This window comes from Phocoena phocoena, chromosome 15 (genome assembly GCF_963924675.1).
Source record: "Phocoena phocoena chromosome 15, mPhoPho1.1, whole genome shotgun sequence".
Taxonomy (NCBI): Eukaryota; Metazoa; Chordata; class Mammalia; order Artiodactyla; family Phocoenidae; genus Phocoena; species Phocoena phocoena.
In genome coordinates this window covers 58682324-58791854 of record NC_089233.1, presented here as the reverse complement: position 1 = coordinate 58791854, position 109531 = coordinate 58682324, and the positions used below count along the sequence as shown (strand labels likewise).

General features: G+C 47.5%; 3 protein-coding genes, 5 non-coding genes and 1 pseudogene across 11 annotated transcripts; 8 read left to right on the top strand and 1 right to left on the bottom strand.

Moving 5' to 3' along the window:
- The first annotated feature begins 7302 nt into the window (after positions 1–7302).
- Positions 7303–12757, top strand: NOP56 (NOP56 ribonucleoprotein). Its single transcript, XM_065892469.1, has 12 exons — positions 7303–7327; positions 7470–7559; positions 8020–8134; positions 8720–8881; positions 9039–9237; positions 9607–9794; positions 9876–10027; positions 10208–10308; positions 10673–10821; positions 11037–11158; positions 11343–11480; positions 12298–12757. Exons 1-12 carry the CDS (start codon positions 7325–7327, stop codon positions 12670–12672), a joined length of 1794 nt encoding a protein of 597 aa, XP_065748541.1. The 5' UTR covers positions 7303–7324; the 3' UTR covers positions 12673–12757.
- LOC136135771 (small nucleolar RNA SNORD110) lies at positions 8496–8563 on the top strand. The gene has a single exon (XR_010656614.1). It is a non-coding gene; the product is annotated as a small nucleolar RNA SNORD110 (small nucleolar RNA).
- On the top strand, positions 9352–9483 carry LOC136135761 (small nucleolar RNA SNORA51). Its single transcript, XR_010656606.1, has one exon. It is a non-coding gene; the product is annotated as a small nucleolar RNA SNORA51 (small nucleolar RNA).
- Positions 10371–10456, top strand: LOC136135769 (small nucleolar RNA SNORD86). The gene has a single exon (XR_010656612.1). It is a non-coding gene; the product is annotated as a small nucleolar RNA SNORD86 (small nucleolar RNA).
- Positions 10879–10949, top strand: LOC136135752 (small nucleolar RNA SNORD56). Its single transcript, XR_010656597.1, has one exon. It is a non-coding gene; the product is annotated as a small nucleolar RNA SNORD56 (small nucleolar RNA).
- On the top strand, positions 11203–11273 carry LOC136135751 (small nucleolar RNA SNORD57). Its single transcript, XR_010656596.1, has one exon. It is a non-coding gene; the product is annotated as a small nucleolar RNA SNORD57 (small nucleolar RNA).
- Positions 12749–17899, bottom strand: IDH3B (isocitrate dehydrogenase (NAD(+)) 3 non-catalytic subunit beta). Of its 3 annotated transcripts, XR_010656585.1 has the most exons (13): positions 17842–17899; positions 17642–17722; positions 17432–17530; positions 17212–17332; positions 15251–15311; positions 15041–15173; positions 14806–14939; positions 14613–14715; positions 14375–14521; positions 14041–14135; positions 13870–13930; positions 12981–13178; positions 12749–12887 (listed from the first exon to the last, which is right to left on the bottom strand). XR_010656585.1 is itself a non-coding variant. In XM_065892470.1 (12 exons), the coding sequence occupies exons 1-12, from the start codon at positions 17875–17877 to the stop codon at positions 13092–13094; spliced, it is 1158 nt and encodes a 385-aa protein (XP_065748542.1). In that variant the 5' UTR covers positions 17878–17899; the 3' UTR covers positions 12749–13091. The 3 variants fall into 3 exon arrangements, 2 of the variants coding, with proteins under 2 accessions (XP_065748542.1, XP_065748545.1); XM_065892470.1 differs by having other exon boundaries at positions 12749–13178; XM_065892473.1 differs by lacking the exon at positions 12981–13178.
- Positions 17900–27451: 9552 nt separating this feature from the next.
- On the top strand, positions 27452–28720 carry LOC136134826 (STE20-related kinase adapter protein alpha-like; annotated as a pseudogene).
- Positions 28721–42670: 13950 nt separating this feature from the next.
- EBF4 (EBF family member 4) lies at positions 42671–96997 on the top strand. Of its 2 annotated transcripts, XM_065893372.1 has the most exons (17): positions 42671–42994; positions 43508–43629; positions 53590–53746; positions 53986–54049; positions 54222–54277; positions 55889–55962; positions 56996–57064; positions 88556–88637; positions 89421–89538; positions 89637–89770; positions 89863–89989; positions 91520–91608; positions 91733–91798; positions 91896–92073; positions 92168–92356; positions 95481–95678; positions 96927–96997. In XM_065893372.1, the coding sequence occupies exons 1-17, from the start codon at positions 42671–42673 to the stop codon at positions 96995–96997; spliced, it is 2118 nt and encodes a 705-aa protein (XP_065749444.1). The 2 variants fall into 2 exon arrangements, with proteins under 2 accessions (XP_065749444.1, XP_065749445.1); XM_065893373.1 differs by lacking the exons at positions 42671–42994; positions 53590–53746; positions 55889–55962 and having other exon boundaries at positions 43493–43629.
- The last annotated feature ends 12534 nt before the right edge of the window (positions 96998–109531 follow it).

Here is a 109531-nt window from a genome sequence, read left to right as displayed (position 1 = left end):
CCTGGCCTTCATTCAAGGCTTCTTACACCCTGGATCTTACATGCTAGATCCTTTAGTCTTTTGTCCAACTACTGACCAGAATGGATCTTACACCTCTTGCCTCCACTCTCTTTCCACCCTCCATCTCCAAATGACCTACACATTCTTCTGTGAATACCTAAATTCCCTCCTGACCCTGAAATCTTCCTCAGGAACCCTGGTCAGCCTCCCACGGTGAAACATCTTAGCACTTGAAGATGAAGTCTTCAGTGAAGTCTCTGAAGGAAGAAGTCATGGGTTAGTACTACTACCGCTTTTATTATCCTCCCAGATCTCTGCATGGTTTATCCCCTTAAGATCTCTACTCAAAATGTCACCTCTTCACCAATGGCCTCTATAAAACAATGCAACATTCCTTTACACGTACCAAAGTCTGATGTACTACGTATTTACTTGATTTTCTGTCTCCCCTAGGGTGTAAACTCCATGGTGGCAGGGACTTGGTTTTGTTTACAACTGTACCCCCAGCACCTAAAAAGATACTTGGCATGCAATAGGCACACAAAACCTCTTTTTTTTTAAGTACACTTACAGTACCTTCACACTCACTTTTTTTTAGTATTTATTTATTTATTTGTCTGCGTCGGGTTTTAGTTGCGGCATGCAGATCTCTGTTGCTGTGTGCAGGATCTGCCTTGTGGCATGTGGGATCTTTTAGTTGCAGTATGTGGAATCCTCAGCTGTGGTATGCGGGATCCTCAGCTGTGGCATGCAAACTCCTAGGCGCATCATGTGGGATCTAGTTCCCTGACCAGTGATCAAACCAGGGCCCCCTGCATTGGGAGTGTGGAGTCTTAGCCACTGGACCACCAGAGAAGTTCCCCCCCCCTTTTTTTTTTGGTGAATGGAAAAATTGATTCTGTAGCTTCTTGAACATTAACAGTTATAGCTGATTCCTCATCCACAAAAGAAGATGTTAGATCATATGGTCTCCAAGGTGCCCGCTAGCTCAAAACATACCTATGTTCTCAGGGGCCCAAAACAGACCAGCTGAATTACATTGCTTAGTTTGGGTTCTGAGAAGATGAATAGATGCAGCTTTGGGCTCATTTCTCTGCTCACCCTCCCACCACCCCCACCAGTTCAATCTTCCTGTCTGTGAGGTGTCGGCAGACTAAAATGAGTCGCCTGGGCCTCACACACATAAAATGATGCCAGCTGTCAGGGCCACACTGGCAACTTAAAGAACTAGTCTGACATTGGCAGAAGCTGGAACAATGCAATCAGGATAGTAAATCTGAGGTGAGGAAATGCAACAGCTTGTGGCACCCCAAAACTCTTTCAATCAATAGCATCTTGCGTCCTCATCCAAAAAGTAAGTAGTGTCCTTTCCAGTGCAAAATTGGATGCTACCAGGCAGTGATGGGTGGCTGGGGATTTTCTAAGAGAAAGAGGAGGAAATAATGCTTAGAAAGCAGCAATGGAAAGCAAGGCAGACTTCAACCTTTAACACCCAACTAAACAATGTGTGGGTCATAGAAGCTATCATAATGGAAACTAGAATAAATTTGGAATTGAATTATAATGAAAGTATTGCACACCAAAATTTGCGGAATACAGCTAAAGAAGTACTTAGAGGGAAATGCATATCGAAGGAGAAAAGTTTAAACCAATGAACCAACATTCATATTAAGAAATGAAACACAGAACAGCAAAATAAAGCCAAACAAGTAGAAGAAAGGAAATAATAAATGTAAGAGCAAAAACTAATTTAAAAGAAAATAAACAGACAATAGAGAGAATCAACAAAATCAAAAGTTCATTGTTTGAAATGGTAATAAGATTAAAAACTTTCTGACAAGACTAATGGAAAGAAGTAAAAATAAATATTAAGGATAAAAAAAATCACAACTACAGATGATGCAGAAAACATAAAAAATTCTCCAATTCAAATCTATACTATAAAATGTGAAAGCACAGATGAAATGAACAAATTCCCAGAAAACTATAACAAAAATGGTCCAAGAAAGTAGAAATCCTGAATAATCTGTGGCCATTATAAATTTGAATTAATAATTTAAAATATGCTTTCAAGACCTCTTTGTTCTTGGTGTTTTGCTGGTTTATTACAATGCGTGAAAGCCTGGATTTCTTTTTATTTATCCTGCTTGAGATGCATTCCTGCACCTTTGGATCCATGCTTTTCATCAGTTCTGGGGAAACTGCATCCACCAGCTCTTCAAATATTGTTCTTCCTGGTGATGGTTAATTTTATGTTGTATACTTGACTGGGCTGAGGGGTGCCCAGATAGCTGGTAAAACACTATATCTGGGTGCGTTTGTGAGGGTGCTCCTGGAAGAGATTAGCATCTGAATTGAACTGAGTAAAGCAGATGGCCCTCCCAAACGTGGGTGGTCATCCTCCAATCCGCTGAGCACCAGAACAGAGCCAAAAGGTGAAGAAAGGGCAAATTAGTTCCATCTCTGCTTGAGGTGAGACATCCATTTCCTCCTCCCCTTAGACATTGGCACTCTGGGTTCTCAGGCTTTCAGTATCAGACTTGGGTCTATAACATCAGCTGCCTCCACCCCCATTCTCAGGCCTTCTGGCTCAAACTGAATTACATCATCCAGCTCGCAGCCTGCAGACCAAGGAACTTCTCGGCCTCCATAACCATGTGAGCCAATTCCTATAATAAATCTCTTATCTATATTTATATCTATATCTGTATCTATAGCTATATCCTATTGCTTCTGTTTCTCTGGAGAACCCTCACTAATACACTCCTATTTATCCTTTCTGCTTTCTGGGCAGAACAGAAGCTAGATTCTCTCATTCCACATTCTATATCTCCTAATCGCTCTTTCACCTCTTTATCTCTCTTTGTAGCATTCTGGATAAATTATTTGGTTAGATCTTCCAGTTCACTAATACTTTCTTAAGCCATGCCTAATTTGCTAATGAATCCATGCATTTCTTTTAAATTTCAACGAGTTTTTCATTTCTACAAATATCATATCTGTTCACTTCTGCCATGCTCCCCGAACATGGCACAGATGAAGCCGCATACCTCAAGAACAGGAACTGGCAATCCTTTTGCATAAATGGTCAGATAATAAATATTTTAGACTTTGTGGGCCACATATAGTCTCTGTCATAATTTTTTTTTTATAACCCTTTAAAAATGTGAAAATCATTCTTAGCTCTTAGGCCCTACAAAAACAAGCCACAGGCCAGATTTGGTCCCAGGGTCATGGTTTACTGACCTCTGCTCTAGAGGTCCCACACTCACCCCAATGCAATGGTCAGTGCAGCACAGGAAAGCTTATAGAGCATTCATGAGGGAAGGGTTAGGATAAAAGTTCCTCTGGTAATGAGCCTGGTCCTCTCAGCCTACGTGTGGCAGGCAGATGATCCCAAAGACCACGCATGCCTCAGTGAGGAAATACACTGGTGCCACACAGCATGGAACCAGTAGAGGCCTGACATAAGGAGACCCAGAGCTCAGAGATTTCAAGCACCTGGCTGAGATCAGTGTGTCTCAGAGGACAAAGTACACAGGTCCAGGGGCCAGTCCAAAGCAGCCATTTTACAGCAGGGATTGATGGGGTCCCAAGACACAGCACCAGATCCTGAGCACAGAGAACTAAGACACAGAGATCCTGAGCACAGAGAACTGAGACCCCCTTTTCCCCTGCAACTAGGGTATAAGAATGCTCCCATAAACCCTAGTGCAATTTTTTTTTTTTTTTTTTTGCCGTACGCAGGCCTCTCACTGTTGTGGCCTCTCCCGTTGCGGAGCACAGGCTCCGGACACGCAGGCTCAGTGGCCATGGCTCACGGGCCCAGCTGCTCTGCGGCATGTGGGATCTTCCCGGACCGGGGCACGAACCCGTGTCCCCTGCATCGGCAGGCAGAGTCTCAACCACTGCGCCACCAGGAAAGCCCCCTAGTGCAATTTTGAAAAGACCTGAAGAAGAGAGGAAATCTGAAGGATTCTTAGCAGCCCTGTTTAAACCAGAAACAACTGAGATAACAGTAACTGACAAGCTTACACACTGAACATATTTTACAGGTTCCAACAACATTTAATCAGTAAACTGTCCATCTACTGCCACTGGAAGTTGAAAAATGAAATGCAAAACTGTTTCCTGTGTGAAACAAATATTTAGAGGTGTTCTGTCTACATGTGCAAGTTAATAGCTAACATGATAGAAATGAATCAGAGCAGCTGGGTGTGTAAAAAATGGGGTTTTAGTAGATTTTATGGGAAGTGATGGGAGAACTGAGACTCAACTGAGAATAGGTAAAATGAAATATTGTGATTTAAAAAAGTATCACTATTTATTGATAAGGGGGACAAAAGAACAAGATGAAAGTCCACTAACATTCGTTGAGTTCCTACTACATGCCAGGTACCACATCTGTGTCACATACTAGCTACCACACCTCACCTCTGTCACACCTGGCCTGTGTTCAGTAAAATGTTTGTTCACAGGATGAATGAATCCTCCATCTTCATTCTGCAAAAGAAATGAAAACTCAGGAAGGCTGGGCAATTAACTTAAGGTCACTTTGTAAGTAGCAGAGCTGGGATCTGAACCCAGGTTTGCTGACTCATTCATATTCACTGCTGCTTAAAAATCATCCCCAAATTTGGTGAACCTAACAAACAGCCCAAAGGCAAGGGAGATATGGTCTTTGACATCACATGCTACAGAGATGCCCATGGAGGTCAGGATTATGAAGTACCAGGGAAGATAGTTTAGTAGAGGGAGGTAAAGAAGCCAAAGAAATATTCTTACTGTTTATACCATGTCCCTCCCCATCTAATCAAAAGCTTTTCTGCCTCACTAGTGGAAGTGCACTTTTCTTCCTCACTAGTGGAAGTGCACTTTTCTTCAGCCACCTCTCTAAGTTAGCAAAGTATGACTCTCTAAGTCAAAGTATGACTCTAGTCAACTTTCAGCTCAGTGACTCTCAGGCTTTCTGTATTTAATCCACAGAAGTGTGCATTTATATAACTTATATATATGGTATATATATTTGTATATACATGTATATGTGTACATTTACATGTATACATATGTATGTTTCAGACAAAAGTTTTATAAATCAATACTCCTTACTCTATGTGATGTATTATTATTTCATATATTCTTTCATCTTACTTTTTTAATGCTGGCCAAGAATATCTAAATTAATTCTGCAATCCCATTTCAACTTCTCCTTTGAAACCCCCTACCTTAGTAGATAAGCACCTGTAACCCCAGGAATATTTAGGATTAAGTATAGAAGTATGAAGTAAATCAGTCATAGCATTAATGTTTTCCATTACATTTTTTTAAATTTATTTATTTTTGGCTGCATTGGGTCTTCATTGCTGCGAACTGCTTTCTCTAGTTGCAGTGAGCAGGGGCCACTGTTCGTTGCAGTGCGCGGGCTTCTCACGGTGGTGGCTTCTCTTGTTGCGGAGCATGGGCTCTAAGTGCGCGGGCTTCAGTAGTTATGGCATGTGGGCTCAGTAGTTGTGGCTCACGGGCTCTAGAGCTCAGGCTCAGTAGTTCTGGCGCACGGGGGCTAAGCTGCTCCATGGCATGTGGGATCTTCCCCGAACAGGGCTCAAACCTGTGTCCCCTGCATTGGCAGGCTGATTCTTAACCACTGCGCCACCAGGGAAGCCCTTCCATTACATTTTGGAAACTTCTATTTAATTTGGTAATTATAATGTTTAAGAGAATTTAATATTCTGATGTAATAGATTAATTTTGCAATTCCATTTTAAAATGTGAGATGGAGTGACTGATTCAGACTCATGACTGTAAGTGGATACATGTAACAAAATTCAAGCACATTTGCAAGCAATATTAAGACTATGCGATTTTAAGATTTAAGATTAAGTAAAGTTCATTAGGCTTTAAGAGTGAGCTCAGGGACTTCCCTGGTGGTGCCGTGGTTAAGAATCTGCCTGCCAATGCAAGGGACACAGATTCGATCCCTGGCCTGGGAAGATCCCACATGCCATGGAGCAACTAAGCCCATGCACCACAACTACTGAGCCTGCACTCTAGAGCCCGTGAGCCACAACTACTGAGCCCTTGTGCCACAACTACTGAAGCCTGCACGCCAGAGCCCATGCTCCACAAGAGCAGCCACCGCAATGAGAAGCCCACGCACCGCGAAGAGTAGCCCCCGCTCTCTGCAACTAGAGAAAGCCCGTGCGCAGCAACAGAGACGCAACGCAGCCAAAAATAAATAGATAAAATAAATAATAATTACCAAAAAAAAGAGTGAGCTCAGTAATTGGATCTTGTCAAATAACTGAATTGCTTAAGAAAATACCTTAAAGTTATAAATACACGTTAGCTGTGGGAATTTAAGTTATAAAAAAAATCCCCTTAAGATGACTTACTTTTAAATTTACCAGCATATATACCACTTTGGGGTAACCAGGATTTGGATTTATAACTCCAATATTAATTATTAAAGCAAAAGTAATTTCAAAATAGTCGCCCGAGTGCCCAAAAGCTGCCCCGAGGACACGGAAGCAGCTCCAGTTCACTTGGAGCTAACCGGGTGTTAAGAATTTAGGGCCGTGCACTAGGGCGAGCGACACGTGGCCCCGCAAAAGGAGCAGGGTTCTGCAGAAGCAGGGAAGGAGAAACCGACCTAGGAAGAGGTGGGATCATCGTTCTTTCTTACTTCAGCGCCTGACGCCCTTATTTTTAAGAAGAAATAAAAAACAATTTAAAAGCACGAAGCCAGCCACTAGGAATCACGATGCCTCAGGGTCTGCGCCAGCGCACCCCAGGCCCCGCTTCCGTCCCGGTAAGGAGGGGAAGGCGCGCGGACCCGGGGCTCCAGACAGGGTCGTCCCCAGTGCCCGGCGGGGCCGAAAGGCGTCATGCGGTCGCCTGGGTCCAGAGATCCCCGGCGCTGAGGACAGTGGGCTCCGCAATAGTTTCTGCCCGGAAGGATCGCCGCGGCCCCCGCGGGGGCCTCCAGCCCGGATTCCACAGAGCTCTGCTGCCCGTAATTTACAGGATGAAAACATGAGGGATTGGACAGTTATCCGGAAAAGAGCCTTTCCAAACCGTTTTGCCCCCTCTGCCCCGCGCGTCCCCGGCAACCAAGCCTCAGCCGAGGCCGGAAAAAGCCCGCTAGTCCGCACTCGCGCCCCAGCCCTGCGGGCCGTACCACCCCGGCGAACCCCCTCCGAAGGCGCGGAAAGGTACAGTCCCCGGCCTCTGATTGGCCGACGACGCGGGGGCGTGGCCTCCGGAGCCTGGTTCTGCGCTCCAGAACCCGCTCGCCGCAGTGCGAGCCGGGCCAGGAGCGAGCGCCATGGTGAGGAGTGGTTGCGGGTTGCCGGCGAGGCGGAGGCCATGGTTTGGGCCTGGGTTCTGGCCGGGGCCCGGGCCTCCCCGGGGAGCGAAGCCAGGCGAACGCGGGGGCCGCGCTGACGCTCGCGCCCCGGCTCCTTTTCCAGGTGCTGCTGCACGTGCTCTTCGAGCATGCGGTTGGCTACGCGCTGCTGGCGCTGAAGGAAGTAGAGGAGATAAGCCTGCTGCTGCCGCAGGTGAGTGGACGCGGTGGGCTCTCCCGGCCGCGCCGCAGCCCCTCGGGCAGCGCGGGCCCCAGCATGCACCGCGCGCTCCCACGTGGCCGGCCGCGCGTTGGGGGGTGCGCTGTGCGCTACAGCTCAAGAGCAGGGGGTGCTTACCTGCATTCGTGATTAGAATCGTGTTAGAAGCATTTAAGAGTAAGTCTCCCGCATTCGAATTTGTGTGCACTCTCTACAAAATGCAGATTTTCATTTTTGCGTAAAGAGCAAATAAAACTCTATATGAAAAATGCAAAAATATAAGAAAGTAAGTCTCCCGGACTCCACCCCGTACCGATGAAGCGGAACCGGGATTTAGGGCCCGTGATCCGTTCATTTTTAAAGTGTTCGGTTGGTCCAGACCTGCAGCTGCTTTACTGCGCCCTAGAGGCAAGAGGGAGGGAAGGAAACTACTCATCGTCTTTCTCTCCCCCAGGTGGAGGAGTGCGTGCTGAACCTGGGCAAGTTCCACAACATCGTTCGTCTCGTGGCTTTTTGTCCCTTTTCCTCGTCCCAGGTTGCCTTGGAAAATGCCAACGCTGTGTCTGAAGGTGAGTTTGCCACTAAATATTTTAGGGAGATAAGCCTGCTACTGTTAACCTTTTAAATTGCACAGTCTAGGATGTAGGCCTTATTTCTTGTGGGCACTGTAGTGATAAGTGATTCCTAAATGAAATCTGGCAGGGGTGGGGGGCCTGGTATAATACTAGACCCAATCAAATGTGGTTTTCTGCTACTTTGTTCAATTGATTTTGATACCAAAAGCCAAGAGAAAGAGGTTTGGTCCCAGAAGGTAAATCCAGTACTAAATGCTCCTGTTGTGCTCCAGGGTGTTTTTTAAGCTTTCAGTAATGTATTTTATACTTACGTTATTGGGCCCGAGTCGTGTTCCTCCCATGGTTGATGCAGGCTTTGCAGTGATGACCTGAGTCTGTCAATCCCCTGAGTATGATCACTGATGTCTCCATGTCTCTGAGCAAAGCCTGAAGGGGAGGGCTCTAGGCACACCGTCCTAGCATGCTCTGCGAGACCAACGTAAGATCAGTCTGTCAGTGATCAGTTGAGGGGACAGGATTCCTTTTTATAATTTAAGCATCCTTCAGCATGTTAGTGGGATCTCTGTTCTTTGCCCTGAGGTGTTGTTCATGAGGACCTCCGCCTGCTCTTGGAGACTCACCTACCATCCAAAAAGAAGAAAGTGCTCCTGGGAGTTGGGGACCCCAAGATAGGTGCTGCTATACAAGAGGAGTTAGGGTACAACTGCCAGACTGGAGGTGTCATAGCCGAGATCCTTCGAGGTGAGACCATCTATTGACATTTTTGAGTTCTGGGTGGGGGTGTCTAGAAACTCATTAGGCTTAAGGTTGCTTTTTGGAAGCCCTCCTGCTTGGCTGGTGCCCATGGGTGCAGGAGCTAGCTCAGCCCTTCCTTGCTCACAGTCTTGCCCTCCTCCAGGAGTCCGTCTGCACTTCCACAACCTGGTGAAGGGTCTGACTGATCTGTCTGCTTGTAAAGCCCAGCTGGGGCTGGGACACAGCTATTCTCGTGCCAAAGTTAAGTTTAATGTGAACCGAGTGGACAATATGATTATCCAGTCCATTAGCCTCCTGGACCAGCTGGATAAGGACATCAATACCTTCTCCATGCGTGTCAGGTAAAGTGCAGGGGTGACCCCTTAGAAACAAGGTCTTGGGTCTGTGGTTTAGCTAATTTTGAATCTTGAAATCAGGACTGGCTCCTGTGGGTAGAACCACGTGGGGCGGAACTGGGCCTCCTGGTGCTTACCACAGGCTGTGTTCTTACACTGACTGTATAGAAAGAGGAGGCAGAGTAAACGCACCTCATATACACCTCAGCCCAGGCCCTTTGCCTGGTCTGTATTGTGAATGGGGGGACATGGAGTTGAGGTTTTGGATCTGATTTGTTCCGGTTTCCTCCAGGCAAAGAGTAGATCTGGAGAGGGCTGAGGCTATAGCTTTGAGACATGGCAGCTGGGCCATGGAGTGATTGTGGCTCTTTGCAGGGAGTGGTATGGATATCACTTTCCTGAACTGGTAAAGATCATCAATGACAATGCTACATACTGCCGCCTTGCTCAGTTCATTGGAAACCGAAGGGAGCTGAATGAAGAAAAGTTGGAGAAGCTGGAGGAGCTGACAATGGATGCAGCCAAGGCTAAGGCTATTCTGGATGCCTCGCGGTCCTCCATGGGTCAGTATAGAGCCTGGCAGCCAAAATAAGGTACAGGGCTCTGAATACTGGGCTCCTGCATTCATACTTGATGTCCCTTAGGCATGGACATATCAGCCATTGACTTGATAAACATCGAGAGCTTCTCCAGTCGTGTGGTGTCTTTGTCAGAGTACCGCCAAAGCCTACACACTTACCTGCGATCCAAGATGAGCCAAGTAGCCCCCAGTCTATCCGCCCTAATTGGGGAAGCGGTGCGTCATGGGAAACCAAAAAATGGGGGATTAAGGAATTACCATGTATATTTGTATTGCTGTATGTCCTGACCCATCATATCTTCCTCAGTTGTACTTGATGGGGAGGAGGTGAAGCAGGATTATGCAGTTGGTAGGTTGGCAATCCCAGCTTCTCTAATTCCTTGAATCCTTCTCCAGGTAGGTGCACGTCTCATTGCTCACGCTGGCAGTCTCACCAATCTGGCCAAGTATCCAGCATCCACAGTGCAGATCCTTGGGGCTGAAAAGGCCCTGTTCAGGTACCAGTGAGGGCACCTGCCCACACTCAGGTGCCACTTCTGGTGCCCACTGCTTGTTTGGGGATCACGGTGATGGTTGACCAGGGCTCCCTGACCTGTACAGGCCTCTGCTATGGGGGTGATGGCCAGTCCTGGTGTCTGAGTGATTCCCTGGGCCCAGCACAGGGACCAACTTTCCAGGTCAGCGACATTGGATGCCTTCCCTCTGCCTCTGGGAGTGGTGGCTTGGCATGAGGTGGGGTAGAGACCCATCCCGGCCTGAGGCTTACCTGGAAACGGGGAAGAGGGGAAGGGAGGCGCTGCCTTAGCTAACACGGTTGAAATTTCTGATCTTAAAACTCTCCGCTGAATATTCTTCTCCCAGAGCCCTGAAGACAAGGGGTAACACCCCAAAATATGGACTCATTTTCCACTCTACCTTCATTGGCCGAGCAGCTGCCAAGAACAAAGGCCGCATCTCCCGATACCTGGCAAACAAATGCAGTATTGCCTCACGAATTGATTGCTTCTCTGGTATGGGTGGGGAAGTTGGCAGTTGGGAGGGAGGGAGGCTGACTACCCTAGCAGCTTCTACAATGATGGCAGTATTTTTCGTCAACAGCAGTTCACCTAGTGAGTGTTGATACTTTGGGTCTGAGTGAAGCTGAGGGTAGAGGGAATACTGGGGGTGGTGAGTGGTTTGTCCCTTTAGAGACTGACGTGCTATGTTTACTTACATGCATATCCAGAGGTACCTACCAGTGTATTTGGGGAGAAACTTCGAGAACAAGTTGAGGAGCGGCTGTCCTTCTATGAGACTGGAGAGATTCCACGAAAGAATCTGGATGTCATGAAGGAGGCAATGGTTCAGGTCAGTTTGGGTCAGGTCAGGTGGGGAGAACCAGAGCTGGCTGTTGGAGTTGATGAACTGTCTTAGCCTGACCATGTAGAGTGGAGGCATAAAACTGATTTAATGAGCCTGATCCAATAAAGCCAAGAGAGAGACCTGGGGAACCAGAGGTCTTCAAGCCTTCTCAGCACTTTTCTTTGGCCAGGCAGAGGAAGCGGCTGCTGAGATTACTAGAAAGCTGGAGAAACAGGAGAAGAAACGCTTGAAGAAGGAAAAGAAAAGGCTGGCTGCGATTGCCCTGGCGTCTTCAGAAAACAGCAGTAGTACCCTGGAGGAATGTGAGGTCAGTAGTAGACAGCCCTTACCCCTGGGTGAAGATCTTAAGCCATAGGACAGAAAACAGCAGAACAGAGGATATGCCACCTCAAGTCAAGGTCTGGAATACAGGCTTTTGGACTGAAATAAGGATCTGAAACCTCTAAAACTACCTCTTGATTCTATAGGAAGGAGATAGGTGCTGAGAGAACTCGCTCAAGAGCCCAGAGCGCTGGTTTGTAGCAACACCTGTTCACTGGGCTAGTGTGTTCTGTCCTTGGCTGCTTCCCAGGAGTCCTCAACTGTGGGTAGTGTAAATTCCTGCTCTGCTTGTTCCCAGACATATCTAGAAATGGTAGCATTTCATACTGGGGGTTGAGGGCAGGGAGGGCTCCAGTGTGCTATGTTAGAATCATTCTCCCTGGGATTGTCATTGTGCCCAGTCTGCCAATGTTTCAGGGTCCACTCTGGAACTTGGTGTCATGATTCTTTTGCAACCAGCATGGTAGGGTTTTCTGTAAATTACTTATTGGGCTTAGATAATTGTGTATTCTCCCTACTTTTTAAGTGATTGGCCGGGGCGTGGGGGGTGGTGATCTTATTGGGCTTAGATAATTGTGTATTCCCCCTACCTTCTAAGTGATTGGCCGGGGGGGGGGCGGGGGGGGTCACCTGCCATACAATTTAAAAATCATCCCAGAAACACTGGACAATTTTAACACCATTTCTATCCACCAGTCTTTCTGCCCTGGGTACTTAACAGCTGGAATTCTAACGGGGTGTGTGCACGTGTTCATACAATGGATGACACTCTTTCATGCCCATTTTTCCCTTTCTGCCATCAGGAGACAAGTGAAAGACCCAAAAAGAAGAAAAAGCAAAAGCCCCAGGAGGCTCCTCAGGAGAATGGAATGGAAGACCCATCTGTCTCCTCCAAACCCAAAAAAAAGAAATCTTTTCCCAAGGAGGAGCTGGTTAGTGATCTTGAAGAGACAGCTGGCAGTGGAAGTCTTACCAAGAGGAAGAAATCGTTCCCCAAAGAGGAACCAGAGAGTGACCCTGAAGAGTCAGGAAACAAGAGGGTCCCCAAGAAAAAGAGGAAATTCTCTTCCAAGGAGGAGCCTCTTAGCAGTGGACCTGAAGAGGCTGCTGCCAGCAAGAACAGCAGCTCAAAGAAAAAGAAAAAGAAAAAGCTCCGAAAGCTATCCCAGGAAAATTAGAATGGACATTTCCCTAGTAGGGCATAACTACAGAGATATTTCCCAGCCCATCCCCTATAGCCCAATAAAAATAAAAACAAATTCACGAGTCATATCATGTCATATGTTTTATTGGACACCTTACATGGTGGGACCTATGGGTTGGACAGGGCACCAATAACCGCCTCAGTGAAGTCTTGGCAGGTGGCATAACCACCCATGTGAGAAGTTCGAACCTGTGGGGGAGAACTGTCATCACCTCTGTGGCCTGGGCCCCATCCCTAACCCCCCACCACCTAAGTTCCCTAAGGAAGCCAGCCCCAGACAACCTAGGCTCTGCCCAGAAGGTGATAATGGTCTACAGGTTTAGGGCTCTTCTCTGGTCCACTGTACTGAAGGGAGGTGTATGGTCCTTGTGAGGCTGGAGGGAATAAAGGGCTCTAGCCCCCATAGGGGTGCAGGTGGCCGATGACAGACTTGATGAAGTCGGTTGTGGTGCTGTAGCCGCCCATGTCTCGAGTCCGCACCTACAGCCACCACCGGCAACAGCCGTGGGGAAGAAAAGAGAGCCCATGAAGGCAGGGAAGTATGATGGAAATGGAATCCAAAGAGGGTGACAAGGCCAGAAAAAGAAGACAATGCAGCAGGATGCAAGGAGGTGGCCAGGTTTGGAAGAGCATGGACCCATCCATTCCTGTCTTTTGAGGGCCAGAGCCACTGTTCCGAGTTCTGCTGTGGCCTGGGCGAGGGTGGGAAGCTGAGCATGAGTGAGAAGGGAAATGCAGATTGGAGACAGGAGAAGGATGCCTCGGGGGAAATAGAGAAGACCAGGTGGAAGCACAGATGACTGGCAGGGGAATGGCGGATGAGGATGGGCTTCCAGGTGTGGAGGAAGTGGCACTGGTGCCTCATCCTGCCAGCTATCTCCCTCTGCTCCTCCATCTCCGCTTAGATAGGAAGCTGTAAGTTCTGCATTAAGATGGCCAATTAAAGTGCCAATGGATGGAGCAGGAAAGAGGGAATAGCAGATGGGAACTAGGAGGCAAAGGAGATCAAGAGGATGAAACAGCCAAGAGAAGGGAAGTGAACAGCCCTGACAGGACTGGGGGAAAAGCAGAGAGCAGAGGCTCTTGGGACCTGGAGGGAAAGGAGGCCCCAACTCAGGTTCCCCAGAAAGTCCTGCCGAGACCCTAAACCCCACAGCCTTTCTAAACTCACCTTGCCGACTTTGATCACCTTCTTCACCGCATCTGCAATCGTGTTGGAATGATGCTCGAGACTGTCAATGTGGACAGAAAGAAACTGAGATTCCCCCCACATCATCCCCCTGATTTCCCCACCTGTGCTCCCCGAACAGCCAACGGCCTCCCCGGGCCGACAGTGACCTACTTGAGATGCCGCAGCATGTTGGAAGCTGACAACAGCATGGCTGTGGGGTTGGCTATATTCCTGCCCACCGCCTGGGCAAATGGATGCCGGGCACCCTGTGGAAAGAGGAGCAGGCCAGAGTCACTGGGGGCAGACATTCTGCAGAAGCTGAGGTCAGGGAAGGGCATTAGGATGAAAGGTCAAGCCAGGAACACCGACAAGATGTAAGGGTTGGGAGGACAGAAGCAGGCCAGGGTCACTTAGGAGGGGGATGCACTGGGGGAGAGCTATCAAGGGGACCTGAGGTCAGAAGAAGGGCACAGAGAGGGCTGAGGGAGGTGGTGACTTCACTCACCGTCTCAAAGACTGCATACTCTGCACTGTAGCTCTCACCAGGGACCACACCAGCTCCCCCAACCAGGCCAGCAGCCAGATTGTCAATAATGTTCCCATAGAGGTTGGGCATCACCAGCACATCAAACTGGTAAGGATTCTGCACCAGCTGGGGGCAAAATGTGGGCATGGAGGAGAGACGTAAATCCTATTCCCTGCCTTGCTCAGCACTGAGAACGGGCACACCGGGAGGGCCTCACCTGCATGCAGCAGTTGTCTATGATCATTGTCTCAAACTTGATCTTGGGGTACAGTTCAGCAACTTCCTCACAGCACTGCAGGAACAACCCATCCCCCAGTTTCCTGTCCATGGACCAAAGGGAACACTCAGCCGATAGAGTGCAGGGAGCTACCTTCCCATGAACCTACCCCATGCAAAGCCATGTCCCTCACATGATATTGGCCTTGTGGACAGCTGTGACCTTGCCCCGCCCCTTCTTAGTGGCATAGTCAAAGGCGAACTTTGCGATCCGCTGAGATTTGGTTCGAGTGACAATCTTCAGGCACTCAATCACGCCCCTCGCACTCTGCGTAAGAGAGAAGAAGCTGGGTGACACTAGAAAAAAGGGAAGGAGCTGTGCCTCTCTCCCCCCTTCACCCCTGCCCTCTGCGATTTCTAGGGCCTCACCTCGTGTTCCAGAGAGCTGTACTCCCCTTCTGTCTGCTCTCGAATAATCACCAAATCTAGATTGTTGTGTCGAGTCTTGTACCCAGGAAGTGACTTCACATGGACTACGTTGGCAAACAAGTCCAACTTACGCCTGGGGATGGGGCAGAGCCATGAGCACTGTGCCTGGTGCCCCAGTACCCCACTCACCCATGTCCTCCCACCACCTACCTCAGTCGCATATCGTAGGAGGCTAGTTCCCCCTTATACTCCATCGGGGTGTGGATCTTTCCTGCATAAACAAAGTTGAGGTGGGAGGGGGGGTGTTAGGCACAGGCCAAGCCCAAGGGAACCCAGATTGGTGTCCAATCCCCTCAGTGATCCCCCCCAGACTCCCATCTCCCACTCCCAAATGAGTGACATTAAATGCCTCTGGAGGCACGGGGCAAAGGAAAATAATGTAGTTAAAACCAGAAACATTCTGCCCACTGTTTCATTTCTAGTCACCAAATTTAATTTATGTTGAAACTTCAAAATGACCTAAAAGGACAGAAAAGAATTTTCTCATGTTATCAAAGAGCCTGGGTTTCGGGACTTCCCTGGTGGTCCAGTGGGTAAGACTCTGCACTCCCAATGCAGGGGGCTCAGGTTCGATCCCTGGTCGGGGAACTAGATCCCACATGCATGCCACAACTAAAGATCCCGTGTGCCGCACCTAAGACCCAGTGCAGCCAAAATAAATAAATAAATTCAAAAAAAAAAAAAAAAGAGCCTCGGTTTAATAGGTTGAGAAACAATCTAGGGGATCCATGACCTTTCTTGATGTTTCTATGTCTATGTATTTGACATCTTCTCAACCAGCACTTACTGAATATCATGTGTCAGGCACTAGGGATATCAACCAAAAAACACAACACAAATTCCTGTCCTCAAGGGGCAAACAATGCATTGGGGGAAGACAGTTAATATGAAAGAAATGATAAATACCATGGGAGAGGTATTACCAACACGCACAGGAGCACAGAGAAGAAATTCCCTCTGGTAACATCAGGAAGTATCATAGAACAGCTGGCACTTCAGCCAGACCTTAGGTTGAGTGAGTGTACTAGGTTGAATAGTGAACCACCCAAATGATATGCCCATGTCCTAACCCCCAGAACCTGTAAATGTGACCTTATTTGGGAAAACAGTGTCTGCAGATATAATAAGTTAAGGATCTTGAGATGGAATCACACTGGATCCAAGTAGGTCCTAAACCCCACGACAAGTCCTTATACAAGAAAAGAAGGAGAAACAGATACACAGACACAGAGTAGAGAAAACCATATCAAGACAGAGACAGAGACTGAACTGATGTATCCAGAAGCCAAGAAACACCGAGGAAGGCCAGCAGCTGCCAGGAGCCACCAACAGCTGGAAGCGGCAAGGAAGGATTCTACCCAAGTCTTCAGAAGGAGCTCTGCCAACACCTTAATTTCAGGATTCTGACCTCCAGAACTGGTAGAGAATACATTTCTGTTATTTTAAGCCACCAGGTTTGTGGTAATTTGTTATGGCAGCCCTAGGAAACTAATACAGTGAGTGAGGAAGATTCTGACAGGTGGCACCAAAAGGAGAACACTGTGGCAGAAGAAACAGCAAAAGTCAAGACAGTACATGTATTTGGAAACTAATATAGTCTGGTGTGACCAAAGCACACAACAAGTGTTGTAGAAACAAAGGCAGAAAAGCTGAGGGTCAGCTCATAAAGAGCTTACTCTCCTACACTAAGGCTGGGCCTGAAAGTCATGCTGGTTTTTCCAAGAAAAGAGCTGTAGAGGATGGACTATAGGGGCAGAACTGAAAGCCAAAAAATCTAATGAGGTGATTACAGTAGGAAAGCAGAAGGGAAGACAAAAGAAAAGCAGCAGCTAGAAATGGCATTCTAGAAACACAGTTAACAAGACTTGGTGACCCATAATGTAGCCCCATGACAGACTACAAACTCATGGAGCCTTCCTGCATAGACAGCATGAGAGGCACACGATCTCTCAATTCCTGGGTTTCCAAGTGAGTTCCCACTGATGGCCACCAATCCAGTGGCGGGAGGTCGGGAGAGTTAATGTATTATGTGTGTGCTGAGGTAAGATTAATGAACATTTATTCGTTTGATTTTAACTAACATGGGTGGGGTAGCAAGGAGGCACGCATACCAATGATGGCCACCTTGTTCTCCTTCATGGAACTCAGCACCTGCTCCAGCTTCTCCTCAGATGCCATATTCTGCACCTCGCTCAGGTGATGCTCCTGGAACTCCACTGGGACAGAGGCAGCCTTCAGGGGCAGGTGTCAAAAATCGCAGGGTCAGAATCGAGTAAGTCCTTTCCAACCCAGGCCATCGCCCCTGCTGGCTGACTCCCCCAGGCCACTCACCTTGAACACCTCCTTGACAGCGTGCATCAGCTCAGGCCCCACGCCGTCTCCTGGTAGCATAGTCACGGGAAAGGCGCCCTCCACCCTCACGTCCTCGCCCTGCGAGCGGGGTCAGCAGAGCTAGAGCTGGGGCTGGGGCAGGAGTCCTGGGGTAGGCCAGGAGAGGAGGGGTCGGGGCGTGGGCCAGACCGGAGCCGGACTTGCACTTACCTGGCTCCGCGAGGCGGCTTGCGCTACGGCCGAGGTACACAGGCTCCTCCATGCCCCGGGATTCGGGGCGGCGACCAGCGTCTACGACAGTCACATAAACCTTTGAGGTCGGATCTGGGAGCCTCACGCCCCGAATACTTCGGTGAGCCCGGTACAAACCCGCCGCCCTCCCGCCTACCCCAGCATGCCCCGGGCCTCACTCGGGTCACCCAGCGGACACCGCCAAGGACCGCCATGCTCTCCACAGGAAGTCGCGGCGAAATGACGCCGGAAGCCGGCGCGGCCCGGCGCCCCTATTTCCGGTCCGGCACTGATGCTGGGAGGTAAGCTCATTTTCTCCAGCCGAAACCTCCCACCCGTTCTTCTTCCTCCGCTTCTTCTTCCTCCGCGTTCATCCATTTCTACTCACCACTTCCCTTGGACCGTGATGCTGCACAGCGCCGCTTTGTCTATTGCTTTATTTTCAGACACCGTATTTATGTTGAAACTTCAAAATAACATTAAAGGCGAATATGAGGTTTCATTTTATCAAACGAGTTTAATAACAAGTTGAAAAACAATACTGGAGAATCTGTCTTTTCTTAATGTTTATGTGTCCACGTATTTGTTATTCTTTTAATCAATTCTCACTGAACAATCGTATGTCCGACACTAAAGGCATTAATGAACGCCACACAATCCATGGGAGAAGGTGTGTGTGTCTGGCTTCTTCAGTCTCCTAGCCTGCCCGGTTACTCTGTATTAATCAAGTTTCCTTGTTGTTTTTTCCTAGGTGGGCTTGTTCTTTGCTCTGACAGTTGTTTCCCTAATAGTGTATCCTAGGCCTGAACTCCTCTGAGCAGGATTGTAATTGGAGACAGAAATTACAAGCTTGTAAGTGTGACTAAAAGGGAATTTAAGACCTATTTTTAAATTGCCAGTCACATGCTGTTTACAAACGACATGGCTAAAACAGATGACACAAGTGGACCAGGGGCACTTGTTAAAAGTGCAGACTTATGAGTGTCACCCCAGACTTGCTGAATCCAAATCTCAGAATTGGGGGCCCAGAAAATACATGTCTAACAGGCTCCTCCAGGTGATACACACAAATTTACGAACCACTAACTAGGTGATTTGTATACCTAATCCATCCAAAAAGATGCAGAGCATTCTCCCAGCCCAAGGGAAAGAATGCAGTGGTTCTAATCTTGGGGATCAAGCACAAGCTTTGTGTCTCTTTTCTGCATTCCTTTAGGAAGGACATTCTCTACTGTTGGGTGAAAAGATTTAAATTAGATAATAAATGTGTAAGAAACCTGAACACATGAAAAGTGCTTGAACACCTGAAAAAGCTGTTAATATTGTAGCTAATTGAATAATTTATCAATGTATAATATTAATATGACATACTCCTCCATCTCCAGAATCAAAACCAGAAAACATTCACACCATCTTGCCTCCTTAGACTCCCTAGTTCCCGGTTCCACACTGCTATTGCCATCCACCACCATTTTTCTCTTCCAAATGTTACTCTCTTTTTTTTTTTTTTGTGGTACGCGGGCCTCTTAGTGTTGCAGCCTCTCCCGTTGCGGAGCACAGGCTCCGGACGCTCAGGCTCAGTGGCCATAGCTCATGGGCCCAGCCACTCCGCGGCATGTGGGATCTTCCCGGACCGGGGCACGAACCCGTGTCCCCTGCATTGGTAGGCGGACTCTCAACCACTGCGCCACCAGGGAAGCCCCAAATATTACTCTTTCTAATGGAGAAAAAGTGGGAGATTTACACTTTTTAAAAACTATATTTTCTGTTACTTTAGGAAATTTATGGTGGGAAAGAAGAGAGTGCCATCTTGGTCTAATTTCTGATAATCTATTTTTCATCCCAGAAAATATTAATTTTCTTGAGGGCAACTACAACATTATTTCCATCCCTAAATTCTGCACAGATCTGAGCCCAGCCTGACAAACAACATCTGCTAATTGGTATAACACCATGTGGTTGTCAAAAGGGTGAAAGGAATTGATGAAGGATGCCAGTTGATTCAGGCCAAGGAAATGTGACCATCACTGTCTAAGGCCATTGTGTTCTTCTGGTGAGTTTGGTGAGTTCTCCTGGACTTCGAGTCCCTATTAAGGCATCTCTCGCTGATACTACCTGAGAATAGGGAAGTTCAGTCAGGACCCTTGAAAAGTTCCTTAACCAGACTCTTGGGCAGGTGAGGGAGGTTAAACCATCTTGTCCCTTCTAACTGTTATGAAGCATATATGAGTGTTCAGTATGAGGCTGGATGAATTGGATGTCGGTTTCCTAGGCCTATAAATTGTCCAGAATGGGGTCCTAACCAGAGCTCCAGGTGTCCATGAATATAAACCAGTACCATGAACTTGGAAGGGGAAAATCAAAAAAAATCACATCTTTATTCTCACTAAACTCTAACTGAAATTTAGTATTTCCTATCATTATGAATGTAGAGTGAAATTGTAGTGCTACCTTTAGTACCCTTGACTTTGTCACTAATAGAAATTATAATTCATACCGCATTTCAGTTGTGGCAGATATCCTGAAATATCCTTTACTCTGACCTCTACTTTGACATTATTTGACCTAATGCTAGATTTTGTTATTTAATGCCCAAAAAAGCAGCACAAATAGCACTGTATTACAAGGTTGCATTATTATTATCAGTGTAGTGAGTTTTATTTGTAATCCTATTTGTTTTGGTTTGTGCATTTAGAATCCTTTCCTAAGAAGAGGGCAGGGGATGGAGCTCAGCAAGATGTAGCCTCAGCTGGAGTCTACCTCAGCTTGTTCTGGGGAGCCCTGGAGCAGGAATGATGTCTCAGGGTTGTCCCAAATTGAGGCAAGGCTTAGTAACTCTGCTTCAGCCCTGCATGGGCAAATCTTCTAGGAATCTCTGGCTCTTGGAGGCTCCATTGACCATGGACAACCCTCCCAGAGAAGGGGGTAGCTGTGAGCAGTTAATGACCAACACCAGAAGCAGTTGGACTGGATGCACCACCTGGCAAAAAAGAACTGGAGAAGGCAGCTACTATTCTGTGGAGGTGAGAATGGCCATGGTGCACTGGGACCCAGTGAGGAGAGCAGGCATGTTTGAGGAGATGAGGTACAGTAAGGAGTAGTGAGTAAGATTGGTTCAAGTTCTAGAGCTGAGAGAAATGGAGAGGGATTAATGAGCAATACTAAGGACCTGTTGGAATGGTGACCATGAATTTACCATGATATGATTATGTGTGATTTCATGGACAAAGCCAACACTTGGGTTCATCTGAAGATGTATTTTGCCAGAGAGAGGTACAAGAGAGTTGAGGGTGTTGGCAAAATGGGATCAGGAGGGAAGTGAAGACAGTGATCTAATGGATAGAAAGGTGAGAAAAGGATCAAAGATCCCAAAATAGTCAGAATAGTGCTCGTGGGAGTCACTGAGCAAGTAAGATGGAAGGAAAGGAGGGTGTCTCCACCAGCCGTTTTGGAAATGGAGCAGATGCCAGTGATAGAGGAGTCCCAGATGGGACTATGGGAGTGGATCCCAAAGAGAGCTCAAGGAGACCTCTGCAGAGAGGACTCAGACCTACATTGGGTCATCTGTGTCCCCGTGGGAGTCACCTAGGATAGTGTCATGGCAGAGGCAGGAGAAAGGCTAGGATCCAGGAGCTGGGGCCTGCTCTTGATGAACAGGTGAGACCAAGAGGTCAGAGATGGCAGAGAATGAGAAAGGTGATTTCAGTGGGAAGAGTCCCCAAAAAGTGGAACTTCTTTTTTCTTGTTAATTTTAGACTATTACCTTTTTTTTTTTTTTAAGAAGATGTTGGGGGTAGGAGTTTATTTATTTATTTTTGCTGTGTTGGGTCTTCGTTTCTGTGCGAGGGCTTTCTCTAGTTGTGGCAAGCGGGGGCCGCTCTTCATCGCGGTGCGCAGGCCTCTCACTATCGCGGCCTCTCTTGTTGCAGAGCACAGGCTCCAGATGCGCAGGCTCAGTAGTTGTGGCTCATGGGCCTAGTTGCTCCGTGGCATGTGGGATCCTCCCAGACCAGGGCTCGAACCCGTGTCCCCTGCATTAGCAGGCAGATTCTCAACCACTGAGCCACCAGGGAAGCCCCTCTTGTTAATTTTAATATAAAATTTTGCTTGAGTATTTTTAATTGGACAGTAGGTAAATGATTACATTCCTTTTTTAAAAATTTATAAATTATAAATAAGGCCAAAGTTTCTTACCACCCCAACCACAGCCCCAGTCCTTTTGCCCTGTCCCTATAGGCAGCTAGCTGTCTCCCCTGAAACGTTTTCCATATGCAAGCACACCCCCTTACATGCACAGAATAATATATAGTATTGTTTTTAGTGTATGGGTGTGTGCTTCAGAATAAATGGTTTCATACTCTATATACTTACTGTCTTATAATTTACGTTTTTCCCTCAGCACCATGTCTTAGAGATCTAAGATACCATGTTTTAGAAAATGAGCAGACTTATTGTTTTATTTTGCTACATAGTATTATATAATGTGAATTTACTAAATTTATTGAGGTTTTCTCACGTCAATGGATTCTTAGGTGATTTCTAGTCTGGGCTATCACCAGCGATGTTGCTGTGTACATTCGTGTACAATTTTTTTTGTACACATGATAAATGTTACAAAAGTGCATCCAAAACACCTGTATATGTTTCTGTTATGAATGTGATCTGCTGCAATAAACAGAAAACTCATTAAACAAATAAGGGTTGTTGGGTTTTTTCACATCTTTTCTGAAGGTAAGGAGTTACTGGGATTGGTTTAGTTGTGTGGTGATGCACCCTGAGATCCAGGCTTTCGAAATTTTCACTCTGCCAGCCTTAGTGTATTGTCTAGTGTCCTCATCCTTGGTGCCTCATACTCACCATATATGGTTGCTGTGGCTCTGGACAACACTTCTGGATTCAAAACTAGAAAGGGGGGCTTCCCTGGTGGTGCAGTGGTTGAGAGTCCACCTGCCGATGCAAGGGACATGGGTTCGTGCCCCGGTCCGGGAAGATCCCACATGCCGCGGAGCGGCTGGGCCCGTGAGCCATGGCTGCTGAGCCTGCGCGTCCGGAGCCTGTGCTCCACAACGGGAGAGGCCACAACAGTGAGAGGCCCGCGTACCAAAAACAAAAAAGCTAGAAAGGGGGAGAAAGAACAGTCACAGCCACGTATGCTCCTTTTTATCAGAAATGTAAACAGTATCCCAGATAAAATCTCAGCGGATTTCCACTTAGGTAGCACAGGCCAGAACTAGGTCCATGACCTCTCCTACTACAAGGGAGACTGGGAAGGAAGGAGGGGAAGAAGTTTGTCCTTATTGGCTGAAACTAATTCTTCATAGTCTGACTGCGTATTAGACTCATAGGGGAGCTTTTTAAGAATACCCATGTCTGGACCCTACCACCAGAGGTGTTGATGTAATTGGTCTGGGGTGAGATACTGTTGTTCTTTAAAAGCTCCCTGGATGACTGTAAAAGTTAACCAGAGTTGAGAACCAGTGGCTTACACAAACAATCATGATCTTTCACCTAGGGCTGAGAAGGTGTATCAGTTAGGATTAGATTCAGGTGCAAAGTGATAGTGCACAACATAACCACAACCCAAACAAGAAAGGGCTTTATTTCTTGCTCACCTAAGAGTTCAGTGATAGTTGGTTCAGGGCTGGATTGGCCTCCATCCTGTCAGAGGCTCAGACTTCATTATCCTGTTGGTCCACCTTGCAAGGTCTTCATTCCCAAGTTGATTCAAGACAGTTATTCCAGCTCCAGCCACCGTTTATACATTCCACCCAGCAAGAAGGAGGACAGGGAAGAGGTAGAGCAGAGGCCCCCAGCCCTTTAATGATACTTCCTGCCAGTTGCACACACCACTTCTGCTCTCCTTCCACATGATACAGAAAGAAGTGTGTCAGTCTGTCTCCAATGCTCTAGCTTTCATTTCACAAGGCCTCCTGTACCTTAAGGTGCTGAGCATATTCTCCAATATTTTTTCTAATGCTGTTATGGTCTTGTGTGTTTCTCTGGTTTAGGTCATTAATTTATCTGAAATGTAGTTTTATAAAAGGTGAAATATAAATACCTACGTTTATTTTTTCTGAAAGTTTAGCTAATTGCCCCAGATAAGAATTTCTACTTTTGTCAAATATTAAATTCCCACATATATATTAGGTGAAACCACGTGAAACTGCTGATATCTATCACTTCACTGGAGCTTTATTTTCTCAGTTTTACCAGTCACTACTAGATGTCATATTATGTATTTGTTTCTTTGTTTTCTGTCCGTGTCTCTCACTTGAATGTAAGTTCATTGAGGGCTGGAATTTTGTTATTTTTGTCAACCCTGGGCCCATATGTATCTGCTAAATGAATGAATGAAATTTATCCTTGCATCTGTTAATACATATTGATAAACTTTAATGCTGAGCCATCCTTATATGTTAGAAAAGCTTGGTTATGATATATTATTCTTTAAGTATACTGCTGTATTTGATCTGCTAAGATCTATTTAAGTCTTTTGCATCTGTGATCTTAAAAGAGCTTGGGGGGACTTCCCTGCAGGTCCAGTGGTTAAGACTCCATGCTTCCAATGCAGGGGATGTGGATATGATCCCTGGTAGGGGAACTAAGATCCCATGTGCCACAGTGTGGGGAAAAAAAAAGAGCTTGAGTTTCTCTTTTCTTTGTTTCTGCTGCCATGATCCAGTCTGGGTAGACTAGAGAAGGGCAGCAGAAACTGCTGATCAGGACTGAGAAACGGAGCTTTTAAAAAAGAGACAAGCGTGGCCTGGAAACAGACATGGAGTAGGAACTACTAGGAGAGGCAACCGGCCATGAGCCCTGGCGTCCCTGCCCAGTCTTCCTGGGTATCCCAAGGATACAGGGTCCTAACTGCTCTTTGCCATTTCTCAGGCTTGTGTTTGTAGTGAGCAACCTTGAGGGATGAAGTAATACCTCCCTCTAGGACAAAAAGCAGGCTTGCTTATTTCCTGCTATAAAACAGGTGGGTTCCCCAAGCTCCGTGTTCCTCAGATGCAACACAAACCCATTGTATGCATGGCATCTACTGGGGCCCTGCATGCTGCCCCTGTGGGACTTGGCGGGGCAAGGGAGCCAATGTAAACATTATGCTTATGCTGCTTAAGGTGCCGTGTGTAATAAAGTCCTTTGTCTCTGTCACTAGAGTCTCATCTTGGCCAGCATCTATGAAACAGTAAGAGGCTAATTATTCACTTATCAGCAGGGTAAATTCAAATGCCAGACCCTGACAGTTTTGGCAATGAGGATAGGGTGCTGACAGAGGTATGGCTTTCTGGAATAGGAAGGACAAAGGACCCTGTGGACCAGATCAGGGGACATGAAAAGACTCCCCGGCACATGTTAGTGACTCCTCTCACCCAAACAGGGGGTGGCAGGGTAAGGGTGGCTAGAGTGAGCGTCTCACATTGTCCTACCTGTCAACGAGGCTAAGCAGTGAGAGGCAGGATTGAAACAAGCCACCTGAATGGTGCTTTGGTTCCTGCTCACTCTCCCCATGCAGGAGGAGGAAGGATGTTATGACAATGGGGCAGCAAGCTGCACAGCCCCACCCAAAAGTCAACGTGGATGAGGCTGCTGAATCAAAGGGTCTCCAAAGCTGAAATAAATGGCATCAGCCAGGATGTTTGGAATAGAGCTTTAGATAAGCCAAAAACATTACAAGTTTATTTGATTGAGCCCCACAAATGGCATTCAAACCCAAAGTGAACAAACACAAAGCCTTGCTTACTGGCACAGTCCCACTCTTTGACCCTGTGCTCCCTATCCCTCTCTCCCATCCACACTCCACCCTTAGCCGCTTTGATGAAATAGCAGAGTATGCTGGGAACTTCATGGAGCTGAGGATCTCAAACCCTTACAGCTCTGTAGGACCCAATGTCCATGTCAGCATCTTACCCAGTCCTGTGGATGGATGCAGGCAGGGGTGGCTGAAGGCACCCAGGGCTGCAGTGTGGACTGGGGGAGAAATGGTCCTGGGCTCAGGTTCTCCCTGGACTGATGCTGGAGGTTCATGAGGGAGGAGGCAGTGGCACTCCAACCCTGAAGCCAGAGGCCAAGAGAAAATGAAAGTCTTCCAGCTGCCTGCCCCCTGCCATGAACTAGCCTCTCCTGCCACCCAGTACTTCCTGCTCTCTCTTCTGGAATACCATGATCTCCTGAAGCTGTTGCAGTAGCTCCTGATCCACACACATTAAACCCCTTGGTCTGTTTTCCCATAAGGTAAAAATATCACCCAATTTCAGAAATCTGTTGCGTTTCTATACACTAAAAATGAACTGTCAGCAAGAGATAAATTAATAAAACAAGCCCATTTACAATTACACCAAAAAGAATAAAATACCTAGGAATACTTCTAACTAAGGAGGTAAACGACCTATACTCAGAAAACTATAAATCACTGATGAAAGAAATTGAAGACTACACAGACAGATGGAAAGATGCACCATGTCCATGGATTGGAAGAATTAATATTGTTAAAATGACCGTATTACCCAATGCAATCTACAGATTCAATGCAATTCCTGACAAAATACCAATGACATTTCTCATAGAACTAGAAAAAATAATTCTAAAATTTGTATGGAAACACAAAAGACCCCAGATAGCCAAAACAATCTTGAGAAAGAAAAGCTACAGTCATCAAAACAGTATGGTAGGGATTTCCCTGACGGAGCAGTGTTTAAGAATCTGCCTGCCAATGCAGAGGACGCAGGTTCGAGCCCTGGACCGGGAAGATCCAACATGCCGCAGAGCAACTAAGCTCATGCGCCACAACTACTGAGCCTGCGCTCTAGAGCCTGTGAGCCACAACTACTGAGCCTGCGTGCTGCAACTGCTGAAGCTCACGTGCCTAGAGCCCATGCTCCACAACAGGAGAAGCCACTGCAGTGAGAAGCCCGTGCACTCAACAAAGAGTAGCCCCCGCTCGCCGGAACTAGAGAAAGCCCGAGCACAGCAGTGAAGACGCAATGCAGCCAAAAATATAAAATAAATAAATTTATGAAAAAAATAAAAACCACAATGAGATATCACCTCACACTCATCAGAATGGTTATTATCAAAAAGACAATAAATAACAAGTGTTGGCGAGGATGCAGAGAAAAGGGAACACTTGTATGCCATTGGTGGTGGTGCAGCCACTATGGAAACAGTATGGAGAGTTTTTTTTTTTCAAAAAATTAAAAATAGAACTACCATATAAACCAGCAATTCCATTCCTGGATATTTATCTCAAAGAAATAAAAACACTAGTTCAAAAAGATATATGTCCCCCTATGTTCATTGCAGCATTATTTACAATAGCCAAGATATAGAAGCAACCTAAGTGTCCACTTAGATGAGTGGATAAAGAAGATGTGGTATGTATAATAAATGGAATATTACTCAGCCATAAAAAAGAATGAAATCTTGCCATTTGCAACAACATGTATGGACCTAGAGGGTATTATGGTAAGTGAAATTGTCAGACAGAGAAAGACTGTATGAATTCACTTATATGTGGAATCCAGAAACAGAGTTATAGATACAGAGAACAGTTGGTTGCCAGAAGGGAGAGAGGTGGAGGCAGGAAAGAAATAGGTGAGGGAGATTAAGAGGTACAAACTTCCAGTTGCAAAATAAATGAATCAGTGGTATAAAATGTACAGTATGGGGAATATTGTCAATAACTCTGGCCTCCCAGCAATTGGCCTGGTGTTGGTACAGCCTTAAACCAAGGAGGTGGAGCTGGGTTTCAATTTTTGAAATTAAAGTAGGTCTACATGTTAGGAACTCATGTCTTTTCTTGTAAGTAAATAGAGTGAATTAGCCATTTAGTCTCGGAAAAGTTCATTGTTGGGGGCTTAAGAGATTTGGAACCATTTGGAGACCAACGAGGCAAGCTCAGAGTCGATAGCATCCTTCACTAAACAGGAGATCATGAGTAGCTTTCTGCCAAAGGGAGGGTGTTATGAGCTACTCATCGTTACAGGCAAAGGATTCGAGGACCTGATGACTGAATCTAGCAAGGTACAAACCAATGGGAAAGTACGTGACTGTACGAAGGATTAACCTAGAAGCTTGTTCCAATGAGCTGGTGACATACTTGCAAGGGGAGCTCCGTGTCTCTAAGATCTTCAGCCATCCCAATATCCTGCCATATCAAGCCACCTTTATTACAGACAATGAGCTGTGGGTTATCACATCATTCATGGCATATGTCTCTGCAAAGGACCTCATCTGTACACACTTCATGGACAGCATGAATGAGCTGGGAATTGCTTACATCCTGCAGGGGGTGCTCAAGGCCCTGGACTACATCCACCACATGGGATATATGCACAGGAGTGTCAAAGCCAGGCACCTACGTTCTGATCTCCACAGATGGGAAGGTCTACCTGTCCGGTTTAAGCAGCAACCTCAGCATGACCAGCCATGGGCAGCAGCAGCGTGTGGTCCACGACTTTACCAAGTACAGTATCAAGGTTCTGCCCTGGCTCAGCCCAGAGGTCCTCCAGCAGAATCTTCAGGGTTATGATACCAAGTTTGACATCTACAGTGTGGGAATCACAGCCTGTGAACTGGCCAATAGCCATGTCCCCTTTAAAGGATATGCCTGCCCCCCAGATGTTACTGGAGAAGCTGAACGGCATTGTGCCCTGCCTGCTGGACACCAGCACCATCCCTGCCCAGGAGCTTACCATGAGCATCTTGCGCTCAGTGGCCAACTCTGGCCTGAGTGATAGCCTGACCACCAGCACCCCCAGGACCTCCAATGGCAACTCACTGTCCCACCCCTATCACCGCATCTTCTCACCCCACTCCCACCACTTTGTGGAGCAGTGCCTTCAGCACAACCCAGATGTAAGACCAAGTGCCTGCACCCTCCTGAACCATTCTTTCTTCAAGCTGATCAAGCGACGTGCCTCAGAGGCTTTGCCTGAGTTGCTTTGTCCTGTCACCCCCATCACCAATTTTGAAGGCAGCCAGTCTCAGGATCACAGTGGAATCTTTGGCCTGGTAACAAACCTGGAAGAGCTGGAGGTGGACAAGTGGGAGTTCTGAGCCTCTGAAGAAGGTGCACATTCTCCATCCTGGGCCATATGAGCCTCTGGGACACTTCCTGAGGGCTAGCCACATTCCCACCCTCCTGGGGGCAGATTGGGCAGAAAGGACATTTCTGCCAGAAAAGTCGGCTGCTTACTGACTGGGAAAGAAATTCCTGGAGAGAAACTTTTCTTTACTGCTCCAAGGCTTTTGAGACACAAGGGAATCCCAACAACCATGGATCGGGAGGGGCTGGAAATCTGACATTCCTGGTCCTGTGAGCTCAGGCGACTTGACCTCTTCAGAAGAAAGAGATGCTGTTCTGGCCCTTGGGGCTGAAGTCCAAGCCCAGGGTTTGACTCATCCACCCAGGGAACTGTGTGACTTCTCACTCTGGTTCTCCTACCAGCCTGCTTGCATTCTTCTCCCCTGCTCTCAGATCCTATAGGTCCATGGAGGGGCAAGCAATAAGAAATCCCTCCACTCATACCTCTCCCTAATAACTGAAGGGAAGGGTATTTTTTCTTTTTAAGCACTAGGTTAAGGCTATGGCAGTCCATCCTCACCCCCCTTTTCACTTGGGCCCTGACCCCTAAAACCTTCCCTTGGTTCATCTGTGTAGCTCATTCCTTTCCCACCAAGAGTCCATCTTACCGTCTCCTGCAGGCAGCCTTGGTGCTTCTTCCAAGGGCCATGATGTCTTGCCTAGCCTGAGGGCCTAAGTCCTTATGCCGTGTGAGTTTCATTGACAGAACAAATTAAAACTTCCAGAGAATCAAAAGGAAAAAAAAAAAAAAAACCTCTGTAAGGTTTTTATGTCTGTAAGGTGACATACTGTAACTAGACTTTATATTGGTGATCATTTTGAAATGTTATAGAAATATCAAATCACTATGTTGTGTAACAGGAACTCACATAGTATTGTAGGTCACTTATACTTCAAAAACAAACAAATCCATAGAAATAGAGATCAGATTTGTGGTTATGGGACGGGGTGGTATAAAAGGGGAATTGGATGAAGGTAGTCAAAAGGTACAAACTTCCAGCCATGAGATAAATAAGTACTAGGGATTAATGTACAACACAATAAATATAATTAACACTGCTGTATGTTATATATGAAAGAGAATAAATTCTAAGAATTATCACAAGGAAAAAATATTTTCTATTTCTTTAATTTTGCATCTCTATGAAATGATGGATACTCACTAAACTTACTGTGATAATCATTTCACGATGTATGTGAGCATTGTGCTGTACACCTTAAACTTATACAGTACTGAATGTCAATTATATCTCAATAAAACCGGAAGAAAAAAAAGTACCCAATTTCAGCTGACGGGCTATGAGCAAAGTTTAAAGTGGGGACAGGAAATTAAATTGGCCCTACGGTGGGTCCTTTGGGTCAATTCAGTGTACTGTTGTTGGAGCTGCCACTGCTAGAAGTATAATTGGTATTGATGTTTGTACAGGTTTGTACTGTGAACGCCCATAAGTGTCAGAGGGGATTCGCTCATTCGGGGATTGCTGTATGTACAGAGGTGATTCCTGAATCCTCCAAGATGGTCCAGGAGAAACCCTATAGGCTTCCAAGAAGAGAAAGGAAAACGGGAAGAAATAGACTCAGTGGTCACGATTACTCAGAGGAGGCCAGTTTCCCGCACAACAGCATCGCCTTTTGGACACAGTCACCAAGTACATTCCTTTAGGAGCCTGCTAATTTCTTACTTACTGACCCATAGAAGTCCTGTGACTCTTCAACCTGACATTCCCATTTGGGGATGGGTAAACTTGGATTTGGTGGCTATCCAGGGATGAACACAAAAGGCCTTGCTAGTCAAATGGAAATGCTATACGGTAAGTCCCCTACATATGAATGAGTTCCATTCCGAGAGCGTGTTCATAAGTCCAATGTGTTCATAACTCCAACAAAGTTAGCCTAAGTACCCAACTAACACAATTGGCTATATAGTACTGTACTGCAATAGGTTTATAATACTTTTCACACAAATAATACATAAAAAACAAACACGAAAAGTAAAGAAAACATTTTTAATCTTACAGAACAGTACCTTGAAAAGTACAGTAGTAGAGTACAACAGCTGGCACACAGGGGCTGGCATCTAGTGAACAGGCAAGAAGAGTTACTGGCTGGAGGAGGGAGAGGAGGTGGGAGATGGTAGAGCTGAAGGATCATTAGCAATAAGAGACGGAGGGCAAGCTGCAATTTCACTCATGCCTGACGTTGATGGCTCAGGTTCTGGTTCCTTGCTGGATTCAATTCTATCTACCCTCTTGAAAAAACGATCCAGTGATGTCTGGGTAGCAGCTCTTTTTTTTTTTTTTTCTCTCGTCATAGATGACACAGTAGCACTGGATTGCATTCTGAATGGCTCCCGCAAACTTCGTGTACCATTCTACATTCGGGTCCTGTGCCTCAAAAACTAACAGTGTCTCCTCAAATAAAGAAAACCCCCTTGCTATTTCCCGCGTCGTGAATCTCTTCGGTTCTTCAGTTACTTCTTCTTCCTCTTGTCTCTCCTCATGCTTTCTCTGGGCCTCCAATTCCATCAGGTCTTCATTAGTAAGCCCCTCGTGTTGCACAGCAAAGAGTTCAATGAAGTCGTCCTCTTGCAGAACAAGCTGCAGCTTCTCGCTGAGGGTCACTAAGTTGCTGAAGACTTCTTTGGACTCTTCATCCAACTTCTCAAATCCATGCAAATCATGAACAAACTGTGGGCAAAGGTTCTTCCAAACCCCGTTCATGGTGACAGCGGTAACCTCACGCCAAGCAAATTCAATGTTTTTTATGACCTTGTAGATGTTATAGTCCTTCCAAAATTGTCACAAAGTTGTTCCCGATTCGTCACTCACCTTTACTGCCTGACAAAAAGTGTGACATAAATAATATTTCTTGAAAGTCGCTATAACTCCGTGGTCCATAGGTTGGATAAGCGACGTGGTATTTGGTGGCAGGTGCACTACTTTGACATTGGGATGAAAGTCGTCCATGAATGGGGGGTGGCCTGGAGCACTGTCGAGCAGCAAAAGAATGTTGAATGGATGTCCTTCTCCAAGCAATATTTCTCTACCTCTGGGATAAAGTGGTGGAAAAACCAGTCCTGGAAAATGGCCTGTGTAACACAGGCTTTGGGGTTACTCTTCCATACAACAGGAAGAGAGCCCTTGGCTATGTTTTTAAGGGCTCTTGGGTTCTCTGAATGATAAACTAAGAGAGGCTTCAGGTTCACATCACCAGAAGCATTGCCACCAAACAACAGAGTTAGCCTATCCTTTGCTGCTTTATAACCTGGCATCAACTCTTCCTCCTTCCTGATGCAACTTCGGTCTGCCATCCCCTTTCAGTACAGTCCTGTCTCATCCACATTAAAAACCTACTCGGGTAAATATGTGCCTTCATCAATAATTTCTGGAAGTGTTTCAGGAAATTCCCAGGCAGCTACCGTATCTGCACTCACTGCCTCGCCACTTACTTTTATGTTCTGAAGGTTGGCTCTAGCCTTGAAGCAATGAAACCAACCATGGCTGACATTAAAAGTTGCACCCTCTGATTCTTCGCTGTGTTTCTTCTTCAAGTCTTCATAAAGGCTTTTAGCTTTCTCTTAAATCAGCATTAAGCTGAGTGGGACTTGACACTGATGCTGATCCTGTATCCACACACTGAGGAGTTTCACCATCTCTTCCATCACTTTTCCACGCTTCCTCGATATTATTGTTGACATAATTGGCACAGCAGACTTCACATGCCCCATGATCTTGTCCTTGTTCTTTAGAATCGTGCCAATGGTTGAATGATTCATGTTATAAGAATAAGAGACGTCTACCATCTTTTTGCCTCACTCCACTCTCTCAATTATTTTCACTTTTGTTTCCATCTTTATCACTTGGCGCTTCTTAGCAGTACCAGCTACATCACCACTGCTTTTACTCTTGCTTCTGTACATCCTGGGCTTGAAATAAAAATACTATACTACCGTACTCTATACAATACTGTACAGTAAAGTACACAAAGCACAACCACTTGTGTAGAGGATGCACGCACGTGACAATGTACGCCAGATGCGTGAACTAACTTACATGATTGGACATGGGAACACACGTTCGCATCTTTGGAAGTTTGCAACTTGAAGGTTCGTATGTAGTGGACTTACTGTATTCAAGAGCACACCTGACCTAGCTCTGACATTACATCTGGGTTTTACATGAAAGGGTGGCAGCAATCCCTTTGGGAAAAACTTTATTCCTCACTTCATCACCTGAAGCATAACTGCTAGCTCAATGGGACCCTCAGTTCACAGAGGGTCCCCTAAGTGCCTGCCTGGTTTTCAAGCACACCAGCAATGTCCATGTTCAACCTCAGCATCAGCTATGCAGAATCAAAAGCAGGCATGGTCATTCTGCTCAATGGGCAGAACTCAAGGCAGTGCTCATAGTCCTGGCCAATACCTCCCCTGAAGAAACTTAGGACATTTTTACTGACTTTTGTGCTGTTGCCAATGGCTTAGCTGTCTTGTCTGCAAGACTGGCAAATTAAAGGCATTCTTCTTTGGAGCTGCAAACTGTGGAAACAAATTCAGCTGCCAATCAGACAACCTGGGTCTCCCATGGAGATGCCCGTGGTAAGGGCCCTTCTTTAATAAGACCAACTTAAATCAAGCTGCTGATCCAGCCTGTACTGCCCATACAACCACCATCACTGCCTGGATCCATCCTTGCACCAGACGCAGCAACACATCCACCATCATGGATGGGGCACAAAGTAAAGAACTGTATGTTTCTGACGCAGAAGCCACCACTACCTACCAGACTTGTGACATCTCCCAAAAGTTGAGCTGTTTGTCTTATAGTAAAGAGGCCACATTGCACAGGGCATTGCTCCCACCTACTCCTGGATGATTGACTACTCCAGATCTTTGACCCCTTCTTTGGACTATCGTTGGTGCCTCACTGCTCTGGAGCACATTTTCAAGTTACAGTATTGCTGTTCTAGTCTGATCAGGAGACTCTGGCCACCACCATTGTGGCCCTTGTAACTAAGCCATGTCAAGTTTTTGGCTTTTCAGATCATCTACAGCCTGACAATGATGCACCCTCCGTTGCAAAAGCCACTCAACCAGGGGCCAATAGTCAAGGTATCCAATGGCCGTGCCATACTCCCTACCACCTGCTGGCACCCTGTATTATTGAGCACTGGAATGGCCTCCTCAAAAATAAACTCAAAAACTTCTGACTACTTCCCTCATCTCCTTTTGTCCACACACCTCAGTGAGGCAGTGTGGTCACTGAATGCAGCCATCCCCAGACAAGGATGATCTCCTCTCAGCCATTTCCTCGTTAATGATCAGGACAAAAAGGGTGGAGGAAGATTTGGGATTCTGACTATTCCTGGGCATGGTGCTTCTTTTTTCTCCCTAACAACAATCCCAAGCTAACCTCCAGGTGTCAGATTAGCAAAAGGGGGCCTAGGGGGTTCAAACTTAATTCTGGTTTAGCGACCTAGATTCTCTTGGTGGATTAACGTGATCCTGAATCATAAATGTAATGACCACTTGGTTGAATATACTGCTTGCCAAGTCCCCCTACAGTGGCCCACACAGTCCAAGGTGGGATATATCAATATAAGGGGTCTCTGTATATTTTGCTCCCCTCACACCTGGCCCCTCCAATTAAAAGATCAGGGTATGAGTAGGGAAATACTGGGGAAAAGGTGAAGATATGGGTACTGGCGTGGGATACACTGCTTCTGTGGCTATGGAGGACTGGCAAGAAGACATCTTAGGTGCCAGCAGGTACAGGGAGGGGGGACGATTAGTGTTCTCTTTGTCCCCTAGATCCAGCAGTGCAGCCTAGCAACACCATCACCTCATTCACATGAGCCAAGTTTCAGCTGGCAATCTGATCCCTTCCCTCTAGGTTTGTCATCCTGTCCACATGCTATGGAAACAGGAAACCCATGTGGGCATGGCTGGTCTGAAACAATTTGGCTGTGCCCTTTGCCATCAGTGGCAGCTCTTGAACATGGAACCTCCCCCCTTCCCTGTGCTGGTAGTACAAGCACACCATCCAGCCATCCAGCACAACCTTGTTTCAATCCAACTGGTACAAATGCACATAATTTTCCTGTCACCTGAGTGGCCTTGCTTGCTACATGGCAGCTAAGCTTGCAACTATTTGGTGACACTGCCCATGTGGCTTAACCACATGGTGATGCAAATCAGATTTAACAACAAATCTTAAACTGGAATGACACGTAACCTATTGGGGTGTGTGTTTGTATGTGGGCCATGGAATGTCTCTCCATCAGGGATGGGGAGTATTTTGGGCCCATCTAATGCCTCCTATAATTATTGGCAATGACACTAAAGATCAGCAGATTAGTCTAAAATTCACTTGTGAGAATTTTAGTGGATAATAACCTGGGTTTAGACTATATCCTGGCTGTCTGAAATAAGACCTACTGATCCCCTTGGGATTTACAGATGACTGAATCTGGGACCCTGGGTGGCATGGTTGAAGCCAACACTTCAGGTTAGCCTCATCTTCCTTCTTGAAGTTCTATTGATAGTAGCCTTAATTAAATTCTGTATGAGACAGATTGAGCAGATTTGGTCTCAGCCTCTATTTGATCAGACTAAACAGTGTGGCAAATGGAATGGCATATTCATGTGAATTGTCAAGTTCAGCCAAGAATGTGTAGGGCCAATTGTTGAAAGAATCTGGACACCACAGGCCCTGTGCATCACTGCACATTTTTACGTGGCATGCCAAGAATATAAGGTCCTGACCACTCTGCCTGCACTATTTCTCAGGGTTGTGTGTGCAGACAGCAACCTTAAGGAATAAAGTAATTTCTCTCTCCAGGACAAAGAGCTTGTTTATTGCCTTCTATAAAAGAGGTGGGTCCCCCATTCTCCTGTTGCTCAGATGCAACACAAACCCACTTGTATGCAGAGCACCCGCAGGGCTCCTTCACACTGCCCCTATGGGACTTGGGAGTGGGGGCAAGAGGAACTGATGCAAGCATGATGCTTTTGCTACTTGCTTTGCTTTGAGTAATAAAGTTCTCTGTCTCTGATCCAGGAATTTCATGTCTTCTGCCAGCATCCATGAAACAGTAACAGGTAAACCTATTAGCTTGAGAGTAGGGCAAAATCAAATTCCAAGTACTTACATGCCATGGGGTGAAAGAAAATAAACAATAACTGCTGGAAAGAGCCTTAGGAAAAAGGGTGTCCTAGGGTGTTGCTTTAGTCTGCTCAGGCTGCCATAAGGAAATACCAAAGACTGGGTAGCTTAAACAAAGAGATTTATTTTCTTACAGTGCTGGAGGCTGGGAAGTCCAAGATCAAGGCGCTAGCCAATTCAGGTTCTGGTGAGTGAAACCGAGCAGAAGCCTGCAGAACCTTCCCAGTGGCAGACCCCTCTGGGTCCCCCATTTCTTGTTTGTAAAAAAAAAAAAAAAGGCTTTAGTATCCTAGGCCTTGACCGCATTCCAAAGAGCAGACTCAAGCAGTTACTAATTAGAGAAGTGAGGGAATACAGAGAATAAAGGAAAATCAGTCAAGCAAGAAAAGTAATAATAGCTTAAACAATAGTTCAGCCATAAAATAGAGTCACAGGACCCCTAGTTCCTCCTCAAGGGGTAAAAATACAATCTGACACATATCTTTGAGTTGTTTTACAGAAATCAGGACCCCACTGGATAGAAAGTGCTGACCACAAACACAAAGACCTTAGACTGTTTGGAGCCAGAAGATTAATGATTAAGATACCCAAAACACCACCCTGTTACCTCACCACCAACCAATAAGAAGACTGTCCATGAGCTGATCATGCACCCCACAACCCTTAACCCTAATGTTGCCTTCAATAACACTTCCCTAAAAAACATTGAGGAGTCTGGGTCTTTTGAGCATTAACTACCCATTCTCCTTGCTTGGCGCCCTGCAAATAAAGGCTGTACTTTCCATCACCACAATCCAATGTCAGTAGATTTGCTTTGCTGCACATCAGGAGAGCAAACCCAAGTTCGATGTGGTAACATGAGGACTCTCTTCCTGGCTTGCAGATGGTTGCCTTCTTGCTGTGTCCTCACATGATGGAGAGAGCTCTGGTATCTCTTCCCCTTCTAATGGCACAGCCCTATCAAATCAGGGCACCATCCTTATGACCTCATTTAACCTTTATCACCTCCTCACAGGTCCTGTCTCCAAATACAGTCACATTGGAAGTTAGGGCTCCAACATATGAATTTCAAAGGGACATAAACAGTCAGTCCATAACAGGTGTCATCCAGGTTAAGGCTAGAGATGAGAGAAACCTTTAAAAGATATGTTGAGAATATGAGGAAGTTGGCTAATTAGGGAGAAGGGTTCTGAAGGGTGTGGCAGATGTTTTTTGGGGTGAAGAAATGGTGGCGGATGAGTCAGGCAGGGCCAAGGAGAAACAGAGTATTATGGGACTGAGTATGTAGCCCACCTAACTGTTCCTACCCAACTCCAGATCCTAAGGGAAGATTTAGGTTTGGGGGAGGGGTGGGGTGGGGCTTAAGCTTATACAATTGGAGGGTGGCCCTTTAAGAAGAAAAATACAACATTACAAATACACAATTATATATAAGCATGGGAACACATTGCAAGGAGTTTGTGAAGGGCCTTGGAAAGGGCCTGTGTGGATGAGCTTAAGCCTCCTGGAGAATCAGCCTCTGCCAGGTCTTCTCCCCACTTCACCCAGGACAAGGTGAACAATGGCCCCCTCCAACCTACCCACTCCATTCCCCTGACCCCTACCCACCCTGCTCCACTTCAGGGGTGATGGCTTCCTTTCTTGTTGACCCCACAGCAATCAGAAAAGAAATTTGACCTTCCCCATGCCAAGTTATATATATAAAATTAAATCATGCACTAAATATAGCTGTTCACATAGTTCCACGAAGAAACAAAATGGCTAGGGCCATCCCAGAAGGCTTTCTGGTGGGTATGTTCCAGCTCTTAGCCTTCCTCCCTGCTGACTGAAGCTTACACAGTTGGGGGTGGGGGCTGATGCTGTCATTTCAGACTTTCTGCCACTGCCTGTGGGTAGCTAAGGGGCAGCCCTCCAGGGATACTGCTGGTGCTGTTACAGGTTTAGGTTAGAAACCTGCAGGTCCTGGACCCTCTCTGAAACCTGGAGGATGAACAAAGGGTCAGTCCTGTGCAGATCTTGCTCCACAAGGGAAATGGTTCCTTTCCTCTTCCTCAGCAGGGACTGAGATTGAGATTGGTTGTCTTTGAGACGGTTTGTGATTGGAAGGGGTGTGAACAACTTGGAATATTGAGGGGACACACAGCCTGTGCTCCAGCCCAGAGATTGAAGATGGGAGCACAACTCTCCTGATGAAAGTGTCCACCATTGTGGCTCCCATTGAGTTATTATATAAAATTTAATAACTCAGCCTCGATGCGGGGAACGGGATGGATCCTAAGGTCAAATAACACCTGTAGTGCAAGTTTTCCTGAAGCAGTTGAAAAGACCTCAGGAGGCAAAAGGGAGGAAGGCTAAGAGCTGGGGCATGCCCACCAGGAAGCCTTCTGGGATGGCCCTAGCCATTTCTGTTTCTTCACAGAACTATGCGAACAGCCATATTTAGTGCATGCTTTAATTTTTAAATTCTTCCTATATTTTAATTCCCATCAGGGAAGTTGACATGAAGTGGATCCGAGTGCTGACTTAACACTTTGGGGCCTCCAGGGGGCTCTATGGCCCAACACACAGTCTGGTCAAGGGCACTTCTGCCTAATGTGCCACTTTGGATTTGTTTTCTATGGTGCTGCACCCCCCTTTGGTGGGGGGAGAGAGAGAGAGAGTTCTGTTGATTTTTTAAATATTGTTTTAAGGCCCAGGCCTACAGGAAACATTCCACGCTCCTCAGCATGGCATCCTAGGCACAAGCATGATGCTCCAGGTGCTAGAAGCTTCTACCTTGAAGCAAGTGCTGCAAACCCACTCACTCAGCTCTGCCAGTCGTTACAGATGCTGATCCTTCTGCCCAAGACCGCTTTCTCCCCTCTTAGGCTCAGGCCCTTCTTCTGTGCTGGTCCCAGTATTTGCACCTGCATCTTTATCAGCCCAGGTCATTCTGGAGTGACACTGAGTGTTTACACATCTCCCACCACCACACTGTGGTACCCATAAGGACACAGCCTGTGTTTTAGGCTTTGCTTATTCTCTAGCACCAGGCACATGACAAGAACCCTTCCTGTGGTATGAGCACAAATGTCCATGATGGAGAAGGATGAGGTCAGAGGCTCTGGACTGGTGACCTGGGGTGAGCCTCTGCCTGGGCCAGAAAGGACTGGCGTTCTCTGTGGCCTTGGACCCAGCATCCTCTATCTGTCACTACCACCCCTCCAGCTCTCTGTGAACACAGCTACAGCAGGCCCCCAAATCCCTTTCTCATGAAGCTACAACGGTGTGAGAGGAGAACTTTGTCAAAGGAACTAAAATAAAAAATACAAAATAAAAACACACAAGGAGTTCCAAGAAACAGACTTCCTGGATCTAAAGCAGAGATACTTACCTCTGACTCCAAAAGCTGACCCAGAATTTGCCCTGCTGGGCCCAGTTGGTATTCTCATCACCCAGGGCCTTGCCCATTGGTTCAGCGGCTCTAACCCAGACCTTCTCAGGGGCTGCAGGCCCTGGGAAGCCTCAAACACCATCCTGGTTGGTTTCTTTCTAGTCCATGTGGTTAATACAAGATAGAAACCCACACAAGTCAGGAGCCCATCTCTGGGTTGAGTGACTCCCCTTTCTGCCCAGGTTAATTCTGAGCACTTATCCCCCAAATCTACCTTAGGAAGAGGCTTCTAGAACCATGAAGACTTGCAACACCAAAGCCATTCAATCATTGTGAAAAGAATGTGGACCCCGTTGCCTCCCAGAGAAGAAAGGTGTTGCAAAAGTGAGGGCACTACAGCTGGAGGGCACAGCCAGAGTAGGGGCATGGAGCTGAGAGTGTGGGACCTGTGTCTGCATTTGGAAAACAGTAGATCTTCTGTGTCAGGCAAGCAAGGGACTCACACAGCAAGGGAATGGAGGGAAAGCTGGCAAGAACGTTTGGATCAGGCATCAGAGGGCCTAGAATATCCCTAAACTAAGTCCCTAAATGTCTACTTGGGGAGCCAAGAGAGACACTTGGAAGTTTCTAAGCAGGTGATGGCTTGCTTTTAAAAACTGGCAGGAGGATGGAGGGTGGTTGCAGGTAGACAGGTGGGGGCAAGAAGATAGCTAAGGAGGCTGTCCTCAGACTGGGGCAGATTCCTCTTCCAAGCCAGGGTGGAGTCCAGTGGAGGGCAAGTAAATTCATTGTTAAAGATATTCACTGTGCGCCCTGGGGTAGAGAGAAGGACAAGGAGGGAGAATCCTTGAGACTTGACAAAGAGGTGGCTATTGGGCAGGCAAGGAAAGTATCAGAGATGAATTCCTGGGCCCCAAACCTGGTGGGCATCAGGAGGAGGTGTCATGGACAGACACAGGGGAGCCAGGAGGAAGAGCTGGTTTGTGGGGAATGGGCATGAACGTGGCTGGGCATGTGGAGATGAAGCAACCCCAGCCCCGGCTCAGGGGCAGAGCTACTTGGGAGAGGGCCGCTCCCTGGAAGCTGGTGCTCCCCTCCTCCCCAAGGGTCAAGAACAGCTCTATCCTCACCAGTGGATGTTCAGGACTGACAGAAGCAGATGGAGGCCCACACTAGGACATCATTTCCCCAAAGATGTCCCCTGAGACTGTGGGAAAGCCTGAGTTCTCTAAGAGAAGAAAAGGAGAAGGGAGCAGGACACAGCAAGCTGGGGCGCACCCAGGGGTAAGAGGAGAGACGGTGTGCTCTGGTCATCAGGATGGCCTTCCCAGGTGTGTGGAGGAGGCAGGTGCGCCGGGCCCAGTGCTGCACGGGGGTCAGAGGGCCTGAGGCCGAGAGAGAGGAACAAACAGCGGCAGAACTGGAAGGGAGCCAGACCAACAGGGCTTCAAGAGTGGCTTGCTGGGGGCTGGCAAGGCAGCCTTGGCGGAGTGCGCCTGTGAACTTTCTCAGAAACAGGAGTGGCACAAGTAGGAGGAGGAGGAGGTGGGGACAAAGGGAGGGTTCTTTTAAGAATGGGGAGGTCTGAGCAGAGGAAAGGAGTGTCAACACACGAACCGATTGCATGGGACAACATCAGGAGGTGCAGAAGAAGGGACTGAGCAAAGAGGTCCCTGAGCCCACATGCTTCTCTGGGTGCAGAGGGAAAAAAGAATGGGTGAGAAGACTGAGAAAGGAGGAAAAACATGGACGGCTGAGAAGGCCAGCAGGATTCTGCCAAGATTCCCTGTAATCTCTCCAGTAAATAAGAGGTAGGCTGTCTGTTGGAAATTTTAGAGAGCCAGAGGTAGGTTTGAAGGTTGGAGAGAGGGGTGGAGCAAGTATGTAACAGCCTTGGGGGGTTTCTCTAGAGCATTGCTTCTCAAATGTAATGTGCTTGCAAATCACATGGAATCATGGTACAAGGTCGGCTCTGATTTAGCAGGACTGGGCAGGGCCTAAGATTCTGCATTTCTGACAAGCTCCCACTTAATGCTGAAGCTGCTGGTCCAGGGACCACACTGGGAGGAGCAAGGATTTAGAGTCAGATAAGGAGATGGAGAAAAAGACTGGTATAAGAATTCACCTTAAGGAGAGACTACCTTTGATAATCCCTGGGGTAAAAACTGAGACCTTGAGAAGTCTGGGTGGGAGTGACAGCAGGTGATGGGGAGGGGGGCATAGGTCAGAAAAGGAGGTGGTGGTGCCTCTGGGGTAGTAGGAGGCCCAGTAGTGGCCCCGGGACCTTCATTTGGGTCCATGTGGGGTGGACCACTAACTGCACACTTGGAGGCCCCCCAAAAGAGGATGGGAGTCAGCTGGGGCAGGAAAGTGATATTCCAGGGCTGTCTGAAAATGAAGCAGCAGGCTGGGTAGGCCACCCCCATGCTGTTCTGCAGGGAAGTGCTGGACTCATTCTGGGCTTGTTCAAAGCCTGGTCAGGACACACCAAGCCAGAATGTGGGGAGAGGGTCAGAAACGGCTCAGCCCTCCGGTCAAGGGCGAGATGATTTCTGGCCCGGGAACTAAGAGGAATGAAATCTGAGAGGGAAGATTCTCTGGCTGGGGAACAAGAGGAAGTGAGTCCTAACTCAGTATCCAACATGCATCAAAAACCAAGAGGTGTCTGAAAGGCACAGGTTGGAAACGAAAATGCTTTAGTTTTTAGACAAGCCACGGACTGGACTAGGGATGGGGGATGCAGGGACTGCGCTCGACGCGTCTGGGGCCCAGCCTAAGGGAGAAAGGTTTGAGTCCCAGGCTGAGGTTAAACCGAGGTCAGGGGAAGGCGGACAGGACCAATGGGGCGAGCAAAGAACATCAAGAGTAAAAGCCTGAAGGCGTCAAAATGAGCGGCAAGTGCAGGAACCGGGCGTCGGCGTGGAGAGTACGGCGGGTACTTGGGAGACGAAGATGAGTGGAGAAGAAGCCGGGACTTCGTCCAGTGGCGACCCGGAGGCGGCGGAGGTTTCTTGAGTGCGGCCCTGCTCGCTCCTCCGGCTTCGCCCGGGCTCCCCCGCCTCGCAGCCCAGTCAGCTCGTTGCCCGGGCCTCCCGGGCCCACGCTGGTCCCTCCCGTTCCTTCCCGCGGCCTCGGGCAGGCCGCAGCCCCCAGCCCCGGCGACCGACTCGCCAGGGTCCGCCCCGCCGCGGCGGCCCGGGCCCGGCCGCTCCTCCCCCGATGATGTCACGTCCCTGGCCGCCCCTCGGCCGGCCGCGCCGCCCCGCCCCCGCCTCCCCCGGCCCCCAGTCCCCTGGGCCCGCCAGCTCCCGCCATCCCTCCTCCCGCCCGCTCTCCCTGCCTTCGGCTCCCGCTCCCCCGGGAGCGGCGGCGGTGGCGGCGGCGGCGGGATGGCCCGGGCCCGCGGCCAGGCCCCGGGGAGCGGCGGGCGGCGGCGGCCGCGGCGGGGCGGCGCGGGAACCGGGCCCAGGGGGGAGTCGGCCGGGCTGCTGCTACTGCTGCTCCAGGTGCTGCCGCCCGGGGCTGCGGCAGGGCCGGGGCGCCGGAGCACGCGGGGCGCCGGCGGCGGAGGCGTCTGCTGGCCCGGCGCTGCCCCTGCCTTTCCTCGGGACGCACGGCTGCTGCTGCTCTTGCCGCCGCTACCGCCGCAGTCGCCGCCGCCGCCGCCGCCGCCGCCGCCAAGCTCCGCGCCCGCAGCCTCCTCCTCCTGGATGGTAATCAGCGTCCCGCGCCGGCGCCGCGGGCGGGTGGGCGGGAGGTGGGGGCGGCGAGGGGGAAAGGGCGGGCAGCCCCGCGCCCCCGCCTCGCCTGAGGCAGTTCAAGGGGTGCTCGGGCCCCCCCTCCGACGACCGCGGCCCTGGGCAGCCGCCAGAGCGCGCCTCTAGGGCGCCTCTGCGCGGACCGGGTGCCGTCTCCGCTCCCCTCCCTCACCGCCCCGCGCTCAGTCAGCCCGCCGGCGCTCAGGCCGCGGGGAAATCCCTCCATCTCCCCGCCCCGCGCCCCGGGAGGGGAGGGGACAGCGCCGGCGCTCGCGGACCCGCTTTCTCCGAGGGAGCGCCCAGGAGGCTGGCGCGCACTGAGCGGCCGGGACTGGCGCTGCGCTGCGCTCCTGCAGGCGCCGGGTGCCGTCGGGCGGGCGGAGCTGAGACGCCCCGCAGCCTCGGCGGGACCGGATCCCCGGCTGTGGGAGCGCCCACCGACTGCGCGCCCTTATGTTTCCTGCGCAGGACGCTCTGCCCCGCGGCGGGCTGAACCTGAAGGAGGAGCCGCTGCTGTCCGCCGGCCTGGGCTCGGTGCGCTCCTGGATGCAGGGCGCGGGCATCCTGGACGCCAGCACCGCGGCGCAGAGGTAAGCGCTGGGACGCGACAGGGCGCGCTCGGGTTGGACGGCTCCGCGCCGCCGTCTCTCAGCTTGCTGAGCTGCTGGGGCGAGGGGTTGGAGGGAGCCCCAACTCTGCACTGTCCCGGCAAGCTCTTGTGCCCACCTCTCCCTGAGCGCCTCTGCTTCTTCCTGAGAATGTGGGGCGGGCCGGGGCGGGGCTTCTGCCTCCACTCCTGGATGTCCCGGCTCTGATTTCTGACTACCGCTCGCTGGCCCAGCAGTCCATGGCTCTAGAGGAGGAGGTCTCCCGGCTGCCCGCAGTCCCACAGCCACCAGCTGTTAAGGAACTGCTCACCCCTCCTTCTCAGGCAGTTAAGTGCCCCTCCTTGTCGAGTTCCATAGATCTCGGCCAGGAAAGGCACGAATCCCAGCCCCCTTTCTGCTTTGTCACATCCCTCAGAGTTGGAGGATGGGGATGTGTGGAGCTGGAGAAGCGGCTGGTGGGGAAGAGATGAGGTGGGCAGTCGGCTTGGTGGAATGATTGGGGCTGAGGATGGGTCAGGGCCTCTCAGGTCCCTCCAGGTGTTTTTCTGGTGGGTCCTACCTAAGGCAGGGGGTTCCTGGAAACCCAGCACCCACACCCATCTCCTCTGACTCCTTTGCAGGAGTCTGGGCAGGGAGCCTGGGTGGGGGATGGACTCCTGGATTTGGAAAGGAAGCATAATGGTTCGTTGACCAGCCCCCCACAGCACCTGGGCTTTTTGTATCCCCAGTTGTGAGCAAGGGGAGGGGAGGTTAGACATCCTACCTGGAGTTCTCAGTGCCTGGGACTAGGGAGGTGCTGCCTCTGCAGACATATGGGACACTTGGGAGCTGGGCTTCCCAGAGGTCTGAGCAGCTGATTGTCCAGCAGCTGGAAGGGATTCTGCTGGGGGGTTTCCAGGGCAGACCAGACCTGGATGCCAGCCACACATTCACAGCCCCAATCCTGTTCAGGGGATACCACCCCACCACCAACCCCAACCTCACCCCTTAGCAGACACACATCTTGTTTCATGTTCAAACTGAATGGTGTTCCTGCATTCCTGTGCTTTCATGACTGTCCAGAGGGAGCACCAGGGCCTCTCTCTGGAGCTCACCTTTTTAGGAAGAGAAAGGGTCTTGCCTATGAATTAATATCCATATTTTTACTCATGGTATAACTTTTCTAGAAAAAAAATGAAAATAGAAAACAAAACCCCATCTCTAAATAGCTACTGTCAATAGTTTAGTGTATTTCCTTCCCATCTTCCCATTAACATATTTTTTTCCTGTGTTATACATACAATTCTGTATCCTGTTTGTTTTTCTTTTGGTTCTGGTTTTTCACTTAATTTGAGTTGGTCAATTTCTTTGTCTTTTTCTCCACCACCACCTTTGTGGTGAGAGCTCCTTGTAAGAGGATGAAGTTTTCCAGTGGGGCCTCATGGTTTAAGGTTCCTATTTCTCTCTGATGCTCCCCTCTGTCCCTGTCAGCAGGTTTGATGAGCAGGAAGCCGATGGGAAGGAGGCAGTGCCCTTGTAGCCTGTGTGGGTGCAGGAAGTGTGGCGATGAGGCTCTTCCCATGAGATTGTTGTCTGCACATGGGGAAGAGGTCTTGAGTGGGGTTGAGGTGTCCAGTCTGAGTCCCCCAGGGCCGCATCACCAGGACTCAGAAGGCCTCCCCAGTTTGAAGAGAGGAATTTCTTCAGGGCTGGGCTGCTCATCTCCAAGTCCAGAGGCTTCTCTGTCTCAGGACACAGATTGGGAGCCCCCACACGTTTGGTTGCCTCTGGGCACCTCCTGCCGATGGGAGCAGGTGGGAGGTACTTCTTTCTCATTTTTCCTGAGATGTCATTATCTCATCCATTGGTTCTTGATCCTCCATCAGTCCTCTGTTTGGGCCTTTTCATCCTAAAACAACAATGACAGGAATTCCTTTCCCTGCCCCGCCCCCCTCTTCCACCTCCGAAGGCTCCTCTCCCTCTGTCTCGGAGGAACTTGCCCTGGAACACTCCCTGCAAGGTTGCTTGGGGTCTGACAGCTGTCTTTGATGCGCTCTTTGCCTTCACCCCACAGCCGCCAGCTTGTCAAGGCTTCCGGACGGTGCCTCTGGGTCCTATTCTTAATCACAGTGCCCACGGCCAGCTCGTAACCATGAAACACACTCTTGCCCTCCACGACTTTCCTCCCTGGCTTGAAGGTTAACCCCAGTGTATCACCTCAGCCTGCTAGCCCACTGTCCCAGCCTCCCACCTCGCCCCCCGCCCCGCAAACCGTCTGCCATGCACCAGGGGCCAAAGAAACATTTCCAAAGAACTCTTCTCTCATTGTGTCCCTCCCCAATTAAAAACTTCAGTGACCCCCACACACACACTTCCTCCCAGATACTCAGCAATCAAGGCCCATCACAGTCTGATCCCAAGCTTCCTCTCAGCCTCTGTATGACTCTTGGCATCCAACAATGTCTCTTGAAACAGTTCCCCTGCTCCCAGCACCCACACACCCACTGAATAAAATCTTACAACCTCTGGAACCCTCCCCCCCAGCACCTTCCCTCTCTGTGCCCTTGCATCCGGCCCAGGGGAGCAGTTCTTAGTGCTGTCTAAGGATGCTTATCACAGGCCAGAGTCAGCTGTGCCCTGCCTGCCCTGGGCTTCCTTGCCCTGCCAGCCTACACCTTCCTTTAGGGCATGGATGGTGGCTCATTCATCCTCGTGTCCACAGCACCAGGCTCGAGCAGTCAATAGGGGGTAATGAGTATCTGCTGCAGGAAGCAGGAGTGCGTGTTAGAAGGTTACTAAGTCCGTTTTTGTTGGGCTCCGCTGTCCACGTTGGTGAACTACCTGACCCCAGGAACCAGGTACTGGAGCAGCTGCTGCTGCCCAGCTTTACAGCGCCAGGGTTTTTCAGAAGGTGGAGAAGGAGGAGAAAGCCCAGAGCCTGCTAAGATCAGTGAGGGAGGGCCCGCCAACAGGAAGGAAAGTTCTGAGCGCAAGAGGGGTAGGGAGAAAAGAGAGGCTGCCTACCAAACACTGGAGGTAAGAGGGAAGGCTGGCAGGGTCTTCCTGTTGGGGAACTCTGCACAAGGATCCCTGGCCTACCCTGGGCCAACAGGACTTTATCTCTCAGCACAGAAGCAGTTCTACTCTCCTTCTGATGCGACTCCCAGCCTGGGGAGACTCCTGGAGCACCCAGGCTAGCCCTCCCCCTTGAGCTGGTCCCAGAACACTAGCTGGGCCATGAGAGGGAAGCCAGCTGGGGCTGCGTTTCCTGTAAGCAGCAGCAGGCTAGCATCCCTGCTAGGAAATGCTTTTGTTTGCTTTAATAATTAATAGCTCTTCCTCAGCCTGGGACCTGGCAGGCAGGCCTGTGGGTGGGTGGCGAGGGGGGTGGGCACAGAGAAGAGGGTGGACAGTCTTTGGGTAGAATTGAGAGCAAGAGGAAACATGGGAAAGCTGGCCAGTGAGATCCTCCCCTCCCCCCTCATCCAGGGACCTGATGGCTGAGATAATTTCCTGGGGCAAGTGAGCAGAGCCCCTGCTGGGGCAGTGGGACAGGGGATATGAAGCAGCCCCAAAGCCTCATCTCTGACAGGCCCTTCTAGACCCAGGTTCCAGGCAGCTGCCTCTAGGCACCAGGTCCTCCTGCCTGCACTGTCGCATTGTTGGGGTGGGTTCACCCCAGTGAGCCTCTGCTTTTATCTTCCCAGGCTCTGGGCTAGGCCAATAGATCTTGGCTGGAGTCGGGAATGCCAGGCCCAGCTTGATGATTATCAGCAGTCCCAGGGACCCAAAGGATGCCTGCAGGGAGATCTACGACCAGTAGGATGCTTGGAGGAAGACAGGATGCAGAGGAGAGGAAGGTGGGACTTACGCAACCATGCTAGGATGGGGAAAAGAAGATCTAGATTTAGCAGAGACAGTAGGGAAATCTGAGACAAAAGATGAGATGCAGGAAATACACACTTTTACTCCTTCCACCTCCAGGGTGGAGGGGGGATCAAAAAGGAGCCTCCCCCAACTGCTGATAACAACAGGGCTTCTCCCCATTTCCCCAGCGTCCCAGATTCCAAGATGGATCAGGCCCAAGCCAAGGCACTGCTCGGAACCTTGGGCTGCCAAGACAGGCAAGAGTTAGCATTTAGTAGAGGGCAGAGGAATGCAGGGGAGACAAAGGCCTGAAGGTGCCTCTGGGGGAAGGCCAAAGCTCCAGTCTCGGCCATTGTCCTCTGTGGGATTTGAGATGCTTGTTTTAAATTGCTAGCACTTATAATAAGTACCTAATCAAGGATGTAAAGACTTATGAATGGCCTTCTGACCCGAGCGCCGAGACTGACTGTGAGGGAGGCGTCCTCTGTCCTAGACAGCTGTGGCGAGGTCCAGCTGCTGCAAGAAGGTTCCTGGGGCAACCTGCTCAGCCTCGAAAAGGAGCATCTCCAGGGACTCCTGGGTGGCCAAGCAATAGCAGCCAGACAACTCTGCAGCCCCCAGATACCCCCATATGCATCCCCCTGTACTCTGAAGCACAGGTTACCTGAATGACTCAGGCTGTGAAGGTCTGGTTGCCCTTGGTGTCACCTTCAACCTGGATTCCCAGCACAGTACTCAGGAAGCCCACACACACCCATACTCGGATGTCCTCCAACCAAAAAAATAGCTGTGCACACCGAAGCTTTTCTGTCCCAGTCTCCTTTAATTTGGGGGCTATTTCAAAAGATGGGAAGGGGGTGAGTGGGCCCTGGTGGAAATATGAAGATGAGCACTTTCTCCTCCCACATCCGTGCTCTTTACAGGAGCACATGCCCACCGCCTCAGCACACTCCGGAATTGATAGGAAAGTGTTTTGAACATTTTGTTGAAAACAATCTTTTTAAGAAAGCAAGGAGATGTGCAAATCATTTGGGAGTCTTACAAAAGTGGTTAATGTGGCTGTTTTCATCACTCAGCTGCATTTACCTGGAAAAGGCGTGTATGTGGCACGCTTTGTGCACTAATCACGCTAAGTGAATGAGACGTTTCTGAATTATAGCCTCCAGCAATACACGCACCAGGTGAGGCAGTTCTCAGTGCATATTGCCAGGCTGCACGCAGGCCCTTGGGCTGTAGCTTTGCTGGCTTCCATCACACTGCAGGCCTCTGGATGGCTGGGAGTTGCTACCCCACCCATGTCCCTGGGGACCCTTGGGAAAGGGTCTGCTTCCTCTACCAGCAGCTGCCTCCTAAGACTCTTAGACGGCCAGAGCCTGCTCCACCCACCTGCACAACAGGCCAGAAGCACCTGAGAGATGACGCCCCAGAAACCCTCAGCCAGTGACTGACTGGAGTTGGACGATGAAGACCCCAGCTCCCTTGCTCAGCCCTCTGACTAGCTGAAGCACATGTTCTAGACTTGTTTCCAGAGCTCCCTGGCGGCTGAGTTGCAGCTGCCCACAGTGGTTACTCATGGATAATGCACCTGTTAGGGACTGCCTTTCCTTCTCTCTCTCACTCCCTATACCCGCCAAGGTTTCCTGGACACCTCCCACATAAAGTGTTCACATATGAATCCTTGTCTCAGGGTCTGCTTCTGGGGAAACCCAGATAAAAAACACTTGCCTCTCCAGACTTCTGGGGCTCTCCTCCTGCCTCTCCCCCTTCTTCTAGATAAAGGATTCCTATCAATAAGCATCCTTGCAGTTTCTCTCCACACCCCAGTGGGTGTCGTGGGCCACCCCACTTTGGAGACCACAGAATCAGAGACCTTGGCCTTCATCCACATCTCTGCCTCTAAGGTACTGTGGGAGCACATGTCTTCTCCCAGGGTGCCCCAGCAGGCCTCTCAGACCTCTCCACAGCCCGGGTCTATCTTCTGAGCTGTTTGAGCATATTTCTGTGTCTCTTTCTTTCTGTTCTTTAATCTTGGTTTGCTTTCTCATTACAAGAGCATCAGCTCTTCCCAAGGGGAGAAAAGCAGAAGTCCCCCCCTCCCCCTCCGCACCCTCTCCCTTTGCAGCTCTGCTCAGGGATGCTGATTCGTCACCCACTGCACGGGCAGGTAGGCCATGGAGGTGCCTGGGGGAACCAGAAGTCCAGACAGACTTGCATCTGGCACTCCAGCTGCTGTTCTAATCCTCATGTCCTTCTCTGTATTCATAGGAAATATGAGGATTTCTTTATTTTATTTAATTTACTTATTTATTTATTTGTGTTATGCGGGCCTCTCACTGTCGTGGCCTCTCTCATTGCGGAGCACAGGCTCCGGACGCGCAGGCTCAGCGGCCACGGCTCACGGGCCCAGCCGCTCCGCAGCATGTGGGATCTTCCCGGACCGGGGCACGAACCTGTGTCCCCTGCATCGGCAGGTGGACTCTCAACCACTACACCACCAGGGAAGCCCTGAGGATTTCTTTAAACCAAACCTTTTCCATTTCATCTTGGTCTTCTCACTTGTCTCACAGGGGTATGAACAGGGTAAACTGGAGACATTCGCAGACCAGGAGCAGTCCTGGGCATGCCCAGCAGGGGTTTTGCCTATTCTGCCATCCTGTCCTGGTCTGCTTGGGGTCATATTGTTCTGCTGTCATTCATGATAGAGATCCCTGTCCCAGGCTATAAACTAGCCGCCTCTGTCCCATTGCTTTGCGTGGATGTGTGTGATTGTGCCTCAGACCCACTAAGCAAGGTGGAGAATGGAGGCTGATGCTGGGCTGCCTCGAGGGAAGTAGAATTGAGCCTGATCCCACTGTGGGGTAGGACAGTGCAGCCCCTTGATGCCCTGCAGCTGGCAGCACTGGCTACTGGTCCACAGACCCCAGGCAGGGATACCTGCTCCCTTTCCCCTCCCCTGCTCCCCCGAACCACTCTCCCTAGGAATCCCCTCCTGCTGAGAGGGCAGGCCCTGTGAAGGGAGCTTGGCTTGGGGCTTCGGGCAGACTTCCCAGGTCTGGTCCTTAGGAGCCTGGTAGGAACCCCAGGCAGCCAGGACCCAGGACTGACTGGTATTTGCCAAGAGGGATGGATGGGAGAGGAAGCTCAGAATTATTGATTGACTCTTGGCCTGGGAAGTACAGGAGTGTCTGTGTAGATAGGGTATATTGAGGGGTCCAGGGGATTGTGTGCTCGCTCAGCCTCCACCTCCTCCTCTGTTAAGGCCTCTTTCTTTCTCTATACGCTCTTTCCTCATTGTCTGAGAGCCTTCCAGGCACCTCTCCTGGGCTAGATGACAGAGTAAAGGGCAGAGTGATCTGGGATGGCCCCACAGCCCATCTCCTTCTGACCTTATCTACCCCCAGGTGGTCCTGTCCCTGGGGAGCCTCACTGCCCCTAAGCTGGTCCTGGGGGCTGGAGGGAGGAGTCAGGGTTGCTGCCTCATTAGCATATTCATCAACAGTAATCAGGGGCCTGCTGTGATCAAAGCTGTCTTCAGGCTTCCCTGCCTCTTGGCAAGTGGGAAGCAGGAGGGTCAAGGCCTGGACTTTGGACTGTAAGCCTGAGGCTAAGGAGAAGAGAGGGACACCGAGGAAGGAGGGAGGAGGATGATCCTGGAGCAAGGAACGTGTAGAAATAACCTTTGGTGGGGAAGAGAAGGTGTTGGGGGCCCCCTCCTCATCTTGATCAGGAAGGAACAAGCAAGACCCGTCACTTCTGCCTCCAAAATTAGCATTTTACATGGACGACTGAGGCTCCCGAGCAGGCTTTCAAGAGGAGGAACGGTTTTCATTTTATTGTTTATTTACTGTAATCTGTATGAGTAAAAACACAACAAGCTTCTGAAGCCCATGACATTTCAGATATTATGGCTTTGCAAGAAGCCAAGTAAGAGTAAGTTGATTTAAAATTATACGAAGAAAAATATTAAGGAGTGATGAGTATGGCAGATGTTGTCACAGTGGCATGTCCATGATGGGACTCTGGTCTAAATGGCTCTCAAGACAGTTCCACCATTCTCATCCTCACCTCTGCATCCCTGAAGCAGCCTCTCACTTTTCTACCACACTGTGCCCTCCTTGCTTACAGCATCTTCTAAGCCCTGCCTGACCAGAACCTTCTGGTGGCCTTTAGTCATACTTTCCGTACCACATCGTCCACCAAAATGCTCTGTAGTCAAGTAAGCATGGCATGTTAGTTACCTGTTGCCACATAAAAAAAAAATCACCCCCAAACTCAGCAACGTAAAACAACATTCATTATCTCACACAGTTTCGTAAAGTTAGAAATCAGGGAGCAGTGTAGCTGGGTAGTTCTGGCTCAGGGTTTCTTATGAGGCTTCAGTGATCTGAAGGCTTGACTGGGGCTGGTAGGCTTCACACAGCTGATCAGTTCGTGCCGGCTGTTGGCAGGAGGGTTCAGTTCTTCGCCACGTGGACCTTCCATAGGGCTGCTTGAGTATCGTCACAACACAGCAGCCAGCTTCCCCCTGAGTGACTAATCCAAGAGCGTGAACAAGGCAGAAGCCACGTGTCTTGTATGACCTAACCTTAGAAATTGTATGCTATCGCTTGTGCCATATTCTATTGGCCACACAGACCAATCCTGATGCAGTATGGGAGGAGACTATATAAGGACCTGACTACCAGGAGGCAGGGATCATGGGGAACCATCCTGGAGACTCGCTACCACATGGGGAGCACTGGCCTGAGCGGGTCAAGGAGGGTCCATTCCTGGAGGGTGTCCCAGGGCCCCCCACATACACTTGTGTATGCATTTCCCAGCAGTTGTGGGTATAGCACTCTTTCATAGAATGAGGATCTGGAGCCATGAGAGAGCTAAAGAACACACTTTGGAAGACCTTGGCCCAGAGAAGAAAGTCTAAACTCCATGGCCTGGTTTCTGTATGCATGGATAGTCTGGCACTTCCAATAAAACCTTTTCTCTCCTCACTTCAGTCTTTGAAGTGGTCCAGTGACACTAACCCTCATACCTACAGCCATTTCTTATGCTGTTAGTTCTGCCCTTTTGCCTCCTGCCCCTGTTGAGCTCCTATTCATTCCTCAAAGACCAGGGGGAAGGCCACCATCACCGTGAAGTCTTCCCTTCATCACACACAGAAAGAATTAATCGTTTTTCCTTTGCTTTTACCGTTTTTTATATAGTGACATCTCTTAGGGGGCACCCACCACTCTGTCTTGTGTTGCAGCTCTCTGTATCTGTCTTCCCTCCCCTTCCAGGTGTTTCACTCTGGCCCCATGTGGTGCCATGTGGCCAGCACTTGGTACATCATTGGGGTTCAAGAAATATTTGGTGAATAGGGCCTTGGTTCTTCTCCTCCTCCTGCTCTCACCCTGGCTTTGCTTCTGGGACTGGTTTCTGATGAGCCAGGAGAAAGCAAGGCCAGACCAGAAGATCCTTCTGCCCAAGGGAGCCAGTGGTGTCTTCCTCCAAGCATGGAGGCAGGTCCCCCTATACCTAGGGAGGACATTCCCACCTTCAGCCATAGCCCAGGGTCCAGGCTGGCCAGACTAGTGGCCCTGAGCCAGTTCAATGTCTCTTGAGAGTCTGATGGACTTCATCATCTCCCAGGCAATACCGTAGGCTCATGCACATAGCCAGGAGCTGGGGTACAGTGGGATATTCATTCCAAAACCTCCCAGCTTCTCCTTGAAGCTGTGAGGCCCTAAAGGGCAGTCACAGGAGCCTGTGTTCAGTAAGATGGGTTGCTTGTTCATTTGGTTTTAGAGATCAGCCTTCCAAAATGTGAGGCCCAGGGAAAAGTCTGGGAAGGATTCTGCCCGGGATGCCTCTGTTGTCACCTGTGCTTGTGCTGCTTATTCCCATGGGAGCAGGCTGGGGTGACCTCAGGGCTGAGAGGCCTCTTCTAGAACTGAGATGGCCCTGGCAAGGGTGGAATGGGCCCATCCCGTTTCTTGCCCAAACTCTTGACACATCAGAGCCAAGTCTTGGCCAGCCCACCTACCTGGTCAGAGGTGACGGGGTCTTTCTCTCTGGAGGGCACTTCCAGTGGTTTCCCAGCAACTTTCCTCCCCACAGTGGCGTGGGCCTGGCACGAGCACATTTTGAGAAGCAGCCCCCCTCCAACCTCAGGAAATCCAACTTCTTCCACTTCGTGCTGGCCATGTATGACCGGCAGGGGCAGCCGGTGGAGGTGGAGCGTACAGCTTTCATCGACTTTGTGGAGAAGGACCGAGTGAGAGGCTCATGGGCTCGCTGGGAAGGAACAGGGTGGGGGGCTGGGGAGGGTTTCAGGGAACCCCCTCCCACTGGAGCAGATGATGGATAGGTGGTGGAGAAGTGGAGAAGGGGGTGGTGAATGGATGGGAGGGAGGGGGGTAGGGAGGAAGTTTGGGTGGGAAGGGAGTCGGGGGGAGGGCTGTGGCTGGAGGATCCCCGGGAGCACCATGCATCCTCCGTATCTTGTCCCTGCAGGAGCCCGGAGCTGAAAAGACAAACAACGGGATCCATTATCGCCTCCGGCTGGTATATAACAACGGTGAGTGAGGCCCACTGCCCACTGGGTACCGCAGCACCATGTGACACTTGGTGCCCCACTGTCAGGGTGGAGGGGGCCTGGCTTCAGCAGGGAAAGGTGTGGAGTGTGTTCAGTCATCAGAAGCCACAGGGGCTCCCCAAATAGCAAGCCCTCTCTGCCTTTCCACCCTTAGGACTTCGGACAGAACAGGACCTCTATGTGCGTCTCATCGACTCCGTGTCCAAGCAGGTGAGCCAGCCCAGGGGACGCTCAGGCCTCTCCAGCCCCTTCTCTGACCCCCATCTCCCTGTGGTCTGAGCAAGCATCCTTGTCCCTGCCCCCACTTCCCCCATGCCCTTCATCCTCACCAGTCTAGCTGTCCACAGGAGGAGGATGTGTAGCTTTTGCCCTCTAGACAAGAAAAAGACAATATTTGTTCAACGACTTTGTCTTAGGTCCTGTTACCTAGAAGTTCAGCCTAGATGGGGATTCAGGTACATATGGTTTATAGGGGAGGAGGGAAGAAGCTCTTAGAAGGGGAGGGAGGAGAAGCAGGACAGGGCAGGGGATGCTCAGCAAGGATGTGGTCTCAGCTGGAGTCTAGCCTCAGCCTGATCCACGAGGAGCCCTGGAGAAGGAATGGCACCAGAATTGTTCCCCCTTGAGGCAAGGAGGCCAGGATTCTGTCCCCTGTATTGGTCAGTTACTGGCTGGGACCACTCCCAAGGGGAGAGTGTAACCTTCCAGACATTTTCAGGGGAAGCAAGCTCCTGTCTGCTGAGAGCAGTTCTCAAGAGAAAGCCCTTAGCAGCTAATGCTACCCACAGCTGGGGGAAGGGTGCACTGGTCCAGGAGAGGGGACTGAGTGGCGCCCCAGAGCTTCCACTGCAGGCCCTCAGTACCTTGCTGACTTGAAAAGACAAGAGAAGGAGGCTCAGGGACCAGCATGAGGAGCTCGGGGCAACTGAAACCTGAGTCAGCCCTGACGGATTGTGCAGCCACAGGGCCCCAAGCCTCAGGCTTTTCAGAGAGGTTGTGTGCGCTGGTAAAGGAGCAGAGCTGAGTCTCAGATGTGAAAATCAGTGGCCTGCAACTTGAGGTGGAGACTTGGGCTTTCCCACACAGACAGTCTTCCAGCAGCCCCCACCCAATCCCAGGGCAGAGGAAGAAGTGGTGTGTATCTAGGAAGCCTGTGGTCGCCATGGTGTGGGAGGTGGACCAGGCAGTGGCAAAGTGGGATTGCATGGTCAACAAGTGTGGAAGGGGTTGGAGAACGTCCGGAGAGAGAGGGACCCACAAATAAGGGATGGCTGCGTGGCACAGAGGTTATAAGGTGGAAGCCAAATGTGTGGTTTGGGCAGCTCACTCCTTGCTTCAGGGCGGAGGAGAGGCTGGGGGACTGGCTGGGGGGGTGGGGGGGGTGGCTGATCCAGCAGTCCAAGAGGGAGCCACTGGCCTGGCCTGCGGAGGTGATAGGGGTGGGGAGAGGGGCCAAGGAGCCAGCGGGACAGCCTGGAGGGACAATGCTTGTGAGAACCGTGGAGGTTGGAGTGTGTCTGCCCTCCCGGCAGCCTGACCTTGGTCATGGTGATCTGGGGACCTCCCTGCCCCTGAGCAGAGCTGGCTCCGGAAAGAGCTGCCTGTGGACAGGCAGAATCTGTAGACCTCATGCCACTCTTGCCCATTCTGATAGTGGTACTGGTTTGGGAAGCCAGGTTCCCAGCTCCCTCTTTGCATTCCTGGGCTCCCAGAGAGAGGTGGAGGGCGTACTCTTCCCCGGGAGCAGGGCCCAGCTGCCCTTCCACCTGGCCTTGAGAGGAGCCTCCTTCCCCTCCAGCCTGCGCACTTCCCCTTCCCCAGGCCATCATCTACGAGGGGCAGGACAAGAACCCCGAAATGTGCCGCGTGCTACTCACCCACGAGATCATGTGCAGGTGAGAAGGGCTAGGTCACCTGCCCCTGGCCTCTTGCCCCGACCCCTACCACTGCCACCAACCCCCTCCCCACTGATCCCCAGGGAAGCCTGGGGGTGGGGGGTGATGAGGGAAGAGTGAGGCCCCTGGGCACAGTGCTGGCTGAGGAGAGGGTCCTTGAGGACCCATTAGCCTGGCCTGTTTATGTGGCTTCTCTGAGTGTTTTTGTAAGAGAGGCCTCCTGCTGCTACTGGGAAGCTTAACTAATAAAGCTCTGGGGAGGGCTCCCTGGGAGATGGAGGCAGGGCCTGGGCCTCCTGGGTTAGCTCAGAAGCTGGAGGAGGAAACTTTGCTGCCTCTTATGTGAACTTAAGGGCACCCCCTGGGCAGGCAGGATGGGGAAGAGGGAACACAGTGCTAGACTCCCCTTCCCCATTACCCCAGAGCTTGGCATTTCTAGGCAAGGGCTCACCAGGAGATGTCAGTCAGGAAGGGTCCTCCAAGGCAGCTCTTCATACGTGGAAAAGAAAATAGTGTTCAAAAATCTGGTTGGGACAGTGGCTACCCTTGGGAAGGGCAGTGACCAGGAGGAGGCATGAGGGGGCTTCTGGGGCGCTAGTCACATGGTATTTCTTGGTATGGGTGCTGGTTACATGGGTGGGCTCACTTTGTGATAATTCATGAGGTTCATGCTTACAATTGGAGCTCTTTTCTACTTGTATAAAAAGTTTACAGAGAGAGTAGGTGGTCAGCAGCCTGCCCTTTTCTGGATCCTCCAGGAGCAGCATGCCTTTGGGACAAGGGTTTCTTGGCCATCCTTATCCCCAGGGATAAGGGCTCTCCAGGTCCCTGTGTAGGACCCTCACTGCCTGTCTCCCCCAGGCCCCTGAGAGTGAGCCCCTCTGGCCCAGGGATTCCATACTCAGAGACAGGACATCAGCATCCTCACCCCGGAGCCACACACACACACACACACACACACACACCCCATGTGCTGTAATCTCCCTCTCCTTCACCCGCTTCCTCCTTCCCTCCCTTCTCATCTTTCCTTCAGCCGGTGCTGTGACCGGAAGAGCTGTGGCAACCGGAATGAGACACCCTCAGACCCCGTCATCATTGACAGGTACAGACCGGGGGAAGAGGGCCTGGCAGCTGCAAGGTCAGGGTAGGCTGGGATCAGCCACAGAGCGCAGGGGCACCCACCACCCTGTTGGTGACTCTGAGCAGAGAGAAACGGTCCCCTGACTGAAGCCCCTGGTGGCAGACCTTCTGGGGCTGGGCATGAGAGTTGTGTGTCCTGAGGGAAGGAGCTGGAGAGGGCAGGGGTGGAGGGTGGTAGAGGCTAGAGGGGCTGGGAGGGCCTGGCAGGGAAGCGGGCTCTAATCCTGGTGCCTGGTGCCTCTGTGCTGTTTGACTTGACTTCTCTGATCGTCTGTTTCCTTTGTTTAAAAAATAGGGAAATACTTAGCAAGCTTCAATCATAGGATTGTCAAGGTGATGCATATGAAAATGCATTCTCCCACCATGATTTTTAAAAATTATTTTATTTCTTTTTGAATAGGAAATGCATATATAAGGTACAAAATTCGAAAAGTATAAAAGAGTAAATAACGAAAAGTATGTCTGCCCCACCCCTATGTATAGCATACTGTACACAGTCTTTCGTACTTACCTTTTTATTTGTAACAATATATCTTAGAACTCATTCCATATTGGAACATAAACCCTGCCTTGTTCTCCTTTTACTAAACCATTAAACCATTCACGATGTACTAAAATTCAAGTTTAGGAGGGTTGACAGCAAAGTCTCCCACCGCTGCTGCTGACTCATCCATTGCCCTCCAAATAAGCAAGCATTATCACCAGTTTCATGGGTATCCTTCCTGAGATAGTCTGTGCAAGAAAATGCAGACACAAGCAGTCTCCTTATTCTTTTTTCTACTGCAAAATATTCCATTGTATGGATGAACTATAATTTCTTTAGTCTCTATTGCTGGACATTTTGGCTGTTTTCATTCTTTTTCAGGGATAAAATATGCTGTCGTGAATTACTTTGTCCATGTGTCACTTAGCACATGTGTGAATTTATATAAAGGAAATTACTAGAAGCAGAATTTCTGGGTCAAAGGAGATGTGCATTTGTACTTTTGATAGTTACTGCCAATTTGTCCTCTGTAGAGATTATACCAATTGATATTCGTACCAGCTATTTTGAGAATGCCTGTTGCCGTATTCTGGCCGATTAGTATGTTGTTTATTCATTCAACAAATAATTTTTTAACATCTATTGTTAAATGTTAACATCTACTGTTAATATGGACCCTGTGCCAGGGTCTCTTCTATATGCTGTGGATTAAGCAGTGACCAACGCAGACAAAAAGTCTTGTGTCGATGGGCTTACAATCTAGTAGGAGAAATAGACATAAACTAACTGAATAAAATGTACAGCATGTTAGATGGTAATAACAGCTAAGGAGAAAAAGAAAGCCATCAGGAAAGATCAGAGAGTGCCCAGGAAGGGGCTACTGCAATTTTAGAGTATTTAAGGAAGACCTCACTGAAACTATGACATTTGAGCCAAGACCTAAAGGAAATAAAGGAGCGAGCCAAGTATGAATCTGGGAGAAGAATGTTCTTGGCAAGAGTGTACTTGTCGTGTTTTAGGAACAGCAAGAAGGCCCAGGTGACTGGAATGAGGGGGCCAGTGGGAGATGAAGATGTCAGAGATACAATGGGTGGGTCAGGAGGAAGGCCAGACCATGCAGGGCCTTGTAGGTTGCATGTAGGCCATTCTTGTAAACCATTGTAGGGACTTTGACTTTTATTCTGGATGACATGGAAGCCAGTGGGGGTGTTTGAGAAGAATGATATGACCTGATTTATGTTTTGACAAGTTTTTAACTCTAGCTCCTGTGTTGAAGATGACGCGCAGGAAGCGAGGGTGGAGACAGGGAGATGAGTTAGGAAACCATAACAATAATCCAGGAGAGATGATGGAGGCTGCAACAGAAGGAATGTTATAGAGAAGTTTGTAAGAAGTGGTTGGATTCTGGATACACTTCATAGGCAGAACTGACAGGATTTGTTATGGAAGGAGAGACATATGACATTTAAGGTTCTTGCTAAACCTCCAGGTGGAGATGTTGAAAAAGAGCTGAACACATGAGTGTGGCTCTCGAGGGGAAGGTCCAGGCTACAGATGTAGATTTGAATGAATGAAATCATTGAGGGAACGAGTGTTGTAAGAAAACATGAGAGTTCCAAGAACTGCATTCCGAGGTGTCCAGTGTTGAGGGGTCATGGAGATGTGTAACCAGCAAAGGAAAATGAGAAGCAGCTGCCAGTAAAGTAGAAGGAAAATCAGGGGAGTGGAGTCCCAGAAGCCTAGATAGAAAAATTATCCCAAAAGGAGGCAATAGTCAACTGCATCAGATGCTGCTCATGGATATGATAAAAAGACTAAGGGTTAATCATTAGATTTAGCAATGTGGGGGACATTGGTGACCTCAACAGGAGCCATTTCAGTGGCAAAAGGGGCAGAATTCTGATAGGAGTATGTCTAAGAGAGAATGGGAGAAGGGAGATTAGAGACAGTGACTAAAGGAACTCTGGACTTTCACCCTAAAGGGATCAAAGAAATAGGATGGAACAGGGTGGTGATAGGAGCACAGTGTAAGGCCAAGAAAAAGATACAGCTTGTTCAGATGCTGATGACAAAAACCCAGTAGGAAATGGAAAATTATGGTGCAAGCGTTAGAAGGGAGAATGGCTGAAGCAATGTCCTCTAATCAGCGAAGGGCAGGGTTTCTCCTGCACACGTGGAGGACTGGCTTTAGCTGAGAGCACAGACGTTATCCATGGAGGCAGCAGGGAAGATAGAGAACCTGGACATGGGTAAATGGGAATATCCAACACAGGAGCTTACGGATGTGCTTTTCTGATTGCTTTGTTTTCTCAGTGAAATAGGAAGCAAGGTCAACAGTTGAGGATGAGGATGGAGAGGGAGACACTAAGGCATGAAACAGTTGTCCAAGAGAGTGAGTGGACCATGGAAATGTTCTGTGATTGCCAAGTGGCACTAAGGGCCCACCTAAGATCTGTGGTCATAAATTTATTTATTTTTAAAATTTATGTTTTTGGGGCCATGCCACATGGCTCGCGGGATCTTAGTTCCCCAACCAGAGATTGAACCTGGGGCCATGGCAGTGAAAGCAACGAGTCCTAACCACTGGACCATCAGGGAATTACCTGTGGTCATAAATTAAAAGAGCAATTTCCCCAGTCCTGCTGAGCTGTACAAGTGCAGGTGCAGAACAGGTGAGTGGTTGCATATAGCCAGAGTTAGGGGTTTGCTATGTGAATACGATGAAACATGAGAGGGCAAGAGAGTGAAAAGTGTAAGCAAGGGGTGTTTACAAAAATGGAACAAGGAATTTAAGCTCAGAAAGGAGAGGACTATGGGAGAGTGAAGAGAAGGCAGGATGAATGGAACATAGGTTTTGATGGGGCCAAGAATTACTAGAGTTGAGGTACTAGAAGGGGTTGGAGCTGGTGGTTAGGGAGTGGGTTGTCTGTATGTAGGATTTTTTGGAAATTCCGTTTATTTGTAATGTGTGGCCAAGGGAGGGTAGAGGGAAGGTCATTGGAGGAGAGATACTCAAGGAATGGAGAGAAGAATGTGTGGAAGAATTATCTATTTACATTGATACTGAAATCACCAGGAATTATGATTGATCTTAATGATTCTTTATAGATCCTAGATACTGATCCTTTGTCAGGGAAGTGTATATCAACTAACTCAATGTAGTTGCATTTATCGATATTTTCCTCATGGGTTTCATTCTGCATTTTGTTTAAGAAACCTTTCTCTATGCTGAGTCATAAAGATATTCTCCTATATTTTCTTCTAAAGATTTCACAGTTTTTCCTTGTACATTTAGGTTAGTAATCCATGTGGAGCTAATTTGGGGGCATGGTGTGAATTAAGGTATCAATGTAATTATTTTTATTTATGAATCACTAATTATTCTAGTATCATTTATTAAATAACTCATCCTTTCTTACTGAGCTTCAGTACCACCTATGTCCTAAATCAAGTTTCCTTCTATTTGTGTGTCCGATTCTAGACTCTTGTGTTTTATTCTCTTGATCTATTTGATAATCTCTGTGCTAATATGGCATTGTTTGAATCACTCTATCTATATAAAAATAATACAGACAAGCGTGTAAGGTAAGGTTCCCATCTTCTCTTGTTCTTCAGGGAAGAACTGACTATTTTGGCCTTTTGTGCTTCCATATAAATTTTAGAATCCATGTAGAAAGTTCCACACCAACACACACACACACACACACACACACACACACATACACACAGACATATCTTTGGGGGTTTTGTACAGTTAACTTATACATCAATTTGGAGGAGAATTCACATCTTTATGCTACTGAGTCTTCCTATCCATGAATATGGTTTATCTCTCCATTTATATAGATCTTCTTTAAAGCCTTTCAATAAAGGTTTATAATTTTCTCAATTAATTTTCTCCGTAAAGTCTACATACACTGATTGCTTTCATTCATTCAGTAAATATTTGTTGAGCATCTACTATGTACCAGGCACTGTTGTAGGTTCTAGGAATACCACAGTAAACAAAGCAGACAAAAATATCCATGTTCATGGACAGAGAAGACATTGGGGAGTTGGGCAATAAACAGTAATTATAAGTATGTTAGAAGGTGATAGGTGGGAAGAAATAGAGAAAAATAAAACTGATCTGGAATTTGGGGGTGGGGGAGGTGTGGTTTTAAATGGAGTGGTCACAGTAGGCCAAATTAAGAAGATGGAGTTTGAGGAAGGACTTGAAGAGGTGAGGGAATGAACCATTCAGTTGCATGGGTAGCTTATTTCTAGGTACAATTTATATTTTGTTGTTATTGTAAATTATATCTTTTGCTATGTTTTCTAAGTCTTTGTTGATAGTATAAAGAAATACGATTGATATTTGCATGTAGATATTTGTCTTTAGATTTCTTTTGTTTTGTTTTTTCTATAGAGACAGCCATGTAAAAAATGACTTGTTTTTCCTATCCGATCCTTTTGCATTTTATTTATTTTTCTGACATTACTGCACTGACTAGAACCTCAAGTACAACCTTGAGAAAATAAGGAGTGATAATGGGCAGTCTTGGCTTGTTTTTTATTTTAAAGAAAATGCTTCCAGTGTTTCACCATTTAAAATGTTGCTAATTGTAGCTATTTGGTAACTATACTTGATCAAGTTAAAAATGGTTGGTATGAGAGTTTTTTAATTTTTGTTTTTTGGGTTTTTTTCATGAACAGATGTTGAATTTCATGTGTTGTTTTTCTCTACATGTATTGAATTGATCATATGGCTTTTCTCCTTTAAACTGTTAATGTACTGAATTTCATTAATGGATTTTCTGATACTGAACTACTCCTGGTATAAACCTAGCTTGATGATGATTTACTATCTACTTTAAATGCTACAGGATTTGCTTTGTTAATAGTATTTAGGATTTTTGCATTTATGTTCAACACGATTGGCTTGTAATTTTCTTTTCTTACAATGTCCTAGTATGATTTTGACAGTCCGTGGTATAAGACCCTTAAATAATTAGACGGGGCATGTTCTTTCTTTTACTATTTGCTGAATGAATTTGTATTAGTTTGTAATGATTTGTTCCTTGAAAATTTGTTACAATTTGGTTTTAGTTTGTGGGGTTGAGGAGAGAGGATTTTTAAGTCTTTTATTCATATTTTAATGGTCATAGGACTATTTAGGCCTTTTATTTCTTTTTTACTCTATTTTCATGAGTTACATTTTTAAAGGAATTTGTACAATGTGCCTAAGTTTTCAAATTTGTTTCCGTAAAGTCGTTCATAATGTTCTCTTATCTTTTTGATCTCTGCTGTATCTTTTTAAAAAATATTTATTTATTTGGCTGCATCGGGTCTTAGTTGCAGCACATGTGCTCTTCATTGTAGCTTGCTGGCTTCTCTCTAGTTGTGCCACGCAGGCTCACTAGTTGCGTTGTGCGGGCTTTCTAGTTGTGTTGCGTGGGCTCCAGAACACGTGGACTCAGTAGTTGTGGCATGTGGGCTCTCTAGTTGTGGTGTGCAGGCTCCAGAGCACATGGACTCAGTAGTTGCAGTGCGTGGGCTTAGTTGCCCTGAGGCAGATGGGATCCTAGTTCCCCAACCAGGGTTTGAACCTGCGTCCCCTGCATTGGAAAGTGGATTCTTAACCACTAGATCACCAAGGAAGTTCCTCTGCTGTATCTTTAGCTGTGAGCCTTTTCCATTTCTGATATTAATTGTTTGTATCATATCTTTCTCCTTGATGAGTTTTGCTAGCGATTTTTACTTTTATTTGTGTCTTCTAAAAACTGACAGCTTTATCAAGCTTTTTCTAATGTTTGTTTCACATTACATTAATTTTGCATTTATCTTTATCATCTCCCTTCTTAGTTCTTTAGGTTTATTGTTCTTTTTTAATTTCTTAAGTTGGATGTTTAGCTCATTAATTGTTGACCTTCTTTACTAATATAATCATTTAAGGCTATGACATTTCCTTAAAATACTATGTTTCCTCTATGTCACATTATTTTTTATTTTTATTTATTATTTTGGCTGCGTTGAGTCTTAGTTGCAGCACGCAGGATCTCCATTGAGGCATGCAGAATCTTTTTGTTGAAGCATGTGGGCCCTTCGTTGCAGCACACGGGCTTCTCTCTAGTTGTGGCACGTGGGCTCCAGGGCGCAGGGGCTCTGTAGTTTGTGGCAGGTGGGCTGTCTCCTTGAGGTGCACAAACTCAGTAGTTGTGTCGCGGGGGCTTAGTTGCCCCACGGCATGTGGGATCTTAGTTCCCCGACCAGGGATCAAACCCTCATCCCCTGCATTGGAAAGCGGATTCTTTACCACTGGACCATCAGGCAAGTCCCTATGTCACATTATTATATCTCATATTTTCATTATCAGTTCCAAGGATTGTTAAATTTGTTATGATTTCTCTTTTAATACATGGACTATTTAGAAGTATGTTTCCTTATTCTTTATTTTTAAATTAACTTTATGCGGTATAATTGATATTCAATAAAACAGGCATAAGACATACAATTTGAAAAGTTTTGACATAGGTATACACTGATGAAACCATCACCACAGTTGAGATAGTGAACATATCCTTCATTCCCAAAAGTTTTCTCATGCCCTCCCTGGAATCTCTCCCTCTCTCCCCTTACCTCCATCCTCAGGCAACAGTTGATCTGCTTTATGTCATCATAGATTTGTTTGCATTTTCTAGAGTTTTATATAAATGGGATGATACAGTATGCGCTTTTTCTTTTGTCTAGCTTCTTTTGCTCAGCATAATTTTTTTGTGTTATCCATTTTGTTACATGTATTAATAGTTCATTTCTTTTTATTGCTGAGTCGTATTCCATTGTATGAATATAGCAAAATATGCCTTCATCTCTTGATAGACATTTGGGTTCTTTCCGGTTTTTGTCTATTATAAATAAAGTTTTATAAACATTTATGTACAAGTTCTTATATGGACAAGTGCTTTCATTTCTCTTGGCTAAAATAAGTAGTAGAATGGTTGTATATGTATATGTGTATGTGTATGGTAAGTATATGTTTAACTTCATATGTAGTCGCCTATTTTCCAAAGTGGTTGTACCATTTCATGTTTCCCACCAGCAGAGTGTGAGAGTTGTAATTCCTCTACATTCTCATCAACATGAGAATGATCTCTGTTTTTAATGTTAGCCATTCTAATAGATGTGTAGTGATATCTCATTATGGTTTTAATTTGCATGTCCCTAATGACTAATGATGTTGAACAACTTTTCATGTGCTTATTTGCCATCTATATTTTTTTTGGGGGGGAAGTGTTTGTTCACCCCCTCCCTTTTTATAGGGTTGTTTTTTAATTTCTGAGTTGTGGGAGTTCTCTATATACTATGGATAAAAATCAGATAAATATTTTGCAGAAAAATTTTCCCAGTCCGTGGCTTGTCTTTTCATTCTCTTAACAGTGTTTTTGAAGAGCATGAGTTTTTAATTTTGATAAAGTCCAAATTATTGATTTTTTCTTTTGTGTATTGTGTTTTTGTTGTCATAGCTAAAAAATCTTTACCTAACCCAAGGTCACAGAAAACTTCCCCCTTCCTCTATAAGTTTTGTAGTTCTAGGTTTTACGTTTAGGAGTAGGAACCATTTTGAGTTAATTTTTGTAGATGATGAGATGTATAGATTCAAGACGTTTTGTTTTGTTTTGCAATATATATTTGTTTTGCAATATACATACATATATATATATGTTCCAGCACCATTTCTTGTAAACTTTGTAAAAAATCAATTGTTTATATAAGTGTGGGGTTATTTCTGGCCTCTATTCTGTTCCAATGATTCCTTAGTCTAGCTTTTATGCCAATACCACACTGTTTTTTTTTTGTTCTTTTTTTTTTGCAGTATGCGGGCCTCTCACTGCTGTGGCCTCTCCCGTTGCGGAGCACAGGCTCCGGACACGCGGGCTCAGCGGCCATGGCTCACAGGCCCAGCTGTTCCGCAGCATGTGGGATCTTCCTGGACCGGGGCACGAACCCAGGTCCCCTGCATCGGCAGGTGGACTCTCAACCACTGCGCCACCAGGGAAGCCCCACACTGTTTTGATTATTGTTGCTTTATAACAATTCTTGAAATCAGATAATATAGGTCCTCCAACTTTGTTTCTTCATTGCAACTTTTTTCTTTGCATTTCCATATGAATTTGGGCATCAACTTGTCAATTTCTACAAAAAATTCCATTGAGAGATTGACTGGGACTCTGAATCTCTAGACTAATTTGGGAAAATTGATATCTTAACAATATTGAGCCTTCCAACCCATGAAAAAGGCATATCTCTCCATTTATTTAGATTTTCCTCAATCTCTCTCATCAATATTTTGTGGTTTTTAGAATGCAGATCTTTCACATCGCTTGTTCAGATTTATCCTTTAGTATTTCTTTATTTTGATGCTATTGTAAATGCTGTTTTGAATTTTAATTTCCAATGGTTTATTTATGGTATATATAAATATGAATTTTTGTATAACTGATTCTGTAGCCTGCAGCCTTGCTAAACTCACTTATTAGTTCTAGTAACTTTTCAAAGAGTCCAACAGATTATCTTTATAGACAGTCATGTCATCTGCAAATAAAGACACTTTTATTTATTCCTTTCCAATCTGGATAACTTTTATTTATCTTTCTTGCCTGATTGTACTGGCTAGACCTTCCAGTACAATGTTGATAGTAGCAGTGGTGAGGATGGACACTTATCTTGTTCCTGATCTTAGGTGGAAATTACTCAGTCTTTCACCAGTATGTATGTTTTTTATGTATGTATGTATGTGTGTGTGTGTGTGTGTGTGTGTGTAGCTATAGGTTTTTCATAGATGCCTTTATCAGGTTGAGAGAATTCTCTACTATTTTTTGTTACTGGGAGTTTTTATCAGAAATCGGTATTAGATTTTTGTCAAGGGCTTTTCTGCATCTATTAAGATTTTTTTTTTTTTTAGTTTAATATGATGAATTACATCAGTTGGTTTTCCGATGTTAAACCAACCCTGCATTTCCCAGATGAGCTGCACTTGGTTATGGTGTATTATCTTTTTAATATATTGTTGGATTCAATTTAATAAAATTTTGTTTAGAGTTTTTGCATGTTCATGATGAATATTTGTGTTTAATTTTCTTATAACTTTTGTCTGGTTTTGGTATCAGGTGTGCTGATATACTGGCCTATAGATTTAGATGGGAGGTATAACCAGCTCTTCAATTTTTTGGAACAGTTTGTGTAGAATGGGTATTACTTCTTCCTTAAGTGCTTGGTAGAATTCACCAGTGAAGCCATCTGAGCCTGGACTTTTCTTTGTGGCAAGTATTTTAACTATAATTTCAATGTCTAATAGAATAGCCTATCTACTTTTTTTAGAATGAACTTTGGTAATTTGTATCTTTCAAGGAATTTGTCCATTTCTTATAAGTTGTTGAATTTGTTGGCACAAAATTGTTTATAATGTTCCCTATCCAATATCTCTAGAATCCGCAGTGATGTCAGCGCTCCCATTTCTGATACTGGCAAATTGTGTCTTCTTTTTTCCTGATCAGTCAGGCTACAGGTTTATCCATTTTATTGACCTTCTAAAAGAACCTTTTGGTTTCATTGATTTTCCCTATTGTTTATCTATTTCCTATTTTGATATTTATTAGTTCCTTTCTTCTGCTTATTCTGGGCTTAATTTCCTCTCCTTTTTCTGGTCTCCTAGAGTAGAAGCTGAGGTCATTTATTTAAGACCTTTCCTTCTGTCTAAAACAAACTTTTAGTGCTATGCATTTCTCTCTAAGTATTGCCTTAGGGTCATACCACAAATCATGATATGTTATGTTTTCATTTCCATTTAATTAAAACTAATTTCTGATTTCCCTTTTGAGTTTTGTTTTAACCCATGCGTTATTTAGTTTCAAAAAGTTTGGGGATTCTCTTAGGATATTTCCATTACTGGTTTCTAATTTAATTCAATTGTCAAGGAATATATACTTTGTATAAAATGAATCCTTTTGAATCTTTTGAGACGCATTTTATGGCCCAGAATATAGCCTGCCTTGATAAATGTTTTGTGTGCACTTAGGAAGAATGTGTTTTCTGTTGTTGTTGGATGGAGTGTCCTATAAATATCAAATAGGCCACATTAGTTGGTTAAGTGTTGTTTGAGTCTACTATATCCTGACTGACTTTTTGCCTGTTTTTTTTTTCTGTTATTGAGAGAAGGGTATTGGAATGACTAACTATTATTGTGGATTTGTCTATTTTTCCTTGAGGTTCTATCAGTCTTGTTTCATATAATTTGAAAAACTGTTATTAGGTACATAGATATATAGGATTATTTTATGTCCTCTTGTTTAATTGACCCCTTTATTATGAATCCATAAAATCTACTTCGATATAGTAATATAGCCATTCAAACTTTCTTTTGACTAGTATTAGCATGATAAATCTTTTCCATTGTTTTATTTTTAATCTATTTGTGTCTTTATATTTAACATGCATTTCTTTTTTTTAAACTTTTTTTATTGCAGTATAACAGAAATACATACAGTTTGGGAAAAGAAAAATTGCTCATTTGTAATTTTTGTTAAATTAATGATGTAAATACTCTCTTAATGGTTAATTTTAAGCTACCAACAGTTTGACACTTGACTCACAAATTCCTGTTTAGTAATTGGCCCTCATGAACTAGGGTGGACCAGCTTTAGCACACCACTACAACATGTATACAGAAAAATGTACAAATCATTAGTTTATAGATCATTGTATATCAGCAAAGTGAACACACCTACCACCCTGGTCAGTAAATATAATTATACCTTTCTTTCTTCCTTAAAGGTGACCACTGTACTAACTTCTAACACCATAGCTAACTTACTTTTGAGATTTATTTTATTTTATTTAAGGGTGATTTATTTTACTTAAGGGTGGCAGTGGGAATAGTCATAGATTTCTAATACAAACCAAATACAAAAATCAAACAACCATAAGAATAATGAAAATCTAAATATGAAAAAAGCTAATCTAGGAGAAAAATAAGGAGACTATCTTTTTTTTTTTTTTTTGGCCAATGGTAATGGATATGTAAGGATATTGACAACAACATTGGAATAGCAGAGGAATTGAAAATGCTATACATTGATCAATGGGAAACTAGCTAAATTAATTATATTGCATATACACAATAAAATACCATGAAGAAAGCAAACACATATATAGTCTTTGGTTGAACCATATACCATTCTAAGTGCTCTACATTACATATACTATCTCACATAATTTCCCAACAATACTACTACTATCCCATTTTACATATGAGACAAGAAGTTAAGTAACACGCCCAAGGTGACACATACATATATTTTTTTCTGTCATAATATTGACATTCAGTCCAGTAATCCTCCACTGTAACAGCTCTTTTACTTTGCAGTGAAATTGATTTGTATATTTTTTTTGCCTCTGAGTCCTTAACATGCATTTCTTATAGTCAGCATGTCGTTCAGTTTTTCATCTGATCTGATAATCTCTGCCTTTTAATTGGTATATTTAGACCATTTACATTTTTTTTTTTTTTTTTGTGGTACGCGGGCCTCTCACTGTTGTGGCCTCTCCCACTGTGGAGCACAGGCTCCGGACGCGCAGGCCCAGCGGCCATGGCTCACGGGCCCAGCCACTCCGCCGCATGTGGGATCTACCCGGACTGGGGTATGAACCCGTGTCCCCTGCGTCGGCAGGCGGACTCTCAACCACTGCGCCACCAGGGAAGCCCCAGACCATTTACATTTAATGTGACTGTTGATATGATTAAGTTTGAGTCTATCACCTTGATATTTGCTTTCTATGGTGTTCGGTCTCTTTTTTGTTCTTTTCCTTTTTTTTCTATTCTTTTAGATTATTCAGGTATTTTTTATTATTCAACTTTATCTCCTTTGTTGATTTATTAGCAAAATTCTATTTCGTTATTTTAATAATTGATTTAGGACTTAAAGTACACATCTTTAACTTATTGCAGTCTACCTTAAATTATACCACTTCATGCTATTGTCTTAAATTTTATTTTTATATATGTTCTATAATCTACAGTACATTGATATTATGTTTGTTTCAACAGTCAATTATTTTTAAACAGATCTAAATTATATGAAAAATATCCTATATTTACCCATGTAACTATTTCTATTGCTCTTCATTCTTTTCCATAGATTCATATTTCCATCTTGTATCATTTTTCTTACGCCTGAAGGGCATCCTTTAATATTTCTTGTAATTTTTTGAAAGATATTTTCACTGGGTATAGAATTATAGGTTGGCAGTAGTAGTAGTAGTTGTTGTTTTAAGATGTTGCTCCACTGTCTTTTCTCTTGCATTCCCAATAAGAAATCTGATACCATTATTATCTTTATTCCTGTGTACATATTTCTTTTATCTTTGGCTGCTTTAAATTTTTTTTCTTTATTACTCATTTTTAGCAACTTGATTATGATGTGCTTTGTTGTAGTTTTCTTCATGTTTCTTGTGCTTGGAGTTCATTGATCTTTTTGGATCTAGGAGTCTACCATTTTATATATGCCCATTTTTTTCAAGATTATTAATTGTGTTGTTCACGTCTGTATTTATTTATCTTTGTCTGCTCGACCTATTAAAAATTGAGAGGTCAGGTTATAATCTTGCACATGAACTTTCAGCTTACCTTTGTGGGTTTCATCAATTATATCCCACAAAGATAAACTGAAATTTCATGTGGAAGATTAATATAAAATTAATTATATATATATATAGAGAGAGAGAGAGAGAGAGAGAGAGAGAGACTATTTTGTTAAATGTGGACAGGTTTTAAAATCTTATAGCTTCCTTCTGGATTGAGCCTTTTATCAGCATTGATCCTTTATTTCTAATAATAGTTTTGCTTTAAAGTCTATTTTATCTGATATTATTTATTTTTGGCCATGCCCCAAGGCTTGTGGGATCTTATTCCCTGACCAGGGATTGAACCCAGGTCCCCAGCAGTGAAAGTGCCAAGTCCTAACCACTGGACTGCCAGGGAATTCCCTATCTGATATTATTTAAAGGATCTCTCAACTTTTGGTTATATTTGCCTCATATACCTTTTTCTGTCCTTTTATTTTCAACCATTATGTGTCCTTATGTTTCAGATATTTCTCTTTTCTTTTTCTTTTTTTTTTTTTTTTGCGGTACACGGGCCTCTCACTGTTGTGGCCTGTCCCGTCACGGAGCACAGGCTCCGGACACGCAGGCTCGGAGGCCATGGCTCATGGGCCCAGCCGCCCCGCGGCATGTGGGATCTTCCCAGACCGGGGCACGAACCCGTGTCCCCTGCATTGGCAGATGGACTCTCAACCACTGCGCCACCAGGGAAGCCCCAGATATTTCTCTTTTAACAGTATATCACTGGGTTTATTTTTTTTAATCTAGTCTATTTTTTAACTGGCAAGTTTATCCATTTACCTTATTGAGATTATTGATTTATTTCAACTCTTTTCTACCATCTTGCTTTGAGCCTTCTATTTGTTCCACTTCCATGTTTCTTTGTTTTCCTTTCTTGCTATTTAAAAAAATAAATTGAATATTTTCAATTTCAATATTTCAATAAATTGAATATTTTGATATTTTGATGTAGTGTATGTATTTCTTATTCAGTTTTTCCATTTACTGGTTTAGAAGTTTATTCACTTCATTTCTATGCTTTTATTTATTACCCTTGACATTTACTATATACTCCTAACAAAATTGTAATTCCTTTCCTGACTAATACTAGGATTTTTTTTTTTTTTTAATAATACTAGGATTTTTGACAGTGGTGTGCTGGAGCTGGCTCATACTGGTCCATAGGAGCTAATTGTTAGCATCTCTTCTCAACTCCATATTTAATGACATCATATTGGTAGCTTGAAATCAGCCATGGGGGAAACATATATATTTATAACCATAGAAATCAACAAACATTATAAATCAGGGGTTTTCCCCCCAGAAGTTGTTGTTAAACATTTACCAGCACACCACTGATCTTAGATTGTTTTATTACCCCTGTCCCATTTATAAGCCATGTAGCACAGAAATTTAATTCTTTTAAAATTCCACACATTGTTATAATTCTTTTTGTTATAGATGAACAGTTTTTCTTTAGATTTGCCAAATTTTGTTGCTCTTCTTTTCCTTTGTGCATCTCACAACTTCCTCTGGGGTCATTTTCTCTCTTTCTGAAGTACCTCTTTTAAGAAGTTTGTACTTTAGTGAAGGTCTGTGTTGGTAAACAACATGCTCACTTTTGTTTTGCTATTAATGTCTTTATATCAGTCTCTTTCTTGAAAAATGGTTTTCCTGGGAATATAATTCTAGATTGATAGTTTTTGTGTTTTTTTTTTTTTACTTAGCAATTTGAAAATATTTCCATTGTTGCTGCAGAAAAGTACAGCACAAACTAACACAACATTCTCTATTTGATAGTTCCAATATCTAAAGTCCTTGGGGTTCTAAATCTATTGTTCATTCCTTCTGCTGACTCTCATTCATGAAGCTTGTTCCTTGGTTTGGTGCTTTTGTTATTATTGTTGTAGTAGTGATAATTTTAGCTCATATTTTGTTGAACCAAATCGGGTCCAAAATGGGGTATGCTTTCTTCTGGAAGGATTTTTGTTTGATTCTAACAGGAACGGGGGTGCTACCAACCTGGGACCTTTCTAGGTTCCTCAGAGGATCCAGAGCCCTCCTCTGAGGTGTCTCTGTTCTCCATCCCAGTGTTTATATTGGCATTTGCTACCACTACAACCCTAATATTTGTGTTAGCTTATAGTTCATGGTTTCCACTCAGATTTCAACTTACTTGTTTTTGATTTTTAATATCCTTGGAGATTTTCCTTACCTTTTAGATAAAAGCACAGGATCTAGTTATAATGGGAAGGCACTTCAAGATATGTAGTCTGCCATAATGCTGGAAGAGGAAATCATCCATTTGGAATTTACCCTGGTGAACGGTAGGAAATATGGGTCCATCTATATATTTTTTTCTGATAGCTGCTAGTTGTCCCAGCAGCAATTACTGAATAATCCATTTTCTCCCACCAATTGTAAATATCACCCAATGCTATAGTCTAAATGTAATTGCATGTATTTCTGAACTTTCCATCCTATTTTATTATACCTACTATCTATTTATTCATATGGAAATATGATGCTTTTTTACTTTTTGAAGATATATAAAATGTTTTGGTAACTGGTAGATCTAGTACTCTTTCTTCATTACTCTGTTTTCCCAACTATTCTTAATCATATTTTTCATATTAACCTTACAGTTAGATTGTCTAGGTTACCAAAGAATTACTTCCTCATGTCATTTTTTAAATTATGGTAAAAAAACCCCACATAATATAAAATTTGTCATCTTTACTATTTTTGAATGTACAATCCAGTATTATTAAGTATATTCACATCGTGGTGCAACAGATCTCCAGAACTTCTTGCAAAACAAAAACTCTATACCCATTAAACAACAACTCCCCATTTTCCCCTTCCCTAGTCCTCACAGCCACCATTCTACTTTCTGTTTCTATGAATTTGGCTACTTTATACATATATACTTATACCTCATATAAGTGGAATCATGCAGTACTAGTCTTTTTGTAACTAGCATAGTGTCCTCAAGTTTCATCCATGTTGTAGCATGTAATAGGATGCTACATGTTATGTGTATTTCCTTCTTTTTTAAAGTTGAATAATATTCCATTTTATATATATACCACATTCATGTATTGATAGACATTCAGATGCTTCCATCTCTTGGCTACTATGAATATGAGTGTGAAAATATCTCTTTGAGACCCTGCTTTCAGTTTTTTTTGGTATATATAACCAGAAGTGGGATTGCTGAATCATATGATTGTCTTTTAAATTCTTTGAGGAACACTATACTTTTTACCATGTCAGTTGCACCATTTTATAATCCCACCATCAGTGCACAGGTTTCTAATTTCTCCACTTCCTCACCAACACTTGTTATTTTCTGTGTTTTTTTACATTTTTATAGTAGCCACCCTAATATGTGTGAGATGATGTATCATTATGGTTTTGATTTGCATTTCTCTAAGGACAAGTGATGCTGAGCATCTTTTTAGATGCTTGTTGGCCATTTATACATCATCTTTGGAGAAATGTCTATTGAATTCCTTTGCCCATTTTTAATTGGGTTATTTGTTGTAGTGTTGTTGTTGAGTTGTAGGAGTTTTTATATATTATGGATATTAACCCCTTATCAGATATATGATTTGCAAATCTTATCTCCCATTTTGTAGGTTGCCTTTACACTCTGATTGTGTGTCATTTTTATGGAGACCGTGTTTAATTCAGATCACCCTAGGTGGAAATGAAATCTTTATTATGCTAAGTCTTGAAGGCGCTATGTAAAATGTAATTAATTTATTGTGTGAGTTGCGATAAGGAGTGTTATTCAAGTCTTCTATTTCCTTGTTGATCTTCTATCTAGTCATTCTATCCATTATTGAAAGTAGGGCATTGAAATCTGCTACTATTATTGTTGAATTATCTATTTCTTCCTTTGGTTCCATCATTTTTTGTGTCATGTATTTTGGAGCTCTATTATCAGGTGCACATATGTTTATAATTGTTATTTCTGATAGATTGACATGTTTATAATTATAAAATATCTGTCTTTGTCTTATGTAACAATTTTGTCTTAAAGTCTATTCTGTGTGATATTAATATAGCTGCTCCAGAAATTTTTGGTTAGAGCTTTCTTAACCCTTTTCCAAATCTTTTCCAACACTTTTATCATCAACTTATTTCTGTCTTTGAATCTAAACTATATCTTACATAAACAGCATATAGATAATGTTTTCTAATCCATTCTTCCAACTTTTGCCTTTTAATTGGAGTGTTTAATCCATTTATATTTAATGTAATTACTGATAAAGTAGGATTTATGTCTGCCATTTGCTATGTTTTCTATCTGTCATATATATAGTGGCTCTATTCCTCCATTACTGCTTTTTTGCTTAGTGGTTGCCCTGGGAGTTACATTCGGTGTCTTAATTTAGGACAATCTATTTCTTTTTTAATTCATTTTATTTATTCTTGGCTGCATTGGATCTTAGTTGTGGCACACAGGATCTTCGTTGAGGCATGCGGGATCTTTCACTGCAGCATGTAAGCTCTTCGTTGCAGCGTGTGGGCTTCTCTCTAGTTGTGGCGGCAGGTTTTTCTCTTCTGTAGTTGTGGTGCTCAAGCTCCAGGGCACATGGGCTCTGTAGTTGTGGTGCGTGGGCTCCAGAGCATGTGGGCTCTGTGGTTTGTGGCACACGGGCTCTCTCGTTGAGGCACATGAGCTCAGTAGTTGTGGCACGCAGGCTTAGTTGCCCTGCAGCATGTAGGATCTTAGTTCCCTGACTAGGGGTCGAACCCACGTCCCCTGCATTGTAAGGCAGATTCTTTACCACTGGACCACCATAGAAGTCCCTAAGACAATCTATTTTAGTTGAATATAAACTTAATTTCAAAATTAAGTATACAAGTATGTAAAATAATATATAATGGATTCCATATATAGCTCCAATATAGCTCCATTCCCCCTCCTCTCCTTGTCACATCCTTGTCAATCACATTATATCTTTACACATTATAAGCCCATCAACACAGTTTTATAATTACTACTTTCTGATGTTTTCTTTAATAGATTTTATTTTTAGAGTAGTTTTAGGTTTACAGAAGATGTGAGTAAAAAGTACAGTGTTCCATGTACCCCCTACCCCCCCACGTGTGCAGTTGTATTTTATTTTATTTATTTATTTTTTTTTGCGGTACGTGGGCCTCTCACTGTTGTGGCCTCTCCCATTGCGGAGCACAGGCTCCAGACATGCAGGCTCAGCAGCCATGGCTCAAGGACCCAGCTGCTCCGCGGCATGTGGGATCTTCCCGGACCAGGGCACGAACCCGTGTCCCCTGCATTGGCAGGCGGACTCTCAAAGCCCACATTTGTATTTTAAATTAGGTAGGAAAACAAAATACTTACAAACAAAAATGCATTTATAATGTCTTTTATATTTACCTGAATAGTTAACTTTTACCAGTATTATTTGTTTCTTCATGGGGATTCGAATTACTGTCTTGTATCCTTTCATTTCACACTAAAGGACTCCCATTACTATTTCTTATAGGAAAGATCTGTTGGTGATGAATTTTTTCAGTCTTTGTTTATCTAGAAATGTCTTAATCTTTCATGTTTATTTAATTTTGTTTAATTTATCCTTCATGTTTGAAGGGTAGTTTTGCTGGATATAGAATTTTTGGTTGACAGTCATTTTCTTTCAGCACTTTATATCATCCCACTGTCTTCTGACCTCCATGGTTTCTGGTAATAAGTCAGTTGTTAATCTTATTCAGGCTCCCTTGTACATGATGAGTTGCTTCTCTTCCTTACTGCTTCCCAGATTCCTTCTTTGTCTTTGTCTTTCAATAGTTTGATTATGATGTGTCTGTCTATATGTGGATCTTTTTGAGTTCATACTACTTGGAGTTCATTAAGCTTCTTGTATGTGTGGGATAAGGTTTTTCATCAAACTTGGGAAGTTTTTGGTCATTATTTCTTCATTGTTTCTGCCCCTTTTCCTTTCTTCTCTTCTGCTGAGACCCCCATTATGCATATGTTGGTATGTTTGATGGTGTCTCACAACATCATGGGCTCTGTTCAGTCTTCATTCTTTTTCCTTTCTGTTCTAGAACTGTATAATCTCAATTGACTTATCTTAAGTTCACTGAAATTTGTCTTCTGTCAACTCATTTTTCTTCTGCTGTTGAGTTCTTCTAGAAAATTTTTATTTCAATTATTTTTCTTTTCAGCTCCAGAATTTAAATTTGGTTCTTTATAATAATTTATATCTCTTTATTGATGTTCCCTATTTGGTGAGATATTATTCTCATTCTTTTCTTCAGTTCTTTAGACATGGTTTCCTTTAGTTCTTTAAACATATTTATAATAGCTGATTTAAAATCTTTGTCTAGTAAGTCTAACATGTGGACTTCCTCAGGAACAGTTCCTATTGACTGCTTTATGTCTCACATTTGGACCATACTTTCCTGTTACTTCACATGTTTCATGATTATTTGTTGAGAACTCAATATTTTAATAATATAATGTGGTAACTCTTGATATCATATCCCTCTTCCCAGTGTTTGTTGCTGTTGCTGTTTGTTTGTTTAGTGACTTTCCTGGACTGATTATATAGAGTCTATATTTTCTGTCATGTGTGGCCACAGAAGTTTCTGTTCAGTTAGGTTAGTGGTCAGCTCATGATTGGACAGGCATTTCCTTAAATGCCTTGAACCAATAAGTCTTCAACCCTTGCCAAAATGTTCTGTGTGTGTGTTGTGGCATGCCTTCAATGCCCCAGCAATTTACAACTTTGCCTTAACCTTTACTTCCTGCTTGTGCAGAGTTTCGGGGTCGGCCAGAGATGAGAGTAGGGCCTTTGGAGATCTTTCCTGGACATGTTCTCTTCCCTGCACATACACATGGCCTTTTAGATATCCAGAAATATATAAGAGCTTTTCAGAGCCCCCTATGAACATCTCATTCCCACTTTTTCCTTTAAAGTTTTTTGGCCAGACACTTGTTTGCCTCAACCAGTGTCATTGTCTCAAGCAACAGCAGTGTTCAACAATTGCTACAGGTTGTTTTCAACAAACACCCTGAGAGTAGGGTTTTTCCCACTAAGCAAGTTCTAAGTCAGGTCAAATAACAAGTCCTAAAAATAGGGCTGTTTGGAAACTGCCAGACAGATCAAATAGTGACAATTGTCTGGGAATACAACTTGTTGAGAAGTTCCAAATCGAATCTGTCCCTTTTAGTGGCCACTAGGCTGCTAGTTTTTACAATTACCATGGTTGCAAGCCTACTGAAGAGCTGGGAATAGGGCAAATTAAAACACTACAGGGAATTCCCTGGCGGTCCAGTGGTTAGAACTCCACACTTCCACTGCAGGGGGAGCAGGTTCAATCCCTCGCTGGGGAAGTAAGATTCCACAGGCTGTGCAACATGGCCAAAAAGCAAAACAAAACAAAGCAAAAACCACTGCAAAATTCTCTGTTTTTACTAAGATTCAGCCATTTTTCTTGAATAAACACCCCTTGGATTGTTATAAACCTTTTGTTAATTTTCAGAGTTCTGAAAATTTTGATTTTGACAGTTTTTGCCTATGTTCCTGTTGCTTTATGGAGGAACAGATTTTCAAAGATCCTTGCTCTGCAATTCTCAAAGTTCTATTTGGGGGCTTTGATACAGCATTTATCCTGTCATAGTAACTATGAATCAATGAGTACCTGCTGTGGGGCAGGCACTATGATAGATGCTTGGGAAAAGATAGAGAAGTTTAAGCAATGATTCCTGCCCTCTGAAAGCTTACAGAGCAGTTGAAGAGACAAAACGCAATTACATAAGCCTTTACATAATGATAAAAGGAACTAGAGAACAATATAAGGCTTTAAGACGACACTATGGAAAAGAATTTCCTGCAATGATGGAAATGTGCTTCACTGACCCATATGGTAGTCAGTAGTCACATGTACCTATTGGGCATTTGAAATGTAGCTACTGTGGCTGAGAAATTGAATTTTAAATTTTAGTTAATTTTAATTAATTCAAACTTAAATAACTACATATGGCTACCTTACTGGATGTCACAGCTCTAAGACTAAATATTTACTTGATTGGCCAGGATGACTGTGATACAGGAGTGAATGGGGAAAATGTCCTCCCATGGGAGGCCCACAGCTCTCCTCCTCTGACTCCTGCGGTTGGACAGGCACTGCAGGCTATGGATACTCCCTGGCATGTAGCTGTGTCTGGTGAACAGTGGATGTTGTACAGTGACCCTGTTGAAACAGGTCATGTCTGAGCCACTTGGCAGAGGTAAGCTGTAGTCTACCCCATTGTGGGCAAACTTAGACCCCAATGCGTAGGTCAGATACAACCTGACAAATGCAATTTGATGAGAAGGGTTGTGGGAGCTGTGAATCAGCCCTTCCTCCTAACCCAGTGGTCATTGTAACATTCATTCTTTTTCTCTGCAGCCACAAAACAAGCTCACAGTAGCATCTGTCTCCTTCTATGCTTTCCAGTAGGGTCTCTTGGCTCCCATACTAATGCTGCAAAGACAGCCTTGTGTCTAGGGCCCATTCTGGCAATTCCCCTTGGGGTAACTGAGGTCCTATAACCTCCCTGCTGGGTCAGTGCTGAAGTGGGACTGAGGTTTTCCCTCTTGCCTACAGAATGAACTGCACTTCCTTCCCTACTCCAGCCTTTTCAGAGCTAGGTGCATTTGATGGAAGGAGATGCAGAAGGGGTTAATAAGAAATTCCCCCATGTACCCTGGGAGTCATGTGGACTGGATGCCAGTCACAAGGACAAGGGTCCCCAAGCCACCCTTAATTCAGAGCAAGGACTTATGGGAGGACATCTGGGCAACTGGGGTCAGAGTGGCCCCCGTGCTGAGACAGGAGTAGAGCTGTGGTTAATGCCCCCAGAGGATATTGAAAGAGAGAGGGAGTGCAGGCATGGGGACTGTAATAGGTGGAGTGGGACGTGGCTAGTGAGTGAACTGTCTGCAATTTGAATGATAAATTCTCTCTAAAGGGCTAGTCAGTGCTGGGGACTCGTGCCAACCTGGACTGTCTCGTCCTATGGCTCGGAGCAAGTTCAGCCTCAGTCTCCTCATTTGTCAAAAGAAGCTGACCTCAGATGGTAGGGATGTTGTAAAGTTAGGTAAGATGTATCGATGAGGTGCCAGCATAGTGCCTGCCACAATATTATTTCATCCCCCATCCCACCCTCACCCCAACTGATCCTCTTTGAGGGTAAGTACAACTGAGCCTAGACAGTAGCAGGGAAGTTTAGTTAAGAGCCAGAGAAGTACTTCCTGACTCTGACCACACAGATGAGCAGGAGAGGAATGTGAGCCTCTGCCAGGGGCCCTGGGAGGTCTAAGCTGGGAATGGGTCCTTCTCTAATAGGATAGGGGCAACATTCAACCTTCTGTCTATTCTCTCTGCCCTGGGTTGCTTGGCACATTGTGGAAGCTTGCCAACCCCCCACCTCTTTGTCACATGATTCACAAATAGGAAGTACCAGGGTCTCTGGCTTTGGAGCCTGGCTCACCCACCCAAGGCCAGAGGAACACATGACTTCTTCCTCCCTTCAGTCTTGGGACCCCACCTTCCCCTTTACATCCCTAAATCACTCACAAGCACACCATCCTTCTCTGTGACTTCCATCTGCCCATCCATCCCCTGTCGCCCAGCCCTCCTACTTTTTCTCAGTCCCTCCTCCTGTTCTGTTTTTCCCATGGAATCCAATATTCTGCATTCACAGAAGATTCCCCAGGCTGGGGGATGTGCAAGGGGTATATGTGTATGTCTGTGTCCACACAGGAATAAACAGGCTTCATCTCATGTGACCCACTGCTCCAGCCTGTCCCTGACACTCCACATGGGGTGCCCAGAGACCTCCCATTAACAGCCCCTTCACCCTTCTTCCCTCCCCTCAGGCCCCATTAAGGGAAAGTAGAATCACCACCACTCTTCGTGGGCAGCTGGGGGCCCCTTAGTAGTCTCTCCACCTCCTCTCCCCCTCTCCTCAGGCCCATGCCCAGCCCTGAGGTTTGGAGAGCCTAGTAAGTGCCCTATCAACATGTTAATCAAATTACTTAGGAGCTAAAATTGACGCTGTTCATTAATTATACAAGATTATGCTAATTGTGCATGCAAATGCATGCAGGGGAACAGAAGGTGTTCAGGCACATGGTGGGCCATTAGCATAGAGGATGGGGTGCGGGTGCATTGGCATGCTAATGTATGCGCCCCAGCTATTTATAGTCCCCCAGCCCATCTGCACTGCAGCCACCTCTGCCCCAAGTGGAGATCATGGTAGGGAGGCCAGGTCCAAGCCTGGCAGGGGTCTATGGCCCTAGGGGTACTCAGCCTTAGCTGTTGCCCCAAGCCAAGGCCAGGAAGTAGCATGTGCCACCGCCACTGTGGCCACCCCCACTTGGGCTTAGACTATCACACCAACCTCCTCATTCACCATCCTTTCCCTGGCCTAGGCCCTTTGGTGCCTCGCTCTCCTTGGAAGCCAAATGACTCTTCCAAATGACACAGCCAATATAAGGCACCTCCTGCTGACTCTCCATCACCCACAGGGTCCAAATCCTGCATGTTTTGGTGCCAATCCCCCAAGAGCTCTGGTCCATAGCTGCCCTCCTCAGTCTTGTCAGGCACCACTGGGCACCATGCATACCACCTACCTCTTGGCAGGACTGTTATTCCTTTTGCATGGAGGGCTCCTGCATCCGACTTCTATTCAAGGAAAAAAGCCCCGAGTCCTCCAAGACCCAAAATGCCCAAGATCACGTGCGACTTCTAGGACTTCTTCCACCTCTCCCAGCCAGAGTGGCTGCCGCAGATTGGCCAGTTATCCTGCTGTGCCCACTGTTCTATCTTCCTGGTTGTACTTTGAGTTTTTGTCTTTCTTGCTGGATTGTCATTTCCTTAAGATCTTTTTCACCTCTGGAGTCTACTGCCTGACATAAAAGGTGTTTAATACATCTTTTTTAATGGATTTGTTGAGTGAGTGAATGGTCCAGCAATCTGTATCCTTCTCTGTCCTTGAGCCGGGGACAGAGAGCAGCAGACAATGAAAACAGTGGAGAGCACAGACCCTGTCCCAGATGTTCCATTTCATCTGAGGCTCATGAGCCCAAAGGCGAGGCCCTTTGGGGTGAAAATTAGGAGGACCCCCCTCCCCATTTCCCCACCACAGGCTGCTTTGCCAACTTTGCACTTGGAAATAAATTTCTAGTTTGACTCTGCCCTTTGCTCTCAATCTGCTTTCTTTCCCAAAGCCTTCATAGGACACTTGCTTTGAACACCTGCTCCAACCCACGTATCTCTTGCAGCTCTTCCTCTTTCTAGGTCTATATTGTCTGATAGGGTGCCTATGAGCCACATGTGACTATTTAAGTTTAAATTAATTAAAATGAAATAAAATTGAGGGAGTTTCCTGGTGGTCTAGTGGTTAGGACTCTTTGCTTCCACTGCAGAGGGCCTGGGTTCGATCCCTCCTCAAGGAAATAAGATCCCACAAGCCGTATGTCACGGAAAAAAAAAAAAAAAATTGAAATTTTAGTTTCTCAGTCACACTAGCCACATTTCAAGTGCTCAAAAGCCACATGTGCACAGGGAACTCTACTCAGTGCTTGTGGTGACCTAAATGGGAAGGGAATCTAAAAAAGAGTGGATATATGTATATGTATAACTGATTCACTTTGCTGTACAACAGAAACTAACACAACATTGTAAATCTACTCCAATAAAAATTAATTTTAAAAAATAAACAATTTTTAAAAATAAAATAAAATGGAAAGAAAATCCACCTGTGGCTAGTGGATATCATTTTTGGAAAAGTTCTATCAGACCGCATTTGTGATCTAGATTTCCGTTTCCCTGCTCCTGACAGGCCTGTAGCTGCAAGCATCCTTGGGCTCAGCCCAGCTCTTTCAGTTCCTAACAGCTTTCTCTTTGGAAGCGCAAACATAATTTTAGCTCTAAGTAAGTATCTCAGAGTGATGTAGGAAGGGAAAAGCTGGTGAAAGTTCTGTGCCTGATTTTTTAGGATGAGATTCCTAGAAACAGAGCTGGAGATGGGGATTCTTGTGAAAGTGATTTATTGGAGGAGAGCTCTAGGGAGAAAAGAAGTGAGGGAAGCAGGAGCGGGCAGGAGAAGCAGCTTAGGAAGGAGACAGTCTCAGCTGGAGTCTAGCTTCAGCCTGATCCTTTGGGGAGTTTGAGTATGAATAGTACTAAGAGTTGGTCCTCCTTGTGATGTCGGTCTTTCTTTGGTTGTGGGCTGCTGGTGAGGAGCATACGCTTCTGGCTGAGGATAATTCTCGAGTAGTGGGGGCAGCTGTGAGCCATTTATTTATTTATTCATTTATTTAGCCACACCACGCGGCTTGCAGGATCTTGGTTCCCCCCGACCAGGGATTGAAACCGGGCCCCCCCAATGAAAGGGCAGAGTGCTAACCCCTGGACCACCAGGGAATTCCCCAGCTGTGAGCCCTTTAATAGCCAACACTCACAGGAGCTGCGAGTGGGGGAACCCAGGCAGGCACCAACCCACCATGATACCTGGGCACAGCCTTCCAAAGAGCAGCTCCATCCCACTCTGCTCTCCACCCCCTGAGAACCCAGAGTTTAACAGTGGACTCACATCCATCACCTCCACATTTTCCTTATGTATTGAGTGTCTCTTGAGTAAAGCACTCTGCGAGGGGAGCTTTCCTTGTGCAATGGTGTCACACCTGAGAAGTTATGTGCAAGTCACATGTTTGCACTTGAGTCATATTCAATCCAGCATTTGCTTCTTTGGTATGGAATATTCCATTGACAAGGAAAGTCCATTTTAATTTCATCCTGAGTTGTGTTTACAGGGAGGAATAAAAAGCATTTATAGAAATGATTAGGAAGGCTAGACTAAGTTCAGGATGTGGCAAGGTAGGTGTGTGGGTGAACTGCTCTTATCTTTCACTTATATCATAGGCATCAGTCGTGATGCATAACTTCCACCTTTTACATGCTTTATTAGCTGGATGACCACTGTTCAGAGCTCTTCATCTGGTCTTTTATTTATTGAACTTTTTATTATACAGAATGTTGAACATATAGGCAGAATAGAATAATGAACCACATCTGTCCCTCACTGAATTTCAACAATGATCAACTCTTGACTCATCTTAAAGTCCTGATCTTTAATCCTGAAAATCTTCTCAGACTGAGAGCAGCTGTCACAATAGCCAAAGGCCCCAACTAGGACCTGAGTCTCTCCTTTGCACCCCTGATGAATTTGTAACCTTGAGGAAATCCCCATGAAATGGCTAATCTGGTCCCTGCACAGCCTGCCTCTCACGGCTGATTTTGAAGGAAGGCTTGCTGCACTGTCCTGCATTGGCAGCCTCGTGGCTGGGGCAGGGTTGGACTCGAAAACCCCACTTACAGGGACTTTTCCATGACTCTTGTCAGTATCAGTGGTTCATAAAGTCCCGAGTTCGTATCCTGACTTTGGCATCTACTGTGACTTTGTAGCTTAGCCTTGCTGATCCTTGGTTTTCTCATCAGTAGAGTGGGAATGATTGCAGACCTACACCACACCACCTCGGGATTATGAGAGGATTAAATAAGATAATGCAAGTGGTAGGCTCAGCAGAGTTGCAGGCACTTGCTAAGTGCTCAATAGATTAGACTTGGATCACTTAAAAATTTTTTTGCATAGTTTTGCATTTTATTTGTAACTCATGCTTATATTTATGGTGGTTTCTTCTAGTAATTCTAATGGCAGCTTCTAGCACTTGACCTTTCTATGAGGCCCAGATGAGGAGTCTGTGCCCCCAGAGAACCTTAAGGCCACAATAGAGATGGCACTGGGCACAGGTCATTGCCCCAACCCAGGGGGCATCCTAAAATGCTTACCCTCAGGTCAGCCAACCCTGTGGGCTGTGGCCCATCACAGCCAGGGAAAGGGGGCTTCCCCAGGCTCTTTTCCAGCCCCTAGGTGGTGGGAGGGGAGATGCTCAAAAACACTGGCACTAGGGCTCATCCAGGTTTGGGATGTGGGGGGTGCTTCCCTGGTGAAAAGCAGGATTTTACAGGCCCTCAACAAAGTGCACATCCCTTCCTGCCTTAGGTCCCTGTAGGGTGTCCTCCTACAGCTCCCCTTCCCACTGGGTTACCTGACCCTCTCCACTTCCCAGCCTCCACATCTGTCCTCTGCACAGACATGGCTTGAAGGATCTGCTGTTCCTCCTTCCTCTTCCCGACACCATTCTCATCCTTCCCGGACTGCTCTGGGTTCTCCTCTACCCCTCAAGGTGTAACAAAGTGTCACCCTGTGGTGCCAGCCTGTGGAGAAATTTCCTGGACTGTCCTCACGTTATTCCCACCCTGGCCTTCCAGCTTCCGGAGGTGTGGATGGTGTGTCTGTCTCCCAGCGGTGGGGAAAGAAGGGCCCAGAGCCCCCTTTCCAAGGCTGAGGATAGCCAGGCACTGTTGGGAGGAGTGAGAGGTCTGGGCACTACTTCCGGTTCTCCTAGACCAGAACGGAAATCCCCCAACTCCAGGCCATGTGCTGCAGAATTTCAAGACTAACCTTGGAAGACAGGACCCTTTGGGTGCTAGTCACCCTTTTTAAAGCATAATATTCAAAATGTTAGAAGTATGATTCTCATACAAATTATTACTGAGCGTGTGTTGAGGTTTTCTGTAACTTACTAATGAAGGAACCAGCAGGATGACAAAGCTGGTTCAAAGAAGGCTCAGAGAAACTGATATAGACAGTTGAGGAAAGAGTTGAGAAGAGAGAGAAGGAGGGAGGGAGGGAGAGAAAACAGGATATGTGAAAAATACTTGAATAAGATTCCCAAGTTAGACACAAAGCTAGTTAATGTCCATAGGACAATAAAATTGTAAGCTTTAGGGCTCATTTCTCTACCAAACAGAAGTTATTTATTTCTCCCAACAAAAATCATTTGTACCTTATCAGTTTTCTGCAAATTAGCACCTAACTTTATACAGTCTGGCCCCCATTAATAGCAAATATTAGTCAAAGATTTTTCTCCTAGAGAATCAGCTAACTCTTAGGTGGCTTTGTCCACGTAATACTCTGGAACAGCACTGTCCAATATAAATATGATGTAAGCCATTATACATTTGTCATTTAAAATTTTCTAGTAGCCACATTTTAAAAAACGAATTGAAACTGGTAAAATTAATTGTGATCATATATTTTATTTAACCTAAGATATCCAAAATATTATTTCAGCATGTAATCAACACCAAAAAATTACTAATGAGATATTTTTACATTCCTTTTTTCCTAAGTGTTTGAATTCAGTATGTATTTTACACTTACAGCAATTCAGACTAACCAAACCTCAAGTGCTCAGTGCCACTCGGGGCTGGTGGCTGCCATATTGGGTAGTGCAGCTGTAAAGCAGTGGTTCTCAAACCTCAGGGTGCATCGGAATGACCTGGAGGGCTTATGAAAACACAGATGGCTGAGTCTCACCCCAGGAGTTTCTGATTCAGTGGTCTGCAGTGGGGCCTGAGATTCTGCATTTCCAGCAAGTTCCCAGGTGATGCTGATGCTGCTGGTCTGGACACCACACTTTGAAAACCACTGTTCCAGAATGACTTTGAAAGGACTCACTGTCATCTTTTTGCCTTATTTTCGAGTTGTAGATGCTTTTGCTTAACAACCCTGAGACTGGTGGTAGGGCTGCAGGCTGTCTGCAGTGTTAGTATCGGCTTGGCCTCTGACTGGGTGGGTACTGGCTGGACACAGCCTCACCGACTACCATCTCGTGGTGGGTGAGATTTCAGCCACCCTTCTTCCACCACTGATGGCATTGACTGTGTGCAGCTCTGAGCTAGAGGCTCAGGGAGAAAGAAAAAGGGGACTGACCGTCAGTATCCCCCACAGAAGGCCCAGGTCTTGTGTGGCTGCTTTTTACTCAACACCACTCTGCAGATAATGCCAACGAGGCTCAGAAACTGCAATGTCCCAGGACAGGCCTGCATAGATGGAGGTACCGGCAGGGCCCTGAGGTTCTCAGGGAGGGGTGGTCTCCAAAGCCTAGAAGGGCCAGAAGAGGTTGGCCAGACAGGGAGTGAGAATTGGTGTGGACCCAAAGGACAGATGCAACCTGTACTGGGAAGGGAGGGGGTGGGAGACCTGCCAGGCAAGGGCTGCAGGAGGGGATGAAAAGGGGGACTCCCCAGGGGGAGCCAGGATCCTGCAGGAAACAGCAGCCTGAGGCTTTGGGAGGCTGAAATGAAGACAGGATCGGAAGGGACCTCAGCAAGCATCAATTGCTACTCTCCTGGTTCATGAATAAGGAAGGATCTCAGAGATGTGAAAGGATTTACCCCAGGCTACACAGTGAGGCAGTGCCTGGAAAGCCCTCATCTCCAGCCACATCCCAGGGTTCTGCAGGTTTGGGAGTGGGGTTGGGTACAGAGGGCACGTGTGTGGTGTCTACACGAGTGTGCACTTTTTTGGGGTCACATGAGGTGTCTTCACCTCCAAATGCTCTGCAGGGGTGTATAGAAGGTCTACACTACATGAAAGTATTCTTTGGGTGGTGTCCACTATGGATGAAAATGCGTGCCGATGTAATGTCTCTATGGAAAGGGAACTAAAAACAGTTCCCAGAAGGGTGCCCATTGTGTGGGGGAATATGACAGGGGCTGAGGGGGTCACCGGCAGAGTGCAAGGGGAGATGCATCTCCAAGAAAGTGACTGCTGCCAGCTCCCAATGAGGGACGGCCCCCTTGGGAAACCTCTGTCCAGGAGTGGTGCCCACCCCTCCCAGAACTTGGGGACCTCCTCTTTGGGGACTAAGCTTTCAGAGCTTGTAATAAATCTGATTTCATGTTCGTAGAGCTTGGAGGCAACTCTGATGAGTTAAATGGATATACATATCTGGAGTTCAAGACCAGGGGGCTGATAAACAGGCAGCTGCTGGAGGAGCTCATAGAGCGGCCCAGGAAGCTGTGCCATGTGCCAGGACCCCCACAGACTTTAGCCCAGCACACTACAGCTTTGTAAAGGGCATCTTCCCGGATACTCACAGAGTCCTGTAGGGGTGAAGGCAGATTACTGATAGTATCCTGAGTTTATGAAGAGTACAAATCCAGAGTATTATCCATGGTTACCTCACGGCGGGGCGGCGGGGCCAAGGCCTCACCGTCTGCATCAACTGCCCGGAAGGACTGGAGGATCAAGTTCTCATGTGTTTGTCTAAAAAGCAGTCACATCGCTGCATATACTGTGCTTTTTTCTAATTACCGTATGTGAAAAAGAAGGTATTCACCGTGTATCTGTACGGTGTGTCTGACAGGTATACCATGTGTATGTGATGGCTACATGCTCTGTGTGGTTAGGTTTTTGCTATGTGTATAAGGGATATAGAATGTGTATGAGGGAGATCTGTTTGCGGGGGATGTGCCGGGGCAGGGAGTCTATTGTGTGTGAGAGGGATTTGTTGTAGGGGGGACCTCTACATACAGTACATTGTACTTTACCGTAATGACGGTACAATATTTGCAATGACTATATTCTGGGTAATCATATACAACATAAAAATGGTGCACTAATGCATATACGCATATTCTTTCTGTGCCTATACTATGTAGGATGGGCACACACTGTGCATGATGGTATAGATTCTGTGTGATTAGCATACCACATGTGTGTGATGAGTCCAACCTGATGTGGAGCATATATTGTGTATGCCTCTGTGAAGGTATACCCTGAGTGTGGTGGGTCTACATTATGTGTGATGGCTGTACCTTGTGAGTAGTAGTATATTAGGCGTATACAGTGTGGATATAATGGTTATACTGTTGTAAGTAAACATCTTGTGGCTGATAGGCGTACTCTGGGGGAAGGATACACTATGTGATATGGATGCCCTCTGTGTGTGATGGGCATATACTATGACAAACGTACATGGTGTGGGTTAAGTTTACAGGTAAGTGGAAGTACCTGCTACGTATGGTGTGTATAATAATTCATGAGTCCTAGGTATATGTCGTATATATAATGGATGTATTCTCTAGGATGAATATACTGTGTAGAGATGTGATGAGTATATATTTGTGAGATAATTAAGCACTGTGTGATCTGTACACTGTGGAGGTGGGGGATTTTCTGTGTAGGGAAGTTGCCGTTGGGACAGGTCTACTGAATGTGTCACATGTACCCTGTGTGTGTGTAGCTTAGGATGGGCACGTGGGGTATGTGCCCCGTGTGAGCAGGCAGAGGGGAAGTTACCCTGCTGGGAGAGGGCGTGGCCGGAAGCAGTTGGATCTTCATCTGTTTCTGGAACCCCCAGACCCTTGAGCCCACCGACCACACTGTTTCAGGTTCTTCCTCAAGTTCTTCCTCAAATGCAACCAGAACTGCCTAAAGAATGCGGGGAATCCCCGAGACATGCGCCGCTTCCAGGTGGGTCTGAGGAGAGAGTTCTCCCCTGCAAACCTGCCCTATCCTGATGGGGCGGCCGGGGCGGCTGTGGCCCTGCCACCCTGAGAGAGGCCCCAGGGACAGACCCCTGCACAGACTAGTGCTTTGGAGCCTGGTGCTTGCTGGGGGTGGGGCAGCTCTGTCTCAACTTAAGCTGGCTGCCAAGGGAGGCTTCATTAGAGTCCCACTTAAGGAGATGCTAATTGTGACATTTTTACATGATTAACAACCCAGCTAATTTGCATAGCGTGAAGCAGAGAGCAGCTGCCCTTAGCACATCCCCAACCTGCGCACCCCACCCAGTGAAGGGTAGCGGGGAGAAGGAGGTAGCCCCAATTTCCTCCCAAGAGCGGGGGCTCCTGCTGATGGGCTCTCAGGCCAATGCTCCCCCTCCATCAAAACACTCACTCCCACTTGCCTAAGACCCATTCCTGCCTTGGAGCGCTAGGGATACAGCCTGTGGTATATGTGGGTGCAAAAACAGTAGCCACTCTGCCCAAGGAGTCAGAGATTTTTCTTCAGGGCTTTTGATTTTTCTGGCTCCTGGAGGTCAGTTCCCCTGGGCAGCCAGAGACTGTGCATCTGAGGGTGTCACCTAACCCAGCTGGTCCCCCTTCCACCAGCTCAGCTCCAGAGGGGCTGAAGCTCTTCCCCATGCCAGTGACCCTGAACTCCAGTATCCAGCCACCGGCCTCAAGTTGCCAGTGCCTCCCAGCAGTCCCTTACTGGAAGCCCCAGCCAGGCTGGCCTTGGCTCTCCCCACAGGTGGTGGTATCCACAACGGTGAGCGTGGATGGACACGTGCTGGCCGTGTCCGACAACATGTTTGTGCACAACAACTCCAAGCATGGCCGCAGGGCGCGCCGCCTGGACCCCTCCGAAGGTCAGGACCCCCAGGCCAGCCCCGCTGCCGCGGGCCCAGCCAGCCCCAGTCCCCACCTTGGCATGGGCCCCTGACCTGGCTCCTCTCCTGCCTCCCAGCTGCCACCCCCTGCATCAAGGCCATCAGTCCTGGGGAGGGCTGGACCACGGGCGGCGCCACCGTCATTGTCATCGGCGACAACTTCTTCGACGGGTTGCAGGTCGTGTTTGGGAACGTGCTCGTGTGGAGTGAGGTGGGCCGCTCCCGCCGGTCTCCCTCCCAGCCTGGGGCTGGACCCTGCCCTCGCCGGGTCAGAACCCGCAGGCCTCCCCTCTCCCCTCGCAGCTCATCACGCCCCACGCCATACGGGTGCAGACGCCCCCACGGCACATCCCTGGGGTGGTGGAGGTGACCCTGTCCTACAAGTCCAAGCAATTTTGCAAGGGAGCCCCCGGCCGCTTTGTCTACACAGGTAAGGAGTCAGGGGGGTGAAGGGAGGCCCAGGGTTGTGGGATGGAGCCCCACGCCGCACACACCAGCCCTGGTGTAGGAGTCAGCGAATAGCCAGGCCCCCTAAGCCCCTGCTGGCACTCACCCCACATCCTAGGACACCTCCTCTCCGGACCTTCTTTCCCTGTGCTTCTGTTTCCTTCCCTGGCCTCCACGTCCTCAGACGTCCTGCCCGGACATTCTCTCTGCCTCCAGCATTCTCCAGAGCAACTCCCCCCACCCCCTTCACCTTCTGCACTCCCCAGTGTCTAGAACATCTCCACAGGGAGATTTATTTCAAAGATGCCTCCAAATAGCTTGCTGCTCCCCAAATCTTCCCGGTTCTCTTGGTTCCCCCAAAGCCACCGCAGGCTTCACGTTGCATGCACACGAACACACACACACACACCCCTTGCATGAAGCCAGGGCGAGAAGTTAACACAAGACAGGAGTGTAAGCTACTCCTGAAGATGTGGCTTCATCCCCCTTCCCAGGTCTATCTGACCACTGGCCCGTATCCTCTCCACCTCCACCATCTGGCACTTTTCCCCATTCCCCCACCCCACCTAACAGACATTCACCAAGCCCTTCAAGGGGCACTGGACACTCAGTAGTGACCCTACTTACTGTCGGGGAGCTCCAGTATAAGAGTGAGGGGGGAACACAGGGAACACAGCATGGGGTGGGTAGAGTTACACAATAGAGGAGCTAGTGGTTGTCAGAGAAAACCTCCAGGCACGAGTGTGGACTAAACTGCTAAGCTGGAACCAGAGGGGTGAATAAGGAGGTAGAGATGAGGAGGAAAAGGCATCCCCGGAGAAGGAATGGCAAGTACGAAGACCGGTGAAGGAGTGCCTTACGTTTTAGGGGAAACTAAAGGAAATTCACTAAATCTAGAGTTGGAGGTGGAGAAGGTAGGTAGGCCTTTGAGGCTGGTAAGATAGGTCGGGGCCAGGCTACAGGAGGAGGTGAGGAGGAGGAGGAGGGCTTCGGGAGCCAGGTTAGGAGGCTGCAGTGTCCTCCCCAGAGCCCTGGGTGTGGGGCAGCCCACTCCTGGGACACAGGCATACCCCTAACGGTCAGGTGCCGCTGAGAGGCCACCAGAGCTGTGATACATGAAGACTGTTGGGTATTTTTTTTTCTTTTTTTATAATAAATAATTCACTCCTGATAAGACCAAATGCAGACAAAACTTTCCAGTCCTGCCCCTAGGAATACTGAAGCTAATATATATACAGTTGCCTTTTTTCTAATCACAAATGGGATCGTATAGTGCATGTGTGTTAATGCCAAGCAGCTGGCTCAGTAAACATTTGTTGAATGAATGAGCAAGAAAGGAACTGAGGAAACTTCCCGAGCCTCGCTGACCCGAGTGCCCGGAGTTTTCCGAGAGGTTTGGGCTGGCCTTGGAGGAGGTCTGCAGCAAGGCTCCCGGACTGGTTGCTGGCGGGCTTGGCCCTGCCCTGGCGCCGTGCCGGGAGGGGCGTCCTCCAAACACCGCCCCTCTCCCCAGCCCTGAATGAGCCCACCATTGACTACGGATTCCAGAGGCTACAGAAAGTCATTCCCAGACACCCCGGAGACCCCGAGAGGCTGCCCAAGGTACTCAGAGGAGCGGGGCGGGGAGAAGGGTGTCCGGTGGCCGAGGGGAGAAGAGGCGGCTCCCGGCCCCTCTGCCGCCCCCGGGGCCGCCCCTCCGTCCGGCTGTTTTCCTCCTTGCCCCCAGGAAGTGCTGCTGAAGCGGGCGGCCGACTTGGCGGAGGCCCTGTACGGAGTGCCCGGCGGCAACCAGGTATGGCGCCTCCGCCCGCCTCCCCGCGCCGGGCCCGGGGCTGCCCGCTTCCCGGTGCCCGCGGCTGCCCCGGCCGTGCCCGCTCTTGTCTTCGCAGGAGCTCCTCCTGAAGCGCGCAGCAGACGTGGCCGAGGCTCTGTACAGCGCCCCCCGCGCGCCCGCGCCGCTCGGGCCCCTGGCCCCCAGCCACCCGCACCCCGCCGTCGTGGGCATCAACGCCTTCAGCAGCCCGCTGGCCATTGCCGTCGGGGACGCCACGCCAGGGCCGGAGCCGGGTGCGTCCCGCCGCCCTCGCCCTCCCAGCCGCCGGCGCAGCTCAGACTGCCCCTTCCCTGCCGGCGCGCGCCCCTGACGGCCGCTCTCCCGCAGGCTACGCGCGCAGCTGCGGCAGTGCGTCCCCCCGCGGGTTCGCGCCCAGCCCGGGCTCGCAGCAGAGTGGCTACGGCGGCGGCCTCGGAGCTGGCCTCGGCGGCTACGGGGCGCCGGGCGTGGCCGGCCTCGGTGTGCCCGCGTCCCCCAGCTTCCTCAATGGCTCCACGGCCACATCGCCCTTCGCCAGTGAGTGTCCCCTGCCTCCCGGGGAGTGGGGGAGGGACCAGGCCCCGGGGAGCAGAATGGGGCTCAGCCCAGCTCCATCCTACCCTATGAGGGGTGGGGGGAGCTCCTGTCACCTGTCGCGTGAGCACCGACCCTGGCCTTGCCCTCAGAGGCAAGGGCAGCCCTCTCTGTGTTCGACCTCTCTCTCTCTGCCTTTGGAGACCCAGCCCTCAACCCCGGCGCCGGGGCACTTCTTGCACTTTTAGTTCTCTTTGCTGACAGCAGTTGTGCACATCGCTTCTAGCCTTCCCCTCCTACTGAAACGAGCTTTAACACGGGGACATCCTGCTTAAACCTAGTGGACCGCCACCTTTCCAATCTTATGCCAGGACTTCAGGAGGAGGGCTGGTGCCCCCTGCCGGAAGCCCAAGGGAACTCAGGGCCCAAGAAAAGTAGGTTTCCACCTGGCCCCACGCCCCCCAGGAGAGGCAGGGGCCTGAGGAGGGAAGACGTGGCTCCCAGCAGTCTGGTTGGGCAGAGCAAGAATTCTGTGTAGTCAGACACCTGGACTCACAGTTTGATTGTCCAAATCAGGAGCTGTCTGACATTCAGCAGGTTACTTCACTTCAGTTTCCTCTCTGTAAAACCGGATCAGTACCACCTGTTGCCTAGGGTTGTTCTCAGACCTGAATGTGCCACTGTGCATAAAGGGCCCAGACGCAGTTCAGAAAGCGTGTGTGAATTTGCATCCCAGCACTGGCTATGGGCATTAACCGTCTTCTGTCTGGCTTCTTGGGGTGGGCGGCTCAGAGCTGGGTGGATGCGCGACGGGGCGTTTATGCTTTTACCATGCACTGCCCTCAAGTCCCTCCTTCCAACAGCAAATTCCAGAACAGCCTGTCTGCAGGTTCTTACAGCTTAGCTATTCAGCAGATGTGTTTTTAAAGCACCCAGCTTGGGGGATTGCTCCGCCCCTGCTCACATACAAGGAGCCTCCCCCATCAATTGTAAGAGAGATTGCACCTTGAGTCCTGGGAGACACTGTCGTGCCAGAGGAATGGGGAAGGTTGGCCAAGAAGGCTTTCCCTGCCATTCCTTCGCCTGTCCCCTGTCATATGTTTGCTATTGCTGAAGACCAACATATCTGGCACCTGCCTAGCCTTCCTTCCCATGGCCTACATCCTGAGTACTGCTCTTTTTGGCTGTGGGTTTGAGTCTGGCTCTCTACCTCTGGCATGGGCTCAATGTTTGGGACCAGAAGCCCCATGTTGCTGGTGTCCACACAAACCATGACCCTCCGGTGTCCCCACCAAGACTCCTGTCTCCCCTTTGCTCAGGCCAGGCTCCACTGCTCCTACTTCCCTTCAGTTCTGGAAAGTATTCTTACCACCTCTCTCAGGGTGCCCCCCAGGTCGAAGCTGGTGGAGTTTGGAACACCAGCCCCCCTTCTCCACCGCACACACAGCAGTCAGCAGTGGAGGAACACACTGCCCCAGTGGGCAAAAGCCAGCCACCCGGGGTCTTCCCATTCAGTCAGGAGATCAAGAGTTCTACAGCTGCTGAAGCCTCACTCCAGCATCAACTGGGGACACCCTGGGCTGGCCTAAGGGTCAGTCCCATCAGGTGGGATTGTCCTGTCCAGTCCCCATCCTCTCCCCCTTGTGCACGACGCTTTGTGGTGAAGCTCCAGTGGTCATCATTCTCATTGAGTTTGCCAGGACGTGCCTGTAATGACCTCCGGAACTGTCCCTGCCAGAGGCTGTCTGCTCGGACCTCCCCTCTGTCTTCTGCTTCAGCCGCCAGCAGCCCTGGACTGAACCACAACTCCCAGTACTACCCAAGCTACAAAATGTGGCTGTGAGCTCTGGGCCTTGAGAGATACAGTACATTTTCTGGCATTTATTTCAAGCCCTCCACGGAGCTCCATGGGCCTCATGAGCTAGCAGTCAGCATTGTCTTAAAAGGAGACGGTGATCCATGGGGCCGAGTACATTTGGAACAGGGGTAGCTGTTGAAGGCATCACTGTTCCAAAGGGGGTGGGTGGGGGGTGTTCTGATACCAAAAGCATCTTTCTCAGGCTGCTGGTTTCTTTCAGGAAACCCCCACCCTCATCCCATTGCCCGCTGCCTGGACAACACTCAAATCACAGTCTTATTGGTCTTTAGAAGAGAGAGGCAGGGAATTGTGTTCAGATGAGGTTGTAGAAAGGGGAATTCAGAGATGCCCTGGGCAGGAGCCCCCAGGAGAGGAGGCTGCAAGAAGGAGGGGCAGGCAAAGGCTGTGTGCAGGAGGCTCCCTGGCTATTCCCAGGAGAGCAAGCCACAGCCATGGGGGCTAGGGGGTTAGGGAACAGGAAGATCTGAGGATTTGGATCTCTGTACCTTTCTTTAAAATTGACCTGCTGGAAGAGGGAGATACAGGAGGCCTCCAGGACCAGGGCTGAATATGATGAGGACCTGCATTAAGCTGGAAGAGAACAAAGTGTCGGGGGTTGGAGGGAGTGTAATTGGTAAGGGGAACATATTTGTGGGGGGAGTAAGGGTTCTTGTGTGAGCTGTGATCCTGGACAGAGGGGCCTTATAACAAGAGCCTATGTGTACCCCCCAAACTTCGTCCCTGGCCACTTGCCCCAGCTCTGCTGTGAACCCTGACCTTTGACTCTGACCTTGATGCCCCAGGGCCCGTCAGTGTTTCTTAGTGTCTCAGAATCCCAGTGGTTCTCAGCAGGAATCCTAACCTGTTTCACTTCTTGCTCATGACTCATCTTTGCGGGCACCTCTCAGTATCTGCTTTTGTTGGATGTTCTGGTTTTGCTTTCGTTTTTTGGGTTTTGTTTGTTTGTTTTTAACCTCATCTGACCCTATCATCTCCAATGCTAAGAAAGGGTCTCCAGAACCCCCAAAAGGGCAAATGCTAGCCCGCAACCCCAGAGGCTCCCAGCCTGCCTCCAGACTCTACCCTGTACTGGTCTCCCCAGGACCCTCACAGCCCCCAGTCTGGGCTGAGCCTGGCACCCAGGTCAGCAGCCCGCACAGGGCATACTTCTCATGCCAGGGCAGCAACCGAGCTGCTCACTCTGGTGCTGTCTCCCTGTTGTGTCTCCCACCGCCTTCCCTGCTGCGCCTGCCCCTCCCCGCCCTGGAGTCATGCCCTCTAGCCCCCCGCTGGCCGCTGCCTCCTCTATGTCCCTCCCGGCGGCTGCCCCCACCACCAGCGTCTTCTCCTTCTCGCCTGTCAACATGATCTCCGCTGTCAAACAGAGGAGTGCTTTCGCCCCCGTGCTGCGCCCACCCAGCTCCCCACCCCAGGCCTGCCCCAGAGCCCATGGAGAGGGGCTTCCAGGTGAGTGCTCCGTGCTGCCTCGCTGGAACCTGGCAGAGCAGCTGGGCCTGCGCAGCCCACTCCATCCACATCTCACAAGAGCTTCAAGCCAGGTGACCAGTTCTCCCTGGGGGTTGCAGAGGAGGGAGCTCCGCAGGGGTTCAAGGAGGTCCATCTGGACCCCACTTCCCTGGGCCTCATAGCTTGGGACGGTCTCACTCTGGACCATCAAGGAGACAACAGTACCAGTTGGAGAAGGTCTGGAAACCACTTCAAGGCCTCATCCAGAGGCCAGAGTAAAGACCCAACATGCAGAGCTGGAAAAACCCCACCGTGGGCTGCGTGCCTTTGACCTGCACCTCCCTATGTCCACTGGAGGATAGCATACACCACTGTGAGAGACCAGGTCACTTGCTGGATGGAGGGGGACTGACCTTAGATAAGGTTTAGCCCAGCTTCACCTTCCCCATTTTACAGATAGGGAATTGAGACCAGGTCACCCCTCCTGCAGCCCATTAGTGAAATGATTGTTATTTGCCATTTATCAATCTCCTCCAAGTCAACATCCAACTTAAAGCCTGGGTTCTAACCAGTAGTGTATATAGCAAGTCAAAAAGACTTGCATCCCTTAGAATAAGATGACCCTTGGGGTGGGCTTGTTAGATGATGCTCTAGGATAATTCAAAGTGGAACACAGTTATATTTAGCCTTGTTTCCAAGTTTTGGATAATTTTTCTTAACCTAAGTGTGTCTGGAGCTTAAAAATGCAGGGAATAGGAAGGACAGAAGGCCACCAGTTTCTCCTGCAGCAAACCATGGGAAGGGGGTTAGAAAGAGGCAAGGGTGATGGAAGTGATGAATTTCGTGGGGGTGTGGGAGGAAGACATGCTGCTACCGCTGCATTAGGTATCTGTACTGGAGGCTGACCTCTTCCCTTTGCTGTCCTGATACATGGCCGTCTGCTTCCTCACCTTGAGACAGGCCCTCTGAAGGAGACAGGCTGGGAAGAAGAGCCCAGAGTCATGTCTCTCGATTGAAGAAACTAGGGGGTCAAGGGCTTGGGGCTGTACCTCCTAAGAGGTCTGGGGGGCACACCTCACCTAACTGTCTGCAGTGCTGGGCCTAGGCTAGGACTGGGGGTGGCTGACTACCTTCAAGGCTCTTGATAGTTCTGCCCTCAAAAAGTGCCATATGTCCTGCATGCTGCCCCCAGTCGAGAGGGGCACAGGCTACACATGGCTTATGGCTCCCCTGCTTTGGTTACTGCAGACCAGCCTTTTGAAGATTCTGACAAGTTCCACTCTCCAGCTCGGGGGCTTCAGGGCCTGGCGTACTCCTAATTACGGTAGGTCTCTGGCTGAGTCTTGCTTCCCTTCCTGACCTTGGATGGGCTCTCTCCAAAAGACTTTAGCAGGGATGGGGTGTTGGGGTCCATGTCTCCCTCTCCAGGGCCCATCTAGACAGCTGTCAGGGCCACATAGCCCAGCCCAGTGGCCCAGGCTGAACAAGAGGCGAGAAGTGGCTTCCTGTCCCCTTGCAGCCAGCCTTCCTACAGGACCTTCATCTTTTCCTCTCCCCACCAGGTCTACAGGTGTTGTCCCCACTGAGCCCGGACTAGTGGTCCCTCCAGGATTCACGCCCATGCCCTGGATGGCAGCACAGACAGATGCAGGGCCAGGGCTGCAGGCAGACTTCAACCCACAGGCCTGAACAGGGAGAGGCCTTCCTCCCTGTGCTCAAGGGCCCCTCCGTCCCACAGACTTCTCTCACCTCCCTTGAGGCTGGTTGGAAGCCCCAGCACTGTGCTGATGCTCTTGTTAGGAGAGCGTCCCGTGGAGGTGCTGGATGCCTGACCTCACTTGCTGGGTCGGTTCCTCTGGAAGAGATGGACCTTGTGCAGACCAAGGGCATCTGGTGACAGGAGCATGGGATGGGGAGTATGATAAGGAGCTCAGGAAGAGGTGGCCTGGGAAGGTCCTGTTTGCGTCTGACCCATCTCAACCATCCCGGCATCCCAACTACTCTCCAGGACAAGGGGTGGTGCCCAGCAGCCTCAGGAGGCCTGCCTAGGCTCCCATGGAGCTTCTGACAGCCACTTGATTCTGTGGCTGCCCCACTTCCTTTGAGTCCTGAGCGCTCATGCTTGCCACATCATGAATCCCGGTGGGGGCTTTGGGCATGAAGGGTGCAGAAGAGGAGGTGCCAGGCCCCCTGGTTGTGGATCTTGCCCTCAGTGGATGTCTCATGGACTCTGGCCCCACACACAGATGACTCTGGCTGGCCCCATAGAACCACGGAACGAGTCCAGCTGCCCCTGGTCTCATACTCTGCTCTGCTGAGGTTGGAGAAAACAATAAACACAGGTGCAGGTGGCCACCCAGCCTCTTTTGTCTGCTTCCTTGGTGTGGGTCTGCTTTTCTCAGCAGCTCTGCAACTCTAAACCATGCCCCTGGGCAGCCTTCTTATACCTTGGACTTTTTCAACAGCATCAGAGTTCAACTGAGCAAGTATTCCCTGCCCCATATCTGCTCTTGGGTACTGAGTTGGGGGGTTTGGGGAGGGGTGGGAAGACCCAGGACACGGGCTCAGCCCTGAGAACTCTGGCTGGGAGCCCATTCTGGGCACTGAGGACTCAGTCCCCCAGCTGTCTGAGCAGGACCAAGGTTGGGGGTGTCAGAAGGACATTGCTGGGAACCAGAACAGAGCCAACTAAATACTACCCAGATGTACAGAGGCTCAGAAGTGAAATCCTTCTTGACTGGAGGCTGCTGGGTGGGGCAAATTTTGGCTCCTAGGATTGCCTGATTAAGTGACACCCCAAACTTCCTCCCTCCTTCCCAGGCCTAGGCACTTTCCAGCTCTCCTGTCTCAGAGTTTTGGAGGATGGGTGGTAGAAAGGCAAGATTCCCAGGCTCATCTACCCAACTTCTGGGATGAATCCCAGTTCTCTCCCTGAAACGTGTTCCCTAGACCCCAAAGGTCTAGCTTTCTGGCACTGGAAGCCACTTTTTTCATGCACTGTCCAGAGATCCCAGGGTCCAACTCCAGGCCTCAAGCTTCCTTTTCTCTCCTCCTGACAGCAGTCCTTTGCTCTGGCCACTGGAAACCTGTCCTTCCCCAACCCATGAGCCCATGCCTTGCAGCCCTCTGGACAAATTATACTTGCCAAGGCAGAGAGACTGGCCCTGTCCTTTAGAGGCCTCCACTTTCTTCTCTTGTGTTCCTGCCAATACCTGGGATTCATCTCACCGGGGCCCGCGATAAGATAGCCTCCTACCTAAGAATCCTGCTTTATTCTCAGTGCTCGCCTGGCCTCCCCTCAGTTCCTGCCTTCAGCCTGTGTTGCAGAGCCCCAAAGCCTGCCAGCCATGCCCTGCTCCGTTCAGGCTCCGAGCAGTTTCCACAGTCCAGGGCCCTCCCAGGTTGATAATCTGCTGAGCGCTAATCTGTACCAGATGCAGGTTCCTGGAAGGGGTCAGGTGCCGTGGTTCGTATAAATAAGATGTGATATTTGTCCTCGTAGATCTCACAACTGTCCTCAAGCCACCATTTGAGTCAACACTGCCCACTCCTGGGAATTCCCTGGCGGTCCAGTGCTTAGGACTCTGCACCTCCACTGCCAGGGGTCCCAGTTTAGGGAGCTAAGATCCCGCAAGCAGCACAGTGTGGCAGGTTAGAGAGAGAGAGAGAGGTAGGTAGATAGATAAATACTGCCCACTCCCTCATCCACAGCAGGCAGAGCTAATCACTGTGATGTTTGCTCTGGACTGAATTGTGTCCTCTCAAAATTCATACATGGAGCCCAAACCCCTCTGCCTTTGTGGCTATATTTGGAGACAGGGCCTTTAAGGAGGTGATTAAGGTTAAATAAAGCCATAAGAGTGGGGCCCTAATCTGATAGAACTGTGTCCTTGTATGAAGAGGAAGAGACTCCAGAGCTCTCTGTCCACTATGTGAGGACACAGGCAAGAAGGCGGCCACCTACAAGTCAGGAAGAGTCCTCACCAGGGTTCAAATCAGCTTGCACCTTGATCTGGGACTTTTCTAGCTTCTGAAACTATGAGAAAATAAATTTCTTTGTTTAAGCTGCCTAGTCTATGGTATTTTATTATGGCAGCCCAGGCTGACTAACAGTGTTCTTCCTGCATGTCTTGGTTTTGGTTCCCCAAGAAGCAGAACCCGAGACAGGTTCCCTGCTGGAGAACTCTGGAAGACAGTGTAGAACATAACTCAGGGTTTTCCCACCCAAGGGGCAGAGGATCTGGGATATTGATCCTCCAGCCCTCATCTGTCACTGTCTGGGGGCTGCTCCCAGGAGATTAACTCTCTGACCCTTCTGGCCTGCCTGTGTCTCCTGCAGAGAAAAAGCCATCAGTAGACTTTGTTGTAGGATATTGTAAGCAAATTCTGGAGCGGTGAGTCTGAGGGGGTATGAACAAGTAGAACCAACAGTTCTATGCCACAGACCCACCAGGGTCACAAAATCATTTTTAACACAGTCTCTAGTCAGGGCCACCACTTGAGATGAAAACTATTAACCAAATCTGGCAAATATCACACCAGGTCATTTTGTAGCCAATAAATCAGTGAGGAGTGAGTGAAACTGGACCATGAGTCATGGGTCAGTACCAGACAAGCCTGCAGCCAAGTCTGGGTCTGCATCTGGATCTGCAGCAACTCCAGCAAAGCAACAAGGGCGTTTTTTCCTGGGCCTCACAGCCAGAACAGCTCTCTGGGCTTGCAACATTCTCTAGTCGAAAGGGACACCATTCTCCATAGATCCAGCCGTCCTGACTCAGGACGATATTAAACTGAGCAGCAGAAGCTTGGTCTTGATCTTACATAAATCTGTGTGGAGAACCCACTGCCCAGTAAATGCTAGCATATTTATTTATTTATTTTTGGCTGCATTGGGTCTCCGTTGCTGCACATGGGCTTTCTCTAGTTACGGCGAGCAGGGGCTACTCTTCACTGGGGTGCGCGGGCTTCTCATTGTGGTGGCTTCACTTTTGCGGAGCACGGGCTCTAGGCACGCAGGCTTCAGTAGTTGTGGCGTACGGGCTTAGTTGCTTCGCGGCATGTGGGATCTTCCTGGATCAGGGCTCGAACCCTTGTCCCCTGCATTGGCAGGCAGATTCTTAACCACTGCACCACCGGGGAAGCCCCTAAATGCTAGCATATCACCAGGTCCTAGCCTAGTGACAGTCCTGAGGCCTTGTAGACAAGACAGGATTGATTGGTTCATGAGGACTGACCCCTGCAGGTGCTGGACATCCCAGGCCAGTGGTGGAAGTTCTAACCTTGCCCCAGTGCCTACGTTCATATCAGTCAGGGTGGCATCATGTACCCGGAATGGAGGTTGTCTTCCTGTGGATTCCCCCAGGAGCAGAGCCTGAGACAAAGATTTGTGCTCAGAGGGTTTATTTGGGAGGCAATCTCAGGAAGCACCAGTGAGGGAGGGGGGAAGGGAGGCAGGGAGAGTAAGGAAGCCCAATACAGTGTACTTGTGAGCAAGTCACTCCTGTGAGTTTTCTGGAGCTTAATCCCACCAGGGAACTCTGGGAAACTGTATAAAACACACGCCTCAGAGATTTCCCACCTGAGGGGCCAGGGAGCTTGTGTACTTACTTATACACCGACTTCTGTCAGTCAGTGGTCAGCAGCTTCCGGGGGCAGCAGGAGGGGAGCACCACCTTCCTGGAACTTCTAGGTGGCCTCGCAGGTGGTAACAGGCCCCAGAAGCTAGAGAAAGCTCTCAGGGGAAGAGATGCAGTGCTGGCAGATGGGGTCAGACAGGTGTACACTGAAGAGGTAAAGATGAGGGGTCTGGATGGGGCACAACAGTGCGTACCGGAGGTGGCCCCGGGCAGTCAGCCTGTGGAAGAGGAAGTTTTTCCTAGTTGAAGTAAGTTTATGAATTTTCCGTCATCTGTAGGTCCTGCCTCTCCTGGGACCAGGTGACAGAAATTCTGCTCAGACTGTTTCTAGTTGAGGTACCAAGATGCCAGGTGACAAAGGGGCCCTTCCCAGCATCAGCCTACCGCCGGGCTTTCTTTCCACAGGGCCGATGGGGTGGAAGTAAGGTGGGGGTCAGATACTTGGTTGCTTGACCTTTAGAGAGAGAGCATCTCCCAGGAAATCCTCTGCTTCCTTCCCACATATGTTTCCCAGCAGAACCAGGCTGCTGTGCCCTGCATCCTCGAGCAGCCTCTGGGGCTGTACTTGGCTCAAACAGGACCCACTGTGGACAGGTCTCACTGACTCAAGGGAAGCCCAGCAGCAGCTTTGACCAGCCCTACTGCTGACTGTTGTGCAAAACGTCCTCATTCTTCCCATTCCTGCCCTTATTGGCAGGGCCCTTATTTTTTTCCAAAAGGAAAAATCTCCCAGGGAACTCTTTGGTGGTCCAGCTCTTTCACTGCTGTGGTCTGGGTTCAATCCCTGGTTGGGGAACTAAGATCCCACAAGCCACACGGTGCAGCCAAACAAAAAGAAAAAGAAAAATCTCCCAGAAAAATGGAATCTGCTATGCAGTACAGAAAGGATGGTCTTTTCAGTAAATGACATTAGGTCAACTGGATATTCATAAGACAAAATGAAACTTGACCTCTACCACATACCATTCACAAAAATCAGTTAAGATGGATTGTGGACCTAAATGTAAAAGTTAAAAAAATAAAGCCTCATGCCCTTGAAGATAAACTAGTAGTTGTTTGCCAGAGTAACCTCTAAGGTCTATTTCCCCCGCCATATGGTCAACTTAGAATGAGGCAAGCATTAAACATGGTTGAGGTGGTTCAAGTGGACCCCCAAATCTCTTTTCTCTTCCCGAGGATGATTTCTCCAAATAGGAAAAAATTCACAGATCACACACAGTGTCTTTGTCCCCTAGAAGAGCCAGGCTCTTCAGTGATTCTCAGAAGCTCCTCGCTCTTGCGCCTGGGCCGGCCACCCTCCCCTCCCTGTCCACACCTCTGCACGTATACCCACAAGCTTCCTTCCTCTGCTGCCATTCCAGTACGCGGTAACAACACCCTTTGGGTGACCGAAGGGCATGAGCCACCTTGAAGCCACCAGCTTTGAAGTCTGGTGTTCATAAGAACACCACACCAGACAAGCTCTCTCTCACCAACCCCAACGTGAGAGCCCTCCTATCACTTGTTTCACACTCCCCTGCTCTTCACTCTCATTAAGGGATTTTTTGATAACTAGAATTTCTTAGTTGAATGTAGTCTAAGTTATCAATCTTTTCTTTATGGTTAATGTTTCTTGTATCCTTTTAAGAAATCTTCACCTACCCCCAAATCAAGAAGATATTTTTTTATGTAGCTATAATTTATTGCCACATTTAGTGTATTAAATTGTAACAGGTATTTCTGATTCTTACTCCCCACTTCTCCCTTAAAAAAAAGCATTTGTTAACTTAGCATACCTCCTTCTGTCTGTTCCATGAAACTATAATTTCTTTTTTTTTTCATCTTTATTGGAGTATAATTGCTTTACAATGGTGTGTTAGTTTCTGCTTTATAACAAAGTGAATCAGTTATACATATACATATGTTCCCCTATCTCTTCCCTGTTGCGTCTCCCTCCCTCCCACCCTCCCTGTCCCACCCCTCCAGGCGGTCACAAAGCACTGAGCTGATCTCCCCGTGCTATGCGGCTGCTTCCCACTAGCTATCTACCTTAAGTTTGGTAGTGTATATATGTCCATGCCTCTCTCTCGCTTTGTCACAGCTTACCCTTCCCCCTCCCCATATCCTCAAGTCCATTCTCTAGTAGGTCTGTGTCTTTATTCCTGTCTTACCAAGAAGATATTTTGATTTTTATATATGGTGTGAGCTAGGGGTCAAGTTTATTTATTTATTTATTTTTTGTATGGATAGTCAAGTGGTTCATCACCATTTATTAAAATGACCATCTTTTCTCCACTGCAAGTCAGTGGCACCTTTATCATAAATTAAGTTTCCATATGTGTACGGGTCTTTCTGTCTACCTTTATAGCAATTCCACACTATCTTAATTTCTTTAGATTTATAGTACGTTTTGATATCCAGTACAGCAAATTGTCGAACTCAGTTCTTCATGATTATCTTAGCTACACTTGGTCCTTTGCGTTTCCATTTAAATTTTATAATCAATTTATTAATTCTTTCTGTGTGTGTGTGTGTGTGGTACGTGGGTCTCTCATTGCTGTGGCCTCTCCCGTTGCGGGTCACAGGCTCCGGACGCGCAGCCCCAGCTGCCATGGCTCACGGGCCCAGCCGCTCCGCGGCATGTGGGATCTTCCCGGACCGGGGCACGAGCCCGTGTCTCCTGCATCGGCAGGCGGACTCTCAACCACTGCGCCACCAGGGAAGCCCAATTTATTAATCCTTTAAAAGCCTCCTGAATTTTCATTGAGATTGTATTGAATTTATAGATCAGTTAATGGAGAATTGATATCTTTAAAATGTTGAAATTTCAATCTATGAATATTATGTATTGTTCCATTTATTTAAATCTTTTAAACTTCTCTTAACAGTATTTTATAGGCCTCTGTGTGGAAGTCTTACACATCTTTTATTTTTTCCTCAGTATCTGATTATTTTATGCTGTTATATATGATATCATTTTCTTAATTCCACTTCCTAGCTATTTGTTGTGGGTTTATAGAAATACAGTTGATTTTTGTACAATAACCTTGTATTCAGCAACCTTGCTTTGCTCACATATAGTAATACTTTATCCATAGATTATCTTGGATTTTTTTTTTTTTTTTTTTTTTTTTGGCTGCATTGGGTCTTCATTGCAGCACACGGGCTTTCTCTAGTTGCAGCAAGCAGGGGCTACTCTTTGTTGTGGTGCACGGGCTCTAGGCGCATGGGCTCAGTAGTTGTGCGCACGGGCTTAGTTGCTCCGTGGCATGTGGGATCTTCCTGGACCAGGGATCGAACCCGTGTCCCCTACGTTGGCAGGCGGATTCTTAACCACTGCGCCACCAGGGAAGTCCCATCTTGGATTTTCTTAAGTTGATAATTATGTCATCTGTAAAGGACAGTCTTATTTCTTCATTTCCAATCCTTATTTCTTTTCTTTCCTTTTCTTGCCAAAATACATCACTGGTGCCTTCAATACAATGTTAATTAGAAGTAGTGTTAGTGAGCAATTTTATTTTGCTCCTGATCTTGAAAGGTAAACTTCTAACATTAAGTATCATGTTTGGTTTTAGAGCATCCTTCTATTCCTGAGTTTCTAAAAAAAAATTTAATTATGAATAGATGCCAAATTTTATGAAATGCTTCTGTGCATACATTGAGAGAATCATGTGAATTTCTCCATTATTTTGTTAACGTGCTGAATTACATTCATTATATGTCTAATGTTAAACCACTGCATTAACTGCATTAATTGTATGCTTAATGGTACACTTCCATGTCTCCTTTACCCAGGGTATAATATTTGTTAACATATAGCCCCATTCTCTCTCTCTCTCTCTCTCTATCTCTCTCTCTCTCTCTCTCTCTCTCTCTCTCTTTCTGTCTCTTTCTCTTTCTTTATCTCTATCTCTTTCTCTCTTTGTGCTACTCTCCCAGAATGTACCCATTGGCCCTCACCTTCCCCACTTCTCTTCAAGAAGCTAGGTTTCTGGGAAACAAAATGCAGAGATCTGAAGACCACCTCAGTACTTCACCCTGTCATGATACCTTCTAATGCCTTCTGGGAGAGGGGGAGGGAAAAACACAAGAACAAAAGCAAATCAGTCTCTCACTAAGTCATTCTACCTCAATTCTAACCTGTCTGTCCTCAGCTGGACTCTGAGCTCTGGGTCTCCTCTTTTGGAGTTCCAGAAAGTTGCTCGTGGGCCATCTGTCCAAGAGCCCCTATCCCCACTCACTTCTCAAAGGGGAAGGTATCCACCCCCACTCCCACCCCTCCTTGCCTCAGTCCTGGCAGGGAGCACAGAGGGCCACCCCCGGGTAGATGGGGGTGAGGGGGGGGCAAGTGCTGGGATTAGAGCTGAGGGGACTGCCAAGGGGAAGGAGGGTGTTCTGAGTCCATAGACACTCCCCACTGGAGACAGACTGGAAGAGACTTCATGATTCTAAAGATATAGAAGAGGCTTCCCACCAGGGCAATAACAGAAACTAGACTGTTTCTGCACGAGAGAAAAAGAGCCAAGTGTTTAAAAGGGGAAGGAAAACACCGTCAACAGCAGGTCTGTTATTCCTTGGAGCCCAGCATCCTGGCATCTTGGTTCTCCAAAGCCTTTCCTTCCTCATTCCCTGCCAGCCTGGGAGTGAACACTGCCCCTGAGAGACCCTTCGCTGTGCAGTGGGCCCCTCGAGCTGGGCTTCCAGGGTTCCCAGGGGAGGTGTAGGTGCCTCTCCATGGCTAGGGTGTAAGGGGCTATCCATCTAGCACCATGGCCAAGGGCCACGCTATAGTGGGCAGCCATCCTGTGAGTCCAGTTCTTGAAGGCCTGCCTTAGGGTGGAGGGTTGGGCAGGAAAGCCCTCTGGCCTGCGTCCCTGCCCCTGCTGCCTCTCTTGGGGTTCCCCCAACTGGGAGCCTAGCCCCCTCCACACATCCAACCCCTCACCCAGAGCCTGAGTCCACCTTCAGGTGGGTGGAGGAGGGTCTGGCCACTGGGGCTGGCACCGACTCAAGCCCAGCCAGCTTTGGCTTCTGTGGCGAAAGCGGGTTTGTCTGGGCTGCTCCCCAGGCCTTCTTGGAGTCGGGCCTAGAGGGCCACCTCGCCAAGACAAACTGTGGCTGCCGCGTGGAATGTGGTCGAGTGGCTACTCAGCAAGCCTGAACCCGGCAGGCCTGTCAGTGATGCCCCCGCGGTTCTGCAGTGTGGAGCCCTACAGGGTCCCCAGGGTCAGGTCAGGCCAGGCCGGGAGCAGGTAACAAGAGGCTGCCAGTTGTAAAGCAACTATACTCCAGTAAAAATTAATTAAAAAAAAAAAAATAGGCTGCCAGGCGTCGCTCTGTTCCTTTTTGAGTGAGGTGGGGCATCCCTTCTCTTGGTCTCATCTGAAAACCAAAAACTCATAATCAAGCCTCAAGGTTGACAGAATTCCTCCAAGCCCACTTCCTCGGGGGAGCAGCTCAGTAGCAGAAGGTGGGGGAGGAGGGGCTGCAGGGAGGCATATGTGCCTGTGTGTGTACGTGTGGAGTCGGAGCTGACAGAGCAGGAGAAAGAGAGGTAGCAAGGCCTCTTCTTCCCTCAACACTGCCCAGGAGGAGTGGCGACATTGACATTTAGACCCACAACTTACGCAGCACTTGCCGTAAGGGGATTCCCTGGAAGCAGAGCTTGAAATGGGGGCTGGGGTGCATGTGGAAGTGCTCTCTAGAAGAAAAGGGCTGAGGGAGGCAGGACAGGACTGGGGTGGGGATGGGGGGATGCTAAGTAAGAATGTGGTATCAGCGGAGCCTAACCTGATGCCATAGGGAGCCCTGGAGCTTGAAGGGCATGACAGTTGGCAAGGAGATGGCTGTAATACCCCTGGGTGCATGGGCTTAATTGCTCAGTGGTATGTGGGATCTTCCCAGACCAGGGCTCGAACCTGTGTCCCCTGAATTGGCAGGCGGATTCTTAACCACTGTGCCACCAGGGAAGCCCCTCTGTAGGTTTTCTTTCTGCCCCACATACCCCAGATTTGGAACAGAAGAAGCCGGCAACTCAGAAATGCCAGTGGGTGAAAAGAACAACAAAAGGCCCCAACAAAAACCTGCTGTCTCTCTAGTCAAGAGACCAAGAAAGGAGCAACCCGGTAAGACAGAAACTTTTAGACAAAAAAGTTTATACTCCAGTCAAATCCCCCAGAGGAAACTGTAGCGCCACCTACACTCACAACAGCAAAGGCCCAGTGGGGAGCCTAAACTTCCATCACGTCCAGGCTGCAAGGAGGTACCCCAACACCCTGCCAGTGTGATGCCAGAGAAGACCAAGTAAAGGGCGGAGACTTTCATCTCCGCTGGCTGGCGATGAGGCCTCCCCTGGGACCTCACTCGTGTTTCACCATGTTAGTGAAAACCATGTGAAAAGCCTGCATTTCCACCCCACTCAGCAGTAACAAGGGGCTTCTCATTCTCCCTGCTGGGATGGTGTCACAAGAAACCTAATGAGTCAGGACTTTGACCATGGCCCAGAGGTAACAAGGCTACCCCCAACCTGTGGTGTCAGTGGAGATCACACTTGGAGCCAGACCTCCCACCTCTGCCCATCATTGAAAAGGAACACCACTCCCTGGGTGTCAACAGAGGTCAAGTGAGAAACTTAGACTCTCTACCTCTGCCTGGCAGCACCCCACCTTGCCCTGGTAGACTGGTGTCAGAAAAAGCCAGTTAAAATATAAAATTTCGGGGCTTCCCTGGTGGCACAGTTGTTGGGAATCCTCCTGCCAATGCAAGGGACACGGGTTCAAGCCCTGGCCCGGGAAGATCTCACATGCCGCAGAACAACTAAGCCTGCGAGCCACAACTACTGAAGCCTGTACGCCTAGAGCCCGTCCTCCACGACAAGAGAAGCCACTGCAATGAGAAGCCCGCGCACTGCAACGAAGAGTAGCCCCACACTCGCCGCAACTAGAGAAAGACTGCACGCAGCAACGAAGACCCAATGCAGCCAAAAATAAATAAATAATATATTTTTTTAAAAAGTTAACATTAGTGTCAACCAAGTCCCAGAAGGAAAGATTAAAAAGTTAGGACTGAAAAAATACTTGAAGAAATAACTGAAAAATGTTCATTTCTCACTCAGGTCTTAAGGGCCCCAACCTCTGAGAAAGGCAATTCCATATTTTTGTGTTTCTTATACAGCTGTAATTAAAAGAACATCTGTGGGCTTCCCTGGTGGCGCAGTGATTGAGAGTCCGCCTGCCGATGCAGGGGATGTGGGTTCATGCCCCAGTCCAGGAAGATCCCACATGCCGCGGAGCAGCTAGGTCCATGAGCCATGGCCACTGAGCCTGTGCATCCGGAGCCTGTGCTCTGCAACAGGAGAGGCCACAACAGTGAGAGGAGAAAAAAAAAAAAAAAGAACCGCAAAAAAAAAAAAAAAAAAAAAAGAACATCTGTAACTTCAAAGTTCCAAGAAACCTGAGGATTTGGGCCACTACATTGTTCCTGCAATTCCTCCTACACGCAGAGTTTCGTAAGCAATAGTTTGACATTAAATTTTGAGCCTTTGGCCTTTATTTCTTCCACACTTTCCAAGCTTTCACAGACTTGAGGGCATTTAGCTTGTGTCTTATCTCACAGGCTAGAACCATCATTGTCTTCCTCTCCATGGATATCAAACAAGTTTCATCTCAAGCACATTCTAGTACATATGGTGTCTTGGTTCAAATTAGAAAAAGACGTCCCTTTTTCAAGTAAAACAAACAAAAAAAGTATTATTTTTTTCTTAACAATAATAATTAAGACAAATATACAGGGACTTCCCTGGTGGTCCAGTGGTTAAGACTTCACCTTCCATTGCAGGGGGTGCAGGTTCATACCTGGTCGGGGAGCTAAGGTCCAACATGCCTTGCAGCCAAAAAACCAAAATATAAAACAGAAGCAGTATTGTAACAAATTCTGTAAAGATTTTTTAAATGGTCCACATCAAAAAAAACATCTTAAAAAGACAAATATACACGAGCACCTGATCCCTCCCAAAGTTGAGAGCATTTTGTGTCACCTGGTACCTGGGCTGGAGGAGTATTCCTAGATGAAGACTGTGTTGTCTCCAGGGACTTCTCTGGTGGTCCAGTGGTAAAGAATCCGCCTTCCAATGCAGGGGTTGTGGATTTGATCCCTAGTCAGGGAATTAAGATCTCACATGCCATGGGGCAACTAAGCCTGCATGCCACAACTACTGAGCTTGTGCGCCTCAACTAGAGC

What these genes read in the sequence shown, in the direction of transcription:
- NOP56 (XM_065892469.1), top strand. An exon ending in GCTGAAAAGGCCCTGTTCAG is followed by an intron (nt 10,309 to 10,672) that starts GTACCAGTGAGG and finishes TTCTTCTCCCAG; the next exon opens with AGCCCTGAAGACAAGGGGTA. An exon ending in GTACCCTGGAGGAATGTGAG is followed by an intron (nt 11,481 to 12,297) that starts GTCAGTAGTAGA and finishes TTCTGCCATCAG; the next exon opens with GAGACAAGTGAAAGACCCAA.
- IDH3B (XM_065892470.1), bottom strand. Translation starts at nt 17,877, where the DNA reads ATGGCGGTCCTTGGCGGTGTCCGCTGGGTGACCCGA. An exon ending in AAGCCGCCTCGCGGAGCCAG is followed by an intron (nt 17,531 to 17,641) that starts GTAAGTGCAAGT and finishes CCCCGCTCGCAG; the next exon opens with GGCGAGGACGTGAGGGTGGA. An exon ending in TAGACAACTGCTGCATGCAG is followed by an intron (nt 14,522 to 14,612) that starts GTGAGGCCCTCC and finishes TTTTGCCCCCAG; the next exon opens with CTGGTGCAGAATCCTTACCA.
- EBF4 (XM_065893372.1), top strand. Translation starts at nt 42,671, where the DNA reads ATGGCCCGGGCCCGCGGCCAGGCCCCGGGGAGCGGCGGGCGGCGGCGG. An exon ending in TCGACTCCGTGTCCAAGCAG is followed by an intron (nt 54,278 to 55,888) that starts GTGAGCCAGCCC and finishes CCCCTTCCCCAG; the next exon opens with GCCATCATCTACGAGGGGCA. An exon ending in CCGCCTGGACCCCTCCGAAG is followed by an intron (nt 89,539 to 89,636) that starts GTCAGGACCCCC and finishes CCTGCCTCCCAG; the next exon opens with CTGCCACCCCCTGCATCAAG.